Source organism: Molothrus ater, chromosome 1, assembly GCF_012460135.2.
Source record: "Molothrus ater isolate BHLD 08-10-18 breed brown headed cowbird chromosome 1, BPBGC_Mater_1.1, whole genome shotgun sequence".
In the NCBI taxonomy this organism is placed as follows: Eukaryota; Metazoa; Chordata; class Aves; order Passeriformes; family Icteridae; genus Molothrus; species Molothrus ater.
This window is the reverse complement of record NC_050478.2, coordinates 57918163-58062341: the sequence shown is the minus strand read 5'-3', so window position 1 is coordinate 58062341 and position 144179 is coordinate 57918163. Positions and strand designations below refer to the sequence as shown.

General features: G+C 42.1%; 1 protein-coding gene across 2 annotated transcripts; it reads right to left on the bottom strand.

Annotated features, from left to right (window-relative positions):
- Positions 1-64465: 64465 nt before the first annotated feature.
- On the bottom strand, positions 64466-143684 carry SLC12A7 (solute carrier family 12 member 7). Of its 2 annotated transcripts, XM_036406408.2 has the most exons (25): positions 143493-143684; positions 129882-129976; positions 127660-127782; positions 125032-125178; positions 124241-124295; positions 121891-122021; positions 119542-119783; positions 117097-117308; positions 112806-112973; positions 111319-111417; positions 110592-110649; positions 96788-96962; positions 94862-94980; positions 94055-94153; positions 92041-92160; positions 90275-90379; positions 88009-88177; positions 85194-85389; positions 80221-80390; positions 79938-80069; positions 77659-77766; positions 71708-71824; positions 69371-69552; positions 65874-66007; positions 64466-65420 (listed from the first exon to the last, which is right to left on the bottom strand). In XM_036406408.2, the coding sequence occupies exons 1-25, from the start codon at positions 143602-143604 to the stop codon at positions 65329-65331; spliced, it is 3360 nt and encodes a 1119-aa protein (XP_036262301.1). In that variant the 5' UTR covers positions 143605-143684; the 3' UTR covers positions 64466-65328. The 2 variants fall into 2 exon arrangements, with proteins under 2 accessions (XP_036262301.1, XP_036262303.1); XM_036406410.2 differs by lacking the exon at positions 71708-71824 and having other exon boundaries at positions 143493-143683.
- Between the last annotated feature and the right edge of the window lie 495 nt (positions 143685-144179).

Sequence of the window (144179 nt, the reverse complement as noted above, 5' to 3'; positions counted from 1 at the left end):
TTGTTCTAAAGCTTGCACGGGGGTCTGCAAAGCGTTTGGCAAGAATGAAAGGTAGTTGTCCAAAACTCGTTCTTTTCCAATAGAATAACCATGGAAAAGGCAGGAGAGTGGTAAAGTACTGTTTTCTCTAAGTCTGAAGGCTGCCCACACTGTGCCTGTGTGCTGCAGCTTGCATCTTCGCCTTTGGGAAGCTGCCGCTCGCCGATTCTCCCGGAGGCGAAGAAGCGGCTTCTTCGCACACAGAGCATTGTGGCGAGCGCAGGGAGCTCCTGAGAGCGGTTTGTGCCGAAAGAAGCCCGGGACCGGCACTTAGCTTCGGAGAGCTGCGTATCTGCGTCTTCTGCGTGTCTTGCCGCTCTACACTCAGCAAAAAGCTTTTCCACCATATCTTGCAAGGAGAAACTCTGCCAGGAAAGAAAACATCCAAAATCTTGTTCTAAAGCTTGCACGGGGGTCTGCAAAGCGTTTGGCAAGAATGAAAGGTAGTTGTCCAAAACTCGTTCTTTTCCAATAGAATAACCATGGAAAAGGCAGGAGAGTGGTAAAGTACTGTTTTCTCTAAGTCTGAAGGCTGCCCACACTGTGCCTGTGTGCTGCAGCTTGCATCTTCGCCTTTGGGAAGCTGCCGCTCGCCGATTCTCCCGGAGGCGAAGAAGCGGCTTCTTCGCACACAGAGCATTGTGGCGAGCGCAGGGAGCTCCTGAGAGCGGTTTGTGCCGAAAGAAGCCCGGGACCGGCACTTAGCTTCGGAGAGCTGCGTATCTGCGTCTTCTGCGTGTCTTGCCGCTCTACACTCAGCAAAAAGCTTTTCCACCATATCTTGCAAGGAGAAACTCTGCCAGGAAAGAAAACATCCAAAATCTTGTTCTAAAGCTTGCACGGGGGTCTGCAAAGCGTTTGGCAAGAATGAAAGGTAGTTGTCCAAAACTCGTTCTTTTCCAATAGAATAACCATGGAAAAGGCAGGAGAGTGGTAAAGTACTGTTTTCTCTAAGTCTGAAGGCTGCCCACACTGTGCCTGTGTGCTGCAGCTTGCATCTTCGCCTTTGGGAAGCTGCCGCTCGCCGATTCTCCCGGAGGCGAAGAAGCGGCTTCTTCGCACACAGAGCATTGTGGCGAGCGCAGGGAGCTCCTGAGAGCGGTTTGTGCCGAAAGAAGCCCGGGACCGGCACTTAGCTTCGGAGAGCTGCGTATCTGCGTCTTCTGCGTGTCTTGCCGCTCTACACTCAGCAAAAAGCTTTTCCACCATATCTTGCAAGGAGAAACTCTGCCAGGAAAGAAAACATCCAAAATCTTGTTCTAAAGCTTGCACGGGGGTCTGCAAAGCGTTTGGCAAGAATGAAAGGTAGTTGTCCAAAACTCGTTCTTTTCCAATAGAATAACCATGGAAAAGGCAGGAGAGTGGTAAAGTACTGTTTTCTCTAAGTCTGAAGGCTGCCCACACTGTGCCTGTGTGCTGCAGCTTGCATCTTCGCCTTTGGGAAGCTGCCGCTCGCCGATTCTCCCGGAGGCGAAGAAGCGGCTTCTTCGCACACAGAGCATTGTGGCGAGCGCAGGGAGCTCCTGAGAGCGGTTTGTGCCGAAAGAAGCCCGGGACCGGCACTTAGCTTCGGAGAGCTGCGTATCTGCGTCTTCTGCGTGTCTTGCCGCTCTACACTCAGCAAAAAGCTTTTCCACCATATCTTGCAAGGAGAAACTCTGCCAGGAAAGAAAACATCCAAAATCTTGTTCTAAAGCTTGCACGGGGGTCTGCAAAGCGTTTGGCAAGAATGAAAGGTAGTTGTCCAAAACTCGTTCTTTTCCAATAGAATAACCATGGAAAAGGCAGGAGAGTGGTAAAGTACTGTTTTCTCTAAGTCTGAAGGCTGCCCACACTGTGCCTGTGTGCTGCAGCTTGCATCTTCGCCTTTGGGAAGCTGCCGCTCGCCGATTCTCCCGGAGGCGAAGAAGCGGCTTCTTCGCACACAGAGCATTGTGGCGAGCGCAGGGAGCTCCTGAGAGCGGTTTGTGCCGAAAGAAGCCCGGGACCGGCACTTAGCTTCGGAGAGCTGCGTATCTGCGTCTTCTGCGTGTCTTGCCGCTCTACACTCAGCAAAAAGCTTTTCCACCATATCTTGCAAGGAGAAACTCTGCCAGGAAAGAAAACATCCAAAATCTTGTTCTAAAGCTTGCACGGGGGTCTGCAAAGCGTTTGGCAAGAATGAAAGGTAGTTGTCCAAAACTCGTTCTTTTCCAATAGAATAACCATGGAAAAGGCAGGAGAGTGGTAAAGTACTGTTTTCTCTAAGTCTGAAGGCTGCCCACACTGTGCCTGTGTGCTGCAGCTTGCATCTTCGCCTTTGGGAAGCTGCCGCTCGCCGATTCTCCCGGAGGCGAAGAAGCGGCTTCTTCGCACACAGAGCATTGTGGCGAGCGCAGGGAGCTCCTGAGAGCGGTTTGTGCCGAAAGAAGCCCGGGACCGGCACTTAGCTTCGGAGAGCTGCGTATCTGCGTCTTCTGCGTGTCTTGCCGCTCTACACTCAGCAAAAAGCTTTTCCACCATATCTTGCAAGGAGAAACTCTGCCAGGAAAGAAAACATCCAAAATCTTGTTCTAAAGCTTGCACGGGGGTCTGCAAAGCGTTTGGCAAGAATGAAAGGTAGTTGTCCAAAACTCGTTCTTTTCCAATAGAATAACCATGGAAAAGGCAGGAGAGTGGTAAAGTACTGTTTTCTCTAAGTCTGAAGGCTGCCCACACTGTGCCTGTGTGCTGCAGCTTGCATCTTCGCCTTTGGGAAGCTGCCGCTCGCCGATTCTCCCGGAGGCGAAGAAGCGGCTTCTTCGCACACAGAGCATTGTGGCGAGCGCAGGGAGCTCCTGAGAGCGGTTTGTGCCGAAAGAAGCCCGGGACCGGCACTTAGCTTCGGAGAGCTGCGTATCTGCGTCTTCTGCGTGTCTTGCCGCTCTACACTCAGCAAAAAGCTTTTCCACCATATCTTGCAAGGAGAAACTCTGCCAGGAAAGAAAACATCCAAAATCTTGTTCTAAAGCTTGCACGGGGGTCTGCAAAGCGTTTGGCAAGAATGAAAGGTAGTTGTCCAAAACTCGTTCTTTTCCAATAGAATAACCATGGAAAAGGCAGGAGAGTGGTAAAGTACTGTTTTCTCTAAGTCTGAAGGCTGCCCACACTGTGCCTGTGTGCTGCAGCTTGCATCTTCGCCTTTGGGAAGCTGCCGCTCGCCGATTCTCCCGGAGGCGAAGAAGCGGCTTCTTCGCACACAGAGCATTGTGGCGAGCGCAGGGAGCTCCTGAGAGCGGTTTGTGCCGAAAGAAGCCCGGGACCGGCACTTAGCTTCGGAGAGCTGCGTATCTGCGTCTTCTGCGTGTCTTGCCGCTCTACACTCAGCAAAAAGCTTTTCCACCATATCTTGCAAGGAGAAACTCTGCCAGGAAAGAAAACATCCAAAATCTTGTTCTAAAGCTTGCACGGGGGTCTGCAAAGCGTTTGGCAAGAATGAAAGGTAGTTGTCCAAAACTCGTTCTTTTCCAATAGAATAACCATGGAAAAGGCAGGAGAGTGGTAAAGTACTGTTTTCTCTAAGTCTGAAGGCTGCCCACACTGTGCCTGTGTGCTGCAGCTTGCATCTTCGCCTTTGGGAAGCTGCCGCTCGCCGATTCTCCCGGAGGCGAAGAAGCGGCTTCTTCGCACACAGAGCATTGTGGCGAGCGCAGGGAGCTCCTGAGAGCGGTTTGTGCCGAAAGAAGCCCGGGACCGGCACTTAGCTTCGGAGAGCTGCGTATCTGCGTCTTCTGCGTGTCTTGCCGCTCTACACTCAGCAAAAAGCTTTTCCACCATATCTTGCAAGGAGAAACTCTGCCAGGAAAGAAAACATCCAAAATCTTGTTCTAAAGCTTGCACGGGGGTCTGCAAAGCGTTTGGCAAGAATGAAAGGTAGTTGTCCAAAACTCGTTCTTTTCCAATAGAATAACCATGGAAAAGGCAGGAGAGTGGTAAAGTACTGTTTTCTCTAAGTCTGAAGGCTGCCCACACTGTGCCTGTGTGCTGCAGCTTGCATCTTCGCCTTTGGGAAGCTGCCGCTCGCCGATTCTCCCGGAGGCGAAGAAGCGGCTTCTTCGCACACAGAGCATTGTGGCGAGCGCAGGGAGCTCCTGAGAGCGGTTTGTGCCGAAAGAAGCCCGGGACCGGCACTTAGCTTCGGAGAGCTGCGTATCTGCGTCTTCTGCGTGTCTTGCCGCTCTACACTCAGCAAAAAGCTTTTCCACCATATCTTGCAAGGAGAAACTCTGCCAGGAAAGAAAACATCCAAAATCTTGTTCTAAAGCTTGCACGGGGGTCTGCAAAGCGTTTGGCAAGAATGAAAGGTAGTTGTCCAAAACTCGTTCTTTTCCAATAGAATAACCATGGAAAAGGCAGGAGAGTGGTAAAGTACTGTTTTCTCTAAGTCTGAAGGCTGCCCACACTGTGCCTGTGTGCTGCAGCTTGCATCTTCGCCTTTGGGAAGCTGCCGCTCGCCGATTCTCCCGGAGGCGAAGAAGCGGCTTCTTCGCACACAGAGCATTGTGGCGAGCGCAGGGAGCTCCTGAGAGCGGTTTGTGCCGAAAGAAGCCCGGGACCGGCACTTAGCTTCGGAGAGCTGCGTATCTGCGTCTTCTGCGTGTCTTGCCGCTCTACACTCAGCAAAAAGCTTTTCCACCATATCTTGCAAGGAGAAACTCTGCCAGGAAAGAAAACATCCAAAATCTTGTTCTAAAGCTTGCACGGGGGTCTGCAAAGCGTTTGGCAAGAATGAAAGGTAGTTGTCCAAAACTCGTTCTTTTCCAATAGAATAACCATGGAAAAGGCAGGAGAGTGGTAAAGTACTGTTTTCTCTAAGTCTGAAGGCTGCCCACACTGTGCCTGTGTGCTGCAGCTTGCATCTTCGCCTTTGGGAAGCTGCCGCTCGCCGATTCTCCCGGAGGCGAAGAAGCGGCTTCTTCGCACACAGAGCATTGTGGCGAGCGCAGGGAGCTCCTGAGAGCGGTTTGTGCCGAAAGAAGCCCGGGACCGGCACTTAGCTTCGGAGAGCTGCGTATCTGCGTCTTCTGCGTGTCTTGCCGCTCTACACTCAGCAAAAAGCTTTTCCACCATATCTTGCAAGGAGAAACTCTGCCAGGAAAGAAAACATCCAAAATCTTGTTCTAAAGCTTGCACGGGGGTCTGCAAAGCGTTTGGCAAGAATGAAAGGTAGTTGTCCAAAACTCGTTCTTTTCCAATAGAATAACCATGGAAAAGGCAGGAGAGTGGTAAAGTACTGTTTTCTCTAAGTCTGAAGGCTGCCCACACTGTGCCTGTGTGCTGCAGCTTGCATCTTCGCCTTTGGGAAGCTGCCGCTCGCCGATTCTCCCGGAGGCGAAGAAGCGGCTTCTTCGCACACAGAGCATTGTGGCGAGCGCAGGGAGCTCCTGAGAGCGGTTTGTGCCGAAAGAAGCCCGGGACCGGCACTTAGCTTCGGAGAGCTGCGTATCTGCGTCTTCTGCGTGTCTTGCCGCTCTACACTCAGCAAAAAGCTTTTCCACCATATCTTGCAAGGAGAAACTCTGCCAGGAAAGAAAACATCCAAAATCTTGTTCTAAAGCTTGCACGGGGGTCTGCAAAGCGTTTGGCAAGAATGAAAGGTAGTTGTCCAAAACTCGTTCTTTTCCAATAGAATAACCATGGAAAAGGCAGGAGAGTGGTAAAGTACTGTTTTCTCTAAGTCTGAAGGCTGCCCACACTGTGCCTGTGTGCTGCAGCTTGCATCTTCGCCTTTGGGAAGCTGCCGCTCGCCGATTCTCCCGGAGGCGAAGAAGCGGCTTCTTCGCACACAGAGCATTGTGGCGAGCGCAGGGAGCTCCTGAGAGCGGTTTGTGCCGAAAGAAGCCCGGGACCGGCACTTAGCTTCGGAGAGCTGCGTATCTGCGTCTTCTGCGTGTCTTGCCGCTCTACACTCAGCAAAAAGCTTTTCCACCATATCTTGCAAGGAGAAACTCTGCCAGGAAAGAAAACATCCAAAATCTTGTTCTAAAGCTTGCACGGGGGTCTGCAAAGCGTTTGGCAAGAATGAAAGGTAGTTGTCCAAAACTCGTTCTTTTCCAATAGAATAACCATGGAAAAGGCAGGAGAGTGGTAAAGTACTGTTTTCTCTAAGTCTGAAGGCTGCCCACACTGTGCCTGTGTGCTGCAGCTTGCATCTTCGCCTTTGGGAAGCTGCCGCTCGCCGATTCTCCCGGAGGCGAAGAAGCGGCTTCTTCGCACACAGAGCATTGTGGCGAGCGCAGGGAGCTCCTGAGAGCGGTTTGTGCCGAAAGAAGCCCGGGACCGGCACTTAGCTTCGGAGAGCTGCGTATCTGCGTCTTCTGCGTGTCTTGCCGCTCTACACTCAGCAAAAAGCTTTTCCACCATATCTTGCAAGGAGAAACTCTGCCAGGAAAGAAAACATCCAAAATCTTGTTCTAAAGCTTGCACGGGGGTCTGCAAAGCGTTTGGCAAGAATGAAAGGTAGTTGTCCAAAACTCGTTCTTTTCCAATAGAATAACCATGGAAAAGGCAGGAGAGTGGTAAAGTACTGTTTTCTCTAAGTCTGAAGGCTGCCCACACTGTGCCTGTGTGCTGCAGCTTGCATCTTCGCCTTTGGGAAGCTGCCGCTCGCCGATTCTCCCGGAGGCGAAGAAGCGGCTTCTTCGCACACAGAGCATTGTGGCGAGCGCAGGGAGCTCCTGAGAGCGGTTTGTGCCGAAAGAAGCCCGGGACCGGCACTTAGCTTCGGAGAGCTGCGTATCTGCGTCTTCTGCGTGTCTTGCCGCTCTACACTCAGCAAAAAGCTTTTCCACCATATCTTGCAAGGAGAAACTCTGCCAGGAAAGAAAACATCCAAAATCTTGTTCTAAAGCTTGCACGGGGGTCTGCAAAGCGTTTGGCAAGAATGAAAGGTAGTTGTCCAAAACTCGTTCTTTTCCAATAGAATAACCATGGAAAAGGCAGGAGAGTGGTAAAGTACTGTTTTCTCTAAGTCTGAAGGCTGCCCACACTGTGCCTGTGTGCTGCAGCTTGCATCTTCGCCTTTGGGAAGCTGCCGCTCGCCGATTCTCCCGGAGGCGAAGAAGCGGCTTCTTCGCACACAGAGCATTGTGGCGAGCGCAGGGAGCTCCTGAGAGCGGTTTGTGCCGAAAGAAGCCCGGGACCGGCACTTAGCTTCGGAGAGCTGCGTATCTGCGTCTTCTGCGTGTCTTGCCGCTCTACACTCAGCAAAAAGCTTTTCCACCATATCTTGCAAGGAGAAACTCTGCCAGGAAAGAAAACATCCAAAATCTTGTTCTAAAGCTTGCACGGGGGTCTGCAAAGCGTTTGGCAAGAATGAAAGGTAGTTGTCCAAAACTCGTTCTTTTCCAATAGAATAACCATGGAAAAGGCAGGAGAGTGGTAAAGTACTGTTTTCTCTAAGTCTGAAGGCTGCCCACACTGTGCCTGTGTGCTGCAGCTTGCATCTTCGCCTTTGGGAAGCTGCCGCTCGCCGATTCTCCCGGAGGCGAAGAAGCGGCTTCTTCGCACACAGAGCATTGTGGCGAGCGCAGGGAGCTCCTGAGAGCGGTTTGTGCCGAAAGAAGCCCGGGACCGGCACTTAGCTTCGGAGAGCTGCGTATCTGCGTCTTCTGCGTGTCTTGCCGCTCTACACTCAGCAAAAAGCTTTTCCACCATATCTTGCAAGGAGAAACTCTGCCAGGAAAGAAAACATCCAAAATCTTGTTCTAAAGCTTGCACGGGGGTCTGCAAAGCGTTTGGCAAGAATGAAAGGTAGTTGTCCAAAACTCGTTCTTTTCCAATAGAATAACCATGGAAAAGGCAGGAGAGTGGTAAAGTACTGTTTTCTCTAAGTCTGAAGGCTGCCCACACTGTGCCTGTGTGCTGCAGCTTGCATCTTCGCCTTTGGGAAGCTGCCGCTCGCCGATTCTCCCGGAGGCGAAGAAGCGGCTTCTTCGCACACAGAGCATTGTGGCGAGCGCAGGGAGCTCCTGAGAGCGGTTTGTGCCGAAAGAAGCCCGGGACCGGCACTTAGCTTCGGAGAGCTGCGTATCTGCGTCTTCTGCGTGTCTTGCCGCTCTACACTCAGCAAAAAGCTTTTCCACCATATCTTGCAAGGAGAAACTCTGCCAGGAAAGAAAACATCCAAAATCTTGTTCTAAAGCTTGCACGGGGGTCTGCAAAGCGTTTGGCAAGAATGAAAGGTAGTTGTCCAAAACTCGTTCTTTTCCAATAGAATAACCATGGAAAAGGCAGGAGAGTGGTAAAGTACTGTTTTCTCTAAGTCTGAAGGCTGCCCACACTGTGCCTGTGTGCTGCAGCTTGCATCTTCGCCTTTGGGAAGCTGCCGCTCGCCGATTCTCCCGGAGGCGAAGAAGCGGCTTCTTCGCACACAGAGCATTGTGGCGAGCGCAGGGAGCTCCTGAGAGCGGTTTGTGCCGAAAGAAGCCCGGGACCGGCACTTAGCTTCGGAGAGCTGCGTATCTGCGTCTTCTGCGTGTCTTGCCGCTCTACACTCAGCAAAAAGCTTTTCCACCATATCTTGCAAGGAGAAACTCTGCCAGGAAAGAAAACATCCAAAATCTTGTTCTAAAGCTTGCACGGGGGTCTGCAAAGCGTTTGGCAAGAATGAAAGGTAGTTGTCCAAAACTCGTTCTTTTCCAATAGAATAACCATGGAAAAGGCAGGAGAGTGGTAAAGTACTGTTTTCTCTAAGTCTGAAGGCTGCCCACACTGTGCCTGTGTGCTGCAGCTTGCATCTTCGCCTTTGGGAAGCTGCCGCTCGCCGATTCTCCCGGAGGCGAAGAAGCGGCTTCTTCGCACACAGAGCATTGTGGCGAGCGCAGGGAGCTCCTGAGAGCGGTTTGTGCCGAAAGAAGCCCGGGACCGGCACTTAGCTTCGGAGAGCTGCGTATCTGCGTCTTCTGCGTGTCTTGCCGCTCTACACTCAGCAAAAAGCTTTTCCACCATATCTTGCAAGGAGAAACTCTGCCAGGAAAGAAAACATCCAAAATCTTGTTCTAAAGCTTGCACGGGGGTCTGCAAAGCGTTTGGCAAGAATGAAAGGTAGTTGTCCAAAACTCGTTCTTTTCCAATAGAATAACCATGGAAAAGGCAGGAGAGTGGTAAAGTACTGTTTTCTCTAAGTCTGAAGGCTGCCCACACTGTGCCTGTGTGCTGCAGCTTGCATCTTCGCCTTTGGGAAGCTGCCGCTCGCCGATTCTCCCGGAGGCGAAGAAGCGGCTTCTTCGCACACAGAGCATTGTGGCGAGCGCAGGGAGCTCCTGAGAGCGGTTTGTGCCGAAAGAAGCCCGGGACCGGCACTTAGCTTCGGAGAGCTGCGTATCTGCGTCTTCTGCGTGTCTTGCCGCTCTACACTCAGCAAAAAGCTTTTCCACCATATCTTGCAAGGAGAAACTCTGCCAGGAAAGAAAACATCCAAAATCTTGTTCTAAAGCTTGCACGGGGGTCTGCAAAGCGTTTGGCAAGAATGAAAGGTAGTTGTCCAAAACTCGTTCTTTTCCAATAGAATAACCATGGAAAAGGCAGGAGAGTGGTAAAGTACTGTTTTCTCTAAGTCTGAAGGCTGCCCACACTGTGCCTGTGTGCTGCAGCTTGCATCTTCGCCTTTGGGAAGCTGCCGCTCGCCGATTCTCCCGGAGGCGAAGAAGCGGCTTCTTCGCACACAGAGCATTGTGGCGAGCGCAGGGAGCTCCTGAGAGCGGTTTGTGCCGAAAGAAGCCCGGGACCGGCACTTAGCTTCGGAGAGCTGCGTATCTGCGTCTTCTGCGTGTCTTGCCGCTCTACACTCAGCAAAAAGCTTTTCCACCATATCTTGCAAGGAGAAACTCTGCCAGGAAAGAAAACATCCAAAATCTTGTTCTAAAGCTTGCACGGGGGTCTGCAAAGCGTTTGGCAAGAATGAAAGGTAGTTGTCCAAAACTCGTTCTTTTCCAATAGAATAACCATGGAAAAGGCAGGAGAGTGGTAAAGTACTGTTTTCTCTAAGTCTGAAGGCTGCCCACACTGTGCCTGTGTGCTGCAGCTTGCATCTTCGCCTTTGGGAAGCTGCCGCTCGCCGATTCTCCCGGAGGCGAAGAAGCGGCTTCTTCGCACACAGAGCATTGTGGCGAGCGCAGGGAGCTCCTGAGAGCGGTTTGTGCCGAAAGAAGCCCGGGACCGGCACTTAGCTTCGGAGAGCTGCGTATCTGCGTCTTCTGCGTGTCTTGCCGCTCTACACTCAGCAAAAAGCTTTTCCACCATATCTTGCAAGGAGAAACTCTGCCAGGAAAGAAAACATCCAAAATCTTGTTCTAAAGCTTGCACGGGGGTCTGCAAAGCGTTTGGCAAGAATGAAAGGTAGTTGTCCAAAACTCGTTCTTTTCCAATAGAATAACCATGGAAAAGGCAGGAGAGTGGTAAAGTACTGTTTTCTCTAAGTCTGAAGGCTGCCCACACTGTGCCTGTGTGCTGCAGCTTGCATCTTCGCCTTTGGGAAGCTGCCGCTCGCCGATTCTCCCGGAGGCGAAGAAGCGGCTTCTTCGCACACAGAGCATTGTGGCGAGCGCAGGGAGCTCCTGAGAGCGGTTTGTGCCGAAAGAAGCCCGGGACCGGCACTTAGCTTCGGAGAGCTGCGTATCTGCGTCTTCTGCGTGTCTTGCCGCTCTACACTCAGCAAAAAGCTTTTCCACCATATCTTGCAAGGAGAAACTCTGCCAGGAAAGAAAACATCCAAAATCTTGTTCTAAAGCTTGCACGGGGGTCTGCAAAGCGTTTGGCAAGAATGAAAGGTAGTTGTCCAAAACTCGTTCTTTTCCAATAGAATAACCATGGAAAAGGCAGGAGAGTGGTAAAGTACTGTTTTCTCTAAGTCTGAAGGCTGCCCACACTGTGCCTGTGTGCTGCAGCTTGCATCTTCGCCTTTGGGAAGCTGCCGCTCGCCGATTCTCCCGGAGGCGAAGAAGCGGCTTCTTCGCACACAGAGCATTGTGGCGAGCGCAGGGAGCTCCTGAGAGCGGTTTGTGCCGAAAGAAGCCCGGGACCGGCACTTAGCTTCGGAGAGCTGCGTATCTGCGTCTTCTGCGTGTCTTGCCGCTCTACACTCAGCAAAAAGCTTTTCCACCATATCTTGCAAGGAGAAACTCTGCCAGGAAAGAAAACATCCAAAATCTTGTTCTAAAGCTTGCACGGGGGTCTGCAAAGCGTTTGGCAAGAATGAAAGGTAGTTGTCCAAAACTCGTTCTTTTCCAATAGAATAACCATGGAAAAGGCAGGAGAGTGGTAAAGTACTGTTTTCTCTAAGTCTGAAGGCTGCCCACACTGTGCCTGTGTGCTGCAGCTTGCATCTTCGCCTTTGGGAAGCTGCCGCTCGCCGATTCTCCCGGAGGCGAAGAAGCGGCTTCTTCGCACACAGAGCATTGTGGCGAGCGCAGGGAGCTCCTGAGAGCGGTTTGTGCCGAAAGAAGCCCGGGACCGGCACTTAGCTTCGGAGAGCTGCGTATCTGCGTCTTCTGCGTGTCTTGCCGCTCTACACTCAGCAAAAAGCTTTTCCACCATATCTTGCAAGGAGAAACTCTGCCAGGAAAGAAAACATCCAAAATCTTGTTCTAAAGCTTGCACGGGGGTCTGCAAAGCGTTTGGCAAGAATGAAAGGTAGTTGTCCAAAACTCGTTCTTTTCCAATAGAATAACCATGGAAAAGGCAGGAGAGTGGTAAAGTACTGTTTTCTCTAAGTCTGAAGGCTGCCCACACTGTGCCTGTGTGCTGCAGCTTGCATCTTCGCCTTTGGGAAGCTGCCGCTCGCCGATTCTCCCGGAGGCGAAGAAGCGGCTTCTTCGCACACAGAGCATTGTGGCGAGCGCAGGGAGCTCCTGAGAGCGGTTTGTGCCGAAAGAAGCCCGGGACCGGCACTTAGCTTCGGAGAGCTGCGTATCTGCGTCTTCTGCGTGTCTTGCCGCTCTACACTCAGCAAAAAGCTTTTCCACCATATCTTGCAAGGAGAAACTCTGCCAGGAAAGAAAACATCCAAAATCTTGTTCTAAAGCTTGCACGGGGGTCTGCAAAGCGTTTGGCAAGAATGAAAGGTAGTTGTCCAAAACTCGTTCTTTTCCAATAGAATAACCATGGAAAAGGCAGGAGAGTGGTAAAGTACTGTTTTCTCTAAGTCTGAAGGCTGCCCACACTGTGCCTGTGTGCTGCAGCTTGCATCTTCGCCTTTGGGAAGCTGCCGCTCGCCGATTCTCCCGGAGGCGAAGAAGCGGCTTCTTCGCACACAGAGCATTGTGGCGAGCGCAGGGAGCTCCTGAGAGCGGTTTGTGCCGAAAGAAGCCCGGGACCGGCACTTAGCTTCGGAGAGCTGCGTATCTGCGTCTTCTGCGTGTCTTGCCGCTCTACACTCAGCAAAAAGCTTTTCCACCATATCTTGCAAGGAGAAACTCTGCCAGGAAAGAAAACATCCAAAATCTTGTTCTAAAGCTTGCACGGGGGTCTGCAAAGCGTTTGGCAAGAATGAAAGGTAGTTGTCCAAAACTCGTTCTTTTCCAATAGAATAACCATGGAAAAGGCAGGAGAGTGGTAAAGTACTGTTTTCTCTAAGTCTGAAGGCTGCCCACACTGTGCCTGTGTGCTGCAGCTTGCATCTTCGCCTTTGGGAAGCTGCCGCTCGCCGATTCTCCCGGAGGCGAAGAAGCGGCTTCTTCGCACACAGAGCATTGTGGCGAGCGCAGGGAGCTCCTGAGAGCGGTTTGTGCCGAAAGAAGCCCGGGACCGGCACTTAGCTTCGGAGAGCTGCGTATCTGCGTCTTCTGCGTGTCTTGCCGCTCTACACTCAGCAAAAAGCTTTTCCACCATATCTTGCAAGGAGAAACTCTGCCAGGAAAGAAAACATCCAAAATCTTGTTCTAAAGCTTGCACGGGGGTCTGCAAAGCGTTTGGCAAGAATGAAAGGTAGTTGTCCAAAACTCGTTCTTTTCCAATAGAATAACCATGGAAAAGGCAGGAGAGTGGTAAAGTACTGTTTTCTCTAAGTCTGAAGGCTGCCCACACTGTGCCTGTGTGCTGCAGCTTGCATCTTCGCCTTTGGGAAGCTGCCGCTCGCCGATTCTCCCGGAGGCGAAGAAGCGGCTTCTTCGCACACAGAGCATTGTGGCGAGCGCAGGGAGCTCCTGAGAGCGGTTTGTGCCGAAAGAAGCCCGGGACCGGCACTTAGCTTCGGAGAGCTGCGTATCTGCGTCTTCTGCGTGTCTTGCCGCTCTACACTCAGCAAAAAGCTTTTCCACCATATCTTGCAAGGAGAAACTCTGCCAGGAAAGAAAACATCCAAAATCTTGTTCTAAAGCTTGCACGGGGGTCTGCAAAGCGTTTGGCAAGAATGAAAGGTAGTTGTCCAAAACTCGTTCTTTTCCAATAGAATAACCATGGAAAAGGCAGGAGAGTGGTAAAGTACTGTTTTCTCTAAGTCTGAAGGCTGCCCACACTGTGCCTGTGTGCTGCAGCTTGCATCTTCGCCTTTGGGAAGCTGCCGCTCGCCGATTCTCCCGGAGGCGAAGAAGCGGCTTCTTCGCACACAGAGCATTGTGGCGAGCGCAGGGAGCTCCTGAGAGCGGTTTGTGCCGAAAGAAGCCCGGGACCGGCACTTAGCTTCGGAGAGCTGCGTATCTGCGTCTTCTGCGTGTCTTGCCGCTCTACACTCAGCAAAAAGCTTTTCCACCATATCTTGCAAGGAGAAACTCTGCCAGGAAAGAAAACATCCAAAATCTTGTTCTAAAGCTTGCACGGGGGTCTGCAAAGCGTTTGGCAAGAATGAAAGGTAGTTGTCCAAAACTCGTTCTTTTCCAATAGAATAACCATGGAAAAGGCAGGAGAGTGGTAAAGTACTGTTTTCTCTAAGTCTGAAGGCTGCCCACACTGTGCCTGTGTGCTGCAGCTTGCATCTTCGCCTTTGGGAAGCTGCCGCTCGCCGATTCTCCCGGAGGCGAAGAAGCGGCTTCTTCGCACACAGAGCATTGTGGCGAGCGCAGGGAGCTCCTGAGAGCGGTTTGTGCCGAAAGAAGCCCGGGACCGGCACTTAGCTTCGGAGAGCTGCGTATCTGCGTCTTCTGCGTGTCTTGCCGCTCTACACTCAGCAAAAAGCTTTTCCACCATATCTTGCAAGGAGAAACTCTGCCAGGAAAGAAAACATCCAAAATCTTGTTCTAAAGCTTGCACGGGGGTCTGCAAAGCGTTTGGCAAGAATGAAAGGTAGTTGTCCAAAACTCGTTCTTTTCCAATAGAATAACCATGGAAAAGGCAGGAGAGTGGTAAAGTACTGTTTTCTCTAAGTCTGAAGGCTGCCCACACTGTGCCTGTGTGCTGCAGCTTGCATCTTCGCCTTTGGGAAGCTGCCGCTCGCCGATTCTCCCGGAGGCGAAGAAGCGGCTTCTTCGCACACAGAGCATTGTGGCGAGCGCAGGGAGCTCCTGAGAGCGGTTTGTGCCGAAAGAAGCCCGGGACCGGCACTTAGCTTCGGAGAGCTGCGTATCTGCGTCTTCTGCGTGTCTTGCCGCTCTACACTCAGCAAAAAGCTTTTCCACCATATCTTGCAAGGAGAAACTCTGCCAGGAAAGAAAACATCCAAAATCTTGTTCTAAAGCTTGCACGGGGGTCTGCAAAGCGTTTGGCAAGAATGAAAGGTAGTTGTCCAAAACTCGTTCTTTTCCAATAGAATAACCATGGAAAAGGCAGGAGAGTGGTAAAGTACTGTTTTCTCTAAGTCTGAAGGCTGCCCACACTGTGCCTGTGTGCTGCAGCTTGCATCTTCGCCTTTGGGAAGCTGCCGCTCGCCGATTCTCCCGGAGGCGAAGAAGCGGCTTCTTCGCACACAGAGCATTGTGGCGAGCGCAGGGAGCTCCTGAGAGCGGTTTGTGCCGAAAGAAGCCCGGGACCGGCACTTAGCTTCGGAGAGCTGCGTATCTGCGTCTTCTGCGTGTCTTGCCGCTCTACACTCAGCAAAAAGCTTTTCCACCATATCTTGCAAGGAGAAACTCTGCCAGGAAAGAAAACATCCAAAATCTTGTTCTAAAGCTTGCACGGGGGTCTGCAAAGCGTTTGGCAAGAATGAAAGGTAGTTGTCCAAAACTCGTTCTTTTCCAATAGAATAACCATGGAAAAGGCAGGAGAGTGGTAAAGTACTGTTTTCTCTAAGTCTGAAGGCTGCCCACACTGTGCCTGTGTGCTGCAGCTTGCATCTTCGCCTTTGGGAAGCTGCCGCTCGCCGATTCTCCCGGAGGCGAAGAAGCGGCTTCTTCGCACACAGAGCATTGTGGCGAGCGCAGGGAGCTCCTGAGAGCGGTTTGTGCCGAAAGAAGCCCGGGACCGGCACTTAGCTTCGGAGAGCTGCGTATCTGCGTCTTCTGCGTGTCTTGCCGCTCTACACTCAGCAAAAAGCTTTTCCACCATATCTTGCAAGGAGAAACTCTGCCAGGAAAGAAAACATCCAAAATCTTGTTCTAAAGCTTGCACGGGGGTCTGCAAAGCGTTTGGCAAGAATGAAAGGTAGTTGTCCAAAACTCGTTCTTTTCCAATAGAATAACCATGGAAAAGGCAGGAGAGTGGTAAAGTACTGTTTTCTCTAAGTCTGAAGGCTGCCCACACTGTGCCTGTGTGCTGCAGCTTGCATCTTCGCCTTTGGGAAGCTGCCGCTCGCCGATTCTCCCGGAGGCGAAGAAGCGGCTTCTTCGCACACAGAGCATTGTGGCGAGCGCAGGGAGCTCCTGAGAGCGGTTTGTGCCGAAAGAAGCCCGGGACCGGCACTTAGCTTCGGAGAGCTGCGTATCTGCGTCTTCTGCGTGTCTTGCCGCTCTACACTCAGCAAAAAGCTTTTCCACCATATCTTGCAAGGAGAAACTCTGCCAGGAAAGAAAACATCCAAAATCTTGTTCTAAAGCTTGCACGGGGGTCTGCAAAGCGTTTGGCAAGAATGAAAGGTAGTTGTCCAAAACTCGTTCTTTTCCAATAGAATAACCATGGAAAAGGCAGGAGAGTGGTAAAGTACTGTTTTCTCTAAGTCTGAAGGCTGCCCACACTGTGCCTGTGTGCTGCAGCTTGCATCTTCGCCTTTGGGAAGCTGCCGCTCGCCGATTCTCCCGGAGGCGAAGAAGCGGCTTCTTCGCACACAGAGCATTGTGGCGAGCGCAGGGAGCTCCTGAGAGCGGTTTGTGCCGAAAGAAGCCCGGGACCGGCACTTAGCTTCGGAGAGCTGCGTATCTGCGTCTTCTGCGTGTCTTGCCGCTCTACACTCAGCAAAAAGCTTTTCCACCATATCTTGCAAGGAGAAACTCTGCCAGGAAAGAAAACATCCAAAATCTTGTTCTAAAGCTTGCACGGGGGTCTGCAAAGCGTTTGGCAAGAATGAAAGGTAGTTGTCCAAAACTCGTTCTTTTCCAATAGAATAACCATGGAAAAGGCAGGAGAGTGGTAAAGTACTGTTTTCTCTAAGTCTGAAGGCTGCCCACACTGTGCCTGTGTGCTGCAGCTTGCATCTTCGCCTTTGGGAAGCTGCCGCTCGCCGATTCTCCCGGAGGCGAAGAAGCGGCTTCTTCGCACACAGAGCATTGTGGCGAGCGCAGGGAGCTCCTGAGAGCGGTTTGTGCCGAAAGAAGCCCGGGACCGGCACTTAGCTTCGGAGAGCTGCGTATCTGCGTCTTCTGCGTGTCTTGCCGCTCTACACTCAGCAAAAAGCTTTTCCACCATATCTTGCAAGGAGAAACTCTGCCAGGAAAGAAAACATCCAAAATCTTGTTCTAAAGCTTGCACGGGGGTCTGCAAAGCGTTTGGCAAGAATGAAAGGTAGTTGTCCAAAACTCGTTCTTTTCCAATAGAATAACCATGGAAAAGGCAGGAGAGTGGTAAAGTACTGTTTTCTCTAAGTCTGAAGGCTGCCCACACTGTGCCTGTGTGCTGCAGCTTGCATCTTCGCCTTTGGGAAGCTGCCGCTCGCCGATTCTCCCGGAGGCGAAGAAGCGGCTTCTTCGCACACAGAGCATTGTGGCGAGCGCAGGGAGCTCCTGAGAGCGGTTTGTGCCGAAAGAAGCCCGGGACCGGCACTTAGCTTCGGAGAGCTGCGTATCTGCGTCTTCTGCGTGTCTTGCCGCTCTACACTCAGCAAAAAGCTTTTCCACCATATCTTGCAAGGAGAAACTCTGCCAGGAAAGAAAACATCCAAAATCTTGTTCTAAAGCTTGCACGGGGGTCTGCAAAGCGTTTGGCAAGAATGAAAGGTAGTTGTCCAAAACTCGTTCTTTTCCAATAGAATAACCATGGAAAAGGCAGGAGAGTGGTAAAGTACTGTTTTCTCTAAGTCTGAAGGCTGCCCACACTGTGCCTGTGTGCTGCAGCTTGCATCTTCGCCTTTGGGAAGCTGCCGCTCGCCGATTCTCCCGGAGGCGAAGAAGCGGCTTCTTCGCACACAGAGCATTGTGGCGAGCGCAGGGAGCTCCTGAGAGCGGTTTGTGCCGAAAGAAGCCCGGGACCGGCACTTAGCTTCGGAGAGCTGCGTATCTGCGTCTTCTGCGTGTCTTGCCGCTCTACACTCAGCAAAAAGCTTTTCCACCATATCTTGCAAGGAGAAACTCTGCCAGGAAAGAAAACATCCAAAATCTTGTTCTAAAGCTTGCACGGGGGTCTGCAAAGCGTTTGGCAAGAATGAAAGGTAGTTGTCCAAAACTCGTTCTTTTCCAATAGAATAACCATGGAAAAGGCAGGAGAGTGGTAAAGTACTGTTTTCTCTAAGTCTGAAGGCTGCCCACACTGTGCCTGTGTGCTGCAGCTTGCATCTTCGCCTTTGGGAAGCTGCCGCTCGCCGATTCTCCCGGAGGCGAAGAAGCGGCTTCTTCGCACACAGAGCATTGTGGCGAGCGCAGGGAGCTCCTGAGAGCGGTTTGTGCCGAAAGAAGCCCGGGACCGGCACTTAGCTTCGGAGAGCTGCGTATCTGCGTCTTCTGCGTGTCTTGCCGCTCTACACTCAGCAAAAAGCTTTTCCACCATATCTTGCAAGGAGAAACTCTGCCAGGAAAGAAAACATCCAAAATCTTGTTCTAAAGCTTGCACGGGGGTCTGCAAAGCGTTTGGCAAGAATGAAAGGTAGTTGTCCAAAACTCGTTCTTTTCCAATAGAATAACCATGGAAAAGGCAGGAGAGTGGTAAAGTACTGTTTTCTCTAAGTCTGAAGGCTGCCCACACTGTGCCTGTGTGCTGCAGCTTGCATCTTCGCCTTTGGGAAGCTGCCGCTCGCCGATTCTCCCGGAGGCGAAGAAGCGGCTTCTTCGCACACAGAGCATTGTGGCGAGCGCAGGGAGCTCCTGAGAGCGGTTTGTGCCGAAAGAAGCCCGGGACCGGCACTTAGCTTCGGAGAGCTGCGTATCTGCGTCTTCTGCGTGTCTTGCCGCTCTACACTCAGCAAAAAGCTTTTCCACCATATCTTGCAAGGAGAAACTCTGCCAGGAAAGAAAACATCCAAAATCTTGTTCTAAAGCTTGCACGGGGGTCTGCAAAGCGTTTGGCAAGAATGAAAGGTAGTTGTCCAAAACTCGTTCTTTTCCAATAGAATAACCATGGAAAAGGCAGGAGAGTGGTAAAGTACTGTTTTCTCTAAGTCTGAAGGCTGCCCACACTGTGCCTGTGTGCTGCAGCTTGCATCTTCGCCTTTGGGAAGCTGCCGCTCGCCGATTCTCCCGGAGGCGAAGAAGCGGCTTCTTCGCACACAGAGCATTGTGGCGAGCGCAGGGAGCTCCTGAGAGCGGTTTGTGCCGAAAGAAGCCCGGGACCGGCACTTAGCTTCGGAGAGCTGCGTATCTGCGTCTTCTGCGTGTCTTGCCGCTCTACACTCAGCAAAAAGCTTTTCCACCATATCTTGCAAGGAGAAACTCTGCCAGGAAAGAAAACATCCAAAATCTTGTTCTAAAGCTTGCACGGGGGTCTGCAAAGCGTTTGGCAAGAATGAAAGGTAGTTGTCCAAAACTCGTTCTTTTCCAATAGAATAACCATGGAAAAGGCAGGAGAGTGGTAAAGTACTGTTTTCTCTAAGTCTGAAGGCTGCCCACACTGTGCCTGTGTGCTGCAGCTTGCATCTTCGCCTTTGGGAAGCTGCCGCTCGCCGATTCTCCCGGAGGCGAAGAAGCGGCTTCTTCGCACACAGAGCATTGTGGCGAGCGCAGGGAGCTCCTGAGAGCGGTTTGTGCCGAAAGAAGCCCGGGACCGGCACTTAGCTTCGGAGAGCTGCGTATCTGCGTCTTCTGCGTGTCTTGCCGCTCTACACTCAGCAAAAAGCTTTTCCACCATATCTTGCAAGGAGAAACTCTGCCAGGAAAGAAAACATCCAAAATCTTGTTCTAAAGCTTGCACGGGGGTCTGCAAAGCGTTTGGCAAGAATGAAAGGTAGTTGTCCAAAACTCGTTCTTTTCCAATAGAATAACCATGGAAAAGGCAGGAGAGTGGTAAAGTACTGTTTTCTCTAAGTCTGAAGGCTGCCCACACTGTGCCTGTGTGCTGCAGCTTGCATCTTCGCCTTTGGGAAGCTGCCGCTCGCCGATTCTCCCGGAGGCGAAGAAGCGGCTTCTTCGCACACAGAGCATTGTGGCGAGCGCAGGGAGCTCCTGAGAGCGGTTTGTGCCGAAAGAAGCCCGGGACCGGCACTTAGCTTCGGAGAGCTGCGTATCTGCGTCTTCTGCGTGTCTTGCCGCTCTACACTCAGCAAAAAGCTTTTCCACCATATCTTGCAAGGAGAAACTCTGCCAGGAAAGAAAACATCCAAAATCTTGTTCTAAAGCTTGCACGGGGGTCTGCAAAGCGTTTGGCAAGAATGAAAGGTAGTTGTCCAAAACTCGTTCTTTTCCAATAGAATAACCATGGAAAAGGCAGGAGAGTGGTAAAGTACTGTTTTCTCTAAGTCTGAAGGCTGCCCACACTGTGCCTGTGTGCTGCAGCTTGCATCTTCGCCTTTGGGAAGCTGCCGCTCGCCGATTCTCCCGGAGGCGAAGAAGCGGCTTCTTCGCACACAGAGCATTGTGGCGAGCGCAGGGAGCTCCTGAGAGCGGTTTGTGCCGAAAGAAGCCCGGGACCGGCACTTAGCTTCGGAGAGCTGCGTATCTGCGTCTTCTGCGTGTCTTGCCGCTCTACACTCAGCAAAAAGCTTTTCCACCATATCTTGCAAGGAGAAACTCTGCCAGGAAAGAAAACATCCAAAATCTTGTTCTAAAGCTTGCACGGGGGTCTGCAAAGCGTTTGGCAAGAATGAAAGGTAGTTGTCCAAAACTCGTTCTTTTCCAATAGAATAACCATGGAAAAGGCAGGAGAGTGGTAAAGTACTGTTTTCTCTAAGTCTGAAGGCTGCCCACACTGTGCCTGTGTGCTGCAGCTTGCATCTTCGCCTTTGGGAAGCTGCCGCTCGCCGATTCTCCCGGAGGCGAAGAAGCGGCTTCTTCGCACACAGAGCATTGTGGCGAGCGCAGGGAGCTCCTGAGAGCGGTTTGTGCCGAAAGAAGCCCGGGACCGGCACTTAGCTTCGGAGAGCTGCGTATCTGCGTCTTCTGCGTGTCTTGCCGCTCTACACTCAGCAAAAAGCTTTTCCACCATATCTTGCAAGGAGAAACTCTGCCAGGAAAGAAAACATCCAAAATCTTGTTCTAAAGCTTGCACGGGGGTCTGCAAAGCGTTTGGCAAGAATGAAAGGTAGTTGTCCAAAACTCGTTCTTTTCCAATAGAATAACCATGGAAAAGGCAGGAGAGTGGTAAAGTACTGTTTTCTCTAAGTCTGAAGGCTGCCCACACTGTGCCTGTGTGCTGCAGCTTGCATCTTCGCCTTTGGGAAGCTGCCGCTCGCCGATTCTCCCGGAGGCGAAGAAGCGGCTTCTTCGCACACAGAGCATTGTGGCGAGCGCAGGGAGCTCCTGAGAGCGGTTTGTGCCGAAAGAAGCCCGGGACCGGCACTTAGCTTCGGAGAGCTGCGTATCTGCGTCTTCTGCGTGTCTTGCCGCTCTACACTCAGCAAAAAGCTTTTCCACCATATCTTGCAAGGAGAAACTCTGCCAGGAAAGAAAACATCCAAAATCTTGTTCTAAAGCTTGCACGGGGGTCTGCAAAGCGTTTGGCAAGAATGAAAGGTAGTTGTCCAAAACTCGTTCTTTTCCAATAGAATAACCATGGAAAAGGCAGGAGAGTGGTAAAGTACTGTTTTCTCTAAGTCTGAAGGCTGCCCACACTGTGCCTGTGTGCTGCAGCTTGCATCTTCGCCTTTGGGAAGCTGCCGCTCGCCGATTCTCCCGGAGGCGAAGAAGCGGCTTCTTCGCACACAGAGCATTGTGGCGAGCGCAGGGAGCTCCTGAGAGCGGTTTGTGCCGAAAGAAGCCCGGGACCGGCACTTAGCTTCGGAGAGCTGCGTATCTGCGTCTTCTGCGTGTCTTGCCGCTCTACACTCAGCAAAAAGCTTTTCCACCATATCTTGCAAGGAGAAACTCTGCCAGGAAAGAAAACATCCAAAATCTTGTTCTAAAGCTTGCACGGGGGTCTGCAAAGCGTTTGGCAAGAATGAAAGGTAGTTGTCCAAAACTCGTTCTTTTCCAATAGAATAACCATGGAAAAGGCAGGAGAGTGGTAAAGTACTGTTTTCTCTAAGTCTGAAGGCTGCCCACACTGTGCCTGTGTGCTGCAGCTTGCATCTTCGCCTTTGGGAAGCTGCCGCTCGCCGATTCTCCCGGAGGCGAAGAAGCGGCTTCTTCGCACACAGAGCATTGTGGCGAGCGCAGGGAGCTCCTGAGAGCGGTTTGTGCCGAAAGAAGCCCGGGACCGGCACTTAGCTTCGGAGAGCTGCGTATCTGCGTCTTCTGCGTGTCTTGCCGCTCTACACTCAGCAAAAAGCTTTTCCACCATATCTTGCAAGGAGAAACTCTGCCAGGAAAGAAAACATCCAAAATCTTGTTCTAAAGCTTGCACGGGGGTCTGCAAAGCGTTTGGCAAGAATGAAAGGTAGTTGTCCAAAACTCGTTCTTTTCCAATAGAATAACCATGGAAAAGGCAGGAGAGTGGTAAAGTACTGTTTTCTCTAAGTCTGAAGGCTGCCCACACTGTGCCTGTGTGCTGCAGCTTGCATCTTCGCCTTTGGGAAGCTGCCGCTCGCCGATTCTCCCGGAGGCGAAGAAGCGGCTTCTTCGCACACAGAGCATTGTGGCGAGCGCAGGGAGCTCCTGAGAGCGGTTTGTGCCGAAAGAAGCCCGGGACCGGCACTTAGCTTCGGAGAGCTGCGTATCTGCGTCTTCTGCGTGTCTTGCCGCTCTACACTCAGCAAAAAGCTTTTCCACCATATCTTGCAAGGAGAAACTCTGCCAGGAAAGAAAACATCCAAAATCTTGTTCTAAAGCTTGCACGGGGGTCTGCAAAGCGTTTGGCAAGAATGAAAGGTAGTTGTCCAAAACTCGTTCTTTTCCAATAGAATAACCATGGAAAAGGCAGGAGAGTGGTAAAGTACTGTTTTCTCTAAGTCTGAAGGCTGCCCACACTGTGCCTGTGTGCTGCAGCTTGCATCTTCGCCTTTGGGAAGCTGCCGCTCGCCGATTCTCCCGGAGGCGAAGAAGCGGCTTCTTCGCACACAGAGCATTGTGGCGAGCGCAGGGAGCTCCTGAGAGCGGTTTGTGCCGAAAGAAGCCCGGGACCGGCACTTAGCTTCGGAGAGCTGCGTATCTGCGTCTTCTGCGTGTCTTGCCGCTCTACACTCAGCAAAAAGCTTTTCCACCATATCTTGCAAGGAGAAACTCTGCCAGGAAAGAAAACATCCAAAATCTTGTTCTAAAGCTTGCACGGGGGTCTGCAAAGCGTTTGGCAAGAATGAAAGGTAGTTGTCCAAAACTCGTTCTTTTCCAATAGAATAACCATGGAAAAGGCAGGAGAGTGGTAAAGTACTGTTTTCTCTAAGTCTGAAGGCTGCCCACACTGTGCCTGTGTGCTGCAGCTTGCATCTTCGCCTTTGGGAAGCTGCCGCTCGCCGATTCTCCCGGAGGCGAAGAAGCGGCTTCTTCGCACACAGAGCATTGTGGCGAGCGCAGGGAGCTCCTGAGAGCGGTTTGTGCCGAAAGAAGCCCGGGACCGGCACTTAGCTTCGGAGAGCTGCGTATCTGCGTCTTCTGCGTGTCTTGCCGCTCTACACTCAGCAAAAAGCTTTTCCACCATATCTTGCAAGGAGAAACTCTGCCAGGAAAGAAAACATCCAAAATCTTGTTCTAAAGCTTGCACGGGGGTCTGCAAAGCGTTTGGCAAGAATGAAAGGTAGTTGTCCAAAACTCGTTCTTTTCCAATAGAATAACCATGGAAAAGGCAGGAGAGTGGTAAAGTACTGTTTTCTCTAAGTCTGAAGGCTGCCCACACTGTGCCTGTGTGCTGCAGCTTGCATCTTCGCCTTTGGGAAGCTGCCGCTCGCCGATTCTCCCGGAGGCGAAGAAGCGGCTTCTTCGCACACAGAGCATTGTGGCGAGCGCAGGGAGCTCCTGAGAGCGGTTTGTGCCGAAAGAAGCCCGGGACCGGCACTTAGCTTCGGAGAGCTGCGTATCTGCGTCTTCTGCGTGTCTTGCCGCTCTACACTCAGCAAAAAGCTTTTCCACCATATCTTGCAAGGAGAAACTCTGCCAGGAAAGAAAACATCCAAAATCTTGTTCTAAAGCTTGCACGGGGGTCTGCAAAGCGTTTGGCAAGAATGAAAGGTAGTTGTCCAAAACTCGTTCTTTTCCAATAGAATAACCATGGAAAAGGCAGGAGAGTGGTAAAGTACTGTTTTCTCTAAGTCTGAAGGCTGCCCACACTGTGCCTGTGTGCTGCAGCTTGCATCTTCGCCTTTGGGAAGCTGCCGCTCGCCGATTCTCCCGGAGGCGAAGAAGCGGCTTCTTCGCACACAGAGCATTGTGGCGAGCGCAGGGAGCTCCTGAGAGCGGTTTGTGCCGAAAGAAGCCCGGGACCGGCACTTAGCTTCGGAGAGCTGCGTATCTGCGTCTTCTGCGTGTCTTGCCGCTCTACACTCAGCAAAAAGCTTTTCCACCATATCTTGCAAGGAGAAACTCTGCCAGGAAAGAAAACATCCAAAATCTTGTTCTAAAGCTTGCACGGGGGTCTGCAAAGCGTTTGGCAAGAATGAAAGGTAGTTGTCCAAAACTCGTTCTTTTCCAATAGAATAACCATGGAAAAGGCAGGAGAGTGGTAAAGTACTGTTTTCTCTAAGTCTGAAGGCTGCCCACACTGTGCCTGTGTGCTGCAGCTTGCATCTTCGCCTTTGGGAAGCTGCCGCTCGCCGATTCTCCCGGAGGCGAAGAAGCGGCTTCTTCGCACACAGAGCATTGTGGCGAGCGCAGGGAGCTCCTGAGAGCGGTTTGTGCCGAAAGAAGCCCGGGACCGGCACTTAGCTTCGGAGAGCTGCGTATCTGCGTCTTCTGCGTGTCTTGCCGCTCTACACTCAGCAAAAAGCTTTTCCACCATATCTTGCAAGGAGAAACTCTGCCAGGAAAGAAAACATCCAAAATCTTGTTCTAAAGCTTGCACGGGGGTCTGCAAAGCGTTTGGCAAGAATGAAAGGTAGTTGTCCAAAACTCGTTCTTTTCCAATAGAATAACCATGGAAAAGGCAGGAGAGTGGTAAAGTACTGTTTTCTCTAAGTCTGAAGGCTGCCCACACTGTGCCTGTGTGCTGCAGCTTGCATCTTCGCCTTTGGGAAGCTGCCGCTCGCCGATTCTCCCGGAGGCGAAGAAGCGGCTTCTTCGCACACAGAGCATTGTGGCGAGCGCAGGGAGCTCCTGAGAGCGGTTTGTGCCGAAAGAAGCCCGGGACCGGCACTTAGCTTCGGAGAGCTGCGTATCTGCGTCTTCTGCGTGTCTTGCCGCTCTACACTCAGCAAAAAGCTTTTCCACCATATCTTGCAAGGAGAAACTCTGCCAGGAAAGAAAACATCCAAAATCTTGTTCTAAAGCTTGCACGGGGGTCTGCAAAGCGTTTGGCAAGAATGAAAGGTAGTTGTCCAAAACTCGTTCTTTTCCAATAGAATAACCATGGAAAAGGCAGGAGAGTGGTAAAGTACTGTTTTCTCTAAGTCTGAAGGCTGCCCACACTGTGCCTGTGTGCTGCAGCTTGCATCTTCGCCTTTGGGAAGCTGCCGCTCGCCGATTCTCCCGGAGGCGAAGAAGCGGCTTCTTCGCACACAGAGCATTGTGGCGAGCGCAGGGAGCTCCTGAGAGCGGTTTGTGCCGAAAGAAGCCCGGGACCGGCACTTAGCTTCGGAGAGCTGCGTATCTGCGTCTTCTGCGTGTCTTGCCGCTCTACACTCAGCAAAAAGCTTTTCCACCATATCTTGCAAGGAGAAACTCTGCCAGGAAAGAAAACATCCAAAATCTTGTTCTAAAGCTTGCACGGGGGTCTGCAAAGCGTTTGGCAAGAATGAAAGGTAGTTGTCCAAAACTCGTTCTTTTCCAATAGAATAACCATGGAAAAGGCAGGAGAGTGGTAAAGTACTGTTTTCTCTAAGTCTGAAGGCTGCCCACACTGTGCCTGTGTGCTGCAGCTTGCATCTTCGCCTTTGGGAAGCTGCCGCTCGCCGATTCTCCCGGAGGCGAAGAAGCGGCTTCTTCGCACACAGAGCATTGTGGCGAGCGCAGGGAGCTCCTGAGAGCGGTTTGTGCCGAAAGAAGCCCGGGACCGGCACTTAGCTTCGGAGAGCTGCGTATCTGCGTCTTCTGCGTGTCTTGCCGCTCTACACTCAGCAAAAAGCTTTTCCACCATATCTTGCAAGGAGAAACTCTGCCAGGAAAGAAAACATCCAAAATCTTGTTCTAAAGCTTGCACGGGGGTCTGCAAAGCGTTTGGCAAGAATGAAAGGTAGTTGTCCAAAACTCGTTCTTTTCCAATAGAATAACCATGGAAAAGGCAGGAGAGTGGTAAAGTACTGTTTTCTCTAAGTCTGAAGGCTGCCCACACTGTGCCTGTGTGCTGCAGCTTGCATCTTCGCCTTTGGGAAGCTGCCGCTCGCCGATTCTCCCGGAGGCGAAGAAGCGGCTTCTTCGCACACAGAGCATTGTGGCGAGCGCAGGGAGCTCCTGAGAGCGGTTTGTGCCGAAAGAAGCCCGGGACCGGCACTTAGCTTCGGAGAGCTGCGTATCTGCGTCTTCTGCGTGTCTTGCCGCTCTACACTCAGCAAAAAGCTTTTCCACCATATCTTGCAAGGAGAAACTCTGCCAGGAAAGAAAACATCCAAAATCTTGTTCTAAAGCTTGCACGGGGGTCTGCAAAGCGTTTGGCAAGAATGAAAGGTAGTTGTCCAAAACTCGTTCTTTTCCAATAGAATAACCATGGAAAAGGCAGGAGAGTGGTAAAGTACTGTTTTCTCTAAGTCTGAAGGCTGCCCACACTGTGCCTGTGTGCTGCAGCTTGCATCTTCGCCTTTGGGAAGCTGCCGCTCGCCGATTCTCCCGGAGGCGAAGAAGCGGCTTCTTCGCACACAGAGCATTGTGGCGAGCGCAGGGAGCTCCTGAGAGCGGTTTGTGCCGAAAGAAGCCCGGGACCGGCACTTAGCTTCGGAGAGCTGCGTATCTGCGTCTTCTGCGTGTCTTGCCGCTCTACACTCAGCAAAAAGCTTTTCCACCATATCTTGCAAGGAGAAACTCTGCCAGGAAAGAAAACATCCAAAATCTTGTTCTAAAGCTTGCACGGGGGTCTGCAAAGCGTTTGGCAAGAATGAAAGGTAGTTGTCCAAAACTCGTTCTTTTCCAATAGAATAACCATGGAAAAGGCAGGAGAGTGGTAAAGTACTGTTTTCTCTAAGTCTGAAGGCTGCCCACACTGTGCCTGTGTGCTGCAGCTTGCATCTTCGCCTTTGGGAAGCTGCCGCTCGCCGATTCTCCCGGAGGCGAAGAAGCGGCTTCTTCGCACACAGAGCATTGTGGCGAGCGCAGGGAGCTCCTGAGAGCGGTTTGTGCCGAAAGAAGCCCGGGACCGGCACTTAGCTTCGGAGAGCTGCGTATCTGCGTCTTCTGCGTGTCTTGCCGCTCTACACTCAGCAAAAAGCTTTTCCACCATATCTTGCAAGGAGAAACTCTGCCAGGAAAGAAAACATCCAAAATCTTGTTCTAAAGCTTGCACGGGGGTCTGCAAAGCGTTTGGCAAGAATGAAAGGTAGTTGTCCAAAACTCGTTCTTTTCCAATAGAATAACCATGGAAAAGGCAGGAGAGTGGTAAAGTACTGTTTTCTCTAAGTCTGAAGGCTGCCCACACTGTGCCTGTGTGCTGCAGCTTGCATCTTCGCCTTTGGGAAGCTGCCGCTCGCCGATTCTCCCGGAGGCGAAGAAGCGGCTTCTTCGCACACAGAGCATTGTGGCGAGCGCAGGGAGCTCCTGAGAGCGGTTTGTGCCGAAAGAAGCCCGGGACCGGCACTTAGCTTCGGAGAGCTGCGTATCTGCGTCTTCTGCGTGTCTTGCCGCTCTACACTCAGCAAAAAGCTTTTCCACCATATCTTGCAAGGAGAAACTCTGCCAGGAAAGAAAACATCCAAAATCTTGTTCTAAAGCTTGCACGGGGGTCTGCAAAGCGTTTGGCAAGAATGAAAGGTAGTTGTCCAAAACTCGTTCTTTTCCAATAGAATAACCATGGAAAAGGCAGGAGAGTGGTAAAGTACTGTTTTCTCTAAGTCTGAAGGCTGCCCACACTGTGCCTGTGTGCTGCAGCTTGCATCTTCGCCTTTGGGAAGCTGCCGCTCGCCGATTCTCCCGGAGGCGAAGAAGCGGCTTCTTCGCACACAGAGCATTGTGGCGAGCGCAGGGAGCTCCTGAGAGCGGTTTGTGCCGAAAGAAGCCCGGGACCGGCACTTAGCTTCGGAGAGCTGCGTATCTGCGTCTTCTGCGTGTCTTGCCGCTCTACACTCAGCAAAAAGCTTTTCCACCATATCTTGCAAGGAGAAACTCTGCCAGGAAAGAAAACATCCAAAATCTTGTTCTAAAGCTTGCACGGGGGTCTGCAAAGCGTTTGGCAAGAATGAAAGGTAGTTGTCCAAAACTCGTTCTTTTCCAATAGAATAACCATGGAAAAGGCAGGAGAGTGGTAAAGTACTGTTTTCTCTAAGTCTGAAGGCTGCCCACACTGTGCCTGTGTGCTGCAGCTTGCATCTTCGCCTTTGGGAAGCTGCCGCTCGCCGATTCTCCCGGAGGCGAAGAAGCGGCTTCTTCGCACACAGAGCATTGTGGCGAGCGCAGGGAGCTCCTGAGAGCGGTTTGTGCCGAAAGAAGCCCGGGACCGGCACTTAGCTTCGGAGAGCTGCGTATCTGCGTCTTCTGCGTGTCTTGCCGCTCTACACTCAGCAAAAAGCTTTTCCACCATATCTTGCAAGGAGAAACTCTGCCAGGAAAGAAAACATCCAAAATCTTGTTCTAAAGCTTGCACGGGGGTCTGCAAAGCGTTTGGCAAGAATGAAAGGTAGTTGTCCAAAACTCGTTCTTTTCCAATAGAATAACCATGGAAAAGGCAGGAGAGTGGTAAAGTACTGTTTTCTCTAAGTCTGAAGGCTGCCCACACTGTGCCTGTGTGCTGCAGCTTGCATCTTCGCCTTTGGGAAGCTGCCGCTCGCCGATTCTCCCGGAGGCGAAGAAGCGGCTTCTTCGCACACAGAGCATTGTGGCGAGCGCAGGGAGCTCCTGAGAGCGGTTTGTGCCGAAAGAAGCCCGGGACCGGCACTTAGCTTCGGAGAGCTGCGTATCTGCGTCTTCTGCGTGTCTTGCCGCTCTACACTCAGCAAAAAGCTTTTCCACCATATCTTGCAAGGAGAAACTCTGCCAGGAAAGAAAACATCCAAAATCTTGTTCTAAAGCTTGCACGGGGGTCTGCAAAGCGTTTGGCAAGAATGAAAGGTAGTTGTCCAAAACTCGTTCTTTTCCAATAGAATAACCATGGAAAAGGCAGGAGAGTGGTAAAGTACTGTTTTCTCTAAGTCTGAAGGCTGCCCACACTGTGCCTGTGTGCTGCAGCTTGCATCTTCGCCTTTGGGAAGCTGCCGCTCGCCGATTCTCCCGGAGGCGAAGAAGCGGCTTCTTCGCACACAGAGCATTGTGGCGAGCGCAGGGAGCTCCTGAGAGCGGTTTGTGCCGAAAGAAGCCCGGGACCGGCACTTAGCTTCGGAGAGCTGCGTATCTGCGTCTTCTGCGTGTCTTGCCGCTCTACACTCAGCAAAAAGCTTTTCCACCATATCTTGCAAGGAGAAACTCTGCCAGGAAAGAAAACATCCAAAATCTTGTTCTAAAGCTTGCACGGGGGTCTGCAAAGCGTTTGGCAAGAATGAAAGGTAGTTGTCCAAAACTCGTTCTTTTCCAATAGAATAACCATGGAAAAGGCAGGAGAGTGGTAAAGTACTGTTTTCTCTAAGTCTGAAGGCTGCCCACACTGTGCCTGTGTGCTGCAGCTTGCATCTTCGCCTTTGGGAAGCTGCCGCTCGCCGATTCTCCCGGAGGCGAAGAAGCGGCTTCTTCGCACACAGAGCATTGTGGCGAGCGCAGGGAGCTCCTGAGAGCGGTTTGTGCCGAAAGAAGCCCGGGACCGGCACTTAGCTTCGGAGAGCTGCGTATCTGCGTCTTCTGCGTGTCTTGCCGCTCTACACTCAGCAAAAAGCTTTTCCACCATATCTTGCAAGGAGAAACTCTGCCAGGAAAGAAAACATCCAAAATCTTGTTCTAAAGCTTGCACGGGGGTCTGCAAAGCGTTTGGCAAGAATGAAAGGTAGTTGTCCAAAACTCGTTCTTTTCCAATAGAATAACCATGGAAAAGGCAGGAGAGTGGTAAAGTACTGTTTTCTCTAAGTCTGAAGGCTGCCCACACTGTGCCTGTGTGCTGCAGCTTGCATCTTCGCCTTTGGGAAGCTGCCGCTCGCCGATTCTCCCGGAGGCGAAGAAGCGGCTTCTTCGCACACAGAGCATTGTGGCGAGCGCAGGGAGCTCCTGAGAGCGGTTTGTGCCGAAAGAAGCCCGGGACCGGCACTTAGCTTCGGAGAGCTGCGTATCTGCGTCTTCTGCGTGTCTTGCCGCTCTACACTCAGCAAAAAGCTTTTCCACCATATCTTGCAAGGAGAAACTCTGCCAGGAAAGAAAACATCCAAAATCTTGTTCTAAAGCTTGCACGGGGGTCTGCAAAGCGTTTGGCAAGAATGAAAGGTAGTTGTCCAAAACTCGTTCTTTTCCAATAGAATAACCATGGAAAAGGCAGGAGAGTGGTAAAGTACTGTTTTCTCTAAGTCTGAAGGCTGCCCACACTGTGCCTGTGTGCTGCAGCTTGCATCTTCGCCTTTGGGAAGCTGCCGCTCGCCGATTCTCCCGGAGGCGAAGAAGCGGCTTCTTCGCACACAGAGCATTGTGGCGAGCGCAGGGAGCTCCTGAGAGCGGTTTGTGCCGAAAGAAGCCCGGGACCGGCACTTAGCTTCGGAGAGCTGCGTATCTGCGTCTTCTGCGTGTCTTGCCGCTCTACACTCAGCAAAAAGCTTTTCCACCATATCTTGCAAGGAGAAACTCTGCCAGGAAAGAAAACATCCAAAATCTTGTTCTAAAGCTTGCACGGGGGTCTGCAAAGCGTTTGGCAAGAATGAAAGGTAGTTGTCCAAAACTCGTTCTTTTCCAATAGAATAACCATGGAAAAGGCAGGAGAGTGGTAAAGTACTGTTTTCTCTAAGTCTGAAGGCTGCCCACACTGTGCCTGTGTGCTGCAGCTTGCATCTTCGCCTTTGGGAAGCTGCCGCTCGCCGATTCTCCCGGAGGCGAAGAAGCGGCTTCTTCGCACACAGAGCATTGTGGCGAGCGCAGGGAGCTCCTGAGAGCGGTTTGTGCCGAAAGAAGCCCGGGACCGGCACTTAGCTTCGGAGAGCTGCGTATCTGCGTCTTCTGCGTGTCTTGCCGCTCTACACTCAGCAAAAAGCTTTTCCACCATATCTTGCAAGGAGAAACTCTGCCAGGAAAGAAAACATCCAAAATCTTGTTCTAAAGCTTGCACGGGGGTCTGCAAAGCGTTTGGCAAGAATGAAAGGTAGTTGTCCAAAACTCGTTCTTTTCCAATAGAATAACCATGGAAAAGGCAGGAGAGTGGTAAAGTACTGTTTTCTCTAAGTCTGAAGGCTGCCCACACTGTGCCTGTGTGCTGCAGCTTGCATCTTCGCCTTTGGGAAGCTGCCGCTCGCCGATTCTCCCGGAGGCGAAGAAGCGGCTTCTTCGCACACAGAGCATTGTGGCGAGCGCAGGGAGCTCCTGAGAGCGGTTTGTGCCGAAAGAAGCCCGGGACCGGCACTTAGCTTCGGAGAGCTGCGTATCTGCGTCTTCTGCGTGTCTTGCCGCTCTACACTCAGCAAAAAGCTTTTCCACCATATCTTGCAAGGAGAAACTCTGCCAGGAAAGAAAACATCCAAAATCTTGTTCTAAAGCTTGCACGGGGGTCTGCAAAGCGTTTGGCAAGAATGAAAGGTAGTTGTCCAAAACTCGTTCTTTTCCAATAGAATAACCATGGAAAAGGCAGGAGAGTGGTAAAGTACTGTTTTCTCTAAGTCTGAAGGCTGCCCACACTGTGCCTGTGTGCTGCAGCTTGCATCTTCGCCTTTGGGAAGCTGCCGCTCGCCGATTCTCCCGGAGGCGAAGAAGCGGCTTCTTCGCACACAGAGCATTGTGGCGAGCGCAGGGAGCTCCTGAGAGCGGTTTGTGCCGAAAGAAGCCCGGGACCGGCACTTAGCTTCGGAGAGCTGCGTATCTGCGTCTTCTGCGTGTCTTGCCGCTCTACACTCAGCAAAAAGCTTTTCCACCATATCTTGCAAGGAGAAACTCTGCCAGGAAAGAAAACATCCAAAATCTTGTTCTAAAGCTTGCACGGGGGTCTGCAAAGCGTTTGGCAAGAATGAAAGGTAGTTGTCCAAAACTCGTTCTTTTCCAATAGAATAACCATGGAAAAGGCAGGAGAGTGGTAAAGTACTGTTTTCTCTAAGTCTGAAGGCTGCCCACACTGTGCCTGTGTGCTGCAGCTTGCATCTTCGCCTTTGGGAAGCTGCCGCTCGCCGATTCTCCCGGAGGCGAAGAAGCGGCTTCTTCGCACACAGAGCATTGTGGCGAGCGCAGGGAGCTCCTGAGAGCGGTTTGTGCCGAAAGAAGCCCGGGACCGGCACTTAGCTTCGGAGAGCTGCGTATCTGCGTCTTCTGCGTGTCTTGCCGCTCTACACTCAGCAAAAAGCTTTTCCACCATATCTTGCAAGGAGAAACTCTGCCAGGAAAGAAAACATCCAAAATCTTGTTCTAAAGCTTGCACGGGGGTCTGCAAAGCGTTTGGCAAGAATGAAAGGTAGTTGTCCAAAACTCGTTCTTTTCCAATAGAATAACCATGGAAAAGGCAGGAGAGTGGTAAAGTACTGTTTTCTCTAAGTCTGAAGGCTGCCCACACTGTGCCTGTGTGCTGCAGCTTGCATCTTCGCCTTTGGGAAGCTGCCGCTCGCCGATTCTCCCGGAGGCGAAGAAGCGGCTTCTTCGCACACAGAGCATTGTGGCGAGCGCAGGGAGCTCCTGAGAGCGGTTTGTGCCGAAAGAAGCCCGGGACCGGCACTTAGCTTCGGAGAGCTGCGTATCTGCGTCTTCTGCGTGTCTTGCCGCTCTACACTCAGCAAAAAGCTTTTCCACCATATCTTGCAAGGAGAAACTCTGCCAGGAAAGAAAACATCCAAAATCTTGTTCTAAAGCTTGCACGGGGGTCTGCAAAGCGTTTGGCAAGAATGAAAGGTAGTTGTCCAAAACTCGTTCTTTTCCAATAGAATAACCATGGAAAAGGCAGGAGAGTGGTAAAGTACTGTTTTCTCTAAGTCTGAAGGCTGCCCACACTGTGCCTGTGTGCTGCAGCTTGCATCTTCGCCTTTGGGAAGCTGCCGCTCGCCGATTCTCCCGGAGGCGAAGAAGCGGCTTCTTCGCACACAGAGCATTGTGGCGAGCGCAGGGAGCTCCTGAGAGCGGTTTGTGCCGAAAGAAGCCCGGGACCGGCACTTAGCTTCGGAGAGCTGCGTATCTGCGTCTTCTGCGTGTCTTGCCGCTCTACACTCAGCAAAAAGCTTTTCCACCATATCTTGCAAGGAGAAACTCTGCCAGGAAAGAAAACATCCAAAATCTTGTTCTAAAGCTTGCACGGGGGTCTGCAAAGCGTTTGGCAAGAATGAAAGGTAGTTGTCCAAAACTCGTTCTTTTCCAATAGAATAACCATGGAAAAGGCAGGAGAGTGGTAAAGTACTGTTTTCTCTAAGTCTGAAGGCTGCCCACACTGTGCCTGTGTGCTGCAGCTTGCATCTTCGCCTTTGGGAAGCTGCCGCTCGCCGATTCTCCCGGAGGCGAAGAAGCGGCTTCTTCGCACACAGAGCATTGTGGCGAGCGCAGGGAGCTCCTGAGAGCGGTTTGTGCCGAAAGAAGCCCGGGACCGGCACTTAGCTTCGGAGAGCTGCGTATCTGCGTCTTCTGCGTGTCTTGCCGCTCTACACTCAGCAAAAAGCTTTTCCACCATATCTTGCAAGGAGAAACTCTGCCAGGAAAGAAAACATCCAAAATCTTGTTCTAAAGCTTGCACGGGGGTCTGCAAAGCGTTTGGCAAGAATGAAAGGTAGTTGTCCAAAACTCGTTCTTTTCCAATAGAATAACCATGGAAAAGGCAGGAGAGTGGTAAAGTACTGTTTTCTCTAAGTCTGAAGGCTGCCCACACTGTGCCTGTGTGCTGCAGCTTGCATCTTCGCCTTTGGGAAGCTGCCGCTCGCCGATTCTCCCGGAGGCGAAGAAGCGGCTTCTTCGCACACAGAGCATTGTGGCGAGCGCAGGGAGCTCCTGAGAGCGGTTTGTGCCGAAAGAAGCCCGGGACCGGCACTTAGCTTCGGAGAGCTGCGTATCTGCGTCTTCTGCGTGTCTTGCCGCTCTACACTCAGCAAAAAGCTTTTCCACCATATCTTGCAAGGAGAAACTCTGCCAGGAAAGAAAACATCCAAAATCTTGTTCTAAAGCTTGCACGGGGGTCTGCAAAGCGTTTGGCAAGAATGAAAGGTAGTTGTCCAAAACTCGTTCTTTTCCAATAGAATAACCATGGAAAAGGCAGGAGAGTGGTAAAGTACTGTTTTCTCTAAGTCTGAAGGCTGCCCACACTGTGCCTGTGTGCTGCAGCTTGCATCTTCGCCTTTGGGAAGCTGCCGCTCGCCGATTCTCCCGGAGGCGAAGAAGCGGCTTCTTCGCACACAGAGCATTGTGGCGAGCGCAGGGAGCTCCTGAGAGCGGTTTGTGCCGAAAGAAGCCCGGGACCGGCACTTAGCTTCGGAGAGCTGCGTATCTGCGTCTTCTGCGTGTCTTGCCGCTCTACACTCAGCAAAAAGCTTTTCCACCATATCTTGCAAGGAGAAACTCTGCCAGGAAAGAAAACATCCAAAATCTTGTTCTAAAGCTTGCACGGGGGTCTGCAAAGCGTTTGGCAAGAATGAAAGGTAGTTGTCCAAAACTCGTTCTTTTCCAATAGAATAACCATGGAAAAGGCAGGAGAGTGGTAAAGTACTGTTTTCTCTAAGTCTGAAGGCTGCCCACACTGTGCCTGTGTGCTGCAGCTTGCATCTTCGCCTTTGGGAAGCTGCCGCTCGCCGATTCTCCCGGAGGCGAAGAAGCGGCTTCTTCGCACACAGAGCATTGTGGCGAGCGCAGGGAGCTCCTGAGAGCGGTTTGTGCCGAAAGAAGCCCGGGACCGGCACTTAGCTTCGGAGAGCTGCGTATCTGCGTCTTCTGCGTGTCTTGCCGCTCTACACTCAGCAAAAAGCTTTTCCACCATATCTTGCAAGGAGAAACTCTGCCAGGAAAGAAAACATCCAAAATCTTGTTCTAAAGCTTGCACGGGGGTCTGCAAAGCGTTTGGCAAGAATGAAAGGTAGTTGTCCAAAACTCGTTCTTTTCCAATAGAATAACCATGGAAAAGGCAGGAGAGTGGTAAAGTACTGTTTTCTCTAAGTCTGAAGGCTGCCCACACTGTGCCTGTGTGCTGCAGCTTGCATCTTCGCCTTTGGGAAGCTGCCGCTCGCCGATTCTCCCGGAGGCGAAGAAGCGGCTTCTTCGCACACAGAGCATTGTGGCGAGCGCAGGGAGCTCCTGAGAGCGGTTTGTGCCGAAAGAAGCCCGGGACCGGCACTTAGCTTCGGAGAGCTGCGTATCTGCGTCTTCTGCGTGTCTTGCCGCTCTACACTCAGCAAAAAGCTTTTCCACCATATCTTGCAAGGAGAAACTCTGCCAGGAAAGAAAACATCCAAAATCTTGTTCTAAAGCTTGCACGGGGGTCTGCAAAGCGTTTGGCAAGAATGAAAGGTAGTTGTCCAAAACTCGTTCTTTTCCAATAGAATAACCATGGAAAAGGCAGGAGAGTGGTAAAGTACTGTTTTCTCTAAGTCTGAAGGCTGCCCACACTGTGCCTGTGTGCTGCAGCTTGCATCTTCGCCTTTGGGAAGCTGCCGCTCGCCGATTCTCCCGGAGGCGAAGAAGCGGCTTCTTCGCACACAGAGCATTGTGGCGAGCGCAGGGAGCTCCTGAGAGCGGTTTGTGCCGAAAGAAGCCCGGGACCGGCACTTAGCTTCGGAGAGCTGCGTATCTGCGTCTTCTGCGTGTCTTGCCGCTCTACACTCAGCAAAAAGCTTTTCCACCATATCTTGCAAGGAGAAACTCTGCCAGGAAAGAAAACATCCAAAATCTTGTTCTAAAGCTTGCACGGGGGTCTGCAAAGCGTTTGGCAAGAATGAAAGGTAGTTGTCCAAAACTCGTTCTTTTCCAATAGAATAACCATGGAAAAGGCAGGAGAGTGGTAAAGTACTGTTTTCTCTAAGTCTGAAGGCTGCCCACACTGTGCCTGTGTGCTGCAGCTTGCATCTTCGCCTTTGGGAAGCTGCCGCTCGCCGATTCTCCCGGAGGCGAAGAAGCGGCTTCTTCGCACACAGAGCATTGTGGCGAGCGCAGGGAGCTCCTGAGAGCGGTTTGTGCCGAAAGAAGCCCGGGACCGGCACTTAGCTTCGGAGAGCTGCGTATCTGCGTCTTCTGCGTGTCTTGCCGCTCTACACTCAGCAAAAAGCTTTTCCACCATATCTTGCAAGGAGAAACTCTGCCAGGAAAGAAAACATCCAAAATCTTGTTCTAAAGCTTGCACGGGGGTCTGCAAAGCGTTTGGCAAGAATGAAAGGTAGTTGTCCAAAACTCGTTCTTTTCCAATAGAATAACCATGGAAAAGGCAGGAGAGTGGTAAAGTACTGTTTTCTCTAAGTCTGAAGGCTGCCCACACTGTGCCTGTGTGCTGCAGCTTGCATCTTCGCCTTTGGGAAGCTGCCGCTCGCCGATTCTCCCGGAGGCGAAGAAGCGGCTTCTTCGCACACAGAGCATTGTGGCGAGCGCAGGGAGCTCCTGAGAGCGGTTTGTGCCGAAAGAAGCCCGGGACCGGCACTTAGCTTCGGAGAGCTGCGTATCTGCGTCTTCTGCGTGTCTTGCCGCTCTACACTCAGCAAAAAGCTTTTCCACCATATCTTGCAAGGAGAAACTCTGCCAGGAAAGAAAACATCCAAAATCTTGTTCTAAAGCTTGCACGGGGGTCTGCAAAGCGTTTGGCAAGAATGAAAGGTAGTTGTCCAAAACTCGTTCTTTTCCAATAGAATAACCATGGAAAAGGCAGGAGAGTGGTAAAGTACTGTTTTCTCTAAGTCTGAAGGCTGCCCACACTGTGCCTGTGTGCTGCAGCTTGCATCTTCGCCTTTGGGAAGCTGCCGCTCGCCGATTCTCCCGGAGGCGAAGAAGCGGCTTCTTCGCACACAGAGCATTGTGGCGAGCGCAGGGAGCTCCTGAGAGCGGTTTGTGCCGAAAGAAGCCCGGGACCGGCACTTAGCTTCGGAGAGCTGCGTATCTGCGTCTTCTGCGTGTCTTGCCGCTCTACACTCAGCAAAAAGCTTTTCCACCATATCTTGCAAGGAGAAACTCTGCCAGGAAAGAAAACATCCAAAATCTTGTTCTAAAGCTTGCACGGGGGTCTGCAAAGCGTTTGGCAAGAATGAAAGGTAGTTGTCCAAAACTCGTTCTTTTCCAATAGAATAACCATGGAAAAGGCAGGAGAGTGGTAAAGTACTGTTTTCTCTAAGTCTGAAGGCTGCCCACACTGTGCCTGTGTGCTGCAGCTTGCATCTTCGCCTTTGGGAAGCTGCCGCTCGCCGATTCTCCCGGAGGCGAAGAAGCGGCTTCTTCGCACACAGAGCATTGTGGCGAGCGCAGGGAGCTCCTGAGAGCGGTTTGTGCCGAAAGAAGCCCGGGACCGGCACTTAGCTTCGGAGAGCTGCGTATCTGCGTCTTCTGCGTGTCTTGCCGCTCTACACTCAGCAAAAAGCTTTTCCACCATATCTTGCAAGGAGAAACTCTGCCAGGAAAGAAAACATCCAAAATCTTGTTCTAAAGCTTGCACGGGGGTCTGCAAAGCGTTTGGCAAGAATGAAAGGTAGTTGTCCAAAACTCGTTCTTTTCCAATAGAATAACCATGGAAAAGGCAGGAGAGTGGTAAAGTACTGTTTTCTCTAAGTCTGAAGGCTGCCCACACTGTGCCTGTGTGCTGCAGCTTGCATCTTCGCCTTTGGGAAGCTGCCGCTCGCCGATTCTCCCGGAGGCGAAGAAGCGGCTTCTTCGCACACAGAGCATTGTGGCGAGCGCAGGGAGCTCCTGAGAGCGGTTTGTGCCGAAAGAAGCCCGGGACCGGCACTTAGCTTCGGAGAGCTGCGTATCTGCGTCTTCTGCGTGTCTTGCCGCTCTACACTCAGCAAAAAGCTTTTCCACCATATCTTGCAAGGAGAAACTCTGCCAGGAAAGAAAACATCCAAAATCTTGTTCTAAAGCTTGCACGGGGGTCTGCAAAGCGTTTGGCAAGAATGAAAGGTAGTTGTCCAAAACTCGTTCTTTTCCAATAGAATAACCATGGAAAAGGCAGGAGAGTGGTAAAGTACTGTTTTCTCTAAGTCTGAAGGCTGCCCACACTGTGCCTGTGTGCTGCAGCTTGCATCTTCGCCTTTGGGAAGCTGCCGCTCGCCGATTCTCCCGGAGGCGAAGAAGCGGCTTCTTCGCACACAGAGCATTGTGGCGAGCGCAGGGAGCTCCTGAGAGCGGTTTGTGCCGAAAGAAGCCCGGGACCGGCACTTAGCTTCGGAGAGCTGCGTATCTGCGTCTTCTGCGTGTCTTGCCGCTCTACACTCAGCAAAAAGCTTTTCCACCATATCTTGCAAGGAGAAACTCTGCCAGGAAAGAAAACATCCAAAATCTTGTTCTAAAGCTTGCACGGGGGTCTGCAAAGCGTTTGGCAAGAATGAAAGGTAGTTGTCCAAAACTCGTTCTTTTCCAATAGAATAACCATGGAAAAGGCAGGAGAGTGGTAAAGTACTGTTTTCTCTAAGTCTGAAGGCTGCCCACACTGTGCCTGCTGTGCTGCAGCTTGCATCTTCGCCTTTGGGAAGCTGCCGCTCGCCGATTCTCCCGGAGGCGAAGAAGCGGCTTCTTCGCACACAGAGCATTGTGGCGAGCGCAGGGAGCTCCTGAGAGCGGTTTGTGCCGAAAGAAGCCCGGGACCGGCACTTAGCTTCGGAGAGCTGCGTATCTGCGTCTTCTGCGTGTCTTGCCGCTCTACACTCAGCAAAAAGCTTTTCCACCATATCTTGCAAGGAGAAACTCTGCCAGGAAAGAAAACATCCAAAATCTTGTTCTAAAGCTTGCACGGGGGTCTGCAAAGCGTTTGGCAAGAATGAAAGGTAGTTGTCCAAAACTCGTTCTTTTCCAATAGAATAACCATGGAAAAGGCAGGAGAGTGGTAAAGTACTGTTTTCTCTAAGTCTGAAGGCTGCCCACACTGTGCCTGTGTGCTGCAGCTTGCATCTTCGCCTTTGGGAAGCTGCCGCTCGCCGATTCTCCCGGAGGCGAAGAAGCGGCTTCTTCGCACACAGAGCATTGTGGCGAGCGCAGGGAGCTCCTGAGAGCGGTTTGTGCCGAAAGAAGCCCGGGACCGGCACTTAGCTTCGGAGAGCTGCGTATCTGCGTCTTCTGCGTGTCTTGCCGCTCTACACTCAGCAAAAAGCTTTTCCACCATATCTTGCAAGGAGAAACTCTGCCAGGAAAGAAAACATCCAAAATCTTGTTCTAAAGCTTGCACGGGGGTCTGCAAAGCGTTTGGCAAGAATGAAAGGTAGTTGTCCAAAACTCGTTCTTTTCCAATAGAATAACCATGGAAAAGGCAGGAGAGTGGTAAAGTACTGTTTTCTCTAAGTCTGAAGGCTGCCCACACTGTGCCTGTGTGCTGCAGCTTGCATCTTCGCCTTTGGGAAGCTGCCGCTCGCCGATTCTCCCGGAGGCGAAGAAGCGGCTTCTTCGCACACAGAGCATTGTGGCGAGCGCAGGGAGCTCCTGAGAGCGGTTTGTGCCGAAAGAAGCCCGGGACCGGCACTTAGCTTCGGAGAGCTGCGTATCTGCGTCTTCTGCGTGTCTTGCCGCTCTACACTCAGCAAAAAGCTTTTCCACCATATCTTGCAAGGAGAAACTCTGCCAGGAAAGAAAACATCCAAAATCTTGTTCTAAAGCTTGCACGGGGGTCTGCAAAGCGTTTGGCAAGAATGAAAGGTAGTTGTCCAAAACTCGTTCTTTTCCAATAGAATAACCATGGAAAAGGCAGGAGAGTGGTAAAGTACTGTTTTCTCTAAGTCTGAAGGCTGCCCACACTGTGCCTGTGTGCTGCAGCTTGCATCTTCGCCTTTGGGAAGCTGCCGCTCGCCGATTCTCCCGGAGGCGAAGAAGCGGCTTCTTCGCACACAGAGCATTGTGGCGAGCGCAGGGAGCTCCTGAGAGCGGTTTGTGCCGAAAGAAGCCCGGGACCGGCACTTAGCTTCGGAGAGCTGCGTATCTGCGTCTTCTGCGTGTCTTGCCGCTCTACACTCAGCAAAAAGCTTTTCCACCATATCTTGCAAGGAGAAACTCTGCCAGGAAAGAAAACATCCAAAATCTTGTTCTAAAGCTTGCACGGGGGTCTGCAAAGCGTTTGGCAAGAATGAAAGGTAGTTGTCCAAAACTCGTTCTTTTCCAATAGAATAACCATGGAAAAGGCAGGAGAGTGGTAAAGTACTGTTTTCTCTAAGTCTGAAGGCTGCCCACACTGTGCCTGTGTGCTGCAGCTTGCATCTTCGCCTTTGGGAAGCTGCCGCTCGCCGATTCTCCCGGAGGCGAAGAAGCGGCTTCTTCGCACACAGAGCATTGTGGCGAGCGCAGGGAGCTCCTGAGAGCGGTTTGTGCCGAAAGAAGCCCGGGACCGGCACTTAGCTTCGGAGAGCTGCGTATCTGCGTCTTCTGCGTGTCTTGCCGCTCTACACTCAGCAAAAAGCTTTTCCACCATATCTTGCAAGGAGAAACTCTGCCAGGAAAGAAAACATCCAAAATCTTGTTCTAAAGCTTGCACGGGGGTCTGCAAAGCGTTTGGCAAGAATGAAAGGTAGTTGTCCAAAACTCGTTCTTTTCCAATAGAATAACCATGGAAAAGGCAGGAGAGTGGTAAAGTACTGTTTTCTCTAAGTCTGAAGGCTGCCCACACTGTGCCTGTGTGCTGCAGCTTGCATCTTCGCCTTTGGGAAGCTGCCGCTCGCCGATTCTCCCGGAGGCGAAGAAGCGGCTTCTTCGCACACAGAGCATTGTGGCGAGCGCAGGGAGCTCCTGAGAGCGGTTTGTGCCGAAAGAAGCCCGGGACCGGCACTTAGCTTCGGAGAGCTGCGTATCTGCGTCTTCTGCGTGTCTTGCCGCTCTACACTCAGCAAAAAGCTTTTCCACCATATCTTGCAAGGAGAAACTCTGCCAGGAAAGAAAACATCCAAAATCTTGTTCTAAAGCTTGCACGGGGGTCTGCAAAGCGTTTGGCAAGAATGAAAGGTAGTTGTCCAAAACTCGTTCTTTTCCAATAGAATAACCATGGAAAAGGCAGGAGAGTGGTAAAGTACTGTTTTCTCTAAGTCTGAAGGCTGCCCACACTGTGCCTGTGTGCTGCAGCTTGCATCTTCGCCTTTGGGAAGCTGCCGCTCGCCGATTCTCCCGGAGGCGAAGAAGCGGCTTCTTCGCACACAGAGCATTGTGGCGAGCGCAGGGAGCTCCTGAGAGCGGTTTGTGCCGAAAGAAGCCCGGGACCGGCACTTAGCTTCGGAGAGCTGCGTATCTGCGTCTTCTGCGTGTCTTGCCGCTCTACACTCAGCAAAAAGCTTTTCCACCATATCTTGCAAGGAGAAACTCTGCCAGGAAAGAAAACATCCAAAATCTTGTTCTAAAGCTTGCACGGGGGTCTGCAAAGCGTTTGGCAAGAATGAAAGGTAGTTGTCCAAAACTCGTTCTTTTCCAATAGAATAACCATGGAAAAGGCAGGAGAGTGGTAAAGTACTGTTTTCTCTAAGTCTGAAGGCTGCCCACACTGTGCCTGTGTGCTGCAGCTTGCATCTTCGCCTTTGGGAAGCTGCCGCTCGCCGATTCTCCCGGAGGCGAAGAAGCGGCTTCTTCGCACACAGAGCATTGTGGCGAGCGCAGGGAGCTCCTGAGAGCGGTTTGTGCCGAAAGAAGCCCGGGACCGGCACTTAGCTTCGGAGAGCTGCGTATCTGCGTCTTCTGCGTGTCTTGCCGCTCTACACTCAGCAAAAAGCTTTTCCACCATATCTTGCAAGGAGAAACTCTGCCAGGAAAGAAAACATCCAAAATCTTGTTCTAAAGCTTGCACGGGGGTCTGCAAAGCGTTTGGCAAGAATGAAAGGTAGTTGTCCAAAACTCGTTCTTTTCCAATAGAATAACCATGGAAAAGGCAGGAGAGTGGTAAAGTACTGTTTTCTCTAAGTCTGAAGGCTGCCCACACTGTGCCTGTGTGCTGCAGCTTGCATCTTCGCCTTTGGGAAGCTGCCGCTCGCCGATTCTCCCGGAGGCGAAGAAGCGGCTTCTTCGCACACAGAGCATTGTGGCGAGCGCAGGGAGCTCCTGAGAGCGGTTTGTGCCGAAAGAAGCCCGGGACCGGCACTTAGCTTCGGAGAGCTGCGTATCTGCGTCTTCTGCGTGTCTTGCCGCTCTACACTCAGCAAAAAGCTTTTCCACCATATCTTGCAAGGAGAAACTCTGCCAGGAAAGAAAACATCCAAAATCTTGTTCTAAAGCTTGCACGGGGGTCTGCAAAGCGTTTGGCAAGAATGAAAGGTAGTTGTCCAAAACTCGTTCTTTTCCAATAGAATAACCATGGAAAAGGCAGGAGAGTGGTAAAGTACTGTTTTCTCTAAGTCTGAAGGCTGCCCACACTGTGCCTGTGTGCTGCAGCTTGCATCTTCGCCTTTGGGAAGCTGCCGCTCGCCGATTCTCCCGGAGGCGAAGAAGCGGCTTCTTCGCACACAGAGCATTGTGGCGAGCGCAGGGAGCTCCTGAGAGCGGTTTGTGCCGAAAGAAGCCCGGGACCGGCACTTAGCTTCGGAGAGCTGCGTATCTGCGTCTTCTGCGTGTCTTGCCGCTCTACACTCAGCAAAAAGCTTTTCCACCATATCTTGCAAGGAGAAACTCTGCCAGGAAAGAAAACATCCAAAATCTTGTTCTAAAGCTTGCACGGGGGTCTGCAAAGCGTTTGGCAAGAATGAAAGGTAGTTGTCCAAAACTCGTTCTTTTCCAATAGAATAACCATGGAAAAGGCAGGAGAGTGGTAAAGTACTGTTTTCTCTAAGTCTGAAGGCTGCCCACACTGTGCCTGTGTGCTGCAGCTTGCATCTTCGCCTTTGGGAAGCTGCCGCTCGCCGATTCTCCCGGAGGCGAAGAAGCGGCTTCTTCGCACACAGAGCATTGTGGCGAGCGCAGGGAGCTCCTGAGAGCGGTTTGTGCCGAAAGAAGCCCGGGACCGGCACTTAGCTTCGGAGAGCTGCGTATCTGCGTCTTCTGCGTGTCTTGCCGCTCTACCTGGAGAGACTTTTCCAGTGCCCTGCCATCTCTCTGGAAAAAAACTTTTTCCTGATACCCGATCTAAACCTCCCCTGACTCAGCTGCATGCCATTTCTTTGAGTCCTGTCCTTGTAGACCTCATTTGAGGACTTTCTAATACCAAGGTGGGGCCGCCCCAAAGCAGAGCAGAGCAAGACAATCCCCTCCCTTGCTCAGCTGGTGATGCTGTTCCTGATGCACCCCAGGACAGGCTTCCAGGGCACTTCTGATGCACATTCAGCCTGCCATTGGCCAGGAGCCTGGATCCCTTTCTGCAGCGCTTCTCTCCAGCCTCTTGCTCCCTACTCTATACACAGACCAGTATTGCCCTGTCCCAGGTGGTGAATCCAGCACTTGCCCTTCTTCAACTTCTTCAACTCCATCTGGTTAGTGATTGCCTGTGGGAATCCTCAAAACAGAGGAGTTTAGGAAAGCTGCAAAAGGCAGGCCTCAGAGACAGCAGAACTGTGATTGGAGCAAAGCAGTAGTCATAAGGTTTGTCAGCAGAAAAATTAGATGAGAAGTAGAAAAGTAAGGACAAATAGAACAATGGTCTGTCTATTAATGCTTGTCTAGAATAACTCCCTAAGCTACAGCAAAGTATATCTAGCCAGATGTTAGGAAGTTCTAAGCTTAATAATGGAGCTCTGTGCATTGTATCTTAAGGCTTACAAGCAGGTCTTTTATTCGAAAGAAGCAAGCATTGTTTTATCCACAGGTACATGTGCTTATAGTGATTGGATAGAACTACTGTCAATATGCTTTTGCTTTGTGTGATTGGTCAAAAAACTTTTAAAGTAAGTTGTAACATTAAGTTCTTTGTCTGCTGCTGGGGACATGAGCTGCTGGCATCTTCCCATTGTCATAACCATGTAATGAGACTGATGCTGGAAAATACAACAGCTTGAGACGCCGTCCCCAGCAGTCCCACCCCTTTTGTGATTTGTGCATACACTCCCGGCCAGTGATAATTCCCATCTCTCCTATTTGGCAAGATCTCTCTGCAAGGTCTCTGTGCCCTCAAGGAAGTTAGTTCACAGCTCCTCCCAATTTAGTGTCTTTGGCAAACTTGCTTAATATTTCTTCAAGTGCTGTGTCCAGGTTGTTCAAAAGATGTTGAAGAGAACTGGCCCAATGATGATACTGTCTTAGCCACTGAAATTAGCGCTTCATACTTCTTGTTTCTTAGTGCAGAAATCACAATAAATATCTTTGTTTCTTTTCTATCCATGCAGATATCTTTGCTTATGCTCATGCTTTTTATCCCAACAGCAGCTGACAAGCTATTTACAGACACAGCAACAGCACACTTTTCCTGCTGTTACTAGACTTAACAATTTTGCAACCTGCCAATCAGTGACCTTTGCAACTAAAGTCAGACCTTCAGCATTTCTCATAAAAAGAGTAGAATGTCCTCAGAAGAAAACTTTGCTGCATACTCTGTACGACTGAAGAATAGATGATAATGAGCTAGCATCACAGTCATTTAAGCACAGAGCCTATACTTTAGCAGGGAAAAAAATGAAAGAAGAGCTATTTTATGCAACAACATATCTGAGAAACAAAACAACTAGGATCTTCCAAATGGTTCCCTGCAGTAGAAATGTACTTGTATGAATACAGAAGATAAAAGATGTGGTTTTGAAAGGCTATGTCCTTGCTAAGCTAAATTGGATCTCATCCTGTAGATGAAAGATCAAGGAGCTCAAAGTGGAGCTAGGGAGACATGTCCAGATAATGAGACAGAGCAAAGCATTTTTCAAGATAATTCAGCATTCTGGTGGACTGGGCAGTTAGGTTAAATCTGCCACACCCATTTACTTTTGGGGACTGAATTGTGGAGTGCTAAACCATATCTGCTGCTGTGCAAAGTAAAAGAGATCCATCCAAATTGTACGGTTAGTGTGAACACTCTCACTCTCGATTGTAAAACACTTCATAAGCTATTAATCAGTCTTAGGAACAAAATGAAATAAAGCCGTTATACCATCTTGGAATGGAAAAACATGTTCAAAATTTTTTTTCCTTATGTTTTCTTCTTTTTTCTTTTTCTTTTTTTTTTTTTATCCCACATTATGTGATTCATAATTTCAACCATTCTGGAATGCTTTCAACAGATGAACCCAGCATAGTCGTTTTATTACAGGCTCTTGCCCCTTACATGCTTCATTACAGGTTTGGAATATACTCCACAGTCAATTAGTGTTTTTTTATCTCTTTTCCCAGAGACAACTTTTAAAGGACTACTTCACCCCTAAAAATCATAATTTCTCTGGTTTCTCCAAGCTTTTTGAGAAAGTTGTTTTGGTTTTGTTTTGGTTTGTTGTTTCGTTTTTTTTTTTTTTTATTGCATCATTCCTAATGTCTTCAGACCTACTACAAGAAGAAGTTAAAAATAAATCTTATTTTAAAGAGACTGTTAAAGCTAATGAACTGCCAGTCTTGGTATTTGTACTTTTCTAAATCCTTTTAATTCCAAGGTTGCCTTCCTGTAATCCTCAGTTTAATTAGAAAACATTGTGTTTATAAAACAGTCCCAGTTCAATTGCTTCTGCAAATTCACCTTCATTTTATAGGATTGTACTTCAAGAAATCTTGTTTCATTCAAACATTGAAAGTACAGATTTGACATCATATGTGACCCTTCGATCTGTCTGAACTGCATTTCATTGTGTGAATTTCTCAGTTGCTTCAAATAAGGACAGAATCTTTTAAATTCGCATAGCATGTTACCTGAAGATCTCCTCTCTGCTTTCTTCACTTGCTTTAATGGGAAGACAAGGGAAATACATTTTGAATGTTATCTTTTAGAGTCTACTTTTACCTACCAGTGTGCTTATATGGACTAGAACCAATTTCAGCTTGAAAGAATGTATTGTCACGATCCGCTCATACCAACGGGGGTGGTGATGGTTCGTTAACTGATCTCCGAGTGCAACAGACAACACAGAAAGGGTATTGCAGTATCAATCAAAACAAATGCACCTTTATAGAATGACCACAGCAAATGCATGAAAGGAATTAGGGAGAGGAAAAGAGGGGGAGAAAGAGAGAGGGAGTATAACTACCAGATGTGGAGACACACAGTCCTCGTAGTCCAGCTGACAGAGTTTGCCTAGTCATGTTGGCAAGATCTCAAAGTCCTGGTTAACTCAAGGTTCTGTTATAGTCCATTGCTGAGGGGGAAACAGATCTTGAAATGGCTGATGGGGAACAGATACAATCAAGAAGAAGTCTATTGAAATTGCTGAGGGGGAAAAAGATATTGAAGATGGGTACAGACAGCCCATGTTCTCAGCAGGATAAGTCAGTATCAGCAGTGAGTGGGACCCATTGTTTCAGGACTGCTTTCTATGGGAAACCAGTCTAGGTCCAGTGAACACATCTGTAGGCAACACTTGGCAGGCATCCTGCTTCAGTCAGGCAGGCACCCCTGCGTCAGAATTACATGTGTCTCAGTCTTAGTCCTTGGCAGAGGGGCTTCAATCTCCGTCCCTCACGGTGGTAGTGAAGCAGATGAAGGATTTTCCATGGGGGGGGGCTACCAAAGTTGCCCCAGCAAATCCATCTGGCCAAGAGGTAGGAAAACTCCTGGGCTATTGTCGCAAAGCAGGTGCAAGCATATAGAGCACGTCGCCCCTTGGCAGGCCCTGCTAGAAGTAGTCACTGTAGCCACAGAGGTGAACAATCATTTGGCAGGCCCAAATTCTGCTCAGGGGCCTCAGGATTTTTGGTGTTCATTCACCACCAGCAGGCCAGATCTTCCATTGGTGTCCTCAGTGTCCCGATATTGATCCTCTGGACGGTCATGAGGCAAATGAGGGGAACCTCAGACCGTCTTTCACAGCACCCGGTGACTCAGGACAGTCTTCATCAGCAGTGTTCCGTAGTATCGTTGTGAAGTCTTTAGGACTCGTCACACATTGGTAGAATATCTGTACATATTTTCTGGCCATTCTTGGGGTTTTTTTCTGGGTTTTTTTCTGGCCTTTCTTGGGTCTTTCCTGTTTTTTTTTCTGGCTTTTCTTGGGTTTTTTCTTGGGTTTTTTTCTGGCCTTTCTGGGTTTTTTCCTAGTTTTTTTTTCCTGGCATTTCTTGAGTTTTTTCTAGGGTTTTTTTTCTGGCTTTTCATGGGTTTTATTCTGGCCTTTCTTGGGGTTTTTTTTGGGTTTCTTCTTGGGTTTTTTCCTGGGTTTCTTTCTGGCCTTTCTTGGGTTTTTTTTTCTGGTTTTTTTTTTTTTTCTGGCCTTTCTTGGCTTTTGTCCTGGGTTTTTTTCTGGCCTTTCTTGTGTTTTCTCTAGCATTTCTAGGGTTTTTTCTTGGTTTTCTTCTGGCCTTCCTTGGGTTTCTTTCTGGCCTTTCCTGGGTTTTTTCTGGCCTTTCTTGGGTTTTTTCTTGGGTTTTTTTTCTGGCCTTTCTTGGGTTTTTTCCTGGGTTTCTTTCTGGCCTTTCTTGGTTTTTTTCTGGGTTTTCTTGGGTTTTTTCCTGCCTCTTCTAGGATTTTTCGTTGGGTTTTTTTCTGACCTTTCTTGGGGTTTTTTTCTGGGGTTTTTTTTGGCTTTTCTTGGGTTTTTTTTTTGCCCTGTCCAGGGTTTTTTCTTGGGTTTTTTTCTGGCCTTTCTTGGGTTTTTTTCTGGGATATTTTTTCCTTCCTTCCTTCCTTCCTTCCTTCCTTCCTTCCTTCCTTCCTTCCTTCCTTCCTTCCTTCCTTCCTTCCTTCCTTCCTTCCTTCCTTCCTTCCTTCCTTCCTTCCTTCCTTCCTTCCTTCCTTCCTTCCTTCCTTCCTTCCTTCCTTCCTTCCTTCCTTCCTTCCTTCCTTCCTTCCTTCCTTCCTTCCTTCCTTCCTTCCGCCACTTCCTTCCTTCCGCCACTTCCTTCCTTCCGCCACTTCCTTCCTTCCGCCACTTCCTTCCTTCCGCCACTTCCTTCCTTCCGCCCCTTCCTTCCGCCACTTCCTTCCGCCACTTCCTTCCGCCACTTCCTTCCTTCCTTCCTTCCTTCCTTCCTTCCTTCCTTCCTTCCTTCCTTCCTTCCTTCCTTCCGCCACTTCCTTCCTTCCTTCCTTCCTTCCTTCCTTCCTTCCTTCCTTCCTTCCTTCCTTCCGCCACTTCCTTCCTTCCTTCCGCCACTTCCTTCCTTCCTTCCGCCACTTCCTTCCTTCCTTCCGCCACTTCCTTCCGCCACTTCCTTCCGCCACTTCCTTCCGCCACTTCCTTCCGCCACTTCCTTCCGCCACTTCCTTCCTTCCTTCCGCCACTTCCTTCCTTCCTTCCTTCCTTCCTTCCTTCCTTCCTTCCTTCCTTCCTTCCTTCCTTCCTTCCTTCCTTCCTTCCTTCCTTCCTTCCTTCCTTCCTTCCTTCCTTCCGCCACTTCCTTCCGCCACTTCCTTCCTTCCTTCCGCCACTTCCTTCCGCCACTTCCTTCCTTCCTTCCTTCCTTCCTTCCGCCACTTCCTTCCTTCCTTCCGCCACTTCCTTCCTTCCTTCCTTCCGCCACTTCCTTCCTTCCTTCCGCCACTTCCTTCCTTCCTTCCTTCCGCCACTTCCTTCCGCCACTTCCTTCCGCCACTTCCTTCCTTCCTTCTGCCACTTCCTTCCACCACTTCCTTCCGCCACTTCCTTCCTTCCTTCCTTCCTTCTTTCCGCCACTTCCGCCACTTCCGCCACTTCCGCCACTTCCTTCCGCCACTTCCTTCCTTCCGCCACTTCCTTCCTTCCGCCACTTCCTTCCGCCACTTCCGCCACTTCCGCCCCTTCTGCCACTTCCGCCACTTCCTTCCTTCCGCCACTTCCTTCCGCCACTTCCTTCCGCCACTTCCGCCACTTCCTTCCGCCACTTCCGCCACTTCTGCCACTTCCGCCACTTCCTTCCGCCACTTCCTTCCGCCACTTCCTTCCGCCACTTCCTTCCACCACTTCTTTCCTTCTGCCACTTCCTTCCTTCTGCCACTGCCTTCCACCACTTCCGCCACTTCTGCCACTTCCTTCTGCCACTTCAACCACTTCCGCCACTTCTGCCATCTATCCGCCACTTCCTTCCGCCACTTCCTTCCTTTTACCACTTCCTTCCTTCCTCCACTTCCTTCCTTCCTCCACTTTCTTCCCCTACTTGATTCCTTCCGCCACTTCCTTCCTTCCATCCCTCAACTTTGATGTTAATTTGCAAACTGTGAAGTAATTACAGTAAATTACTCTTCCCTAAATATCCTTTTGCAGCTTAGAAATGGACAAATAACAAAACTGTGTGAAGACAGAGCATTCAAAAGTGATTTTAAAGTGAGAAGTAGAGTTAGATATTGAAAATTCAAAAATACAAAATTGAAATGATGGAATGGATGGTTTTAAGGGATTTTCTTTGTATTTCTGTGATACAAATGATGATCTCCATTTTTACACCTTCTAAAATACATCTTTAAAGTTATTGCTTTGAATAGCAAAAATATTTTCAAAAGAAGGAAATTGATTTATGCAGATGAAGATATCATATTCTAAATCTTCATCATCTAGTACAAAGGATTGCCCTTACAGAGTAAGCTTTATGGAGATTCCTATTCTCACACAAACACAGAAGAATTTTTCAACTGACTAGAAAATCTTTAAAAGCAAATTAACCTTTGAAAAAACAGATTAAGAAAGATCAGGAAATGATATGCATCCACACTTACTATATGTTGATTACTTAATATTAGCTCTGTTTTGTGGGTGAGTGCACTTGCCATTCACACACACAGATACACCTGCCCCTGCATACAGATGTGTGCTATTGGGTCTCAAAGAAGGGTCTGTCTTTTTTCTGTTCAAGAGGTTTTGGTTCTCAAAGTCAAGAGGTATTCTTCCTGGATCTATTACCTACATTTGTTACCTAGAAGGTAATAAAATTAATTAGGTATTTGGTAAAAACTGTCCTAACTGCATCTTCATGTGAACCATTTAGTCTAATTCAGGTTGCTTATATACAATTTTTTTTCAAAGTATTATGGCAACTAAAGAATAATTACATAGATGACTGATCATATTTTGCAGGAAGACATCCATGGCATGTTTAGCACACACCTATGGCATGCATTTTTTATTTTATCAAAGCCTTCTGGATTAGTACTTGCAAGTTTCTAAAATGTAGGAACCATAACATCATTTCAAGGAATGTGAAAAAATAAGTTGAGCCTACAGGGTGCCCTGTCTATAATTTCTAGCTTGTAAAATAGGAAAATAGCCATTCTTATAAAGATGCAAATACAGCATATGGAACATCTATGCAAAGCGTGCACTATAAATCCAGGTAGAAATGACAAGTTATTAGAAGGCTGATCCCTGAAGAGAACAGACCAGAGACTGGGCTGCTGCACATCACTACAACTCTTTGTCCTCATCTGGCAGAAACCTATTGAGCTGGAAGCTCATTTGAACCTTAATGGAAGCAGTGACTAAGAGACATATTTGAATTGCCTTCTCCAGATCTTTCTATTCCATCTATTTTCTTTTAGAATATGGAGAACTTATGCTACAGACTGCAGAGGCATTAAGTAGTGACTAAAGGAACTTGCCTATCAATTGCTTCAAGGTAGGTGGTTTTCCCACTATCCTTCTTCCTTTCTTCTTTGGAAAATCTAAAGCATTTTCATAAGAAACAGTAATCTGTCACAATATCCAATACATCCTATGAATGATGTAGAATAAATTTTGCTCTCCATAATGTCTTTATTTTACCCTTTTAAAACTTTACTTTCCATAGGATAATTTGGTTATTTAATCTTGGGTATCTAGACTCAGGGAAAATCCACTTTTCCAAAGGAAATTGTTAGGAATTGATTGTGAGGATTGCTTCTTCATCAATATGTTTTGAAAGTTATTGACAAAACATATCAGTGAAATTTGGAGCATAGGAAAAGTCTATTAAACAAACTAAACCAATTAAAAGAAATTGACATGATTTGTACAATCATGTACAGACACATCTATATATGTACATCAAGAAAGAGGAGTAATTTATTCCTGTAACCAAACCATCTTGCACAATTTAAGTTGCTTAAACCCATAGAAATAATTACAAGTAATATTTTCAATTATAACATATAGAAGAAAGTGCTGCTACTTACTTAGAACATAAATCATATTAGAAACAATATTCAGGCCAAAATATTTTCAGAAGCAATATGGTTTCAAATAGACTTGGATACTTTCAACTCCTTAAACTGCCAAGAGCTACCTTTATATGGTGGAAAAGAAGTGAAAAAGTGGCAACGGAATAAACTGCTTCATTGGTTATTTTCTTGGTGAGTTTGAGCTTTTATGTTTGGGGTTTTGGGGTTTGTGGTTTTGGGATTTTTTCCCCTTGGTTTTATATTGTTTCTAACACAAGATGTATTTATTACTTCTAGTGTTCATTAAGCATATCTGGAGATATTTAGTTTCTGATTTGGGAAGTGCATCAAATTTACAACAGTCTTTATAGAAGTTAATGCCTAGAATGCAACATGAAAAAACTCTTCAGATGTAGCCAAGTACACTTTTTTCCCTAGATACTTGGGACTAACTATTTACAGCAGAATTCTTTACATTGTTTTGTGAATGTGGCAAATTTTTTCTAAATATTTTGACTTTACTGAAGAATACCGGAAACCAAAATCTGTAACAACCAGTATCAGAGTATCACAAAGTAATTCACCAGGAAAAAGAGCTAGATGGTAGACAAGAAGATGCTTTTTTTGTTTTTCAAGTCTAGATTCTAATAGTGGGGCAACTGCCCTTCAAACAAGATGGCAGAAATAAACATATGAGCATGTTGCTCTTTAAAGTCTGATGAGAAGCTCTGTTTGATAAATTATGAGTGTATTCTGGGATTCTGGACATAATATAAAATTTTCTTTGATCAATGGTGGAAAAAAGAGTGGAGAAGTATAATGGGAATACTCTTTTCTTTAGTGGGTTTGTCAATAACACCATAATAAACAACACCATAAATGCTTTATAATATTAAATGACAGAGCAGCCAGTTGAACCATTTCTGGAAATTTTTCCCAGTGTTCCAAAAAGAAGCTTATGCAAATATTAGAAAAAAAATTCATCCAAAAAGTATTAACTTATAGATTGTAAAGGCAATTTAAAATGCAACAATTGCTGATGGAAACCTAATAGGCGGCTAAAGGTGTATACACAAGTTACATGTCTCTAAAGAAGAACTCTAATGAAAAGCCATTAATTCCTTCTATCATAATTTTAGCCTCTCTCATATTTTAAATGTGAATGAAAAACATCATTAGGCACTCCATATGTATCGCTCATGTTCGTCTTACATATAAAGAAAATATTTTTCCACTGGTTTGCTTGAAGTTCTGCTGACTGCATTGCGCATTTATTTGCATGCTTTTTTGATTCTTTCTGCTGTCAATACTGGGCAATACATGCCATCTACAAAGAGTATGATTTCTCTCACCTAAGCAAATGTATTTAATCTTTAGGATCACTTTCCATTGAATTGACAGAAAAGGAATTGATTGATTCCACTTAACGTTAAGTCTTTTAGTAAAGATCACCTTGAGAAAACTGTTTTCTGCTAGGATTCAACTCAAGGATTGGAAGAATTGAGGAGACTGCTAGGCACTGGAGCATGGAGAGACCTTCAGCCTCTGTGGGTATACCACAGAATAAAATTATCAACTCTCTAAACTTTCTTGACTGTACTGAGCAGAATTCTGACTAGAATCTCTTTCACACATAGATACCCCTTTTCAAGACACATGGTAAGATGCATCTCACCTCCCATTGTGTGCAGGTATTTGTATTTCTCTTGACTATTTAGGATACCTAGATGAATTTCAAATGTCTAAAGTTACATGAGACAATGCCCACCCTCAAGGCCTAGAAACCTCTCCTTATAAGCTGCAAAACACACAATGCTGAAGGTGTCTAAAATTTGCTAAAGCAATGACTAGAGTAATTTTTACACATGTTAACTGTGTGCAAAATACCTTCACAGAGATAGTTTTCAAGATATTTACCAGATAGTCTTCCCATAGGAAGATTTGAAGAGACATCTTTTACCTCTTCAGTGAATAAAACCCCCAAAATATATTAGTTTTTTGAATTTAGCACTCTTCTTGTCACAATTATTTATCTTTGCATGGCTTAATTAAAAAACATCCAATTCAGAGAAAGAGTCGTAAAACCAGATAGGAAGGAAAATTAGAAATTGGTTACTCACGGTGTGAGTAGGAAGACAGGGAAAGATTCAGAAGAGTAAGGAAACTAAAAGGAAGCAATGACAATGAGAGACACCCTGCAAGGTTCCTGCGGGGATTATGTATTATTTAATCAGTGACAAAATTAGAAGAGCCTGCACATTTCACCCCTCACCATGGGAGTACAATAGCCATTCCGCATGCACATATTTGCCAAAGTAACATGACAAAGCGAAGGAAATATAGAGACTAATAGAACTGAGTAAGAAAACTTTTTCAATTATTGAAACTCAGGTGGTGAATTATTCCATATACGGTAAAAGAGCAGATATAGACAGTCTGGTGAAATGCAGATATGTATCTTTTGTAGTCAGAAAATGATTCTCAGAAGACTACAAGTTCTAGTATGGATCAAAAGTTTCTGAATGTCACATAAGAAAGTTTAAAAATGCAAATCAGAACACTTGGGTAAAATACCAGGATCCAGGGATCAAGATCTGGATAAAGATCAAAATCAAGGGCATTGGTGAGTTTTTCAAGAAGCAAAGGCATACGCAGCTGACTGTGCTTGTGCATGAACAGCTGCTGGATTTTTGCAATTCCCTGCACACAGTGAGGCAGTGCCACTGCATTCTTAGCCTTCTGTGATCTGCACAGGACTGAGGCTGAGAGAGGTTATTCAGCTTTACCCCTTTTCAGCATCTGTGCTACACATAAGCACTGTGACACCTCTCGGGATGTGTTCCTTTTGAGAGGCTGTAATGTGCCTATGTCTAATTACCTCGGGGAGGAGGGGGCAGAGAGCAGGGCGTTGTAAAAGCAATCTGCAGCTTAACTAAGAAAGACGAGTGGTTCTTGAATGTGTAGCAAATACAAAGTTCGGGGGAAGATAGGGGGACGTTTGCTGTGCTGGTACAGTTTCTCCTTGTGAGACGTACTGGAAACCTTTTCGCTAAGATGCAGGCGACTAGAGATGCAGAATACGGAGGTACGGAGCTGTCTGAAGGTAAGCGTCTTTCGGCAGAAGCTGCACTCCGGAGCGCACTGCTACCAGCACAATGCTCTGTGCACGAAGAAGCTGCTTCTTCACCTCCGGGAGACAGACGTGGCAGCTTCCAAGAGATGAAGAAGGAAGCTGCACAACGTTGGCATTGTGTGTGCAGCTATCTAACTTGTAGAGGACGATGTTTTGCCACTCGTGTGCCTCTTCAATTCACTCTTAGTAATTTACCCCAAATTTTTCATCTGATTCAACCTGTATATTTTTCATCTGATTCAATTTGTACATTTTTAATTACAGTGACTTGGAATGGTTCTCCTCCAACTCCAATTACTGAGACACAGTCCCACCTTAATTTGCATCCTTGGGATAACTTTCTTATGATGGTCCTAGAGGCTCCTGTATCTACTAAAAATATTATTTCTTTGTTGTGAGGACCAATTAATATATTTATCCAGGGATCTTTTGGTGTTTCAGTCCTCATTAAATAGAGTCCCTGACACCCCTACTCCTCCTGAAACTTCTTTTTATCTTGCTTCCTTTTCCTGTAAAATTTCCACTGGTGTCCCTTTTTGGGGCAATAGAAACAGGTAAGTCTTGAGTCATTAGGGGTAGAATTTAGATTACCCTGATGTCTCAATGTTTTTGTGGATCCTTTAATGTTAGTACCCTTCTCCGTTTTTCTCCTTGTTTTGAAAACTTTTCTCTCTCTACTTTTTTCCCTTCCTCTATGTTTGACCCTCATACACGTACAATCTTTGCACATGAACAGTTCCTACACTTTTTCTACAACTTTTTGTAGCTCATGCTTTAAATTTTGCAAGTTATCTAATATGTCTATTATGTGTTCCCAAGACCTAGTATTGGGGTTCATTTCTAAAAGCTAATGCAAACCTCTTAAAAATATTGCAAGTTATAACTTTACTACCGTCCCCAGGGGACTCCCCACTCCACTCAGAAACCCCCTTGTTTCTGACTAACCCTGCGAGCCTCCCTGCTGAGCACTCGCTCCTAGGTACAAGACATTACTCTTGCCCTAGTTTTTGGCAGGTAAACAACTAGGAGTTCCCAGAACCTGGGAAATCCTCACTCACTCTTCACTCATGGTTTAATCCCCTCTAATACTCCCTTTTTTCTTGTCAGCCACTTGCTCCTGCCTAATTCCACTTACCCTGATATGCTCCCACCTCTCACTCTTTCTAGCTTCAGCCTCCACAATCCTCCTTTTTCTTTTTCACTTACTAAGCTTTTTTTATAACTGTTGCTAAAATTAAACTACACTCATTCATTTACCCTTTAGATATGCAAGACATAGCTGGGTCAGCTCATCTGCTTACCCCCCCTCACAGGAATTACAATGGCTAGTCAAAACACTTAATGCAACAAAACAATCACTTCCTTCCTTAGCTGGCTGAGCCCCTTGTGGGACTGCGAAACTGTGACCCTAAGAGGTCCACACTCGCTTCGTGACTAGGTCATGTCTCATACACTCACACAAACATAAAAACACCTCTCCTTAGCTGGCTGAGCTCCTTGCAGGACTGCGACTACTGCGGCCCTCGGACTGTGAGGTCACGTCATAAGCATGCCTACACATATACAGAAACACAAATGCTAACACACACCTGCCTTCCCCCTGCCCAACCTGTGGTATTCACACAGTCTGCTTTTTCTACATGGTTCTTGTATACAAGACATTTTACAGGCACTCTTACTTCTAGCTGGCACTCCTAAGGGAGCCTTTTTGCGTGCTTCCTGTTGCTAGCTTCTTTTGCTTATGCTTTATTGTAATTGGAACTCCTTCTCCAAGGGAGTCCTGTCTAACCTGAGGACAACCTAAAAACTGGTGTGGAGCTCCTTCCCAAGGCTAGCCGTCCTTCCCCAGGGCTGGAGTTCATGGGTTTCAGCACCAAATTGTTATGAATGAGGTCCTATACATCTAAGTTAATAAACCATAAGATTAAAATTTAGCAGCAATTTTAATTGACTAGCAATTTTATATAAAATAATACAATTAAATATAATCAAGTAGTTACAAAAAGAAATTTGGCAGTGGTTCAGGTAAAGCATAAGCAAAATGGATCAATCTGGATACAGGGAGGGCTTTCCACCCAGCCTCACCTACAAAAAGCAAAAGGACCCAAACACAGCTTATATACTGTATGCTAATACATATTCATAAATATTTTCCCATAAATCTCCTCCTATTTTTGATTCTTGAAGTCTACGTCACTGTACCACACAGCGCATGCTCCGCTTGTTTCCTAAGGAGGCTTCTGGCTCTTTGGTGGTTGCATCTGATGATGGCTTCTCCTCATCGTCATGGTCCTTTGAAGAACCCCACAGGTTGCACATGTGCCCCATTCCAAAAATAAACCTTATAATATCATAAATATCTGGAATAATTTCAATTTTGTCCATTTCAAGGCCGATTCTCTAATTATCCCGAGGCCTATTCCATTTTGGGATGTAACTTATCTCAAACTACATCTTGCATCCTATTTTCTCATGAACATATGAAAACATCTGTTTTGTGATACTAATTATATATGCTTTTCCTCTATTACTTTTAACAAATATTTTCTAAAATATCAATATAGTTACAATTGTTAACACAAATCATATTCATTTTTCACAGTTGAGAATTACAAGGGTAAGGAATGCCAAACATCAATTCAAAGGGAGATAATTGAATATCTCCCTGTCCCTTATTCTTGCCAAAGCCAGTGGCAAGAGCAGTACCCATAGCATCTTAGTTTCTATCACCAGCTTCAGGCGGTGTCTCTTTACTTTTGCATTCATCCTTTCAACTTGGCCCGAAATCTGTGGGTGCCAGGGGGTATGGAGGTTCCATTGTATCCCTAAAGCAGTCATAAATCCTCGAAGAATTTTTCCTGTAAAATGAGATCCTCTATCAGAGTTTATTGCTTCCACAATCCTATATCTTGGAATTATTTATTCCAAAAATACTTTAATAACAGATCCTGTAGTTGCTGAAATGGCTGGAAATGCTTCTGGACACCTTGTTAACTGGCATGCTATTACCAGAAGACATTTAAATCTTGCCATTCTGGGCATTTCAGTAAAATCTACCTGGCATCTCTGGAAGGGATGTAGAGTCCAAGGCCTCCCAACCCCCCCCCCAACCCCGGCAAGTTTCTTTGTAACTCTATTATTGGTTTTGTACAAATCAAACAACCCTCAATAGCCTGCTTTGCCAAAAAGACCCTCAGCGGCATATGTTTTGAGGAAGGCTTCTGCCAGTCCTCGGGAGCCCCAGTCACTCCCTTCATGAAGTTGTTTAAACAACTGTAAGGCCAGTTTGGCATCTACTGCTTACCATCCCTTGTAAACCAATTATCCCATTTTTCCTCTGCTCCACTCTATTTAGTTAAGTTCCTCTGATGGAAAAAACAATTTCTCTGGCAGCAGGGTAATCACTGGGAGCAAGGAGACGATCTCAGAGATCCCTGGTAACAACGCAGCTTTCTGAGCTTCTCCATCAGCCAGTCGGCCTTCCAGTGCCTCCTCCAAGCACCTTGCCTGGTGCCCCGCCCCCCCCCCCCCCCCCCCCCCCCCCACTTCCCTTGCAATATGTACCGCTGCCACCCTTTTTGGCAAGCTCACTACTTCCAACAGGTGAGAGATCAAACTCTCATGAGCTAACATCCTTCCCCTGCAGGCCAATAAACCTCCTTCTTCCCATGGCCTCCCAAATGCATGTATCACCTATGTGCATATTTAGAATCAGTAAAAACATTTACTGTATTGTCCCAGTATAATTCACAGGCTTTCACAAGTGCACACAGCTCTCCTGTCTGCCAGTTGACTAGGTGGGTGGTAACCTCCTCCCTCCTAATTGCTTTACATCCACGATAGAGTGTCCTGCAAATCTCTCCTCTCTATCACCCCTGAAGACCCATCAACCAACACTTTCTCCCTAAGGCCAGGGAGCATCCCTCAAATCCTTCTCAGCCCGGGTCTGGAGGCCAGCAACCCAAACACAGCCATGGGTCTCCTCTTGGCCCCCCTCCCCAGGACCGTCCGAACAGGAGGCTGGGTTAAACCCCTCTCCACTTCCAAATTCTAAATCCTCCTGTTCCATCAAATAAGATTCACACTGTAACAACTGAGTGCTGGTCATCCACTCAGAGGTTCTTTCAGCCAACAAAGCTTTAATCTGATGTGAAACTTTACCAGTCAGATACCCTCTCCTTGTCAGCCCTCCAGCCTCATCCACCATCAGAGCTGTGGCAGCACAGTTCTGCAGACAATGGGGCCAGCCTCCGGTCACAAGGTCTAACAGCTAAGAAATAAGCCACAGGCTGCTGTGTTCCCCCATGCTCTCGCACGAAAATTCCTTTAGCATGATCCTGTTTAACATATAGTTCAAATTTCCCCTCTCAGTCCAGAAGAGCCAAGACTGGGACATCAATCAACCCATCCTCCAATTCTCCAAAGCTTTTTTCTCCTCCTGGTGTCCACACCACAACACCAGGACTATCCTGGGTTATAAAGTCACACAAAGTCTGGCCACAACAGAAGAATCCTGAATCCATGCTCTGCAGTATCCCACCAACTGCAAAAACTGCTGCAACTCCTTTCCTTGTCTGGGGTAATGGTACTTGTAAAATCCCTTGTATTCTTTCTGGATAAATACACTGTAATCGTCCAGTCAGAATTTGTCCCAGATATTTGAATTTTTTTTTCCTACCAACTGGACCTTCTTTTTGGACACTGTAAATCTTTCCTTTTTTTTTTTTTTGCCAAGAAAATTAAGCAGTTTTACAGTAGCCTCCTCAACCACCTTTTCCTGTTCCCCTGATGAAAGCAAATCATCTGCATACTGCAACAACCTAATTCCTCGGGTGGAGTAAATTGTCTTAATATTTTCTGCAACGCTTGGCCAAACAAAATCCCCAAAAGAAAATCCCAGTTCTTCCATGTATAATCCGCATTTCCCAAATATTCCTCTATCTTTTCCCCCACCCTGATGGGATCATCCAAATACGGGGGTAATTCTTTTTTTCAACCCTCACCCTGGGTAGTAAGTGGTACAATTACAAACCCAAACCCTCCCCCTTGACCCCCAAAGGAACTTGGCAGAGTGGCGCTACTGGTGTACCTCTTTCTCTTGGGTCCAGGGGGCTTCTGATGTCCTAAATTGAGTTCCTCTTCTAGTTCTAGGGAGAGACACAATATGCTGCTCCCCTGCCCCCACACCATCATTATTCTCAGGTGGGGCCATAGGAACAGCATTTCCCTGATCCCCTTGCTTCGGGAGGTGAAGATACAGGGGACTTGCATCCCAATCCTCACCGTTTTTCTCTTCCTCCCCTTTTTTCTTAACACATAGATTTCTCCTATTGCTTGTCTAGTCCATATCAATCCACATTCCCTTTCAATCCATCCTTTCCAATTCTCCTCTAAATACCTCCACAAATTCAACACAAACAAATTCTATCTGTTCCATAAGGTGGCTATATAAGCCCCTCTGGCAACTTATACTCTGGCCACACAAAATAAAAATATTTTACCATGATCTCCATAGTTACTTCTGGGTGAACATATAATCTGTTCCAAGACCTCAGCATTCCCCTCGAGGGACTCTCTGGGGGTATTATGTGGGATCATCATCCCTTTTGCTGGGGCCCCTTCCCAACTTTCCCCTTGCAACCCTCCTTGCAACCCTCCATGGGTGCCCTCCCAGGTTTACTCCCGAAAGATCCCATTTTACTCACCAGTGAGATTTTCAGTGGTCCTTCCCTGTGGACTCTTCACAGACCCCCCGGTAGACCATTTGTCTGTCTTCTGGACAGTCTCAGGAACCCAATCAATCACCCAGTGCCGGCCACCACCAAGAGGAGCTGATCACCCAAACTGGGTGAGGCGCACCTTCAGCTCTGCTCGCTGCCCACTGCCCGGACAGTGGAAAGATCCCAGGATGAGCCCCCAGTTTGTCAGGAAAATTAATCCACAAACATCAGAGGTTTATGTCCAAAAAGGAGACAGAGGAGTCCTTTTACTTTATTTGAATAAAGGGAGCGGCCATGGGGCATTCCCTGGTCTCTCTCCAATTTTTGGAGGATGCAGCCTCCTTTTTATCCTAATATCCCAGCTGCATTTCCCTTCTCTCTTTCCCCATTGGCTGAGGTATTTGAGAGGTACAGACTTCCCAAAATGCCTAATACCAGAGATTTCCCTCTAATGTATGAAAGAGAGATTTTTGGAGTTCACTTGAATTAGCAATATGAATTTAAAGTTTAGCCTGTAGAACTATGTGCTGAATTTTAACCTTTTACTTAAGAAACCTCTGCCACAGTACAAAGGGCATAGGAAAATGCAAATTTCTGAACTTTCTTGCATAAAGAACAATACCAGAGAAGACCAAGAGATGCAAAAGAGCCCAGATAAAGGGACTCCTCTGCCTTCAAGCTAATCAAGGCCGACAGATGACAGATAAGCACCAAGGGACCAAAAGCGCACGCGCAAAGGAGAAAAGCGCACGCGCAAAGGAGAAAAGTTCAAAAGTTCGGTCATGATGACCAAGACACAAAAAGATAAATATTAAGGAAGTTTCTTTGCACACTACTGCTGCTAGTACATAGACAAATTTCTCGGGCAATAATGTGAACATGACTTTACCAATCAGAAAGGAGCACATACACTTCAGAGAGCAGTTACTGTCGCCAGTTTGTGGCTAATGATCACCTGGCCAAGTACCAGATGGCCAGAGCCATCTTCCTGTCCACTGCCCCTGCCCTAGAGTAGGGGCCAGGCAAGGAACCTCCCCCCAAGTTTCGGCACTGTTCACACCACTCACAGGTTTGCCCGCTTGCTATACAAGTGAATGACGTAAAGCCTAAATTAATTTTGTCAGAATTTGCTCATTTAAATTGCGAGATACAGCTATTTTGTTATAGAAATAAGAATTTTTTTTCTATTTTATTATTTATAAGTAGTACTAAAAAATGAGTATCATTTTCATATTATGACTGTTATCAGTTGTAAGCTGTTTAATGCCTTTTTTTTTACTACTATTTAGCTAAAGATAAATGACAAAGCCAGCTGATTTACAAACTTCCACATACTGTTATATAGCTATTTATAAGACGTATTATTTTAAAGAAATTTTCTAACTGCTATTACTTAGAGGTTTTTAAAAGATATTAAAAAGACTCTTCCAGTTAAACCCTGGACCCTGGCCAAGTCCTGGCCTTAATTGTAGGGAAATATACCAATAAACCCAAGTGTTTTCTACACCAAAACTATACTCAAGTAATTTTGACTTACCAAATTTAGACCTATAATAGGTAAACCTCCTTTTGAAGTGAACTTGGAAATCTTACCCAGGAATGGTTTTCCAAGCTCTTACTTTAAAAGGAAGCTTGCCAATTACTACAAACTCTAAGTAACAGTACAATGTTTAAGAAATTGATAATGCATTGTTTCAAATCACCATTCTATTTTTCATGTACTACTAATTGTTTATATTATCTAATTTATTTTCACTTAGTACAAGTTTACTGTTTTTATTGTTTTGCTTTTATGTTGCCTTCATGTTCATAATGAGAAACACATGTTATTAAAAAACAAACAAAAAAAAAAATAGGGTGGAATATAGCTCCTCCAGAACTGTACACTAATATTTACACTAAAAATTTTGAAATCAAATCAAATCAAAATTGACCCCTTACCCTCCTGAAACACCCTCAGAACCCCAAGAATTAGAGCCCCTGGGTTTCTGTGAAATTGGATTTTTGTGTTAATTTTAAACACAGAGGAAGAAAAAATTCTAAAGCTTGGGATGTTTCTCCTTTTCACCTTGGATATAAGAATCAAAACTTTTGGTGCAATTGTACTTTTGGCAGACTTTCTAAATCCAGTAATGCGCCCCCCTGCGGCTGTCTTCAGAAATGTTTTTTAAGATCAAGCCTGAGCCTTTAGTGGTTAAGGTTTTTAGCTAAAAGATTCTTTTTAAGATGGGTATATGATGGTTTTTGATAATAATTGTATTAATCACGATACCTTGCTTGTTTCAATGAATGCAGAGATTTATTAATAAGGGCATTAAAGGAGTGGTTTTGGTTGAAAAGAGAAGAGGGAGATATTGGGACACATAAGACAGATGATGGACTTTAGACCTGGTTAGCATAAGATATTTGAAAATCAAGATGCCTTGGCAAGAACAAACAGCTTTGAAGATTGCAGTAAGATTAAATCAGACTCACTTATTGGAAAAGAAAATGACATCAAGACTTCTGCAAGCAAGAGATGTTGTAAAATGTATGTTTGTTTATGTGATGATTAACCCAAGCATTGTACTAAATCATTACTAGTCTTCCTAAAATAGTTATATAAGCAATGTAGTCCACAATAAATTTGGATTCTTTTGACCATCTCACAGTCTCCCCATCTCTCTCATCACTGCCGATAGTATCCATGATCTATGTTTACTGCTGTAAGTTAATGGATTCTTACCTCACTTCTTGACACATCTAAAGGTTGCAGGAGACAGATTTGCAGGTGAGAATAGGGGCAAAATTGTCCTGTAGCTCTGTCTTATGAGATCATTAGGAAATATAACAAACTACCACCAGAAAAAAGGCCTCAATGGCATTTTGCCCTGACTAGTCTTGCATGTGACTATCCCACCTATCCACCACTTTAAATCATAGTGTTTGATAACTCATAGCCTGTAATTCTTAATACTGTGAGCCTACAAGCAAATCTCAAAAAAATGAAGTCAGCATGTAAGTGTTTGCATGTCCTCCTCCATCACAGCACGGGTGGTCCCTGTAACACACAAGCCCATATAAGAGTCTCAGAAGCCCATCTTCCTCTGAAGTTCAATCTTCAAAAGCTTCCTGTCTAAGTTAATGTTTTGTACTTTCCAGCTTGAAGGTTTGTTCTCTACCACTTCCACAAGCTTCTCAAATGCCTTCTGGTATGCCCACAGAAACCTCTGTCAGTCTTGCCTTGCATCTAAGGGAACTCACAGAGCTTTTGGTAGGTCCCAGATGCCTCTGAAAGCCTTTCTCTAAACTAAATTTTTATAATTCCTTTTACTACAAGCTATCTGCAGTCATCTGTTGTCACATTGCAGCTGATCTGAAGCTGCCCCCTAAACTCAACTAACCTAGAAGAAAACAAGTCCCTGGATAAGGCACAGATAGGTTGGATTCAAACCCAAGCAAAGATCCCAGCCAACCCTATTCTAGCTTAGATGCTGATACACCACTGGCCAGAACCGGGCAGAGAGAGGTCATCCAATCAACTATCTGAGCCTGGGAAATCCCAAGTCCCTATTAAAGGGGCAGACATATTAAACTCATTGCTGTTTGCTGATGACCCACTGGTGTTGTGTCATGTTTCTGTCTCCGACCCACAACCCCACATACCAGTTCTATAAATGCCTGCTGATGGCCCGGCACCACAGCCCAAGGAGTGCCTTTTAATATGTCTCATGAAAAGCTTAGACCCATCTGGAGTGCAGTAGGGGCATCTGCTACAGTTTTTCTTCTCCTCACTGGCCTGAGAATGTTTTTTAATTCAACTGACATATTGTGCAAATCTAGAACCTTCACATGTCTCCTGATCTGTCCACAGGACCTCCATGTGTTTTCATTGTACCTAAAAGACCAAGGAGTGTTTTTGGTGTGCCCTGAAGGTACCTCTGAGTGCCTATGCATAAACCTATTCCTAACCAAAGGCATAGAGCTGCAGTCACACCAAGTGGTATGTGGGGACATTCTGGTGTGCAGCATGCCTTTCCAATTGCCTTTTGAAGTATCCCAGCAGTGCTTTTGACTCATCAGGAGTTCACTGGGCCGCTTGATAACCTTTTTGTTCCCTCTGTTCCTGTGCATCAAACTACAGGGACAGGCTTTGTCTTACATCACCTGAGTGTTATGATAAAAACACTGGCCTCGAGCCCAGCCAGGGACTTGGGCACTGCATCACTCTTGTTCTAGTCTGAGCAACAGACATCTTGATTGTATTATAAAGGAATTTAAAAAAAGAAAAAATAAAATAGATAAAATAGTGGCTTATATGTTTAAACAGACATATTCTTTTTAGAGCAGAACAATCTTCTGATACACTTTAGGTCTTAAACAACATTTACAAAAAAGACTGCCTAAAAAGGAACAGAATTGTAACAGGAGCAAAAGGTTTCTATTGAGCACCTAAACTAAACTACTCAATAATTTCAAATGAAAAACATTTAGGAGCTCGTTCAGTTCAGAAAAGCAGATTTTATTTCAAACAGCAGCACATACATACAACATTTTCAAAATATAAATATTTGAAAACAAGAGACTGCATTTCATTAACCACCTTGTGGTGGTTTATCAACTGTTGAATTATATTTGGAATCAGGTGGAGTTCCTGCACCATAGCTTTCCTGTAAGTTGGATGCTCTCACGTTTCATTACTGCATGCAAAATAATGGTAACTGCCAGTACCTCATAGAAAAGAACTCACACAGCTTATCTGTTTACTATCATCTGGAGGTTTCAGCTACCTAAGTATTTTAAATACAGAAATGTTATTTTTAACAGGTATGGCAAATAATGAACTTCTGGGAAACACTTAATGCACTTCATAAACAAATTTGACTGGCTGTATACCTCTGAAGGAAGGCTCCTGAACCACAACTAATTCCAAAAGAAGCAACATAGCAGCATTTTGGTAAGAAAAAAAGACAACCTTTTCTAAAACCCTTCCCTTTTATTTAGATGCAGAGCAAAGATTAAAATAATCAAAAATCACTGACATTTCTATATCTTCAAAAACACGATTGCAATTTTTTTTTGTTTTACTACAGCTTAAGAAGTGTCAGAATATGCTACATATAAATATCCTAAGCCATTCACCATTTATTAATTCACCATTTATTAATTTTCTACATAAATTTGCTTAAAATGCTATTTAAATAGAATATCTTCCTAGGAAAAAAAAACCCGTATCATCAGAAGATTCAGCTTGAAGCTAATTTTCAATGCACTAGAAGACAACAGAGCTGCTCAAATTATGGCAAAAACTTTGTTTTCCTATGGTGGGGGGTCTGTTGTGTTTGAAAAACACATGCAAACAGATTAAGAATAAATGGTGATCACTTCACGTCCACTGCCTCGGACTAGGAGAACTCTATCTAGACCTTCTGTCAGAACTTCCAGAAATTCCATGTCTGAAATATCATTTGGTCAAGGAATTTACTCAGAAGAGAAATAAAATACCTGGTAACCTCTCAAAAAGTCTGACATATAATGAAAAAATAAAGTTCAACAATTTCATCAGAGTATTTCTGTGTCACCCTTTACTGTCCTGTTACCTGGTTATTCAAGTGGAAGTTAAGCCTAACTTGGGGCACATTCCTAGTTTTGCCCTACTTATCTACAAAAAAAGACAAGAATAGGAAATTTTAAAATTATTTCAAAGTTAAGGAAATCCTTTATATCAATAAACCACCCCCCCAATCAAGATTTTCTGTCTTTTGTTTTTTAACTCTCTTTATGTCATTTTCTTATAGGCAGACTTATGCTTACCCTACTTAGTAATGGTTATCCCAACATGTGATGGCAGAATCACAAAAAGAAATTCTCAATTTCAAGAAATATGGAATCAATACAGTGGAGGATACAGTTTTCATCCCCTTTTCTGTTTTTAGGAGGTCCAGGCATATTCAGGAGGACTAGCTGAGCATGCTGTGATTTATTAAGCACTACTCCATTGAGCTTCACAGCAGTGTGCATTCTTCTCACATTTGACTGATTCCTAGCATGCAAAGAAACATTTTAAGTATTGTTATAACAAGTAATTGAATCATACAATATTTATTTGAAATTATAAGTATGTAAAACAAGGTATTTTCATGGATACTAGTATATGCACATATTCAAAATAAATAAAATGCAATCCTTTTGACAAGAATGTTTAACTCTGAAATTCAAGCAGTTCCAAGTAAATTGTCAAAATGCACAAATCTTCCAGTTGTCAATTATCTTTTACTAAGATGAATTCAAAATGGTTTCAATAGATATTACAGGTCAGACAAGAACCACTAAGAATCTTGTTTATTGACTTACATAAAAAAGTAACTGGATTTATACAAGAATTTCCAAACAATGAAATTACAGGAATGCAATGGAAAGATCACAATATTTATGTTGTACAGTAAAAGATTTTACTCATGCTCCTTTGGAAACATTACTAAATTCTACCAGCTGGTGAAGAAAATTCAGAAACACCATAGAATTTTGAAAAAATTGATAACTTCTTATGTTGTAACTGTATGGCAGTAAGCAGTGAAATGAAATTGAGCTTATCCCTTTACACTATCAACATTACCTAATATTTTCCTTGTTTCACCTACAAATATAATTGGTTTAGGTCTGTGCACAAGAAGAAAAAACTGACAGGGTTTTTAAAATGTCCTTATTTTAGTATCTTTTTGTATGGTTCAGTGGTTTTTCAGAACAAAAGAACAGTTTCCTTACAGTTCCTGAGAAACAGCTGTGTATAGAGTTAACCAAGGTTGGAAATGAGTAATATGCTACAGTGTGACAAAAATATTCAAACTCTACCTTAGTCCATTTATCTACAAAATCTGCTGCCTAAAAGTAGGGTTTGTATGTTTGGTTTTTCCCCCCAAATAAATAGTTTAAATTAATTTGGCCTGAAATTTTGTGGCCAATGGAAACCAGCCCTATCAATTAAATTGATTCCTCATACTCTGCTACCTCCTATCTTCCCCGCTATAAGAGAATGATATTTCTAAAACTGAGTTTATCAGTCTCTCCCGGGGGATTTTCTATCATGGTGGCCAGCTATTCTAAGAACCAATTGTACAAAAACTATATATGGAACAAAGGAAAGCTTGAAGTTCCATTTTTTGGAAGCAGAATTGCATTTTGAGAAGACTAAAAAGAACTATGAAGAGAGACAAGATTGTCTAACTGAGAAGCATAAATATTGAAACTGAAACATTGTTAAACTAAAAATAAAAAGCAGGGTGTAACTTTGTGACAGAGTGGGCAAAAATTCAGCACTGAAATAAAGGCTCATGGGTGTGTAAAATGTGAACTGAGGCTAACATCACTTATCCTTCAAGCACTGGTAGAACTGAAATCATACACAGTAGACAAAATAAACTTCCAAAATTTTTATAAGAAGCTCAATTTGTTAAGCAGATAAAATTTAGAAAATTCTGAACTCTGAAAAAAAGCATAGCAGTCAAGTGATATACTATATCAAGAGATATAGTATTCCATTTTTGTGTGCTGTCATACCCAAAGTATGTCTAAACTTATGTTATTTCTACACATGCATGGGTTGGTAGAAGGCAGGCAAGAACTGACTTTTGATGAAACATGAAAGTTCCCTTTGTGAACAAATATTCCCTACTGTCCAAGTAGTTATAGAACAATGGGAGCTTATTTTTCCAGAAAAAAAATCATTTTTAATGTAGTTAATTAAAACACTAAATATTAAGCTGGTGCAGAGAAGTACTGTCAAGCTTTATATTCTTACAGAAACTATAACACAGGTTTTCTGACTTACCTTGAATAGAAAGTTGATCATATTTAAGAGAATATTAAAAAGTCACAATGATATTTTTTCAGTGACGTGCTAAATCGGAGTGTATTAAACAAGGAACAAAAAAATACATGCATTGCAAATTACAATTTAGAAGCATGCACAAAATGTACAAGATCACAAGTACCAGAGAACCCAGCCTATGTTGTTTAGGTGAAGTGAAATTTAGACTTACAGATTTTCCCATTCTCTATGTGAAAGGGAAGCAAATGCATTGAAAAAAAAATTATGCCATCAGGTAAAGTCAACAATGTTATTATTACTATTATTATTATTATTATTATTATTATTATTATCATTATTATTATTGCCATTTAAAAGTCAACAATATTAATATACTGTACAGGCACACCGAGTTTGAACTGTAATTTCTGACCAACTATATATAGCAATCTTCAAATAATAATATCTGAAATCAGTGTTTTGCACAATTCTAAAGTAGTAATAGGAAATGTTTCAAAGATATAAATTTTAAAAACCCCTAATAATTAGAGTATAATGCTGCCTAGGACAATGCTTTAGAGAGCATGAGCACAATAATTTTTGGAATGTGCAGAAGGCAAGCTGTTTCTAAAGAGCTCAAAGCAAATCCAAGACTCAGGACTTAGGACTTTAAGGTATTAATTTTAAATACGCTGTCTAACTGCATTGCCTACAAGTCCTAGATTTAAGATGTGTTTCATTTAGATATTAAGATTTCCCTTGACATCCACAGTTTTGGTTTGGTCATGTGCAGAAAATAATTTAAGCTATGTTTCTAAGTGCAGTTTTCTTGCAGAACTAAGAAAAGATGCATGTGCGGAAACAAACAAGCTGATTTCCCTCTGTCATTGTTTTTGTGTGTACTACATTGGTTTGACACAGGGAGTAGCTCTTATCTATTTAAGAAAAAGACATAAAAGAATATTTAAACAGGAAATACTTAATATAGCAAAACACTTATATTTACAAAAGTTTTCTATTTCTTTAATTTACAGGATGAGGGCTGAATGTCCATTAAAACAAACAAACAAACAAACAAACAAACAAACAAACAAACCCATCCCACTCCCATCTCTTCCCAAGAAAACACCCCCCATGCCCAAAATCATGCACCTAAAATCAAAAACACAAGCTAAATGTCTTGAAAGGCTATCTGCCTCTTTGGAATTCCCTCTAATACCAAACAAAATAAAAATACAGGGACATATACACTAATTTTTCACCCACAGGAAGAAATAAAAAGTTATAATTAAGCTTTTTAACACATATGCTTTCTGGTACAATCCAGAAGTTGAGTTAACAGCTTAAACGCTGTCATATTTAAACTTCACTCACAACATTCTTGAGAATGACTCTTTACAGTCATTCCGCCCAAGTCTATGTTATTTTTATAAGGATGTCATTTAAGTTCATGGAAAGCTCATTTTTGTATCCAATTTTAAATAAAGCAGAATCTCTTAAAAAGCAAAACCCAGATAAAACAACAAACTAGAAGCACCCCCCCCCCAGTAAAATACACATAATGAAATAAAAAGCTTCAAGTACCATATGCATACTCACGGCTTCATGTTGAAAATATCTTTAAAGCCAGACACATTGGAATCCTTGTTTTTATGCTTTTCTGCTACAAACTTTTCTTTAGTCCAGGTCATTTGCACTTTCTCTGGCACAGCAACAGCTACACTTGCTTCAACTGCTGGAGCAGACCGTGGGGCAGTGTTTTTATCATGGATCAGCTGAGCCTGGCCACAAAACAAATAATTGCCCCAAAATTCAGCCAAAATCAGCATTTGTAAATTACATGTTATTACAGTTTTGAAAAGGAGTTTCACAGCGGTAGAACCAAAGAAGCTGAAGAAAAAGGCACCTTTACTTTGTGAACAAATATGAGACTATTGTGACTTCAGCATGAAGTGAAATTGCTTGTAAAAATGTTCATATTTTATTTATATTTGCAAGACTATATCTTATGTGGAATGTTACTTTTGTAATGAACTAAAGTGAGGTTGAATTCCACCAGAGAGTACTTTATTAACATCAAGGTGTTTTGCCAATGAAAAACTTTAAAGCCAGTATTATAATTGTTCACAAGTTACATTGTTTTCTCAGATACTGTTGAAAACGTTGTCCATTTCACATGCCTTTAGCTGAACTACAACTATGAATCTCTGATGCCAGTACGGGACTGGCTGATTTGAAGTCTAGTTATAAATTTAGATGATTTATGCCTACAAGAGCATTTTACATAACAAATCTAACCAATCTAGCCATGAAGGGGTCTTCTCTTCCCTTTTAACAGTAAAAACTCTAATCAATTTCAAGAACAAAAAAAGTACATATGCATGTGGGAAGAATATTGTGTTTTCTATTTTCCACTCTCCTTGCTTCTTTGGAGGAAAAGAAGATTAAATATCTAAAACATTATTTACTTACTTCCCTCATAATACTTTGTCCATAGGCTTCTCTGTTTCCATCAAATACAACACAAATACAGTACCTTAGACTCTAAAAATTATAAGTGAATTGATAATTGGGGACAGGATTCTTTTTGTGCTTTGAAATTTTCTATTTTGGACGTGGTATTTATCCTGTGATTGTTTGTTTGTTTGCTTTTTGTTTAAGATATTTAACAGTTCTGAAAGCTATTCAGAGACTTGTTAAATCATCATTAAAACAGGAGTTGAAGCTCCTGTTCCATTTGGGAATCTAATTATTCACATGTTAGACATAGTCATGGTTCTTCCACATACCTGGTAATTAAGAATTTCATGCAGGTCAATAAAAACCATAAATAAAATCCAAGGAGATGAGAATTTTACTTTCATTCTCAGAAAAGCAATTCCTCTAGTGGTTCACAAACTATAATTGCAGGTGGTTTTAAATGCCTTTGAGCTTCAGTATATTCCATAAATTATTTCCTATCCCTATCCTTCAGGATTCCCAAATTCTGGAGTTCAGTTGTGAGGTTCACATAAATATCTCTTAGTATGATGGTCTTCCTACATTCACAGATGATTAAATGATGAGTCAAGACTACAAATCAGAAGTTACTGTGAATACAGTTTTATCATGAGAATCAAAAAAGCTAACAAATACATGCCAATATTGTAAATACCATGCAGCAGTATCCAATGTACTAAAATTTCAAAGGAACAACTGTAAGATGAGTTCAGTACAACTATGCTTCAATGGAAGAAAATTTGCCATTTTTAGAAAGACCGTGAGACCAAGAGAAATTCTGGACCTATAATACATGTTTATAAAAATGCAAACACAACAAAAGCACATTCTTGTTAGTGCTATTTTGGTACTAAATTCAATTAATGAAACACAACAGCTTGTTCTCTCACTCCATGATGAAAGGGAAATACAAAGTTATACAGCACTTCTACAAACTAGGCTACACATTTTACACATGAGCAACACTTCAAGTGCACACCAAACTCATTGATTACACCATTTAATTTCCTTTCAATGTCACCCCACAGAACACAGTAATGACATATATGGGTTAATAATAGCTTGCAAATAAAAATGGCTTGCGTTCCTTAAAAGATGTAGTATATCAGTACAGTCTCCGAGAATCTTCAGTACTTCAATAGAGGAACTATAAAGGAAGTCAATGAAAGCACTAAATATGTTTATTAATGTAATACCCTGCTTCTGGCTCTTAAGAAAACAGGCAGTCACAGAAATGTGTTTCTTTTATGGAAAATAAGTGTGAGAAAGAGAATATAGCTCCTGTCAGAGAAGCATCATCTAAAGACAAGAAATACAAGGTAACATAATTAATTTAGAGAAAATTGTAGTTAATGTGTAGTTCAGTTTGCAATAGTGGTACTTGAAGTCTTGCAATGGAAAATATGTCTAGTCATAGCCAGCACTATGTCGAGCTACCTCTTCCTCTTGATAATCATTAGTCAGCAGCGCCTGAGCATCTTGGACAATGGACAATGGACTGGAGTAGCTATTTCTTCTAATTGAGCCTCGAGACTCATCTGTGATGCTCTGAATCTGGGACAAAAAGGTTACCAATGACAAAAAAAAAGTCTACAGAAAAAAACAGATATCATATTATTCTTCATTTTAATAGATGAAATGTGGTATCAGCTCAAAAGGCTCTTTTTCACAAAATTCACAGAATGACTAGGTTGGAAGAGACCTCAACTAAACCATGGCATCAAGTGCCATATCCAGCCTTTTTTTAAACACATCCAGGGATGGTGACTCCACCACCTATGAGGGCAGACCATTCCAGAACTTTATCACTCTTCCCATGAAAAACTTTTTCCTAATATCCAACCTCTATTTCCCTTAATGCAGCTTGAGACTGTGTCCTCTTGTTCTGTCCACCAGTGTCCACCAGTTGCTGCCTGGTGAAAGTTACCAACCCCCGCCTGACTACAACCACCTTTCAGGAAGTTGAGAGTGGTAAGGTCACCTCTGAGTCTCCTTTTCTCCAGGCTAAACAACTCCAGCTCCCTCAGTTGTTCCTCATAGGGCTTGTGTTCCAAGCCCCTCACCAGCCTCGTTGCCCTCCTCTGGATGCGCTCAAGCATCTCAATGTTCTTCCTTAACTGAGGGCCCAGAACTGGGCATAGTACTCAAGATGTGGCTTCACTAGTGCCAAGTACAGGGGAAAAATGACCTCCCTGGTCCTGCTGGCCACACTATTCCTGATACAGGCCAGGATGCTGCTGGCCTTCTTGGCCACCAGGGCATACTGCTGGCTCATGTTCAGCCGGCTGTTGACCAGTACCCCAAAGTCCCTTTTCACCTGGGCACTGTCTAGCCACACCATCCCCAGCCTACAAGATGGCAGGGAGTTATTAACAGGGGCCAAAATGCAGGACTCAGCACTTGGATTTAATAAACTTCATCCTATTGGACTTTGCCCATCCATTCAACCATCCCAAGTCTCTGCAGAGCCCTCCTACCTTCCAACAGACCAACACATGATCCTAGCTTAGTGTCGTCTGCAAATTTACCAATGGAAGACTCAATCTCCTCATCCGTGTCATCAATAAAGATATTGAACAGAACTGGTCCCAGCACAGACCCTCAAGGGGCACCACTAGTGACTGGTCACCAGTTGGATGCAGCACCATTCACCACCCCTCTGGGCCCAGCCATCCAGCCATCCATGCGTAACCCAGCAAAGAGTGCTCCTGTCCAAGCTGTGGGCTGCCAGCTTTTCCGGGAATATGCTGTGGGAGACAGGGTCAAAGGCCTTGCTGAAATCCAGCTACACAACATCAACAGCCTTTCCTGCATCCACCAGGTGGGTCACTTGATCATAAAAGGAGATCAGGTTGGTCAAACTGACCTACCCCTCCTAAACCCATGCTGGCTGGGTCTGATACCGTGGCCATGCTGTAAGTTCAGTGTGATGAGACTCAGTATAAACTGTTCTATAACCTTGCCGGGTACTGAGGTCAGGCTAACCAGCCTATAATTAACAGGCTCCTCCTTTCCACCCTTTTAATGAATGGGAGTCACACTGGCCAGCTTCCAGTAATCTGGAATCTTGCCAGTGAGCCAGGACTGCTGGTAAATGATGGAGAGTGGCTTTGCAAGCTCATCTGCCAGCTCCCTCATCACCCTAGGATGGATCCCATCTGGTCCCATGGATTTATGAATATCCAAGTGTCTCAGAAGTTCTCTGATTGCCTCCTCCTGGATAACATTTTTAAATCTTTAGCAGTTAGTTATGAAGTCCCTTTACAGACATTTGTGAAAACAGGAAGCCAATTGAGTCCTTCCATCTCTATGGGAAGCTCAAATATTCACTTGTTTTTGAGGGCCACATCCTTTCATATATGTATATATTCAGGTGAAATTTTTCACTCAATTACAGTCAAAAGCATGAAAAAACTAAAAGCATATGAGAAAGCTGCTTTTCAACTGTAAAAACCTAAAAACCTAAAAATCCAATTATTCACAAACAGTGAAACAGTAATCAGTCAAGGGGTCAGCTGGAAATGTATTTAGGATAATTCAATACTGTAGATGAGTTGAGGGGTGAGCTGGGTATATATCTGGAATAGTAGAAGACTGCATATTTTAGTTAAGATTTTAAAATTAGTTAAGAAGCTAAGTTAGTAATATAGGTGGCAAGAATCGAGTACCTTAGTTAAAAAGTAGCAAATACATTAGGAAAGAGAAGCTAGGAGTGACAGGGATAGATGTAGCATTTGTGAAGGAGCAGAGACCATAGAAATACCTTGCCTTAAGAATAATCAAATAGTTAGGAAAGGCTTGGACCATGACCAGCAGATCAAAACAGAGAGCAGGAATCTGCAACTCCTTGCACATGTATTTGGAAATGATTCCACATGTGTCCAGTGTGCTGCAATAAATACCCTTCTTTTCAACTTTAATTAGTTGAATAGTCATCTGTCCGTGCATCACTCACCTGCATGCACCCAAATTTCTGCCAATCTTACCTAACAGCACAACCCAAGACAATTTGTTGGTGCAAAGTATTATTACCTTCTCACAGGTCCAATTAACACTGCTTTGCCCAAGAGTCCTTAGTGAGAATTAACCAGAGAAAGAAGCCAACAACCACCAAAAATGGAAGCAAGAAAGGGAATGAGGCTCTACATTTTCCTTCCCCTTTGTAGCACTATTGACTAAGTCAAATAAATAGATATTTACCAGTTATACCTAAGTTGCCTATGTTATGCTTTGCAGGCACTTATTATATTTATATCCAAATAGAAACAAATTGAGCAAGTTTTCAAAAAAAGTAAACAAAAATCTGATGAGTGCTCAATCCCCAGTTCTACAAGAAAACCCAGAGGCAAGATCAAATCAATTCTGTTTTTAAAAAGTGACAGGAGAAGGGAGGATGAGGGTGATTGCTCAGGGGTAAAAGCATGCTTATGACTAAAACAGCAAATAAACACTGTACAAAACCATAGTCTCCACTTCGGGAAGGTCTGAGCCTCATTTGAAGGCATGCAAGCACAAAAGTGAAGTTAAAGTACTAATCTTGATGGTAACAGGAAACCAACCTACACTCACTTTTCAAAACTGGAATATCAGGTTATATTTGAAGGCCTGGAGACAGATATTTAAATGAAAAGCAATGCTAATTTGAACTAGTGATACTAATAAAAGAAATGTTTTGGACATCAGCAAAAAATTGAAAAGAATGGCTCAGCTAATTAAAAAAAAAATGATTAGGGTAAGAATGGGCCAGGCACTCTGAGTGCATATACTAATCTTGTAGCTCCAGAAGAAGTGAAGACATAAATAAACTGTTGTGGTTCAAATTTATTTTATTGATTCCTTGTTAAGTGGTTCATTCTGTTGTACCCCCATGTTCTCCCCAAGCTGGTTTACCCCTGGTTTTACCCTCCCTCAAAGCTGTCCCTCGTGCCATTCCCTGCCCCTTGTTCCAGCTCTTTCCCTGCCTGTCAAGGCATCCCAGCCCTTGATTCCTAAACCTTCTCTGCCACTTAAACCTCGGGCCAATCCCTGTCTGCAACACCCCTTTGGAATTCCCCTACTACTGGAAGCCCCATTGGCCCATGTGACCCATCCTCTCCACCCTCCTACCCCAGTTGGCCCCAGACACTTGATGTAATCCCCTCATTCCTCCCCTGAGTATTCCCTATTGGTTAGCTGTTTGTATCCACCTCCTGACTTGCATCTGAACAAAACCCCTTGCACAATAGAAGTGGAGGCTTTTTGTCCTGCTCTTTTCATCTGGAATAAACTGTTCCTTGTGGAGCCTTCTCCTTTCTCCTCTGCCTGGTCCCTGTCATGGCTTGTGTCTGGCATCTTAGAGCAAGTGGCTCTAAAGGTTCTGCCTCTGGTAAATCTCCATACCGAGGCAGTTCCCCACTCCTGGCGTTGCACCGGAGTTCTAAGAGTTAGCCTGGGTTCTGGCGGTCACTTCAATAAATCAAATTTTCTTATGAAAATACAAAATAACAAGGTAGATTTAGATATTCTAATCAGAAACAATCAATGGATATGACTTTTATTTTTGGACAAGGCAGTAAGTATAGAGGTTCCTGGAATTACCAAGGGTTTTACTTCAGACCCTGAAATAAATTCAGTGGTGTTTTGAATGTTCAGATTTTACCCTGCCTGATAAGAAGGAAGAAACTGATGCTATAATGGTGATAGTAAAGTTCAGATAAAAGTGAGTAATAAAGAAAATTATATGGAGGGAATAGAAAGAAATAAAAACTTCCAAACAAACAATATTCTGAAGTATAGTTCAGATTCCCACCAGCTCAGAGCTGAGAAGAAATTCTTTCATCTCTCTGCAATTTATGTGCTATAGAATACAGAGCAATAGCTTCCACTAATCATGTGGAAGTTAAATCCTTCAAAATCTACAACAGATAAACTACTCAAACTCCACTGGAAAAATACTACTGTTTAGAAAAGAAACAATAAGGCTGAATAAGTTGTACAGAAAAGTTTGGGTTTTTTACTGGAAGGATGTTAGGCAGGCTCAAATTGAAAGAAAACTACCATGACATGGATAAGAAAGATGTTTTACAGCAATAAACTGTTAACAATAGCAGGCATCTTTAGGAACCTTTAAAAAATCATGTGAGATGGAAAAATTAATAGAGAGAAGAGGACAAATAAAAGGAAAAAACCATAAAAACCCCAAACTGCTCGGACTTGTATGATTAACACCACAAAAGACAAGCCATAAGAAAAAAAATCTAGCTGTTATACAATTGAGCAATTAAAGACAGTAGAGTCCTCGTTTGCTATGGGATGGAAATCATTTATGTGATGGCAAAGCCAGAGCATTCACTATCTTCTACATCACTAAAAAGTCTTGATAATACTGAAGAGTTAGCAGAATAGATGAGGGGGTAGAAGCACAAACCAAAAGGAAATGACTTGTAAGTTACAAATATTCATAAAATTACAGCTGAATGAAGCTTGTTGGTACAATATACAAAATAGTAAGGATAGGGGAGCAACAAAACCAGCATTTCCATCTTCATATTAGAGGATTATAGTTTGTTGGGCTAATTTTGGTTCCAAAAAATAAAAGGAGTTAATTCATAAAACATGCAAACTAATGCAGAAACTAAAACATAGTGCGATTTGAACAAATGTCTATTATATTGTGTAATATGGTGTATTTGTAAGTCATATGATGAGTGGCTGAAGGAGGTAGGGTTCTCTAGAATGGAGAAAAGGAGGCTCAGGAAGGACTCTCTCACTCTATTCAACTACATGGAAGACAGTTGTAGTGAGGTGGGGATTGGTCTCTTTTCCCCAGTAACAAGTGACAAGAGGAAATAGCCTTAAGTAGTACCAGAGGACGTTTAGATTGGACATTAGGAAAAATTTCTTCATGGATAGGATTATCAAGCGTTTGAATGGGCTGTCCAGGGAGGTGGCTGAAGTTGAGTCCCTGGAGGTATTTAAACAAGAGGGACATGGTTTAGTTGTGGATTTGGCAGCGTTAGGTTAGTGGTCAGACTTGACGTAAAGGTCTTTTTCAATGTAAATGATTGTATGATCCTAAAACCAAATCACAATCAAAGATAATCAGTCCAGTTGCATAATCATGAATCTTAGCTACTGATGTCAAGTTTGGAAAGGCTTTTAATGTATTCCACACTGATGCTCAAATGTTTTGCTAATCAACACTTGCACTCAACAAAAACAGGAAAACTCTTAAAATCTGTTTAAATAATTTTTTCCCCCCACATAACTTTAATCTTGCAAGTAAAACTGGTTGTAGAGAAATGTAGTTATGAAAGTTTTTGACTAGCTAGAAACTGATTAGAAGCTACAGCCATTAGATCATACTTTGAGATTTTTCACAGAACATCCTGTCAAGTTGAAGATCCTACCTCCCTTTCTCTTTCATTCTTTGATAGCTGCATCTGTTTTAGCATCTGAGATCGCTGTTCCATCATAAGTGTCTTCTCATATGTGAACGCAGAAATATCGTTTTCAAACTGCAAAAGAAATTGGAATTAGTAACACCAGAAGAAAAGTACTACTTACAAGGACAACATTTAGATAGTGTATCTCTCATACCTGTATTCATTTGGTGGATGTATTCATTAGAGTAATCCTAAGCATATAATTGATCAATCACTTCTGTCCTCATTCTTAAAGCTTACTCTTCAAACAGCAATTTCATACAGTGAACTATCCTACTGTAACAATATTATTGTGATTTTATCTAAATTTTAGGTACTTGGAACAGACTTTCCACTAACTATTCTGTTCCAACTAGGCTGCAGAAATGAGAGTTGAAAGCACTTACTTAAACTGGGTATGCATTGCTGCCACCTGAGCATGTGTGGACACTTGTTTCTTTAAAAACTGTAACTAACTGTTAGGCACAAATAACACATTATGCTTTGATCAGAGAGAAATGATCATAAACAAAGCCATTTCTTGCCATAGCAAGAAATTCTGGCATACATTGTCATATTGGCTGAAAACTAAAATACAAGATAAAAATCTATACCAGTCACCTGTATTGTCACTGACTTGTAACATATCTCTTATCCTCTGGAAGATTCTCAGAATTAAATATTACCCACAGAAGAAAAGAATAAATTGTATTTCTGTAGTTGTTTAATCCCAGCCAGCAACCAAGGCCCATGCAGACTCTAACTCCCCCACAAGTGGATTTGGGAGAGAATCAGAAGGATAAAAGCTAGAGAACTCATGGGTTGAAATAAAGACTGTTAATTAGGAAAAGCAAAAATTGTGCATTCAAGCAAGAAAAACAAGGAATTAATTCACTGCCTCCCATGGGCAGGTCTCCATCATGCATAATAGTTACCTGAGAAGACAAACAGCATCGCTCCCAACATTCCCCCCTTCTTCCCTCTTCTCCCCAACTTATATCCTGAGCATGATATCATATGGTCTGGAATAGCCCTTTGGTCAGTTTGGGACCTGTCCCAACTGTGTCTCCTCCCAAACTCCCCCAACTTCCTTGCTGGCCTGGCAGTACAAAAACCAGAAAAGATCTTGGTTCTGTGCAAGCTCTGCTTCACAATAACAACAACATCCCAATATTATCAATCCTGTGCTCAGCACATACCCAAAACACAGCCCCATACCAGCCACCATGAAGAAAATTAATTCTACCCCAGCTTAAACAAGCACAACTTTCTATATTGCCCTCTTCTCAAAATTCAACCAAGGCTGAGCTATTTCATGACACTCTATGTTCTTTCAACTGTACATGCCACAGCATTTGAGACTTTCATATTTAGTACTCTAAGCAAAGAACACTCAATTTTTTCACAAGTAGTTTTTTTCCTAAGTAATTAAAACAATTCTTAAAATAGTTTTATGATTAATTAGCATGATTTTTTAATAAGTTCTGGTGATTCTATAAATGAGTGGTAAGAAGTTAGAAGTTTTCAACCAGTTTACTCATTTTCATCTCACTTCAGAATGAGTAAAAGTTTTGGTTGTTTTTTTTTTTTCCTACGAGTCTTACTTTGAACATTATGCTAGTTGCCTTTTAGTGCTGGAAATTACATATTTAGTTTCCAAAAAAAGTGGGCCAAGACAGACATAGCTTTTGTCCTTTCGCCTAAACAGTTTATGACCCATATTTTAAAAAGGAAAAAAGTTACCAAATTCATTTTGTTACTACCTTGACTTGTGAAACTGTAGGTCCTGCTTTCAGTACTGGCTGAGGTTGGAGATGCCAAGAACAACTCTCATTTGAGCCTAGGGATTCCTTATTCTAGAGAGGTATTCTTAACAGCAGTTGGAGACATAGACAAGTCCATCCTGTCTCATACCATATGTCCTAGCTTATTAGATTAAGCACATTTAGCCTTCCATTTCACTGCTTGCTAAAAATTCAAGCTTTTCCTTCTGAGTGAACCAGCTGTGTGGACTAGTAGTCATAAATAAAGTAAGAATTAACACATAAAATATCTCAAAGTCTACTTGAAAAACCCATTAAACTCACCACCACATACAGCAGTATTGTAACATGGTAAGATAATGATGCTTAACTTCTTGGTTTTCATGGGACTACAATTTTTTAATTTCTATATTGGCGCTAATAGCTCTTTATTTGAAAAAAGCTAAACCTGTTTTCCCAAGTTCAGTCCCAGTTGCACCCTAAAAATATATAATTACAAACCATTTCAACAACTTCCACTTGAGCATTTAGTCTAAGGTGGTATAAGAACATCTGAAGATCCTTCTTCATTTGAATGCTATTATCATCCATTTGAGCAACGGTGAAGATACGCATTTTACATTTTCTCCAAACCTACCAAAAAGATACATAAATAACAGTTTGTAACACTGTGATTGCTATTACTATGCATAATTTGAACAAGGTGAAGGAGTATTTAATTAGACATGCTTAGAACCATTTAGTGCTAGAAAATTAAATCCCAGCCATTTTCTGTTGTCCTTGCCTTGTGCTGTCGAAGGAGGAAAGGCAGCAACATCAGCATACCACCATCATGAACAATCCACCACACATCTATATTTCCTTCAGTAAAACGTTCTTGATTTGTTGGAAATAAGTCAATGTTTTTAGCCACCAAAAGTGCTTGTTGAGCTGAAGTTGTTTCTCGTACAGTATCTGTAAGGGAAAACAAGACATTTAATCAAGGACTCCTAGCTTTCATACACAAATTTTGCTTTTGTTTTAAATGCAAAAGATTAAACCCTCCCAGATTCTGCTGAGGCAAAAGAGGAATATTCCAGGTGTCTTGGCGAAAGAGGAATATCCTGGGTGTCTTGGTTGCAGCTGGGACAAGGCTAATTGTTGCAATAGCAAAGAGGGGTGTGGCTAGGACCCAGAGGTTACTCTACACTACTTAATGTCGTTGCTGAAAGCGGGGGGGAGTATCTTCCAAAGAGAAGGGGTTCCTTCTGGTCCAATAAGCATGGTGCTGATTCTGAGCTGGAGGGAGTGGTTGGGTGGCACAACCTCTAAGACAGAGGGAGAGGTTGAGCTGCGATCAGATGGAGCTTCATGGTGAGCATTTTTGCATATGCATCATTCTCTCTTTTTGTTATTAACATTGTTGCTGTTTCCAATAAATGGTTCTCAACCTGTGATCTTTACCTTTTGTGCCTCTAATTTTCCTCTCAAACCAGGCTCAGGGGAAAAGGAAAAGTGAGTGAGCAGCAGCATGATTTGGAGTGCGTCAGTGAGAACACTAAATTAGGGAGTATGACTCCTAAGCCACAACAATCTTGATTTGGTGTCTGAGGTGAGGTACAATGGGTTGAGATAACAACAGACTGCCCAGAGCAGGTCGGAAACAAATTTGATCTAGGCATTTTTTGGTTTAGGTATGGAGCCACTGGTCGCAATGTTGCTTGGTCTGTTCAAGTGGGAGTGGTACCTAATCCTGTATATATTCCTGTATGTGCTCCTCATTATATTTTTCAGAGTAGGAAGAGGGATCGGTATTTCTTTGCTGATATACTGAGGGATGTCAGTTTATGACATGGTAACATCAAAGACAATGACAATCATTTGGGATATATATTGACTGTTGCTCTCCTACTCTTACCTCAGGTACTACCTTTGCATATTTACTAACCATACATACTCTGCGGCAGGAATGGGAGAGGATAATTTTCCCCAGCTTTTCATCCCCTTTTCCTGGCCTTTTGTACCTCCTTAAGCCTGTTATATTCAGAGAATTCTGAATTCCATTTGGATGTTAAGGAAATCATATTCTTTGTGCTAAGTCTGTCAGGTCTCCTCAGTCTACACTATGTTTAGAGTGACAGAGTTTTCTTAGGAGTTTGCTCAGACATCTGTCCGAAGGGTGTATAATCATGAGTATCAAGGCAAGTGGGAGAAAATGCGCCAGATTTTGAAGGATTATTCTGCTCCAGTGGTTTGGAACTTCATTCCTGAACAACTACAGGACCATGGTAAAGTAACAGAATACTTGACAGAAGAATGCTGTGGCAATTCCAGAGAGGTGTGAAGTTTTGCAACATGCTGGGCCTTGGCTACTATTTATTGGACACTCCACAATACTAGACAGCAGTCTCAGGGGGAAGAGGAGAAAAGCAGACTGACAGGCACTGTGGCCACTCAAACTGCAGCTGAACCAGAGGAACAACCTGTGCCAGTAGCAGTCACTCCTTTATAGAAAAAAAATCAAAGCCAAAAGTAGTTCACTTAGTGAAGGATGAAAAGGAAGGAGAGATCTCACATCACGAGGAACAGACAGGGCCAGAGATAATCACTCAACCCCTGTCTCCAGGTGAGCTGTGAGATGTGCAAAAAAAATTTCAGCCACCAGTCGGGTGAGCCCCTATTGACTTAGCTGCTCTGATGCTGGGATATTGCTGCCTGTAATATGAAACTAGATGGTAGTGAAGAGATCCCTGACCTCGGATGTCAGCATTGGCAAGGGGATTGGGAAGAAAACAGAAACTCTTACCCTCTGGAGTCAAGTCCTGCCAAGCATGAAGGAAAGGTATTTTCTCAAGGATGACCTAGTACTGCACCCATGCAGGTGGAACACCATGGAGAAAGGTAACCAGTACATGAGAGAATTAGCTGTGCTGAAGGTAATCTATGGGGATTCAAATAACAAACAGTCCTCTGTAGATCCAGATGAGGTCCATTGTACACAATCCACATGGGAGAAATTTGTACAGCGTGTGCCATCATTGTGTGCCAACTCATTGGGACTGATATCAATGAAAGGAGAACAAACAATGCTTCAGACATATATCTGATTACAACAATATGAAGATCATCTTTTTCCCTCCCTAATGACCTATGCCTTGGCAGTCCAAGACTGCAGGCAGATCAAGCTCAAGCAAGTTAGAAAGGAGCTATCCCATGCTCTGCCAGCATGCAACAGAGTTGCTGCTATAAGAAAGCAAGGTTGCACTGGAAAAGGGTGAAGCTCCAGAACACTTGGAATACATTGATTACATCATCTTGTGGTGCAACACAGCAGACGTTTTTGAGAAAGGGGAGAAGATAACCCAAATCATCTTGGAGGCCAGTTTTGCCGTAAAGTAAAGTAAGATCAAGGGACCTGCCCGGAAAACTCAGATTTTAGGAATAAAATGGCAACATGGACATCATCAGATTGCCATGGATGGGGTCAACAAAACAGCAGCTACATTCTCACCAACCAGCAGGAAGGAAGCACAGGCTTTCCTAGGCAGTGTGGGTTTTTGGAAGATGCATATTCCAGAACACAGTCAAATCATAAGTTCTCTCTATTATATGATTCAGAAGAAGAATGATTTTAAGTGCAGTCCTGAACAACAAAAGGCTTTTGAACAAATGAAACAAAAGACTGTTCATGCAGTAGCCCTTGGCAAGTCAGGACAGGACAAGATGTGAAAAATGTGCTCTATGCTGCAGCTGGGAAGATTATTTCTTCCTGGAGTTTCTGGCAAAAACCCCCAGTACCTGGGGAGACTCAACAATGATTCCTAGGGTTCAGGAATCTAGCATGCAAAGGACCTGATGCCTGTTACACCCCTACTGAAAAAGGGCTACTGGCATTACAACTGCATATTATAAAGAGGTTCAAGCATCTTCAGAAGTGATTAGCACCAAAGCACAGCTCCTCCTGGCATTCGACTGCCAGTGCTGGGCTGAATGTTCAAAGGAAAAATCTCTTCCACACATCATGCCACTGATGTTATGTGGAGTAAATGGGTCATGCTGATCACACAGTGAGCTTGAACAGGAAACCCCAATTACACAGGCATCTTAGAAGTCATGACAAGCCAAATCAAAAGTAAAAATTTTGTACTGAAATCAGAGGAGGAAAAGGTGATACATGCTGAGGAGGCCCCACCATATAATCAGCTACCTGAAAAAGAAAAGTGTTATGCTGTTTTTACTGATAGTTCCTCTCATATTGTAGGGATGCATGGAAAATGGAAGGCTGCTGTATGGACTCCTGTGTGGTGAGTCACAGAAGCTATTGAGGGACAAGGTGGATCAAATCAGGTTGCGGAGCTGAATGGCATCCAGCTGGCTTTAAGTATCACTGAGCAAAATAAATGGCCAATGCTCTAGCTGTAACTGACTCATGTATGCTCTGTGGGGATGGCTAAAACTACTGAAAAAGACCTATTGGCAGCACAGAGGTAAAGCCACCTGGGCTGCTGAATTGTGGCAAGACATTGCTGCTTAGGTAGAGAAGTTGGTTATAAAAGCATCATGTAGATGCACACATACCCAAAAGTCAGGCTATTGAAGTACATTGCAACAATGAACAGGTGCATTGGACAGCCAAGAATGAAGTCTCTTAGGTGGCAACATAGGCTGAATTATTTCTGGCTCAGTGGGCCAATCATATCTTAGGTCACTGGAAAAGAGATGCAACATAGCAATGGGCTTATGATGGAGAAGTGGACTTAACCATGGACAACGAGCATGGACTATGACAGATGCACCAGTTTTGAGCTCCTGATGCAGCTTGCAACCAGCCCTCCTGCTCTGGAAAACACTTAAAACCTGCAGTCATGGACTAAATTGACTCAAGAGACATCTTGGAGGAATGGATATCGACTGTGGAAATGATATTTGTTTGTATATATATACATATATATGCGCACACACACATTCATATACATACATACGTACATGTACATATATATATATATAAGTTGGAAGGATTAGAATCCGGGCACGACATAAATGGTATGAAATGGGTGGATAATGTTTTGCTTCTGGCCAGGACACAGTTAATTTTTGCAACAGCCAGGAGGGGGCATGGCTAGGACCCAGAGGTTATTCTATACCACCTCAGGTCATTGCCAGGGGCAGGGCTAAGGCAGTCTCTTCCAAGGTGAAGAGGTTTCTTCTGGTAGAATAAGCATGGGCCCGATTCAAAGCCAAGGAGGAATGGCTGATCAGCACTAGTTCTGAGCCAGACGGAGTGGTTGGAGTGGCATGGCTATGGTTGGGTCAAGCTCCATGGTGAACATTTTTGCATGAGAATCACTCTTTTTTGTATACTTTCTGTTAATAACACTCTTGCTCTTACTGCTAATTTTCTTATTTCATTGCTGTTTCCAGTAAATTGTTCTTATTTTAATCTGTGGTCCTTACCTTTTGTGCCTCCAATTTTTCTCTCCAACCCAGCCCAAGTGAGGTGGGGAAAGACAAAGGGGGACAGCAAGCAGCAATGTGATTTGGAAAGTCTCACTGGGAGCACTAAATTGCTAAACCATAACACTGAATTTAGTGATCAACCGGCTTAGAAGAAAAAGCAAACCTGTGGTTGAAGAGGGCTGAGAAAACCCACTCCAGATTAAATCAGATACAGATTCAATTGTCCACCAGATGTTCAGTAGCACATTTCCTCCACACAGCAAATACATTAGTCACACAGTCAAATTACAAATGCAAATGAGAAAGTCAGTAAACACATACCAACAAAATTTTTCCATGAGAAACGATTTTCTGCCTGCTTCCACGACTGTGGCCATGCCATCAGGACCGTGTTGTGCTTCATCCCTCCTAGACCAGCTGACTGAATCAAATAGGATATTCCATCTCTGAAGTTAGGAGATACCACAATCTGGCAAAATCCTTTAGTCTTTTCTACACCCATTAAGGCCTTAACATTCTGCAATAGGAAAATTACACATAGGGAAATACAAACCATCAACACTGATAATTAACACCAGAAGGAGTAACAGCCTTAAATAATAGCAAAACTATATCAACAATGTATAACCAACATGAAGAAATTACTAATTCCAAAAGAATGAACATGATTCTATGAAAACTAGAGCCCAAATTGCTACCACCCTAAAAGACACCACACAGTTTTTTCATTATTTTAATTATTCAGCCTTTTACTTCCAAAGAAGAATGAACAAGACATGAGTAAAAAAACACATAGATGAAGATAAATGAAGTAACACCGCTTCAGGTAAATTCAAACCAGTGACTGACAAAGCAGCATATGGTTGGAATGATCAGTCATTTCTTATGGAATTGGAAGAGTTTGGATGTGCGATGCAAGTAGTTAAAAAGAAGAGGCTGTCAAAGTTTCTTAAATACCTTTGACATTAAGAGGCTAAGTATTTATCAGCTTCCAACATAGAAAAACAGATGTGCAGGAGAAAATTGGAAGCACTGTCCAAATAATGACAAGATAAACTGACCAGATTAAGTATCCCACACTCCTTTAATTTCAGAATAGCTTCCCTCCATTTAAACACTGACAAACATAAAGACACATAACAAGGTAGTTTAAAAGAAGCATTCAAACTGGTATCAAGCTTGACCAGGGAACATGAGCTTTGGCAATTATTATTGGTTTTTTTCACATTAAATAACTTTAAAACCCCCCATCATCATCAGTGACTTGTGGGGGAGATCAACATGTTTCAGAAGGAAGAACTAGTACATAAATATTTTGTATTTTACAAAAAAACAAAATTTGTCAAAAATCGTCAGGAACAGATTAAATCACAGAGTGCCAGGCACTGTCTCAGTGTAGCTTCACATCAGAAACTCCATGTAACAGAGAAAAAAGTCTTCAGAGAATTTGCTAGCAAAGATAACAAGTATGTCTGTACAAATAATATCTGTGAGGGTTTATCAGTTTAAATAGATGGGTTTTTTTTTAAATGACAGACAGAAGAAAATCTTTATTTTCTACAGGTCTCCTAGAAACACTTTCTAGTTTAATTTCTCCAGAACCAATGAGGCCTCCAGATGCTGAAACTTTTACAATTCATCTTCATTTCCAATTTAAAAGCAATAGTTTCCTAAATCTTAACATCAGGTCTGACTTTCCAGAAAACCCATGGATTAGGCTTCATCCATGGGTTAAACTCATGGATGAGGCCTAATCTCATTAATTTTCCATCTCTCATAAAAACAGTTAAGTTAGGCTATCTACAAATAACATTTCAAATTCTTGTAGGTAAACAGTTTCTGTTTAAAGGTTTTTTCTGTTTTATTTCAAAGGCCTAATTTTGTATTCTTCATCTTGTTTTCTACTCATACATGTTGATAGCAACAGCTTAGTAACAACTACTTCCACAATATAGCATGGTTGGACTTTTCAACTTGTTTTCAAGTTAATTGTTCTCTTAGAACCTTTTCATGTGATATCAAATAGGTAATCTATCTTTATACTTTCTTATTTTAAAAACCACTATGGATAGACCTGAATAGCAAGAGGAAGAGAAAGAAAACTGTGAGAAAATGGACAGTTAGCTATGTTAGCTAGTCCATTACAAGATTTTAAATGCTCATCTATTTAAGAGATACCAGGTTTGAAAAAATCACATGGGTTTTTACACAGCTTTGAAGGCTATTTGGACCAAAATAGTAGGCATATCAACTGGTACGCTTTTGAGCAACACTGCAGAAATCAACCAATATGGAAGATATAATGGCAATCAAAACCTGCTTTTGGACATTTCAAAAAAGTACAGGAAACATGATAGTTTCTCCAAATGTTTCCCCGCTCTATAAAGATAGGAGAAGGAGAGTTTGCATAGGCAAGTAAACACAACTATTATTATTAAAGAAATTGAATTGAAACTAAATTTACTTGTGTTTGTAGGTATAGTTGGATATAATTTTAAATTATATAACAACTTACTATTTTTCCTACCTAGCCTACTTTTTCTGGAGATATGGTATAAATAGAAAAATAAAATAAAGGATCGCAAGAAGGATCCTGTTCACAGTTTTCTGGTAAAGAGTACTCCTAATCCTGATTCTCATATGTATTTCTAGAAGGATGTAGAAAATCACATAATGAGGATGATATTATGTCATACATTTGCATTTGTTAGTTAAATATTTTGTTAAATATATGCTGTTTTCTTTATAAGGTAATTTGTTAAAGCTTGCTGGGTTTTGGTTGTTTTTTTGTTGTTGTTTTTGGGGTTTTTTGGGGGGGGGGGTTTGTTTTTTTTTGGAGGGGGGTGTTAAATTTTTTTTTTAATGTAATTTGATTGTAATCCCGGGACTCTCAATATTTAAGAAAAAGCTAGGAAGTATCAGTGTTGCCTCATCCTATTAGAAAATTTTATAGAACATTTTGCTACATATACCAATCCATTCTTTTTATATAATCACTGATTATGCTGAAAGCAAAAATAGATGTCTTATTCACCATTTCACAACAGTCTGTTCTCATTAAATATATAATCTATCCAGATTCAACATTTAAATACTAATGTAAATTACAAGTATTTGCAAGCTCTCTTTTACATACCTCTTCAGCTTTGTGAGTTTCTGTACATTTGTCTAAGTAGATTCCCTGAAGCACAGAACCCACAATAGTCAGTCCTTTACCAGCCTTCAACTGAGAGGTAAAAGAAAGCAATCTAGGGTGTTTGACTAACTGCTCATTATCCAAGTTTAACAAGACCAAAAGTTGAGGTCTGCCAAACAAAGGGAAAAGAAGTTTAGTGCACACACACACATTCATTAGGAAGAACTGGAAAATTAAAATTAAGAATTAATAAAATGCAGATTAATTGCTTAATTCAATGGAAAGCAGCCAACTCCTTAAGTAGGTAAGCCATTATTTGCAATTACAAACAACAGTTCAGGTACGGAATACATAAACCATCACAATGTCATTTTGAAAAGTTCCCTTAAAGACCAGTTTCCCCTAGAAAATTATAAAATCACTCTTCCAATGTCATTTGGTGCAACCTGCTGCTTGAAATGACTAAACACTGAACATTGTTTACTGCTTCATTCAGTTAGATATGGAAAACCTCTAGAAACAAACCTCTGGGTCACCTCTTCAGTGCTTAATTATTTTATCATGTTCTCTTATTCTCCAACTCTAATCTGCTGTAAGAAATCTGACTCCATCTTCTTAGTAACCTTCTTTTAGGTTTTGTATGTTTAATAAGTTAGTTATAACTTTAACCTCTTCAGCCTCCTCCAAGCTGAATAGGCATAGCCCCTCAGTCCCTCCCCACAGGAGAGATGCCCCTGTGCTCCAACCATCATCTGCAGTCGTATCTACTCGAGTTTGTCATTCCTACATCATGGTACATAAACATGGAAGAAATATTCTAAATGTATTCTAATAAGTACTAAATAAAAATAAATATCCCCCAATATATTTACTTTTCAATGTACTATTTGTCCTCCTGTCCAGCATGCCATTGCCAAGACACACTGCTGGATTACTATCTCCTGGGAACCACAGGCCCTTTTTATGAAAGCAGCTTCCCAGTCTTGTATCACTGCTCTGAATTTGCCTGTACTAGGCATATTCAGGTAAGGATAGAAAGATAACTGCAAGTTATCTATCCTGGATTTTCATGATGTTCTCAAATGACCCACCCCTCTACCTGCGTAGGTCCTTACAAAAGGACAGTCAACTCCTTAATCATACTAAGAGTAACCAAAGTTCAGTTTCAACTGCATACTAGATGAGGATGCACTCTGTTTCCTTTAATCAATATTCAATCTACTTACTTTTCCCAAATCAACATTTTATACATTTCCTGTCATTGCTACAAATTCAGAAGACTGATGACAAGTTGGATCATACTCAAAATTAGCACAGTTTAAGATGTAATAAGATCGTTCAGTTCTAGCAATTACACTGACACAATAGAAAGCTCATTTGGAACTGAAGCAGTCAAATATTTAACAGGATTGTCAACGCTACATTACATTGGTATTTCTGAGATGCCAAGTTCATCAGTCCCAGGAAAAATGGTAAAGTAATGCCATTGTACTGAGGGACAACAGAATACTGCATGTGCTTGCACTCCATGATACTATCACTGAGCAGTGACTAGAATTAAAGTATCACATTACATTCATCAGAAGTGACAATGTGCAAACGTCCTTTATTTTTAAATGTTAAGTAACTTTTAAAGTTGGCTTTGAGGAAAATTAAATTTAACAAAAATTAAATTAAAAAAAATATATTGCAAAAATAGTAGAGGACATCTAACTCCTCCATTACAGTAAAATGTGAGATTTTTTTTTTAATGGCATATAAGCAATTTAGAAAGTGCTACTATTGAATGAAGCTATATAAAAAGAATACCACAAAAAATAATTTAAACAAAAAAGGGTCCTCTATAGATTTGTACAATGTATTTCAGAGGAAACATACACACAAACAAACAAAAAAAAATTGTGAATTGTTCTTATGGAATTGCAGTGTTTCTTCTGTAGAAACAGTGAGATTCAAGGGTAACTGTTTCTTTGACTCTGAAAAATCTGTAAATAATCAAACATTACAATTCTTCTGCACTTTTGAAAACCATGTCAACACTATATGGATTTAAGTCAAGTTAGTTTGACACAAAGTTGATGACCACAAGTCACATTCCGTTTCAGTAAAATAGTAGTATTGCAATGACATAATTGCCATGCCCAAGTTAAAGCATTTTTTTAAAGGTGAATCTCACTTTATCTTTACTTCACTGCTTTACCAGCAGTATTCCAATTTATTTCCATATTTCAAGAATTAAGTGACTCTGAGAAACATAGGACTCTACCTCCAGTTCTTGGTGTGAGGAGGACCATCTTCAACACGAAGCAAAGCATAGCGAGCTGCATTCAGAGACAGTCCTCGTATTCCATCGCCCCATTCTTTTTCCGCTCTTCAGGATACAGAAGTGATTATATTAACAGGGTCCCATTTATTCATACAGATCAAGTACTTTTTCTCATGTGGGGGATAATGGATGTAAAAAATGATCACTCTCTTTTTGCATGAATGCATGAAAAAACCTTGTCTTGTAGACTTGAATCAAGATCGAAGACTAACCAAGATGAAGCAGTTCCAGACCCCTTCAAGGTAATTTTTTCCATATTTATAAGTATTTACTATGGTCTATTTTATACTTCAGAAGCATTTTTGTAATGGTGAGAGCTACTTAAGTTGCTTTTTAGCACTAGAATGAATAAGTGAAGGATACTTAAAAAGGAATTATTTTAAAGCAGCAAAATTAGTAAGTGAAACTTAACTTCACATGGATTAGTATAACGTATCTTGCCCTCAACACCACCACTATAGTCTTCTCCACTCTCTTTCTTTCCCAGCTTCTCTCCCAGAAAGCCTAAAGCTCCAACCATTCTCCTGACCGTTTTCAGTCTCCCTACCTTTCCAGTCCTTTTAATTCCAATATAGAATAGTGATGATTGAAATTGGTCAGGAGAATGGATTCTATAACGGCAAGGGGTCCCTCTCCCTTGCCCACCCTCCCTCTCTCTGATTTTCACTCATGAATTTTCTCTGAGCTAAGCTACCTCTAGTAAAGCATCTCCTTCAGCAAGGTAAATGTCCTGGCATGTGCCAACATTTGAAGAAATTCTATATAAATTTGGAACTATGCATAATTTTATGTATGAACCTATATATATATATATATAATATATATACATGCAGAACTGTTACCATCTGATCTGACTTCCTCACTAAAATCGGGAAATTAATTTCCTTATCATTAGACCTGTAAATGGAGATGTTATAATCCAGGAAAGCATCTAATCTGGAAATGGAGATACTAAAAGATGGAGGTCCACAGGGTGGAACAGTTTATACCAGTTGATCCACTTTAGAGCTGTGCTTAATCACCCATCAAAACAGTGGCCTAGCTTCAATTTCCTGCTCCAAGATATTACTATTTTCTTTCAGCATAGGGTATCTATCCTTAGAAAGGGACAGCATGCACCTTTACTGATCATAATTACCTGTAGTGTTTCTATATGTTATTTAGTTGAGGTCTTTGCTGTTTGGTTTTTTTGGGTTTTTTTATGAACACAGCATGCCCTTTAAGACTCATAGTTACTCAGCATGTCCTACAGGTATGACTGTCTCTTGACAAATGCATACAGTACAAAGTATGTTGCAATGTAAAGATTAATTCTAGAAAGTAATCAAGTCCACACACACAAAAATGTGAGTTTGAGCTTCTGCACAAGGTAATAATAATCTACAGTCTTGTAATAGCTGCTGCTTGATATTGAAAGGTAATATTCCTGAAGTACCAAAATTACACCATCGTCTCTTCTCCAGTGAGAGTTTCCCAGACTTATTTGCTCTTATTTCTGTCAGTTCTCACTGATGAAAAGTATGTAACAGATCTTCCAGAGAAATTCAAATCGGAAAACTTACAACCCTTAACAGAGATCAGATCTTACCTTGTTTCAAAGAATACTCTGAACTTTATTACTTCAATTGTATCTGTTTTATACAAAAGAGCTTTTTGCTGAATGGTAAAGATATTAAATATAGAATAAATAAGATATATGGTCTTACCCTCTATATTCTATGTATTTGTATATACATCCTGCGATTAGCATGGCAATCAAAGCATAGTACCAAGAGCAAATGAACATCAAGGCAAGACATAAACTCATCCCCACGAATGAAAGAGTCCTAAAAGAAACCATTTTTTTCCATTTTTTTAATAGGCATGCAAATGTTCTACAAAGTTAATTTCTTATTTAACTTCCAGAAAGACTTTTCACCTTCAAAGTCTATTTTCTAGCTATTATAAAATAAAAAATGCATTGTCCCAATTTTAGCTTATATGAAAAAATTGCATTCAGAACCTTTGTGTGACATAAATAATGCATCTAAATTAGGTATAACAATAGATTTACTACATTTACTACATTTGCAGTATATACAGTATTGAAACGTTAATACCTCCAAGTAAACTCAGTTTCAAAACACATTATCACATACTACTCTTTGATTTGAATTTAAGTTAAAAAATTCAAACAGTAAAAAACAACTTTGTTACTTCCAGCAAAAATAGTTGATTAGTTTAAATTCTATTTGACTCATCAATTTTATTCTTCACTTCTGTTGTGGTCTGTCTCTTGGCCAATAACGTAAGTCAATAGAATACAGAAAACAGTCTTCTAAAGGTTACGAAGAAGAATGAATGTAAGCTGAAAAAATTATAAAATAATTTCCAAACTTAAGTCTATATGCCTGATTTGCCCATGTTTATCAAATTTAGATGTAAATCATCTCAAAATCGACAGTTTTGTGTATACTTTTAGTCATATACAACCTCCCAAATTAGTTTTCACCCAATTTCCAAATTACAGCTAACTTTGACTATATTGACGGGGTGTCGATATATTTAACTTTGGTTGGTACCTTTAGTTTGGTACTTTAGTGCACTGAGTTCAAATTTAAACTAAGGGAATGCTTTCTACAAGTTCTGAGGACATCAGTCTTGTAGTTTGTATAAAAAAACAACAGCTGCTCTTTCATGCCTGAATTAATCTAAGACCCTACTTTCACTCAGAAAAGAAAATGCCACCCCAATTCCTGCTAACACTCCAACACCTGCTTTGGCTAGAGATAGTCACACAGTGAGTCAGCTGCGTCACTGATGTCTCTGAGAAAAATACAAAAATGAATTGTTGCCAAATGTATGTATTTGGAGGGTTAGGTGTCAAACTAGTATGTAACTACAGAGCAGATTCAACAAGTTTTATCAAAGACAAAATTGCAACATTTTGTTTTCACTCAACTCTTTAAAAGGAAAAGCCATAAGTAACTCTTACATCCCAAAATCATGCCAGCTTATCTACTAAATGCTCTAGTATTTAAGGTTATTTCAGCAGTAAAATTTCTCAATAGAATTCTTTTTAATAGAGCTATGTACTTTTAACATACAGTTAGAAAAAAATCAAGAAGTTTCCCAATCTTAGTTTGAGATGTTTAAATTCTTAACCCGTTAAAAAAAGATTAAACCAAAAAAACCCACACTTTCACCTTCTGTATTATTACTCATTTTTTAAAGGGTTTGTTTACTTCAGTTATCAAATGCAATGTCCAAAGCATATTTTAAAACCAGTCATCATATCATCAATGAACCAATTGATGTGTATTGAATGAGACTTTTTTCTGTAGAAGTTTTAGGTTTGTGTATTTTTTGCATAACCAAAATAAAAATTGTCCTAACCTTCCTGAACGCTTTTACCAGTTCTCCTTAAGTATATATACAAGGCAGATTTCATGGTTTTTCATACTCATTTTCCCACAGAAAATGTCTTGGCTTCTAAGCAGAATAAAATGTCATCCTGTAACCCTTTTCCAAACCATCTATATTAGCCACACATTTTCATGATTACTATTGTTACTATGGCGCTATTCTAAAAACATGAAAACAAATTATGCTCTTATTGAGTGCATGAATCATAACTCATTTAAGTCAGAAGGGAGATTTTGTTTTATTATTGCAATAAAATTAAAAATTTAGGACTGTATAGTTAGTTTTAACTCTTCTGAATGAAGAAATATTCCCTACCAGTGGTAATACTTGAAACGAGGTCTCCAGTTGGGAGTTCGCAAAAGCGTCTGAACTGCACAAGCCAGATTTACAAACATATAGCACATAAGGAAAAACCTGTTAAGAAAGGAAGAGCATTTTCTAATGAGAAACGTACTAGGCAGATGTGCATTAAAATATAAACACAATCCAAAAAAGGAAAGGAAGGTGTCCAGTTTCCTGTATACTAGTATACAGTTTTCTGTATACTATATTCACAGTGGCCAAGAGAACACAAAACACATATTAAGATTGCTTACAGAATATTAGGCCTCAAAGTATCGTATTATCATAATATAGAGCCTCAAAGATGTATTTTGGAGACAAACGTGGCAACTAACTGACAATCATGGTGTATAATTTTTGGCTGGGACAGAGTTAATTTTTTTCTTTTTCTATAGTGGCTCAGATGGTATCATGTTCTGGAAAAAATAAATTAAAAAAAAATTCTATTCATATTTTAAAAGACTGAATCTTGTCTGTCTCTGTTAGATGCACTTGACCTAAAATAGCAGTAATTATTTTTTTAAAATCCAAGTTTTTTGAAGTTTGAACATATTTTTATTAGCATTCCAGACCTCTGTCATGGAAAAACTTCTTTGTGCCTAGAAATTAGTTCAGTCAAAACATTTTGTTGTTTCATATTATCTTCAGGATCCAATAGGAATATAATTTGATAGAAAACAAAGTCTAACATGTATTATTTAAAAAAGAAAAATAATTACCTAGTTAATTTTAATAGAAAATATTTAACTTAAGAACATAAAACATCACACTCATACTTACATTGAAAGAATCGGTGCTACACTGTCCAATGAGGCTATCAAAATTCCTATTTCACAAATACCAACAGTGAGAAGCAGAGCCCAAGTTGGTTCTCCATTTGCTTTTCCATGACCAAATATCTAGTTCAATTCAAGTTCATAGTAAGATTAGGGAAAGCTGTTCATTATACAGTAATAAACTTTGGTGCAAATCATGAACTAACTTATTTAGTCTAACTCGAACTTAAAGTAGTTATTAGTTACAAAGGAAAATGATGCAATCTATCCTGTGAAAAGCCAAAATTAAAATTGCAAAACACACATATCCAATATGAAATATGCTTACTAAAGTAAGCAATGACTACATAACATTGAAGTCCTATGGAAGCTCTCATTGAAATATTCTTAAGAAAATTAAAAATCATATGCATAAGAGATTTATGCCTAGTAAAAAGCTAATATAGTTTAGGCCAGTACTTTTGTAAGATAGAAATTAGGTGTCAATTCAGTACTTACCAACATAATATTGACCCTTAAAGAGAAATTAGACAAGACTATGATCCTGCACAGTGCCCTACCAAAAAACATTTTGCATGTGGTAATTTCCTTTGTGGAGAACTCTCTACAGCCATACTGATGACAGGTGGCAAAATGCCTGAGATTCCAGTGGTATTTATTCTCCTCCATATTCCTCCATACAAATACAGAAATTAAGACCTCATTCATTCTCCATGCTGTCCTCTTCTTTTAGCTTCCTGTCCTCCATCAATTTTCCTACTATTATATTAAAATCCTTTTCTTTTCTACTCATGGTTCAATCTTTAGAGTTTTTTTCTTAAATAAGTCAGTCTTGCTTCTATAATAATCTCCTTCCATTTCCTTGATTATCCATGCAGTAACCGTGTCACTCCAAAACAGCAAGTGCATTCTCAAGTGTCAAATCCTCTAAATATCCTGCTTCTCTTCAATTCTCCTTCTTTCACTTCCCGAACCACAAATCTTTCCTTTTGATTCTCCATTCCTTTCAAGTCTAACTCTCAGGACATGTAATCATGTCACCTTCTCTCTGCCAAAATTTTGCTTCAGGCAAAAGTAAATCTTTCTTGTTTCTTTTTCTCTACACTACCCAGAACTTACAACTTACTCCATTACAGCCCCTTTCCATTGACAAGTCAAACTCCACCACTACTCAGTCCCTCCATCGTAGCATGCTTAGTGTACTTATTTCTTGTTACAGATAGTCTTGCAAGTCTTGAGGTAAGCTTTCAAACTCCAAACTTCACCATACACATCAGAGCTTTGCTCTCCAGACAGTATAATCATTTGGAGTTTTATTTACTTATTTTTAACTCAAGTGTAGTTTAGGTTTTGCAGAGGCAGTCCAGCAAGAATTCTCTCATCATCTTCTGTTTGCCAGCTCCCTTACTTTGAGAAAAATCCGATTTATTTCTTCTTAAAACATGCACTCGGAACAAATCTTCATATTTGGAGTAATGGGATAGAATTCTATTGTTACATCTTTACTGACTTAATTTACCTTACAAAAATGAATAAAAATTAGAATTTCATCTCTGTAATATGAGAAGTTTTGTGCAGTTCCATAGTGAGATTAAATAACTCTGTTCACAAATACAAGCAGTAAACACAGCCTAGAGTCTAGAAGTTCAGTTATGAATTGCTTCTTAATTCATTTATTTCCATTTATAGAATACTATATTCTCAGTTTGGAACCACCAACTTTTATGTGTAAAATCAAATATAATTAAATTGCACTGCACAAAAATATTGAAGCTCAAACTTTGTCCTACAATAGCCTGATCAGTTATTGTACACAAATAGAACTGAGCTCCAAATCTTTTCTTCACATTCTACAGGAACAGCTGAAATAATGTGTCAATTTTTTTTTTTTCAAAATACTGTAACAACATGAACAAAAAAAAAATCTCACTTGAATAAATGGTACAATGCCATCTCTTGCAATGGCCTGCAATAGCCGGGGTGCACCAGTGAGACTCTGGAGACCAGCACCACATGTTGAAAAGAATGAACCAATCACAATAACCCATGGAGAAGGCCAGGCTAGTGTACCAACCACCAGATTTCCATTAACTGCTTCTCCAAACCTTAGGAAAGAAAAGGGAAACAAAAATAATTAAAACAAAACAAAAAAAGAATCAGTAAGCATTAAAATAACTTTTACTATAGCTTCAACACCCACATTTCAATCTTTCTGGACAGCAGCACTTTTTGACAATAAACACTGTGTTACAGTATGCACTATAGGATTTCCCAACCAAGCAATCTCTCTTTATTGTGCTGTTTTAAAGAAGACATTATAATCACTTCACATTAAGTGCTGCCTCTAAGCAGATATGCAGCAATTATTGGATATCATTTCTGAATAAAACAGTGGCAGGAGTATGTACATTTGTATCTTACAGATCCTTGTAAGAGCTAGGAACTAGTTTGCTGAAATCTGTTCCACTATATATACAAGTATACCCTGGGGCATAAGCAGGAGATTCACAAAAAGTATTAGCCTTTCCTTTTAAAAGTGTGACACTGACATACAATAAGTAGAGAAATTACCGGACACAACCATTTTGAGTTTCGCACATCTTCTGGTTGTTGTGCAACCTGATGCAATTTTTAATTTACTAGAGCAAACAAGTGGGTAGAAGTCAGGAAGAGGTGCTTTCATTACAGTCCTGAGTGTCCCATCCAATACTACCTCCACTTTTTTTTTTAGATACCCAACTTTATGTTAATTTAGGCATTATTTGAATAAACTACAAAAAAATTATTCCACCTTACCCCCTCCTTTGAACTGGCAGTTTTGTTTTAAAAGCAAGTAAGGTTTTTCTTGTTCATCTTACTGTTGTTAGTAAGCAGCCAAAATTAATTTTAAGGCTATCTCTACTGTGATACCACCATTATTTTTTCCTAATGTGTTCAGTTTTTTCTTAATAAAAGGAAAAGTCTACAGAAATAAGAGAAGAGAAAAATTAGGGAAAATTAAATGGTTTTTGTCTTTTCATACCTGCTTTTAAAAATAGGCTCAAGAAACACAGCAACGAAGTGAATATAGTACGCTTGTGTTCAAATTCTTGCTTATGCCTAAGTTGGGATGCATGACTGTGTGCTATTTTCAGCAGAAGAAGAAAAAAAGGTAAATCACACTCCTCAAAATTATAGGATAAAACCCATATTGCTCTTCTATAACAAGATTTCTATAACTGTATATTATTCTTAGTTCAAATTCTAATGCCTATTTTTCAACTAAACACAGGATAGGAATAACTTCAAGAGATGCAAAAAACAGAAAAAATGTACAACCTACTTTTTCTCATTGCAGATATGACCATCATAATGAAAAAAGCCTCAGAACCCAGTCTTTAGACCAGACTGAAAATCCACACACTTTACTGTTCAGCTGAATTTCAGCCAAGTGAGAACTGTCAGCAATGTAAATGCAAGTTCATGGACTCAAGATTCTTGCTGCAATGCAACCTGCTCTAAGGATAGCTAAGAGCTTACAAAATTCCCTCACCTCCCGCTTGCCTGGTAAATTTCAAAAATATGAGTTTAGCTCTGCTTTAATTTCTTATTTCAGAATTCATTTACTATTTCCTAGGCAGTTTGATTTGGCTTTTATATTTATGATGAAGAAAAAACTAACAGATATTTTCACTGATGCAGCAATATCACTTTAAAGTAAAAGTCACAGAATCACAGAATGAGTAATATTGGAAGGAACCACAGTGGGTCATCTAATCCAACCTCCCTGCTCAAGCAGAGTACAATGCACAGGATTGTGTCCAGACGCTTCCTGAAAATCTCCAGTGGCAGAGACTCCAAAACCTCTCTGGGCAATCTGTTCCAGTGCACAATCACTTGCACAGTAAAGAAGTTCTTCCTCATATTCATGTGGAATTTCCTGTGCATAATTTCTGCCTATTGTTTCTTCCTGTTGGTTGGCAACGCTGATAAGAGCCCAGGTCCAATTGGATTGGATGCTCCAATGCCTTTATCATCTTCATAGCCCTCCACTGGACCTCCAGAGGCTCCATGTCACTCATGTACTGAGGAGTCCAGAAATGGACACAGCAGTCCAAATGCAATCTCACCAGGGCTGAGTAGAGGGGAAGAATGATCTCCCTTGACCCACTGGCAATGCTCTTCCTCCTAATGCAAACCAGGATTATGTTGCAGTAAGGTAGAAAAATCATAAAAGAAAGGCCTCATAAGATCAGGCCTGGTCTCCTGGAATCAGTGGCTGGCCTTGTCAAGTAGCACTTTACAAATTCCTGTGCGAAAGCAATTCTGGTGTGAGCAGTTTGTTAACATAACAATCTATTCCTGGGTGAAAAACAACTAGCACCTGTATAAACTGTTTTTACACCGTTAGATAGAAAAATGGAAACTATCTCTCACAAGCAACATTTCCTGCATGTACACACCGGGGGTTTCAGTGACCAATCAATACAGGATAACAACTTGTTACTAACAAATAAAGTAATTGGTAAGAAAGCTCCTTGTAGGAATCCTTAAAATCAGAGGGTTTTGGGAAAGCTGCAAAAGACCGGCCTCAGAGACAGCAGAACTGCAATTAGAGCTAAGCAGTAGCCATAAGATTTGTCAGCAGAAAAATTATATGAGAAGTAGAAAAGTAAGGACAAGTAGAACAATGGTCTGTCTATTAATGCTTGTCTAGAATAACTCCCTAAGCTGCAGAAAAGTATATCTAGCAAGATATTAGGAAGTTCTAAGCTTAGTAATGGAGCTCTGTGCATTGTGTTTTAAGGCTTTCAAGCAGATACTGTATTTGAAATAAGCAAGCATTGTTTTAACCAAGGTATGTGTGCTTATAGTGGTTGGATAGAACGACTGTCAATCTGCTTTTGCTTTGTGCGATTGGTCAAAAAACTTTTAAAGTAAGTTGTAACATTAAGTTCTTTGTCTGCTGCCTGGGATGTGAGCTGCTGGCATCTTCCCATTGTCATAACCATGTAATGAGACTGATGCTGGAAAATACAACAGCTCGAGATGCATTCCTTAGCAGTCTCATCCTGTTCATGTATACAGAGACCCCTGACCAGCGATAAATGATGCTCTTTTGTGAAGAGGACTGTTAGATTAGAGGAATAAAAAAGAAGACCGTGGACAGTGCTGTTGCTGGAGGCCCAGGCTGTTAATAGAAGGAATGGATCATTCCCTTTGTCATCTCTAGCTGATATCCTTGTAAGTGATGAGTAGCAACTTCAGGGGCTTCTGGGCAATGAGATGAGAAACAATCTATCTAAAACAGAATTGAGTATCTTTTACCAGCTTGAGACAATTTTACAGGATAAAGGATATTCAGACATCTTAAAACATAAACTAAAAGACTTATTAATCTGGGTAAAAGCAAGTATTTAAAATATAGACTTGAAGTCTGCATTTACCTTTGATTTCTGGGATCAGATAAACTGGAAAATTTACAATCTAGTCTATTTCAAAAAGGAAGAGACTTTGGTCAAACTAATGCCTGTCTCCAGAGTTTTAATGGAGAGCTGTAAATAGTATGATTGTAATAGAGACTTTCTCGAACACCAAAACAGAACACCTGGTTCTGAGACTAATTCCAAGTGGTGCTGGCTCTTCATTCTCCTCCATGGGGATCTCGGGTTTTGTTTGGGGTTCCTTCCCTTCTCCTGACGTGTATAGGATTTCCTCAGGCAGTGTGGACAGCAACCTGATCCCCAGGAAGGGGGAATCAAATCAGCTTCCAGCTTCAGTTGTGTCCTCTGTTTCCTCCAGGATTCCCTGCATCACTAATGCTGCGACCAGGCATCCTCTCATTCCTACATGAAATCATCCATTCCCGGGCCCCGGAATTCCTGGGAAAGCGTTTGGGATTTTTGTTGTGTTCCAAGAATTTGGGGGGTTGGCAGTCATGTTCTGGGGAGGTTGGGAGTCGAACAGGTCCAGGAGTTTGGGGAAGCTTTGCAAAACAGGGGCTGCTGTTTCTGTGCCCTGCTCCTCTTCTGAACAAGTTGTGGATGGATCTTGTTCTGAAGTTGTGCAGGCGGGCACTGCCAAGGGGAGCTCTGGATCCACTCTGCCTGGCTGAGGGGCTGTGGGGGACACCCCTGCCACAGTTTCCCCTTCCCAGGAAGTCACTCCCTCAGATTGGGCTCAGGCGGGAAGATTGCTTTGCAGTTCCAAGAACTCTTTTCATACTAATTCCTCCCCCAAGCCTCTTCCAGTGTTTTCAGTGCTTTTAGCACCCCAGCCTCTGGTTATAGCTGGTGGATTTGGCTCTGCCTGCAGAGGAGTGGGCAGGGGGCAGGACAGAGGTGGCAGGCAGCAGTCAGGGGTTGAGCAGGGCTGGGATGGCTCTGGCCAGAAAGATGAATGGGGTGGAGGCAGGAGAGCTCAGGAAAATTTCTGTGGAGACACAGATCATTTAGAAGCCTTGAAGCCCGTCTCAGTTGTGCTGCGGGGGGGGTGGGGGGGGGGTGGTGGTGTGGTGGTGAAAGCATGCTGAGATTGCAGCTGTGAGTGGACAGTTTTCCAGCTGCATCCCCGTTGTCAGGGGCATGGTGTGGAACCTGTAACAGTTCATTGGAAAGTGTCACAAATACAAATTTGGGATCTGCAGCTCGAGAGCAGCCGGATTTGTGTGGATCTAAAAAGACCCAATTTAGTTAATTGAGACGTGATTTAGTAGGCTCTGGCTTTCTTCCTGTAACCAATACAACACATTCCTCAGCTGCTACCTCCAGCATGGGGGCCATGGTTGGGAATGTGGACCTCTTGTCCTCCACTCTTCCTGGCAGGGCTCCCGGGAAAGCTTGTTGCTGTGCCAACACTACTGCCAAGAGCTTGGAGCTTCTTGGCAGGGTTCCTGGGACAGCTGATTGCTGTGACAACACTACCTGTTCTTCTGTATCAGACACAGGAGTGATGAGAGGGAAAAACAAAATACAGTCTAAATCAGAGGTAAACCTTACATTTCAACTACCTAATTGGTCTAATATTAATCAAAACTTAGAAAAATATTTGGATTCAAATAAACAACTCCTTGCCTTACCTGTAAGATGTGGTCATAATGATGTAAATCCACAATATTAAACTCTCACCATGATATAAAAGAACTCCATCAAGCTTTGAAAGAAAGTGGGTTTTCTTCTCTTTATTTTAATAATGTGTTGAAAAGCATATTTAATTCTTATGACTTAGTCCCTGCTAATTGTTGAAATGTGGTTTCCCTGATCTTAACCAATTCACAGTATCTTTTATGGGAATTACAATGGAAAAAACTTTTAATAAATTGATTGAAAAATATGAAAATTCACCTTATGAGAATATAGATATTACCCAAATGGCAGGTGATCCACCTTTCCATAGACCAGAAAATCAGGCAGTGGAATTTCCTCAGCCTGTACTCACAGATATTAAAGATGCTGCTAGAAAAGCTTTGTTTTCAGTTAAGCCAGCTGGTACCTATGTAAATGCTTAAACTACTATCAGATAAGGTGAATTAGAATCCTTTGGTTCTTTCCTAGATAGATTAACCCAAGCTGTCGAAAAACAATGTCCAGATGAAAAAGCTCATTCCTGTATTATTGAAAACCTTGCTTTTGTCAATGCTCATGAAGAATGTAGAAAAATTATTTTAACTTTACCTGATCAGCCTCCAGCTGTAACACAGATGCTAACAGCTTGCAGTAAGCTCACCTCTCCACAGCATCTTACTAATTTGCAAGTTAATGATTTTGGAAAGCAGATTGCAGAAGCTCAAGAAAAGTTAGGAAAAACATTGGGAGATAGTTTGGCAAAATCTTGGGGAGAAAATTTGGGACAACAAATGGAAAAGTTTGAAAAGGCCTTAGAAGCAGAAACAAAAATTTTTTAAAAATCTGTTGGTACTGTACAGTTGGACTCTGATAAAAAGGCTTGTTGCTTTGCTTGTGGTAAACTAGGACATGTGAAAAAGGAGTGTCCTACAAAAACAATCCTACAAAAAAATCCTACAAAAACAAAAAGGATTGTCCTAAAAAACAATCCAAACAACTTTCTATTTACCCTCAATGTCAGAAAGGGAAGCATCTTGCTAAGTACTGTCACTCTCAATTTGACATTGGTGGCAAACCTTTGTCGTTAAACTCAAGAAGAGTGCAGATTACCACCGCGTCTCGACACAAGTAGTGGTTCCTCCTTACAGTCAATTACCCTGTCAAATGGTATTGGTACCTCAATAATTTGTCCCTCAGTCAACCATTCCTCAAATGGTCCCAGCCCAATACCCTCAGGTACAAGTTTCGAATTGGCCTCCTGAAAATTGATACATCTTTTAAATAATTTTTGTTACGAAAGCATTTCTACTGGAATTAACAGGTTTTTTTCAACAAAGACAAGTTTTTTGATTCTAGGCAAAGCCAGCAACAAAATTTTTGGACTTTCAGTCCTTCCAGCTGTTATGTCAGTAAATTGCAATGAAGAGCTAGTAATTTTAGCTCTTGCATGCAATGCTCCTTTGGTAATTCCTCCAAAAACACCTATAGTTATTACATTTCTTTTACCCATGAATACACCCAAGCAGAACAACTTTCCAAAGAATTCAATTATGTCTGTGCCATTTGATATCTCAGGTCCTGAGGTCTTTTGGGTGCAATGTTTAGACCGTAACCAACCAAAATTAACTTGCAGCCTGACTCACCATGGCAAAACAATTTACATTACAGGCATGCCGGATACTGGTGCAGATGCCACTGTAATTTCTCACATGTTTTGGCCCAGTGATTGGGATTTGGTAGCTCCTGCAGGTTCCCTCACAGGGACTGGAGGTGCTACTGTGTGTTTGCAAAGTGCACCCATGATTAACATTACAGGTTCTGAAGGAATGACAGTGACAGTATGTCCTTTTGTTGTTCAGAAGCCTCTCACTGTCTGGAGGATAGATGTCCTGTCCCAATGGGAACAAAACTGGAAGTGGGCCTGTGATGGAAATCTTGTCGAAACCTTCCACTTTAAAGCTGAACTGGAAAACTGATCATCCTACATGGATTGATCAATGGCCTTTAACAGAGAAAAAAAAAAAATATTCTTAAAAGATTGGTAAAGGAACAATTACAGCAAGGTCACATCACACACACGACCAGTCCCTGGAATTGACCAGTATTCATCATCCACAAGAAGACATTGGACTCCTGGAGGTTGCTTCATGACCTGAAGATCAATGAAGTGACTGAAAACATGAGACCTCTTCAACCTAGAGTTCCTTCTCTATCAATGATCCAAAATCAGTGGCCTCTCACTGTCATTGATTTAAAGGACTTTTTTTCCACATCTCACTTCATCCTGATGATGTTCCAAGACTGCTTTTTCAGTTCCAGTCATCAACTGAAGAGAACCCAGGCAGAGATTCCACTGGAAATCATTGCCAATATTTTGTTGCATAAGCTTTGTTTCCAGTTCAACAGAAGCATCCAAGATCCATGATTCTACACTACATGGATGATTTGCTCATTGCAGCTCCAACACAGATGGAGATGGAGCAAATACATGCTAGTGTTGTTCCTGAAGTCCAAAATGCTGGACTTGAAATTCCTATAACCAAAATCCAAGAAGTTCCACCCTGGAAGTATCTGGGATGGAAGATGACTGAAAAAACAATTACACCACAGAAGATACAGCTCTGGTGTCAACAACCTACAAGATTTACAACAGCTTGGAGGACAAATCAATTGGGTCAGGCCTGTTTTGGGAATTACCAATGATGAACTGGGTCCAACTTTTAATTTATTGAGAGGAAGCTGCGACATCAACTCTGCTAGATCTCTAACACCTGAAGCTCGTGCAGCCCTTGACAAGGTCATGGAAGCTCTCCAAAGACAACAAGCTCATCGCTGTATTCCACAAAAGCCTTTCTTTTTTTCAATTTGAAGAGAAAAAAATGCAACTTTTTGGTCTCATTTATCAATGGGACCCTTCACAGAGAGATTCTTTGTTGATAATAGAATGGGTTTTTCTTCCCTATAGGTTTCCAGAGACTATTTTTACAGTTTTAGAGATGACAGCAAAAATTGTAATTAAGGCCAGAACAAGATTGTTAAGTCTAGCAGGTCAAGAATTTGCAGTTATCTGTTTACCACTGAAAAAAGATTATATTGATTGGGCAATGCAAAATTCTGATGATTTGCAGTATGTATTGTTAAACTTCCCAGGTATTTGTTCTATTCATTACCTGGCTCACAAATTATTTCAGGCAAAATTGAGTTCTAAAGAGAAACATATGTTAAGTGAAGAACTTTAAATGCAATAATCTTTCTTCACTGATGGATCTGGCAAAAGTCACAAATCAGTTGTAACTTGGTTGAACCAGACAAATAAAACTTGGGAATCAGATATTCAAACAGTAGAAGTGTGGGAACTCAGCACATCACTCCGGAAGTCCAGAGCTACCGAGAGAACCCTTGGGGGGCTCGGAAATCCTGGAATGTTGCCAGGAGCGTCTGGTGGCTTGACTTTGATCCCTCTAGGGATGTACCACATGTTTGAGGACATGAGAGTCACTTGGGAATGAATGGTGCAGGAATGATGTATTTACAGGTTGAAATATAGATTTTAGGGTTTTGGTACAGGGGGGTTATGGAGACAGGATGGAGGGATCAGGGCGTGTCTTGTCCTTCTTTCTTCTTCTTGTCATCCATTTTCTGTGGTGATGTTGGCACTTGGGGATTGGTCCATGGTGAAGGTGCACTTGCTAATATGGGTGAAAGGTATTGGGAAATAAAGGTAAATATGATGTACGTAGTTTTCAGTCTAAAAAGACACGACCGCCCCGTGGGTGGTCAGAGTGCCCTTGGCTGCCTTGCAGGTCAGACCTCTGCTGGGCAGAAAGAAAATTCTGTAGATAAGAAATAATAAACAATCTGAAGACTGAAAAACTGAAGAGTCCAGACTCGTCCTTTGAAGCATGGGCTGCCCCAGAACCATCCTACACGTGTCTGGGCAGAGACAGACAGCTGACCGGACATAGAAGGATCTCCTCAGATTGTTGAACTTGTCACTGTGGTTAGGGCTTTTCAGCTATTTCCACAACCTTTTAATTGAATCATAGATTCTGCTTATGTTGCTAATATGGTTAAAAGAATAGAAGGATCAGTTTTAAAGGATGTTAGTTATGACACTTTATATCTTTGGCTTTCATGTCTTTATACAACTTTGCAATATAGAACTAATCCATATTTTGTTTCTCACATCAGGGCTCATTCTTCGCTTCCTGATTTTTAGTGGAAGGAAATGCGAGAGCAGACAAACTGACAGTGGTTATTACAAACATTTTGCCAAACATTTTTGAACAAGCAAAACTCAGTCATGCCTTTCTTCACCAAAATGCACATGCTCTTGTGGAATGTTTCAAATTTCCAAAAGTCAAGCTAAAGCTATTATCAGTACTTGCCCTGACTGTCAGTTTGTGCAGCCTTCTGTTTCTACAGGAGCAGTCAACCCGCAAAGTTTGCAAAGCCTGCAGTTATGGCAAATGGATATCACTAAATACTCTTCCTTTGGTAAATTTAAAAATATTGTTTCAGTGGACACATTCTCTGGTGCAGTTTTTGCTTCTCTTCACAGAGGTGAAACAGGTAATGCCTGTCACCATTTTTTGCAAGCTTTTGCTTCATTGGGTGCACCCAAGAAGTAAAAACTGACAATAGTACTGCATAAATATCTCAAAAATTTGCCATGTTTTTAAAGGATTGGGGAGTTTGTCAAATCTTTGGTATTCCTCATTCTCCCACAAGTCAAGCAATTATTGAGAGGGCACATCAGACATTAAAACGCATTCTTGATCAAGAGAAGGGGGGAGTAGAGGTTACACCACAGATGAGGTTGGACAAACTTTATATGTTTTAAATTTTTTAAACAGCTATGTTCCAGAACCCAATCCACCAATTTTTAGGCATTTTTCAAATAACACACAGGTGAAACTGAAAGAAAATCCCCCCGTTTTAATTAGAACAAATTGAAGGTCCTTTCCAATTAATCACTTGGGGCAAATCACTTGGGGAAGGTCCTTTCCAATTAATCACTTGGGGTATGCTTCTCTCTCTATAGGTGCAGGAATTAAGTGGGTCCCAGTGCAAAACGTCAAGCTGTACCGCACCCCAGAACATGTTGACGAGCTCAAGACCGTAGAAGCAAGTACGCAGACGTGAGCCAAACAGAGAGATCCTGGGTCATGCCTGATGTTCCTTGAACATTGGTGCATCAGTGGAACCTGTAAACTCTGATTTTATGCTATTTATAAATGTATCAATTGTTGGTTTCATAGACCTAATTTTTAGCAAAAGCGTGGGTTTTGTTTTGTTATGTTTTAGATTCCCTCTTTTGGCTTTTCAAATTTTATTTCAAGGTCAAAAGCAAAGTTTTTAAATTGATATATATGGAAGGATTTTTTGTCAAAAATTAGTTCACGGAAAGGATGGAGTGAAATCAAGTGATATGCTGGTGTTGGTTGGTTTTAATTGTTTCTTGTAGTGCAGATCTACCTGTGGAACAACCACAAACAAATGTTTGGGTGACCTTAGCCAAGGCAGCAGGCTCAGATACCATATGTTTGCCTAACTCAGAACCAGAAAAGCCTTTCTCAACCTGTCTGGTCGGTGTGCCAGTAAAGGATTTGCCCTTGATCAAAAAGCAATTCAATAGTCAGCCTGGCAAAACTGACAATGGGAGCAATCCTGTATTGAATTGGAACATTTGGACCAAAGAACTTCCCAAAGCAGTATCTGAACCCCAAGAATTAGAAATCCTTGGTTCTTTAACAATGGATTTCTGCCTTACATTTACAGCTAACGATTAGCGAGAAGGTGATCCTCCAAAGTACAATGTCACTCCCCATTATTTTGCATAGAGAAATTCAAGTTTTTGGTGTAATTATTCAAACAGTTGGGATGTGCTTTCCAAGGCTGACCAATATCCATGACAATTACCAAAAAGATATTGGTTCATTTGTGGAGATAGGGCTTGGCAGAGCATTCCATCACACCTTGAAGGTGGCCCATGTAGCATTGGTATGCTCACTGTGATTGCACCTACTGCTAAAGCAGTCATTAAGAAGAAACATAGGGGAACAAGATCTACTCATCACTATGATGAGAATTGTAAGAGTGATTTCATGCCTTGGAATGCTGCGAAAAGTGTTTCAGCAGGTTTGTTTTTACCCCAACTGGCTTCAGCAATGGTATTGAAACAAATAAATTGGGTTGGATGTTGGCTGAGTAAACAAATTAATGCCACATCCACTGCAATCAGTGGTATGCTGACAGATGTTAACAGTGTTAGGCATGCTACCCTTCAAAATGGAGCAGCAATTGATTTTCTTTTACTGGTACATGGACATGGTTGGAGGAATTTGAAGGATTGTGTTGTATGAACCTGTCTGATCATTCTGAATCCACCCACAAAAGCATAAAAAAGCTGATAGATTTAACAGCTCAAATTAAAGAAGATGGTGGGTCATGGTTAGATGATTTGTTCAAAGCATGGAGCTTTGCACCTTGGCTAAGGGAACTTTGTAAAATAGGTCTATATGTGTTGGGTGTTTTAGTGGTGATACTAGTAGTGATACCTTGCATACTTTGGTGTGTGTGACAAATGATGGACAAAACTATCAAAGAAGTTTTTAAAATACAAGAGAAAGAGGTAGGAAATGGATTTGCAGAGAGTTCTCAAAATCTTACAGAGATAGTGAATGAAGGTATAGGCATAGAGGAAGTTTTTGAATTAAGACCTTGGAACCGGCGAGACTTTTAAAAACAATGACTTGTTGTTATCAGACATGACTTATGCCCTTTGAACTGACTAGACTTTCACAGCATTAAAATTGCTGTGTTGCAATATAGCAATGCTTGATGTGAGCAAAAAAAATGCTTTAAGTAAGTAATAAGCAGATATATTATGGTAAAGATACGAAACACAAGATAGTTAATAAACAACACAGTTATGAAGGTTTCTTTTTAGTTGAACCGAGAGGAGGAATTGTGGGAATCCTCAGAATCAGAGGGTTTTGGGAAAGCTGCAAAAGACAGGCCTCAGAGACAGCAGAACTGCAATTAGAGCTAAGCAGTAGCCATAAGATTTGTCAGCAGAAAAACTTATATGGGAAGTAGAAACGTAAGGACAAATAGAACAATGGTCTGTCTATTAATGCTTGTCTAGAATAACTCCCTAAGCTGCAGAAAAGTATATCTAGCAAGATATTAGGAAGTTCTAAGCTTAGTAATGGAGCTCTGTGCATTGTGTTTTAAGGCTTTCAAGCAGATACTGTATTTGAAATAAGCAAGCATTGTTTTAACCAAGGTATGTGTGCTTATAGTGGTTGGATAGAAACGACTGTCAATATGCTTTTGCTTTGTGCGATTGGTCAAAAAACTTTTAAAGTAAGTTGTAACATTAAGTTCTTTGTCTGCTGCCTGGGATGTGAGCTGCTGGCATCTTCCCATTGTCATAACCATGTAATGAGATTGATGCTGGAAAATACAACAGCTCGAGACATGTTCCTTAGCAGTCCCCTCCTGTTTGTGATTTGTACATAAACCCCTGGCTGGCAATACTACTAACCAATTGGAGTCACACACGAGGTCTGTAACAGGAGGAGTTACGTGAATAAAGAAATGGCTTTTCCATCTTGAAGAAAATGGAGTCTGCATGATTTATTCCCATAGGATTACACTGGTCTTCTTGGCCACAAGGTCATACCACTGGTCCAATACAGAACCCTAGGGGACACCACTAGTTACAGGCGTCCAGCTAGACTCTGCCACTGATCATGACCCTCTGGGATTTGCCAGTCAGACACTTCTCAATCCACCTCACTGTCCACAGTTCTTGATTTTTCCTATGAGGATGCTGTGAGAGAGTGTCAAAAGCCTTTCATGGACCCCCTGCCGCTTCTTCTATTCGTTTGATTAGAATCCAGCTTTTAACTTATGATTATCCTTCTAGACTTATAAAATAAGTTGTCTCAACATCAACTTCACCACCTTTTAAACAATACCCCAATGACACTGTTTGATCACCATAAGCAAACATGGGCCTCAGTAGGAAAGAGAACCAGACACCAGCAAGAAAACAACTGTGAAACCTGACAACGGTTTCATATTAACCAACTTCTCCTAATGGAGAAATTGATCAAAATATGGAGATTCTCTTCATACTCGTGTCCATTACATTTATTCCCTTCATAATATGCCTTAAATTCGTCAGGCAACTACATGGTTGAAAATAGACATGACTCCTGATGTACTACTCAAATTTTAAAACAAAAAATAGTCTAGTGAAAATTATGGGTCTGATGGTGCACTGCAGTCTTCTTACTAACTCCCCTAGTCATGTAACTGTCAAATTTTAAATTTTGTTCCTCAAAAACCTATTAACTCTCTCCAAGTACTATCCCCTTATCCCCATCCATCAGCTCTGCAAATACTAATTATGATTTTCTTCATCAAGAACATTTCATTAGGCTGGTTCAACATCATCTTAGATTCTGCTTCTGCTTCTTGAAGGCATTCAGTCTAATAACCGGACCAGTTTTTGCAGCCATCTCAGTTTGACAGACATGCTTTCCCTCCAGTTTTAAACTAAGTAAAAGAAATATATACCACATAGATATTTCACACAAGAGCCTATTAATAAGTCCTATTAATATAACATATGATTACATATACTCCATGTAATATTAGAAGCTGAATATTACTTACTTATCTCTTAATATAACACCTTCTATACAGGCGCCAAACAACACTATACAGGAGAGATCTGTTACTGAGACTGAAGGAAGATTACTCTCTAAAAAATCACATAGAAGAAATCCCACCTTTTTTCACCAAGGTATGTAATGAAAATGTCCATGACAATGCAGCATGTGTGTGTATTTCCTGGCTGCTTTTTTATTTGTTTTTTTTAGTTCTTCCCTGCTACGATTTTTTAGTTTATGTTCTTTATGACTGTATATCACAGTGATTTGTGAAGTATTGGAAGTAGCCAGCTCATATAGCATGCAATAGAACAGGCATTTTCTCATACAAATAAGCAAGTACTTGTGTACTGTAGGTTTTGAAGGACCAACAACTACTATTACTGGTTTTTTTCGTTTAAGATCTGGTTATACTGAATATGACAACAATCTGCCAACAGAAGGCTAATGCTAAAAACCTTCAGATCACTTGACTACAACAATCAATTACATATTGGAATTTGAAGCACTAGTGGAATATCTATATTTATTCATAAAATTTGACATATTTTCATAATATTTATAAATAATACTGGTATTATTTATTTTAGACAAATATCAAAGATTTCTTTTCAGTTTAGATTTCATTCATTTCCTAGTCAGGAAACTAATGATTTTCCAGTGAAAAACCTGTTATACCTGCAGAATCTACAGAATGTAGACTAAGAAAAAAGTCACAGTATAAAGGATACAAATAAAAGATGTAGTTGAAATAGCCAAAATTGTTCCAGTAGGAATAGATTTCTGAGCATCCTTTAGATCTCCAGATCTATTTGATCCTGCCATAATACCTTAAAAAGAGACAAAATTTATGTCATAAAACCAATTAATAATAACTCCATGATAATAACTAAGAAAATACGAACATCTAATTTTAAGCCAAATTTAACTCAAAGATTACCAATGGAGCAGGCTACAGAAGCATATTATAATCCTGCACAAATCCTCAATTTATACCTTCATTTTATTCAGAAATCTGTGTTATTACCCACTTGAGTAAGCAAATCCTATAAAGGTCAGTAAAAAGACAGGCTAAAAAAATATTTTTCAAGTATTACCTCAGAATCATTCTTGAAATGAAGAAATACAAGGAGTAGCAATTTTGCTATTTGGAAGGGATGTTACAAATTAATAGGGACTTGGCAATTTATCCAGTATGACCTAACGCACTGACTTTCTACTAAACAGGCCATCATAATAACAAGCAAATGTAAACAAGCAAATCAAAAAACTAACAAATAAAACCTTAGAAGCAAAAAAGAAAGGAGCAGGCAAGAAAAAGAATGGTTAGAAAAATCACACGTACGCATGTGTGTGAATCTAAAAAGAGAACAGAATTATTTTGTAGCACATACAGTGACAGGAGGGAAAGAAACCTATACAATAATTAATTCTGCCATCTCTCCTAGGATTGACCTAACCACTGGAAGCAAAAATATGGAAGCTAATGTCAAGATGTTCCAGTGCAAAAACATTGTCAGACTCCATGGAATAAAACAATAACCATGAGGTCAGATATGATGAAATGTTGGTAAGAGTCTGAAGTAAACAAATGGGAGCAGTGGGGTTCAAACAGTGAATACAAAGATAATTCCACTTCATAATAAACTACCAAACAGTGCTGCAACTTCTTATTGGAATTCTATTCTGTTACTTGATATTACAATTACTTCAGCTGGGACTTTAGAAGAAAAACGTCTGTTTTTTCATTCAAGCATGAGCTGAGGAAAATGAAATACAACTAGTCTAGGCTTGACAAAAAAGTCTACACAGTTAATGTGGCAAAATATTGGACATGTGAACAAATCCCAGGCAGTTAACCAGGCAGCTTGGACACTGGAAGAATCATTTTAATATTAAACTATTCTCTCAAGCCTTTGAAGATTAAAGTGTTATAAAGGCACCTTATTTAGAATAAACATTTAGTAACACATAAGGGTTTTGCTTTCTTTATAGAAATGGCCCTTAAACAGATTTCTTGTTTGAGTCCTATAACGTCCAAAAGTCATTAGCCATGACTAATGTCTCCCTAGCACCAGAAGGTATATAACCTCAGACACAGAAACTTGCAACAGCATGAGTCACCCATAAGATTGATGAAAATGAAAAAATTTCACATGATTTTTTTTTCCCAGATACAAGTACACATCCTCATGCAAAAAAAAATAGTTGTGTCTACCTGTCACAGATGGGAAATAAATCCCTACAAGCATTGTGAAGTAGGTCATGATGTCTGTAAAAACATAAGGAAGTCCACCCATTTTTGATTCTTCTGGTCCAGCAACTGATGGCTGATCTTTTTTCTCAACTATTGATCCTTTTTCTGAATAGGCACTCCAGAGATTATCTACAAGGTGGGGGAAAAAACAAAATCAGTGTCACCTCTCTGTTTCAGGATATCAATTAGTGAGAATGCAATAATCCTAGGAATCAGATGCCTTTTTCTTACACAAAAATCATGACATTTCCCAGTATGATTAATACCAGTTGTAACAGGTATTATGTAACTCCAGCCCATGCTAGTAAAAATGGCGTAGTGTGAGATGTGTCCTGCAAAATTTTCTCTTCCTCTAAAGCAAAATATAATTATAGAATTAAATTCTAATGCATTTGTAGAATGTACACTTGCATTGCACAGGCACACAGATGTTCTATTGGGAAAAAATAAGGAAACTTATCTCCAGGTTCAAGGAATCTTAGTATATACTAATACTTCTTATTCTTGTATTTTGAGGAGCAGTATGAAAAGGAAATGCTACTTAACAGTAATTTGAGTTCTTTGACACCTCCTGTACAGAAGAATCCTGCATAACAGTTCAGGATTCAGCTGTTAATGCAAAAGATTTCCACATGGTGACAAAAGCAGCATAACCAGACTCCAGAAGATCACTGGTAAGCAAAGAAACCCCAGCAGAATATGGCTCAAATTCCCCAGCATACTAAGCACATTTGTTTGAAGAGTGATAGGTCAAAGAGTAAATTTTGAGAGCTTGCATTTGTGGAAAACACTGGTTGTGTACTTTGATAAGATTGTGAGAACGGACCACACTGATTCTTATTTGAAATTGAGACAAGTTGTCCTATTATATGTGAAAAAACAAAGTAGATACTCTTCTGACCTGTCAAGAAGGCAAAGGATTTTACAGCAAGGAAATAAACAATTTCCATGGCCAGGATGATTGAATAGCCAATTTTCAGACATCCTGAACAACTCTAGGGAATTCCGGTACAGTATTCTAAGCCTTTGTAATAGCAAAATGTAACCTTGAGCACAATAGAAGATGGACTTTGAACCATAAGTGGCCAAAGAGAGGGTACTCATACCAAGATTTTTTTTTTTAAATCTTACAATTGGTAACCTATATGGAAGTATGCATGAGAAGCAGAAGAGAAAGCACAGCAAAGATTGAAAGTAAGTATTATTTGCTAAGGAATGATATGTGTATCACTACAATCAAATGAAGAGGAGTTACAGACTGATCTAGAGATAGGACTGAAGCCATAAGAAGTTAATGAAACAAGAGAATTTTAAATTTCAGGAATTTTCGCAGAGATGAGTGATGTAAAATAAGACTAGATCTCCAAATTAGCATCTATCTACCCCCTGTGAAACATAAGAAAATCAAAACATCAGTTTGAATTGCCAATCAAAAGCACTTAAATTCTTAATAAGCACTCAACAGCTTGTGTCCTTTATTCAGCATGACACAGGAGTGACAATGACCTGAGCACTGCAATGCATACAACTTAACTGCAGAACTGTGCATGCCAGCACATGGGTAAAATTGGCTTAGATATTTTGTTGAATAGAAATCACTTTCCCATTTCATAACATGTCACACAGAGCTTTCCTATGCTCATTTTCCCAAAAGTGATAATCCAAGAGGACTTGAAAGTTAGGGTGAGAAAAAATAATAACTTTTCAGAAAAGTCCAGACATTTGGCCCTTCTAGGACCATTCCTTGATTGCTAGGCTCCTCTAGCAGCTAACATTTAGGGTACATACACAAGAACAGGTACAGTGTATCAGACCAACATGCTACCACCATCAGAACAATGTTGATAAAGCTAGTAGCAGAACTGCATAATTTCTGTTACGGTTATAGGCCTATTTAGTCACCCACTTCCAGAATGATTTATTATTGTCAGGACAACACTCACAGAAGGTATATAAGGGATGAATACTTACTCTATATGAGTGCCAAATAAATGGTGTGAGGACTCAGCACACTTCCTGAGACAGTCATGGCATCTCAATATTGCCAGTCACAGCTCAAGAAACTTTAATGTCCAGAGCAGTTTCAAAGTCTTCACACAAGGCAGAAAATTCATCAAGTGAAAGAAAATTCTCCTTGAGAAATCTCTGCCACGAGAGCTCAAGCTTATGCTAGATATCAGAATGTGTGTTCACACTCAGCAAGTAAGACACCTAGTTTTAGCATTAGGTGTAACTAGGATAGTGAAATGTATTGTTATGGAATAGCTCTTGTTCAGAGAAATGTTAATCAGCGAACAGAAGCAGAGCGCATATTTTCAAAAGCAGGAAAAGCAGTACTCAGCCTGAAATCTCCAAGAACACTGAAATACCTGAGGTTGACATGAAATAGTATTGTTACCCAAGGACAAATGAAAGGCCATTTCTTTAATTTAAAAGTGTTTCAGGGAGACACAGAAACTAAGGACTCATAAGCAGCATCTCTACAGGAACAGTCAATAGCAACAATAGCAGTTGATAGAGGCAATAAACAGGGAAGTTATTTTTTATCTCGGACAAAACTTAGTAGTTATTCACAATTTTTCTTTAGTTTTGAAAAACTGGGGAAAGCTCAACTCAGCTTTTGCAAAAGAAAATTGTCAGAAGTATTCAAATTCCTTGAGGTAAACATAAATGAAGGCAATCCACTTGGATCAGTCCATCTATATTGCCCATGTTATTAAAATATTCCTCACCCAAGGAATATACACGAGACATTGGATAAGAGGAAATCTCCTCACATGGATTAAAAAAAAACAGTTCAAAGACAGAAAACAACAGGTAAGAGTAAATGGAAGTACAGCTTTGTAATGCAGAAGAGCCACCAGGAAACTTCTATAAGAATGACCATCAGGATGTAACCAGTGCTATCCAGTACACTCAAACAGCCCAAAAATAGGAGCTAGTACCAAGATGAGAGCCTGCTGGCAATTCTCAGTTAATTCAAAGTTGTAGAAGGAAAAACAGCTGCAAGGAACTTAAAAAAAAACAAAACTAAACAAAAATGTATCAGATTCCATGAGTAAATATAATGGAATTGATGAAATTCACTACAGGTAAGCAAAGAGCAGTGAATAGTGGAAAGTGTGTCGCTCACAATGAGCTTTCAGCAGACTCCTGGTCTTTAGAGATCTTAACATTATGTGAGAAAAAATTAACAAAATATACTTTTATACAGGATTGCTTGTTGAATGAAACACTAAACAGTGGTTGGAACAAATGAAAAAAAATAATACTCAGCCTGAAACCTCCAAAAGTAAAAGAACAATTTAAATCTTACAGGGTAGCAAAAAATTGTAACATACAGCTAACTTGTGAGCTGGGGCAGGAAGTACAAAATTATTCATGAAAAATTGTAGATATGCAAATGGTAAATCATAAAACTCAGAAAACAAACTCTAAGCTACATTTCTTGTAACAAGCAAATAATTTCATTTTTCATTGAGAAGATTATTTTTTAATAGCCACAAATTTTGATTCAGAGAAGCCTATGTTTCATTTAGTATCTTTTAATGTATTTGTACACTTTATATGTGATAATTTTCAACTGGAGTACTGTGGCAGCAGTGACCGTCTAGTGTGTCTATGTAGCATATTTATATAAATCAAACTTTATTTTAAGGAAAGGCAAAGCAGAGGTATCAGAGTATCCATTTCATTCCCAGAGACATTATTTGTGTGTGTACAATACAAATTATTACACATTTAAGATGAATCCTATGACTTGATGCAATCTGAATTCCAAGCTGCCACAACCATACAGATCTGTAAAGAGAATAAAATCTATACATTGTAGACTGCTCTTCTCTAATTCAATCACTAACTTGTACACATTGGACAATCCACAGAACTACACTCTCATTGCACCACCTGTGAAGTGGAAACAAGTTCCCTCTCAGGAGAGTTTGAAAATATATTAATGAATGGCTTATTGAAATGTGTGTTTGGCATACATATTTAAAAAAAAAAAAGCTGTGATGAGCACTTTATCACCTTTTTGATTAAACAATGGCTTTTGAAAGAGTAGCTATCAAACTCCAATTACCCCCAAATTAAAGCACTTGATACTAAGATTCTAAAACCAGGTTCTTTTATAGGAAGAAGCATGCTCAAGGTAGCAATCTTTCACACAGACTAGACCGCTATATTACTGACCAGCCATTGGCCAAATTAATAATGTCCAAAAACTTTTAAGTCACTGTGCCTTCCAACTTACCAGTTAGAACTCCACTCATTATTCCTGGAATTCCTTGAATTTCTGTTACATTATTGAGACTAAAATAGTCATCACATGTAGCATTAAGCAAAGAACTATCACAGAACAGGAGCCACAAAGGTGTAGTCTTTGTTTCGTTATTGCTTTCAGTAAATTTGGCACAGACATCAAAGCTGCGTTTTGACAATGTACGGTTTCCAAGGAGACAGATACTATAAAAAAGAAAAGGAAAGTCATTTTTCCTTCAATACAAGGCTGTGAATGAAGCCATTTTTTGTCCATTAGACTTCTTCAGAAACCTGTTATTTACACTATCTACCTTAAGGCCTATACTACATCTACTAAACCAGTGTATAGTTTCTACATCTAAAACTATCATCAATAGTCTTTAAAATATGGATCAAATATTTCTTCTTTATGGTAAAGTATAATCAATTTAAGCAGCTTGACTACTACATAATAGCAATTATGATGCATTCAGCCCTACAAGAAAGAAGTAAAATTAAATAATAAACTTAATCAAAAGATGAGTCTGATGAAGAAAATATAAAAGTGAGTTTAAACAAGTAAACCATTCTCTTCCTTTTCAAGCAACTGAAAACTTTAGATGATCCTCAAAAACAATTACAATCCAAAAGGTAGGAAATAAGCCAGGAAGATTAAACAGCCAAATATAACAACAGTGATGGGAGTACAAATTAAAGAATCATGTATTGGGAAGCAATTTTTTTTTCAGGAATGAAAGAGAATTAGAAAAATCCGAACAGCTGTCAAAAGCAAATTCCTACCAGCAGAGTACATTAAGGATCTAGGTATATTTCTTTGTTAAACTATACAAAAGATGTTTAAGATTCCAGGCTTGCTTAAAAACTGAATTATATAGATCTTTGAAGACAAAAGAAGGAACATCAAATATAAAATGAGGGTTAGGCAGATACACCAGCACAGCTTCAAGGTATTGCATCTCATGGAATTTCAGCAGATTTAACAGAAAACTATTGCTAAAGAGATCATCTTGTCACTTGCCTTGCTTAGTTTTCTTTTTAATTGCTACTGATTTGATGACTCAATAGCAGCAGGGTCAAATAATACAAGCAATGGAAACTTTCAGTTTGATTCAAACTGGGAGATCTTGAGGTAAACTATTTTACCACCTACACAATGGACAAACTTAATGGAGGTTAGTGATATCAACCTAACTAACCAGCTAAGTGGAAGTTGTTTTGTTTGGGTTTTTTTAATGACCATCATCAGATCAGTCTTACCATTACACAAGACCCTACTTGAGTTTCTCATTTTGAGGCAGACTCTAAATGTAAACCATTATATTTAGTGGAAAATAAACTCTTTATGTTTTTCCCCCCAATACAATAATATTACAGTAGCAGCCACATATAAAGTCTCCAGGAACTTGGTAATGAGTCTCAGCAATGCTACATACTCACATAAACTCTCTTTTACCTATACAGGTGACAAAAAGATATTACTATTGCCCCGCTGGAAGTTAATGTAAGAACCATAAGTTTTATTCAGAAATAGGTCAAAGTTTTACATATTACATGTAAAACAATGCTACAGAACAATCCACAAGTACTACTCTAATGGTCAATTTATAATGTAATTACCAACACTTCAAAGTAATATTGAATTTGTAACAATCATACAGCAAAGGATAACTCTTACTATGAAGTGCCACACAAGATTGAAGTTATCAGCCTATTCTGATCATGTCTTAAGCAATATAACTTTGTTTCATCTTTCAACAGAAAAATATGCACAAAAATGCAACTCATATAACTGGGTAAAGTAAAATGCAGCTAATAACTGGAGTGAAGAAGTAACTGCTATTGAGCTAAAAATTAAGCACATCAAGGACCTTGAGAAGCAATGTGTCATGCATAACAATAACATTTTATTTTATTAATGGGAAAGCCTTCACAAACACAAGTGAATTTAAACACTTCAATGTGTCATTTTTAAGAAGGGAGAAATGGAAGTTTCTAAAATTTCTTCATAACAAAGAAAGTTTAAATTTATGGGGTTTTTTTATAACAATGCTTAATAGCTACAATGGTTTCTTGACCTTTTTACTTTATTCTACAGGTTTTTAGATAAAATCTTTAGATAAAGCAGTTACATTTACCGTCAGCAAAATGCACCTTCTTGCTCCTTGGGTATGGATGAAATAACAGCCAAATTTTAAGCACCAAAGAACATTTTCTAGAGTTACCATATCTTATGAAAAAGAGAGAAATATTCAGATATGTGAATATTTCTTAGAATATCAAATGACCACATTGGTATTTAAACTACATAAAGCTACCACTGAAAGCAATGTGTTTGTATTTTGAAATTTAGCTTAAAACATGAAATTATTACAGTAGCTCTTCCCTCCCCACACTTTTTTTCTTTTAAATAACCCACACAACTCAATATTGCACTTACGGAAAGTCAGGTGAGTCAAAAGCAGTCTTAATAACTCCAGCATATATGGCAATGATGGAAAGAATCACACAGGCAAGGAAGACCAGTGCAAGCTTGTTGACATACTTTACTCCCACAAAGACTACTATGGCCATCAGAATGACAATACATGTTCCATAGACTCTCATGTTGTTCAGCATAGCCTCTGTTTCTTCACCAGCATCTGCCACTTTAAATATAGCAGCACTGGGAGAAATATAGGTCTGCAAGAGATATGGTGAACTATCATACATGTAATTATGAACATTTTATTAAATCATTTACTTGAACTATAAAATCTAACGTTCTATACCAGTTTTGCTTTCACAAATGAGTTTAGCCATATAATTTGGGCATCGAAAAACTCTAGAAATAAAGGAAGGAAAAGGGTGAGGGTGAAGAAAAACAAGGATTAAGAATAGGATACAACTTTTGCTCCAGCTTCTTATCTCCTATTAAAGATCTTCCACTCCTCTAATTCATGTGTCTGCCAAATGGGGAAAACAGCTAAGGAATTTGGTGGTGGAAGGAAGTAGAACACGACAAAAATAAAAGAAAAAACCCAAACCATAAACAGGACTTCCATTGATTGAAACGAAATATGAAGAAACAAACAAAAGTATAATAAACTAAAAATGTTTTCAGTATTATACACCCTATATAATACTTCATAAAATTTTAATCTAAAGTTGCAAGAGCACAATTTAAGATTATTGTGAAGAAGTTTAGTCATGTGCTAAACCAGACATTTCAATCTACTGCAATTTCAAACAAGATTCTCTTACAGATCTCTCTTTCTTAAATTTTGGGGTGCTCTACCTGAAAAGAAGTTGAAAGCATTTATACTGTTAAATGTGTGTGAGAAGACAAACTGATCTAGTTCTAAGACATTGGTGTACTACACTACACAACAATATCTATATGCCCTCTTCTAGCACCCCTAAAAACACCCTTCTCTGCTCAGCTACCAGGGCTTGAATATTAGGGCTTGAGGCAACTCCAGTCCTTCAAAAAAACTGCACAAATGACTATTTTTCAATAGTATCATTTCTAAAGGCAGGAAGAAACTTTGAACAGGAGGCTGATCTGATGCATTCATAAGCAAAATCCAAAAATAGACATAGAAAATCATTTACCAGAAATTTCTTAAATTAAATTTAAATTTAGTAAATTACTATTTACTAGAATGCTGGAAGATATGAAAATTGTCACATCATCATGGAAGAAAAAGAAAGCAAACTAAAAAAAAATATTACAGATAAAGTATATATTGTTAAAAAACCCTACACTGTGACATTGCAGAAGTTTCAGGCTCTCTATGGAGAGAGAGCCTGAGAATCCAGAAGATTTTCTTGTGGATTTTGTTGCCCTGCTGCTCAAAGCCTTTGCCAGGGAAAACCACAGGGAGATGACTGATTTCTGTTTCTCCAAATAATCCATGCCCCAGTGAAAGAAAAAGCAATACTCATGCCTTGTGGCTATGTCAGGGGTCTATTCTGAGGTCTTTGACAGATATCCTGGGCAGCATTTTACTTCAAATTCTGTAGCTAGATCTTGTATATTTTTATCAGCAACACAAACCCAGCATGACCCTCTTAATAGGGAGAACAGTGCACCAAATTCAATCCACAATTGAACATGTGCTCGTGTTACTGCTGTAGATCAGACAACAAGCAAGACAGATAAGACAGATCAGATCACACAAGCAAGCATTAGTGAATACTATCTCTAATTTAAATGTAAAAAAACCCTGGATTTGATTACATGGATCATAGTAAGTAACAAGAAATAATTCTTAAGTATCTCCTGTTCATATCTTCAGTTTCTGATTTGATGACCAATTATTGGCCCCTCCTGGATGAACAAAGCCATAGTAGCCAGGCCACTGCCACACAGGCAGAATTCCACAGCATCTTTGCAAATATATGAAAATTCAAAGCCAGTAGTTCAGAAATGAGGAAGTGTGATTGATTATTATTGCCTCATCACAGATATGCCCTTCATGTTCTCCACAACTTTGCATTATGCAGCAGTGTGTTACCTTGGTAATGCTTTCCACCTATTATTTGGAAAGAGAAGATTTCTGCTTGGTTCGCAAATTATATAAAATAAACATACATCAAATAGCATTTAATTTATTTTTGTATTACTGATAAGAATTTAACTTCCTCAAATAGTCACGAGTAAGAATAAATATCAACATCCTAAAATGTAGTATAAAAACATTAACGATCACCAAACTAGAATGCATTTTAGACCATTAAGAAAATTCATCAGCAATATCCTGAAACAGCCCAAATACATTTAGTCTTAATAGAGACTAGTACTTACCAATAAAATTTCAATGGTACCAAGAATGTACATTGCTCCTGCAAAGGTTGTACCCAAGTAGAAACAAAGTCCCACTGCTCCACCAAACTCTGGCCCTAAAGATCTTGAAATCATGTAGTAAGAGCCTCCAGCTGTGAATTTAACAAAACAAAACAAAACAACAAAACAAAACAAAAAAACACCAAAGAAATAAAACAAAACAAACAAACAAAACACCTCCAGTACTTCAGATTAAGGATGGCAGTAGAAAACAAAAATTTGAATCATTCATCAGTCAACATAATCAAGATAACCACTGCATGTTTCTCCACTGACATACTCATGACAAGACTGTAACCAATGTCTATACCATCTAGATAGTTAGAATGCACATTTCAAGATTAATATCCCCATGTGCATTGTCTGTGGAATAGAAAGCAAAGACCAAAGAAAGAAGAGGAAAAATTCCACAAGCTAAACAGAAGTAAATTAGAAAAGGATATACAGGTATAAATAGGTATGAATGAATTTTTAGCTTCTAACCTTAAGCTGTTCCCCATCAAACAATAAATTTCCAAAATAATTGCTTTATGAGACAAGGACAAAACAGATTATTTTCTACTGATTCTTTCTATTTTCTGTATACTAAACCATAGCCATTTTCAGTACAGTTCACAGTTTTTTAGTACTGTTTAAAGGTGTTGGGAAGGGATTGCTTTTTCTTGTCCACATATAAAATATTCACTTTTACCCTGAGTCCTTCAATTCTTCTCTCTTACTTCCCATACGTATGCATCATCTTTCTTTAAGTCATAAACTACACCACCACCATCCTATTTCCATTGCACTATTTGCCTTTTAATAAGGCTCTAAATTTCAAGCTCATCTCTTTCTTTTAGAATGTCAACCAACTCCCTCAAGGCAAACTCTTCTCTCTGGTTCCCTCTCCATCTACTCTTAAATTAATGATTTTTGTCCTGCTTGTGGGAAGAAACAGACAGAGGAAAGATGTGTGCAATTTTAAATAACATATATCAGTGTGAAGAGTCTGAAGCTGTTTTTCATAGAATCACTAAAGTTGGAAAAGACCTCCAAGATCATTAAGTCCTATCATTGACCTAACACTACTGAGTCGACCACTACACCCTGTTCCTAAGCACCACACCTCCTTGTTTTTTGAACACTTCCAAGGATGGTGATTCCACCATTCACCTGCACAGTCTGTTCCACAGACTTCAGTGTTTGAGTGAATGAGAAACTAAGAAAGATATTATGATGCATCATCAATCCTTTTACTAAATATAATGAATGCTCTTGCATATAAAGGCAAAATAAAGGACTCCGCTGCTTAGGTCTCCTTCAGTCCTGGGTTCTTATATGTGCTTTCTGCCTTCTCCATATATTCAGGACAAGCACAATTTCTCTTAAGAAACTGGCACCAACAACAAAAAAAGTGAAAATTAAGACCTGTCTCATGTAAGAACTGCAGGCTTCAAAGTCTGTGAGAGATGTTAAACAAAACCATTAAAATGAACTTTAAAAATATGAGGGAGAATACAGCAGAACATTTTAGTTATCTGAGCACTGATTTGAATAACTCAATTTTATTATAAAACAGGAGTATTTTAAACAAAATTGTCTATTGATTTTTATTTCATATATGGTACTGGATCCATGAAATACAATTATTATACAATTACTCTACATCCTACACAAATTATAGCTTTTACTATTATTATAGCCCAACAACTTCACTTTAAGTTCAGAGTTCATACCAATATCTGAACACCAGAACTATCAATTATTGTGCTGAGAAACTAAAAAGGGTAAGAGCTTCAAGAGCTAATTGATTTTGCAACTAAAAAAAAATCCTCTTACTTTATGAAGCCAAATCAATTTATCAATCTATCCTGAAAATTTGAGATGGGCAGAACCTAGAGTGTTTATGCAGAAAAACATTTTTGCCATGAAACCAGTTACTATTCTTGCAGAAAACAAGATATCTAACTCCAGGGTTTAGCTGGAAAATAGGAAAATTCAGGAGAGAGAAAAGTAGTACCCTTATTTGTAAAGAAATTTGCTTTGTGTGAAGACCAGTCTCCATTAATTCAATTTATAACATCTTATCTTTGATTAAAATAGGATCAAATGACTGATGACAAAGATGTGCTGCAGATTGTAATTCCCAGAAGAACCAGTCTTAAAGACTGCATCTCACATTAAAAAGTTATTTATAAAATCAATTAAAAGAAAAAATGCATTTGATACAAAAGCATTACTTCTGATATTTGAGAATGATAAGAATTTCTTATCCCAGATTTAAACTTCCATTATTTAAGAATTTGCCATGTAAGATAGAATTCTTCATTACCTGGAACTACACCATTTGTTGCTATAGCACTCATTGAAATTGCAGTTAGCATAGTCTGTGGAAAGATGAAATAGAGGAAATTTAAAATACCGGAGTTTTGGAGGTTTTTTTTTTAAAGATTGGGCAAAACAGTAATCAAGTGTAACTAGATTTTTTTTTCACCCCAAGATGTTTAATTTGGGATATCCATGCAACTCAAGTACTCAACTTTTCAGGCAGAAGATTTAGTTAACTTACACTTGACACAGTCTTTAAAGAACTGGAAGAATATAGACCATTGCATATACTTAAAATAGTATGTTCATCATTTCAAATTAAAAAGTAGTGAAAACTAATTGTAACATTATTATGACAACATCTAGTAAAAATGTATTCTATTATTCTAAAAAATTTCTTTATGGATGCAATGCTGTGGGGTTTGATTTGTAGTTTATTATTCAGTTTGTTCTAAAGTTGAAAAAAGCAGAACAGTTCAGATCTCTAAGTTAATAATGAAATATTTGCCAAAGGCTGATTTAATAAAACTCATATAAAATTTTAAATAAAAGCTTACTTTGATCAATTCAAAAGAATGTCCATACAGGTTAGACTGACACGTGACACCCACTGCTTATATATATAACCCATTTCTCTCAATTGAACCATATTGGTTAAATATCAGTACAATTTTACCAGTATGATTAAATATGGTTATATTTTCCCTGATACTCATACATTAGAAGGTGTCAGTACTCTTTCAACAGAGGATTTGAACAGGAGTTTAAAAAAGAAATAAAATAAGGTTAACTTACACAAGCACAACACATGAACACAATGATGAAAGACTCAAGAACTCCAGCTGTTCCTACAATCCATGTTAAACGCAGGAAAAGGATAACTCCCAAGATGTTTTGCAAACAGGGAAGATATACACCAATAAAGGTGCCCATTCGTGGACCCTGGAAACAAAGTGAGAACATCAATTCCTTTGCACTAAAAAATTTAAATCTACAAACACTTTATTCCACAAACACTTATCACAAATGCTCCATGAACAAATGCCAAGTGAAAATGAATGGTAGCTTCGGAGTGTCCAGCTTTGCAAATATTCATGTGCTATTTATAAAGAAAAATTCCTGAAAAGAGAGAAAACTATTTGTGATAACAAACTCTCTTGTTCCACAGAAATTAGGATGACACCTTGATAGGGATACCACAGAAATTAGTATGACACCTTGATAGGGATAGGATGGCCCTTCATCTGTTGATCATAACACTACAAACTTTTTCAGAAATACCAGTTACAGGCTAAAGTTAGAGGTTAAAGATAAATTACTGCCATAATCAAAATATCATTTATATTCTGCAAAAAGTTGATCACAAATTGCCATACAGCTGGCACAAAAAATTATATTCAATAGTAATTTCAATTTTAAAAAAAGACATTCAAGGTATTAAGACAGAGCGTGAAGTAATGCAGAGCTGACTACAATTTCTTTTTTTCAAAAACTGCAAAACCTGTCACAACATAGTATATGTGCACTTTTTATTTGCTAGTGATCATCATAGGTCAAGACATACACAAAAGCATTCAGGTTTCATCACTAAAGTTTCAGTCTTCTACACTTATGAAGAGAAAACAGGCTTTGAAATACTCTAGTTAAAATCAACAGTTATACACAGTAGCTTTCCAGTTACACAAGATAGTCTTAAATCACAACCTGGGCTGTGAAAAATGGCAATTGATTTAAATAAATAAGCAAGCATTGATGCTTTGGAAGTTACCAAAATTAATAAGAAAACTCTAAATTTCCAAGTATTTGTAAGAAACCATAGAATGCCATTTAGACTACATTTTTTATTTTTAGCATCTTGAGCGATATCCATGTGCAGCATCAGCTCCACTGTCTCAATCACACTATTAAAATGCTACTCTGACAGGCTACTACTTAACTATCACAATTTCAGAAATTAAATTAAGATACATATATAAAACTTGTGTTATCAGGCCACCACATGGAGCACAAACAAGATCAACTGCAAGCGAGGGCATGATGTTCATTTGTTCATAGTCAGCTCCAGAGGGAGTAATATGGTGCTGCATTGACAAAAACCTCTACACAGCTGCTGAACAGACAAAGGGGTTCACAGTAAGGAAAGTGTGAGAAGATCACTGTTACTTTTCTCACATCTGAAGTTTATCTTCAGATGAGATGAAACAAATATAGATCAAGCACAACTAGACAAACAGAAAGAAAGCACACCCATGAACAAATACAGGATAAGGAAAAAATTAAACAAACAGCTGGCCTTTATCCCTGACCCTTGCCCACTGTCCTGGTACCAACTTCCACTCAAAAGCTCCATTCCACTCAAATGAGCTGCTGTTCTAACCTTATTTCCAAACATATTTTTATCTCTGTCTTTTCTGCTCTGTGCTCATTTTCCTTTTTCTCATTCTCATATACTTCTCCTCTTTTCTTCATAGCTCGGCATGTAAATTCAGTAGCAGGACCCCTTCTCCTACACAGACAGGTGACTCCCAGCACTGTCTCTTCCCAGCATCTACCTTAATTTTCTTAGTTTCAGTCACCATGCTCACCATGCAGGTCATCATTCTTCCCTTGCCTATATGTTTTTATACTCTGTCAGGTCACATGCTTTATTCCAAGCTTTCTCCTTCAAAATCAGCCTCTGCTAACAGAGGGATCAATCCAACATGCCACTGCAGACTCCAACTGTTGCATACATTCCACTTCTACAGACACAAATACACATTTTGGGTATCCAGTAGACAGACAACCCTTGATGAATTCAGTTCACTTCTAGCAAGTGTGTTTAGCAATGTGTCACACAGAGCATATGACTTCCCCTCCCCCAAGTACAATATTTTTGATGTTTGTGACAAAGTGTTTTCTTGGAATTCATCCATTAAGTTTTAAAAATACTTACTCCAACACACAAAACTAAGACAGCTACTCAAAAAAACTAATACCATGTTAAGAGGTGCAAATATGCTTATAGAATTAAAAGAGTGATCTGTTTCATCTCAAATTTGCCTTAATATAACTACCTAAAAACCTAGGCAGTTAAAATATATCAATAAACCTACAAAAAGTCCTACTGCATGCTTATTAGAGGTAGGTAACAGGTACTGATGCTTGCACTAGTCACAAGGAAGAAGAAAAGAAAGAAGAAAAAACTGGGTATACTCCATGTTTCAGATCCTAGCTTTGCACATGTTTTATCTACGGGTTTTACAGCACAGTTTTGCTAAAACATGCTAACAAGAACATCAAATTAACACAAGTCCTGCAAAAATGCTTCAATTCTAAACATGGTATTACAAACCTCACTCCCATTTTTAGGTGTCCACATATTCACTTTTCAGGTTGAAAAATGCACTTCTTATCTCGATAAATTATTAGAAATCTAAATACCTTCACTTCCTTTCGTTTGCTGTCTTCATCTGCTTCATGTTCCACCACTCCTTGAGTCAGATTAGTGTAGTTTGCTAGTTTATTCAGAAGAGATGACACCATGGGGTTACTATCCATTTCTTCCTGTTGGGTTTTGAAGAATACTGCATTTATTAAATAAATTTTCTTTTTAAGTCATCATTTTATGATACTGCTTCAAACATACTCAATAGGTCAGCCCTGATTCAGCCAAATAAAAAAATTAGCATGACAGAATACCAGTCAGCTTTCAACCAACAAGAGGGTTCTATTCTTTCTAGAAGTTTAACTCTACATGGCTATGTTGCACCATTTCTTTAATATTTTTACGTTACCTTACAATATGCAGCTCAAATATAAGGAAAACCTAGAGAAATTCCACTGTAATTTTAAAAATCTATTTTCATCACAGCACAGTCTTTAGTGGATTGTATTGGTAGAGTTGAGTCATTTGAGTTTTTCCAGCACATGAGTTTTTCCAGCACCTTGCTTGTGTTTAGAAAGTGACTTCAAATGATTTCTCAATCACCAAAGTACTTAAGTACCTCTCTGAAGTCTAGTGCTGCAGGCTTACATATTTTCTTATACCAGGCATACTACTTCCAAAGTGTTAACTTGTTGAAAATACCCACACATCTATTACATATAATTGCACATATGTAATAGCACCTGACACAGAAGTCAGCCCATCTTTCTTTACTGCTACAAAACAAAAGCATGCTAAAACATATCATACAATCCAGAAGAATACACAGCATTAGAATTCCAAGAAAAATGGATCCAGGAGAATTCAATTAAATACAAAATCTTGAACACTGGAAAGAAGACAAGAGATCAGGGTGACAAACACAGACAAGAAGTAAAGTATGGGAGATTAGGTAATGATAATGGTCATAATAGTCAAACTTCTTTTTAACAGTTTATACAATTCTCACATCTGAAAACACAAGAAAAACAAGATTATAGAAAACTTACTCTGAAACATACATAGTATCAAAAAATTTCACCACAACAACACCAGCAGTGATGCAGTCACTAGAAGGCTTTCAATGCGATATTGTTAACAGCAATATCTATAACTTGAGATACGTAAAAATAATGGTTTTATATCACTTGATTTAATGTGAGCCATGTGTCAAAATAACAGATTCGGAACAAAAAGCAGATATGGCCAAATTATCATCACTGAGGAATACAGCAACTAATTTGAACCACATAAAGTTTTAGAAATGGCTTTATGGAATAGAGCTTGAAGGAGAAAAATTCAATGACAGAACTTTATTACCATCATTCCTGTCAAAAAATACTAAGATATTGCATACATGACAAAAAGACAATTAATGATCAACATTAGTTTGATCCTAAGCAAAATTTTCTCTAAAACAGTGAAAAATAGTAAATATACATTATTTGGGTCATGCACAGGTGAGATGAAAAACCATGTCCCCTGTGCAAAGATATTTGAAAGGAAGAAGAGAGAAATGTAAGAGAACAACAAGAAAAAATTGAGAAGAATGCAACAAGGTGGCTAAACAATGTTGGAAGCACCTTGTTTTTGTTAACAGCAAGCATCAGAGTAAGACTAGTTGATGCTGCTAGAGCACAGCAACTAAGGTTTTTACTAGAAATACTACTTAATTGCAAAAGTGGCCCTTAAAAGTACTCAATTAATACACTTTTTCCAGTAATTTGATTGTAATAATTCAGTTGATTAAAAAGGTATGAAATGTCCATTAATAAATAGATATTTACATTAGAAATTGCTATGGTGTGCTCTACACTGTAGTTGGACAATACAACTGGCTTGTAAATTTGGCTTGCAAATTTGTTTTTTAGCTTTGCTGTTTAACAAAAATTCCCCCGTTGAACAAATTATTTTGCTAATCCTCTTAAAACTGAATACTGCTTTCTTTAAAAAATACATTTGACTTCCAGTAGCTTTGTCTAACAGTGTCAAGATCATAGCCCAAAAAATTTAAATGCACGAAGACTTATTTCATATCTTCACATTTATGCACACCAATATTTACTGTTCTTGCCTATATACCATTCAAATCCACTGAAATGGAATGTTAGCAGGAACCAAACTATGAAAAAGTTATTAAAACTCATTTTCCCTGCCACTAAATTTTAAGACAGAAAGTAAACAGGTGATTGCTCATCTCCATTAAAGGTGAAATATGTTTTTGGTGTATTTAACTTACCTCAAAGAGGGCCATATTCCTTCCTTCATACATGCTTCCTCTGCCCAGTTCTGCACAGTTAATAAATGGACTACTTTCCCTGGCAATCCCATCCCCTAGCGGAAAAGTAACACAATTAAAAACAAGAGGAAAAAAAAAAAAAAAAGATACATTGTACTATAAAAGGAATAGTCAGAAGACTCTGGTAAGAGCTGGTTCTAAATAAGACCACAGGTTGCTGCAAACCCAGTTTTGATCTCAGACATGTGGATGTTAAACATTTAAGGAGATCTAGTTTAACAGTCTAATCTTGGTATAGTGTTTCATCATTATTACTCTTTAACACACATACTGATTTCTCACCTACCCTTTCTAGTTTCTCTAAAAACACTTGATAATTGCACTACACATAAAGGTTTTAAGCATAGAATAAAATAGCCCTCCAGCTAACCTTTTTATTACTTTACTGACTCCCTCAAAAAATCTCCAGTTAGTTGAGGAAGGAATTTATGAAACGCAAAAGGAATTACTTTGTAAAGGTTGTGGGGAACCTTCCATGACATGTTGTACTTAATCTATTCCTTATTGAAATAGAAATTGCATTAACCTGTAGCTCTACTGACCTGCTCTGGCACACCTCTCAAAAAATACAGCATTACTTTCACTGCCTTACAGCCGACAAACTACAAAACCTATGACATGCTGATACCGTCACAACCCTGGCATTTCCAAATAATCTCAAGTCCTTGCCTGCACCACTTTGCCTGTGTGCCCTTTTGCCCTTATATGCACAGATGACCGCAATAGCACCTACAGTCTTTCCACTACAAAATTAAGGAACAGTTAGAGAACAAGCTGTACTCTTTTCCCCTGTCTCCTCCCTCTGCTCCCCACATGAAATCCTAGAAGAAAGCCCTAGCAAATGTGTACACTAGTCTCAGCAATTCACACATCCAATATACTTCCTTCTATCCACATCCTCCAACTTTCATTTTTCTGCTTCTCTACATTATATATTTGGTCTCTCACTACTTCAAGTCCTACAGCCTGGTTAGGCACCACTCTTCCAACCAAGGTTAATGCAAAGTCAGCAGACGGAACACTGTTAAAACAAAAGAATCTCCCTCATGAACTAACACCTTGAGATGTTTCACAGTATATGGAACATGCTGATTTCACACAAAATTATCTGAGAAATTGGCATTAATGGGCTCCATTGTACTTTAAAGAAAGATTCAATTAGCTTTTTCACAGACAACAAAAGAGCAACTCTGCCCTAAAACAAATACATCCTGATTTCTCTTACCATTTTGCTAAAGCATATGAGCACTTGGATTTCTTGCTCAAGACATTGCATTTTCTTTCCAAGATTTTTGCAATGTTGTTTTTCTTTTAGCTCCATTCCTGAAATCACCCATTATTTCTGCTGAAGTTTAATGAATAAGCCATTCATTAAAAGGTATGTTCCCAAGTTAAAATAAAAATAAGGTTGCTTGATTTCAGTCTTGCCAAGACCCTACTTCTATTGATTTTCTCACCAACTGACATCTGGTACCTGTAATTATTAACTAAACATTGGTACTCCTTTCAGGGTACTTCCAATCCCTTCAGAGAGGATTACTCTTCAAAAAGTGAGCTGGGAAATTTCAATTATTGTTTTGCCTTCATATAGATGATAATGTCACTGGAGTTACTCTTTCAGTGGTTATCATTAGACTAATCTAAACACCAAAAGGGTAGCAAAAATAAAAAAAAAAGTTAATCAGTATTCATAATTCTGAAGTTGAAGACTAGAATTTTGGCTAACCAGTTCTGGACATAAAACTCAGTACCTCAGCACTATACAGTATTTTAAATTGTAGATTGGAGAATTGTGAAGCTGTCCGTTATATGTTTCTATTTCTAAACAGAGTTACTTGGCTTTACTCCAATATGAAAAAGAGCACAGCATCTCTAACAAAAGTCTTGTTAAACGCACCTGACAGGCTTCAAATGGGAAAATACAGAACTTAGGATCTGAAGAACAGGAAACCTATTTCAGTGCTTACAACCAATATTCTGCCTATTTTAAAGTTTTCTGATAATAGTCTTCAAAATAGTCTGGTAGTGACAGACTGCAATAAACTCCTGTTTCTCTAACACAGTTTTCTTTTTGTATTTGTGTATGTTTGGCACAGCAATTTGATAGGCAATGCTGATCATGTCAAATATTATTTTACCTTCACTTGAAAGAGAATCAACACTGAAAAAGAGACCAAAAAAGCAAACTGACAAGTAGTCTGTCATCTGCAGTTTGTTGACTACTTCTACAATTATAAAATCATTAGGACCATAGAATCATAAAAGCATTAAGATTGGAAAAGAGCCCTAAGGTCCAAACTTTGAACACTACCATGCCATCTTAATATAGCACTAAGTGCAACATGCAGTCATTTCTTGAACACCCCCAAGGATAGTGGCTCTACCACCTCCCTGGGCAGTCCATTCCAATGTTTAACCACCTTTTCAGTAAAAAAATTCTTCATCATGTCCAACCTGAGCCTATCCTGGTGCAGCCTGAATCCATTTCCTCTAGCCATATTGCCAGTTGCCTGGAAGAAGAGGCCAACCCCTATACTCTACTACAACTCCTTCCAGGTAGTTATAGAGAGTGATAAGGTATCTCCAGAGCTTCCTTTTCTTCAAGCTGAATGACCCCAGCTCCCTCAGCCACTTGACATCAGACTTGTGCTCCAGACCTTTTCATTGCCCTTCTTTGGACACGCTCAGCAATTCAATATCTTTCTTGAAGAAAGGGGCCCAAAACTAGACACAAAACTCAAGGTGTGGCCTTAACAGTGCCAAGTACAGGGCAACAATCACTTCCCTAGTCCTGCTGGCCACGCTATTTTCAATAGGGGCCAGGATGCCATTGGCCTTCTTGTCCACTTGGGCACACCACTGGCGCATATTCAATCAGCTGTTGACCTGCACTCCGAGGTCCTATTTTGATGAGCCACTTTCAAGCCACTCTTCTCCCAGCCTTCAAAGTTGCATGGGGTTGTTGTGCATGACCTGGCATTTTGCCTTACTGAACCTCATACATGTACCACAGTGGCTAACCTCCAGTTGTCCAGAACCTCCCCAGTTTATCAGGACTAACAATAATGATAGAGAGAGGCTTGGCAATCTCTTCTGCCAGCTCCCCAAGTACACTCTAGTGGGTTTCACCCAGCCCCATACACTTGTGAGTGTCTAAGTGGCTCAGTGGATCACTGACTACTTTTTCTGGATTATAGTGGGTCAGTTCTGCTCCCCATCTCTCTCTACCAGCTCCAAGGGCTGGTCATCATGAGGATAACTGGTCTTTCTGTTGAAGACTAGGCAAAAAAGGCACCTCAGATTTCCTCATCCTTTGTTACAATGTCACCCTTCACATCCAAGAAAGGATATATTTTCCTTGGTCTTCTTTTTGTTAATATATTCATAAAAACACCTATGAACATCTTTGAGTTTTCATCACTGCTGTCAACAAAATCACCTTTATTTCAAATTAAAAACCACCACCTTTTGAAGTATCCTTATTTAATATGTTTAGATATACAGTGAATCTTATTAACATGTAAGTCAAACTGACATGTATTATACCATTCAGCAGAAAGAACTAGTTTCAGAATCTCAATGCACAGACATCATCTGTGGTGAAATTAACCAAACAAACTATCTCAATCTTTAGCTTATTCTTTCTTCAAAAGAAGATTCAATAGAAAAGAAATTATTCATTAGAAAACCAGAATTAAATTAAGACAGGATTAACACTTTTCACAAATCCTGTAAATCTTGCCCCTCATGCATCAAGTGGACAATAGAAAAAGCTATTTCAGTTACTTCTACTGAGGTTACATGGAACACAAAAGCAATAAGAACTTCATTTCACTAGTAAGTCTTAAGCCATCTATGGTTTATCTCAGCCCTATCCCCTTGAACTCTATGAGGAAGCTTTAAGATAGTCAAATCACAGAATCATGTAGGTTGGAAAAGCACCTTGAGACCAACCATACACTTAACACTGCCAAATTCACCACTAAACAATGTTCCTAAGCACCACACCTACACATATTTTAAACATCAGCAGGGACGATGGCTCAGCCACTTCCTTGGGCAGCCCATTCCAATGCTTGACAAGCAAATCACCTTTTCCTTAGGTCTCTTTGAAATTGTGTCTGTTTAAGCACTTCTCAAGTGTGAGCTGAGTGAAACATAAAATAAAAATTAGAACTTCCAATGTAGTTTCAGTCATATCATTCAGCTGCATTTCTTCTGAAATCCAGTTTCTGCAACCGAAGCATTCCAAAAATCTATAATTTCTGTTGCTTGATTTCTGAAAGTAACTCAGTTTATGAGGGTTTACAGGCAAAAATCTTAAATCTAGACTAGTATTTCATTTTGGATCACAAAAAAGGCAAAATAGAATAACCAAAAAAAACCCTTTGGGTTTGTTTATGGTATGTTTCATGTGTCTTCTGACACAGAAAAAATTTGCCTGTTGATATCATACTCCATGTCACTCAACTAAGTCATCAAAGCCTAAGTTTTAAAAATTATGTTTCTACCCTTGTACCTACTCTAAAAATTATTATTACAATTTTTAATCTGATACGGAATGTTCTTATAACCCAATGACCCCAGGGCTGGAGCACAATTCTGTGCTTACTGCTGGAGCAGTAGACAAACTAAAGCCATGACTAATTGCTATAGATAGATAATGAGATGATTGGGTCTTACAATTGAGAGATGAATATTGTGTGAAAATTAAGAAAAGCTTTATTATTGTATAATTATGTTAATGTCGTTTAGATGTCCTCTGTTCTCCCCATAGTTGCCTTTTCCATCTACTCTGTATTGTTGCCATCAGACAGCCTGGGTTGTCTAGGACAGGTAGAGAGAAGGCGTGCACATGTGCCCCTTACCTGGGGCAGTTGGGAATGGAAAAGCTTGTTGCTAAGGGGGTGCAGCATGACAACACCTGACCCTCCAATCAAATTACAAGAAAGCAGTCTCCACCAATGAACGGCAAAGAAGAGCTGACTGACAGACTTTGGAAGGGGCCAGGGCTGGCTGATGCAACCCCCAGGGGTATAAAAGACAGAGCATCCATCTTGAAGATGAACCAGCGACATGGTAGGCAGCCACGAAGGCAGCTCCCAGCGCTGCAACTTTTTCCTTATTTAGTCCTTTTGTTGTATTTTTGTTAAGGCTTAATAAACCTTTTAAAATTTTCAAAGTGAGCAGTTGTCTCTCACTCTAATGTACTTTTCCTAAAAGCCTGTGTGGTACTTGCTGTGTTGATGGGACATGTAAAAAATCCTACTCTTGATTTCTACATATACTCAAGCACTGTGATGAGTGATTGTATCTGAATGGAAATTAGGTGCAATGACATTTTTTTTGTAAACAAGACATACAGCTACAAGAATGTTGCAGTGTGAAGCATTTTCCTGTTTTAGCTATCCCAGTCCCCCAGGTGTGCCAACCTCTCCTTTCCCCGCCCCCTTGCCTCCTTGCTAAGTGCTGTCCGTCAAGCTTAACATTCCAGCAAGGGCATCGTCTGGTTGGTGAAGTTCAAAAGATGCCCCTCAGCCCTGGGGTCATTGGCCCATCTAGGTGTCATTGTCCCCTGAGACTCCCCCCCTCCCACCTGGTTGGTGGCTCACCTATCCCTTCCCTCCCCCTGCCCCCGGGCTTAAAAGACACGGAGACCATGCAGTCGCTATTCTGTTGGGAGCTGTTACCAAGATTCAGAGATCTGTGACCATGGAATCAAACTCTGGATTAACCTTCCAGCAGAATCCGTCTCCTTTTCCTCTTCACCTCGCCTAAAGCCTTTCCATCAGGGGTAATAACTGAATTCCTGCTTGTCTGGACTTGTTCCAGTGCCTAGCCAGGGCATCATATAGCCAGCCAGGGGTGTCTCTGAGGTGAAAACACCACAGTTGCTGCCTCTGGCCAAGCAGCAAGGGCCAGAAGAGCTCAGGCACGTTCTCCCCTGTAATATTGGGATTATATTCCAATACAAGAAGAGAAGGTAGGAGATATATCTCAAGATAATATTTAGTGCGTTGATACACATCATTACAATGTGCACACCCATACACACTAGTCCCCCAAATGCCAATGCAGTGTAACCCACACAAATTATCACAAACTATACCAGAGCTGTTCTGGCCTTAAATTTTCTGACATTGTCATCAGATGATTTTTTATTAACACTTCCACACACCAAACAAAACTTCTTAGGTAAAAATTTTTGCACATCACAGTTCAGTGCTGGTCACAGACACAAAAGGCAGCACGGTGTGCAAATTGATATTCTTCAGAAGTTTCAGAGTAGCGATCCTCAGAAACACCAACAAGTAGATTACTTTTAAAGTGTGCTAACAGGTAAAAATTTCTAAGCTGATCCAAACTGGCCCATTTTATACAGTGTAAACCAGAATCCAACAGTAGAGCTTAAACATGCAGACGCCAACTTCGCCAATAAGGTGGCCCTCTTATTCAGGGGTTGGACTAACATGATCTCCAGAAGTCCCTTCAAACTGTGACAATTTTGCAATTTCCCTCTCACACTTACTACTCACCACTCTGCATCCCCATATCATACTGCTCCTCATAAGAATTGAACTATTGAACATAAATGCATATGCTGTCACCAGAGACAATCAATGTAGGAATGAGCAATTACTCAAACAGAAACAACTTCCTTAGCATTCATAACAATTCCACCTCTGCCTCCTTCCCCACTCCCGAATCACAAGTAGCAGGGTATGAAAAATGTATGTTATAGCTGTCTTGTTATAGAGAAAGTGGCAGAGAAAGGATAGAGGATAGGAAACTATCATTTAAGTGGTCCTAAATTTGCACTGTGATGCCTGATCAGGAGATTAGAACAAAAATATTTGACTATCTAATCTAATTTCCCATCTTTCCGCAGGCTCAGGAATTTAATTTGATCACTAAGCTCTATAACTTTAAAAAAATCATATTGAAATTTAAGCAGTGCATCTCTTGATGTTTTCAGAACTGAAATAAGAAAAAACCCTCTTAATTTATGTAAAGCTTAAGGGTTTTGATACTGAAAAAAATCTCAAATTGTTCCATATTTCTACTTAAATTTGGTTATTTCAAACTTCTAGGTCTAACATCCTAGTAACTGCTTCCAAATTTAACCACTTACAGTATTTTCTCCCTGTGAAGGTAAATATACTTATTTAAATCATCTCAACCTCTCTCTTGAAAAATCAAAAAAATTCCTAAAACATTTTTCTAACTTTTTTTGTGGAAACGTTCTGTACAGGTTTTAAGTTACACAACATCAAAAAAAAAAATCAAACTCTGAAAATCAAATACAGTGTTCTAACACCAGCCTCAGTCAATGCTATTTACAGAAGTATAATCGTCACTACTACTCCAAGGATCAGGCTAGCCCTCTTTACCATAGCATTAAACCAAGGTCATGATATTCTATTCCAGTCTGACCCCTAAATCCTTTCCAGATTCACTGCTTCCTCACTGTCCCACACTATGTCTGCCATCATGATTCATATCCAAGTAATGCTTCTAATGCTCCTGTTTACCTTTGAATTCAAACATGTTTTGTCCAAAAAAGCAAGCACCTTTTTCTCCTGACATGCTGTAAGAGTTTAACATCTATCTGAAAAATAAAAGTAGATAGCTTTCATATGGCAAAAGAATTCAAGTGTTGTTCAAAGGAGTGAGAATTACATAAACTTTTGAACATGATGACCTCAAATACAGTAGCGCAGCTATGATAATGTATAACTGTTCTCCAAACAAGTACATGTGTTAAACTAGAAACGCTTTGATTCCCACTAGAAATTGCTAATTTTATATGTTGTTATTTAAAGCAGAACTGCAGCTGGGGAATAACCCTTAACAGAAAAGCCCTAACTCTTCACAGTTTGCAACGGGCAACCCTTAATCACAGTCCATGTACCTTGAGGTAGGTTCTGGTTACCCATATACAGGTGAAACGTAACAGTTTTAAATAAAAACAATGGTAACATTTTCATTCACATAGTATTTGGTCACATTAAGAACAAGCGACTGCAAACTGAGAATATGAAAATAGGATCCTGTTTGCACAAGAGACAGCAAACATTTAATGTTACTGTAACAAAACTTTTTAAGGTAAAAATACATAAAGTTTAAAAATCAATAAAACTGATGTATATGACCATCTCATCCAAGAAAGCTGCCTGTGGCAAAATCTGTAATTCTATCTTCTCTATCATGTGTATTTCCTTCCTGTATGTTCAAGTTTTTGATAGGGAGGCAACAAAAGAGAAGTCATAGAATCTTATAAATTAAATATCCTAACACTTCTAATCTAAATCCACATACTGGAGCACTCCTTAGAGCTCTAAAACATAGTCATGTTTTTAAAAGCCACCTTGGAGTTCTACAATACAGTCAAATTTTTAAAAGCCACTGTCTTCCTATAATGCAAATTATGAAAAAGGCATCCATAAACTTGTTTGAACACACTTTGCCTCAATTTTTGAGCCACATTGGTTTAAGAATTCAGTGCAACCTAACTCAAAAGGTTCGTGTTATTGGGTTCTTTTTAGTAATTTAATGTCTAAATATATTTACTACATCACAAATTTCTTCCAGTGTTTTTATTAATGATAAGCACAATTTATATGTTATACTGATATGCAGAACAAAGTGTATTTAAACCCCTTGTAAATAAACCTCTTTACATAATGGATGATTCTAATATTGCATGCATCATCTATGTTATCAACATTGCTAAATCTTGGATTTTTCTTTACTTAGGCTGCTATTATCATCAAGCACAACTTACTTCTAATGAAAACACTGCAAAAGCTCTTTATAAATTCTTTAAAATATGGCTGGAAGCACAGGAACCTCCTATTTCAGTAAGAAAGATATTAGAACCATGGTATTGTCTTGTAAAGAGACTCACTTGGATTTGGCCCGTTTTCTTCAAAATCTTGCTCACTCATGATTAAGGAAAATTAAGTGGGTCTCCTCTGATGATTCTTCAGGTACCAAGAATTGAAAGAGGAAACTGACAGTTCCTTCCTCCCAGCTTAATGTAAGACCTCAAATCCTGTTTCTTACTAGCATTGGATTAATCCTGAAACAAGTCATTAAGACTTCAGGCAGCATGAGTGCACATGACAGGAACTACATGAGAGTCACAGAATTCACTGAAGATCATTAAGCTGAAGGATTTTTGTCAGCAATAAACACCCTGCTTAGTGATATGGGAAGGATCAAGTCACTGAAACATCCCATGTCTCCATCTAATAAGTATTTTAAAAGTTTTATTTCTATCAAATAAATTCATTTTAAAATATATCCACTAAACAGATCAGTAGAGATTAGCAACAAGTAGTATTAACCTATTCCAAAGACCTATCTACTATTAAAAAACCTTCTTTTACACACCAAAAGATATCTGTACGTATTAGCAGACCTTAAGCAAGTCAGTTAGTTTTTAAACATTGATTTTATGTAGAAATAGTTGGCATTTGTTCTACTTAAGATGTAGCAGATAAACACTTTAAAATATAGTTCTAGTAATTTTGTAAGCTCTTTTTAAAAACAAATATTTTTAATTTATAAAGGTTTCTTTTTAGACTGGCAGCATAATTTGTTAATTCTCTTTCAAATTACATATGTCACTGTTTTCTAGTTTATGCATTAATGTATTACACGTTTTAAACCAGCCTTAAACTCATAAAAAGTGTTTCAATTCTGTTAAATGGATGCCAGTGATAGGAACAGACTAGTTCCTGGGATCAAATCCTTGAATACCATCTAAAATCTACTTTTCTCTGATCATAATATCTATGCTGCAAGCATGGTCAATTGTGGCAGTTAAGGTTGAAGGGTTGACTGAAAATACACTAGACTTCTCCGTGAGATTAATTATCTTCCTCCATTGCACATATATACACACATACACACACACACACACACGTAACTGTGTCGACTATTCCCTGGTTTTCCAATAAGTAACATTTTACAGAAATTCACAGCATCCATGCTTCATTAGTTATATGATGGCTTCTTTGTAGATGATCAGGTTTGTTATTGCTATTCCTTGTACTTGAGGGTCTTCAATTTTAAAAGAATTTGCAGGAGTTAGTTCTCACATTAGTTTCTAAATAAGAAACTGCTGTGGAAAGGTAACTAATACTATGGGATGCTAAAAATACTAGCGATGTCTTGAAGCACCTGATACACAGAGCTGCTAAGGAACGAAAAGCTGATCAACTTTACAAAATATTTACAGGTCTATCTAGACAGTCACTACAACTATGTGTGAAAAAACCAAACAAAACACCCAAAACAAATCAAGCCCAGAATTTCTTATAAAACTTCATACCTTACTGTCTACACTCATATTTCCTTCTCCTCTTCAACCATTTACTATCTCCTGACTACCCTTTCTTTGTAGTCTATTATAAGCACATTAAAAGACACAGAAGATAGGCATATCTTCTTTCTGCTACTTTGTGAACATTTGAGTTAGCAGGCTGCACCCTTAACCATGTTAACTTGAAGTATTCTGCCTTTTCTGAAGTACTACTGTGACTAATGCTACAGTCCAGCCCCATAGGGAGTCACAAATGTCTTCTTCTCCTTTCACATACATCAAAGTATCATATAGTCAGAAAATATGAAGATATGGAATTTCAGATTATTAAGAAAGAGTGTAGATCATAGAACAAGAAGATCCCAGGTTACTCCTTTACCACATAGATGATTATCAGGTAAGAATGTGTGAAAGGGGATAAATGCACAAAATTGTGCACTAATTGGTAAGTGCCTTGCTAATAAAAATCAAAACTACTGTTGATCTAATGACTAGACAGCATACAACTGATTCCCTCAAAAAAAATGAGCAGAGTTTGATGGGACAGGTTTGTCAGGTTTTCATGTATTTGGTAGGTTGGGTTTTTTTTTTAAAAAAAGGTACTAGTGCAGTCAAGGAAAAACTACTTGGTTTTTAAGACAGACAATTCAATCAAAACTGATAACATGCTAGATTTCTAAACAACTGGAACAAAATAACATGCTGAGCTATATAGGCTAAAGATAAGTCAAATGGGAAGTTCCCATTCTCCTCTTTTTTATGTTCATCTCTGCTCTCAGCTTTACCCATCTCTCACCTTGACACAACCCTAGCCATTCTCACTTTTTGCAGTACTCACCTCAACCCCAAAATGATTTTTACCTCTCCAGCAGTTTACTTTACTCACAGTTTAGCATGCTGAACCAGATCAGTGAAGCGTCTGATGGTCAAGTGCAGGAAAAAGGAAGCAAACCCAGACACAGAGGAGGACAAGAAAAGAAATCATTTACTTTTTAGCCTTTTTCTCAAGGCTGGAGCAGTGAGAAGGGCAAGGAGTCCTTCTCTGAGCAGCAGGCTTTTAGATGGGCTTAACTACAGCAGCTATCAGAAGTACAAACATTTCAGAATTCTTTAGTTTTCAGAGGAATAACTCAAGAACAATTATTTTATTATACAGCATTAACTTAACAATTCCATACAATACCCAAAGCAACACTGAGTAGCACATCTTTCACTTCCCAAAACTCTCTGTCAGATGGTAGCATTTAATCTCTTCATGAGGTCAGAACTCTTCGCCTATAATTTATATACAAACCGATGCCTTCCCTTTTCAGTGTTTTGTCTCTACTTCCAATTTTACAAACACACAAGAAGAATCATATATAAATTCATCCCCTTGACTGATACAGATCCATAACAGTATTTAAATATATCTTGCAATTGTAACTACTAGTCCCCAAAACACTACCTAATCACATAATTTTTTTTTATTTATCTCTGGTCTTTAGGGTTGTGATAAACCACTCTGAAAGTAGCAGTTCCTCTCTTCCTCTCACCTTCCCAGGATTTAAAAATGTTCCAAGCCTTTCAGATACTTCATATAACTTCATATATACATGCAGTCTAACAAATCCTAACTTTGCCTGTAGGTATAGTCAGTATTTTAACATGCCACCTGTGTAAACACCATACACCATGCCTCTCAGACTAGCTCTTCTACCAAAAGAAAATTTGTCCAGATGAATGCTGTACTGCTAGTCATCCATCCAGTACAAACAGATGTCACAGAAACAAACTGTTGTTGTTTGTTGTCAGAAACAAACTGTTAAACTGTCACAGCTTATACTGCTTTGGTTTTTCTATTGCATTTAGTTCAGAAAAAGAGGCAGTTATTAGAACAACTAGTGATCGTTTGAATATACTAAGGGAAAGGCAACTATATGTATTGTATATCTTTAATGGGTTAGTAAGATTTTAGAGTAAAAAGCTTTGGAAGAAAATAACCCAACTGTGTCAGCTTGGTGTTTTACTATATTAGCTTCCTAAAATTAAGTCTGTCAAATATCTGTGTTTATCTCTTTACATTCATATCCCACATCACACGGAATTAGCTTTATTTATCTGTCACCTGTACCACAAAAGTAAGATGCCTTTTACAAACCCCCATTTATTCACCTGTTATCATGTAACAAAGTTAATCCCCCCACCCAAACCTTTACAGAAGTATCGATTGTAACAAAGCATCCAGAATAAAGTTCAAGATGTGAACTAGCTCTCGAAGTGCTAGCAGAGATTCACACACCATACTTGGTATTGCTGCTGCAACACGCTTCGGAAAAAGGAAGTGTTAAGCGCCACAAGAATTACTGCTTTCCCAGCAGTGCCTTATCATGCAAGTGAAGAATCACTCATTTCCCCAGCAACGCTGGCAGAGAAATACTACTGCCCCTGCATAAGGGGTTATCCTGAGCAGACCCTCACTCACGATGCCCGAGCTCCACCTCCGGTTTGATTCTACTCCCCCAGGAAACTTTAGGAACGAGGCCTAGCAAGAAGCAAGGCTCCGAACGCGACGGCATCTCGTAGCAAACACCTACTTAACCCTAGACGCTATATCTGATGCAAAAGCACATGGCTGGACAAACACCTGGAGCAACGCAGGTAAAATTGTGCTCTTCTCCACAGTCTGAATCTTGCCTCTTAGCCGTCTCTCTAGTGTGCTCCAACAGCAGTTAGCCTTAAAGACAGCCTAATGGTTGGATTTGATGATCTGATCTTCAAGGTCTCTTCCAACCTAAACGATTGATTCTACGTATTTTCCCCGTTTGTTAAACCGCCGTGGGCGACGCTGTTTCCGCCCGCTTCCCGTCGCAGACGGGAGGCGGGCTGACCGCCCCACACCGCCCCGGGCAGGCGCCGCGCCCGACCGCGGGCTGCTCCGCTCCCCCGGCTGGAGCCGCCCATAAGTACTTCCTCTTTTCGGCCAGCGGCGCTGACTAATGGAAACAAAGAGAAACAGGCTCTCAGCCACCCCAGGCGCCTGACTTTCGCCCTTCCCCGAAGCGCATTTCTACACCTGGACAGGTAGCCCGGCATCGCTCGCTGCAGAGAGGCGATGCGGCCCCACCACAGTATTCGGGGACTCTCTCGGCCCTTCGGCCCGCCACAGACCCGCTCCTCCGCACGCAAAGAACCGACGCTCTCTTTAGGCGTTGACCACCGGCGCTTCACCACTCTCTCACCAGTGCCCCGGTCTCTCTCGTCGCCTTCATCTTCCTCCTCTCGCTGCTGCCCATCCCGCTGCCGCTCTTCGCCCTGCGCCTCCACCGGCACCACCGTGAAGCTCGTCGGCATGCTGCAGACGGCCACAGACCCGCTGGCGCCTCCTCCTAGGGCAGCGGGCAGGGTGAGCCGGGCGCTGCCGCCTCCCTCACGTGAGAGCCATTTCCTAACGCAGCGGGCGGGCGGTGGCCGGCAGCGCGCCACTTCCCCCTCACCGCTCGCCTGATGGCGCTGCGGCCGTAACTCCGAAGGGAGGGGCACGGGCCCTGGGGCATCCCCTCTTCCTCAAACCTTGGCTTACAGTTACCCTTGCAGCGCTAAGACCAGTAGGCTACTGCTCCTCTGATCCCACCGGACAGAAATTGCTTTCCAAACGAAACCAGAGCCAGGCTGTAGGACCTTAATCCTCCAGATCACTGAAGAGATGAGAGTATCCAAAAGGCCTAAGCAGGGGATTTATGATCACCTTTTGGACAAGTGGAGAAAATTCACTGTGTGCCTTTGGACTACCAGGACATAAAGATGGCTCCCAGAAATCTGCTTTTCTACACAGCAGCCATGCAGTAGACAGGTGAAGGTCCTGGTATTCAGGCCGGAGTCAGCATTTAAACTCTGACCAGCAGTGACGCAGATTTAGAGAGTCAGTG

What these genes read in the sequence shown, in the direction of transcription:
- SLC12A7 (XM_036406408.2), bottom strand. Translation starts at nt 143,604, where the DNA reads ATGCCGACGAGCTTCACGGTGGTGCCGGTGGAGGCGCAGGGCGAAGAG. An exon ending in CCTCACACCAAGAACTGGAG is followed by an intron (nt 88,178 to 90,274) that starts GTAGAGTCCTAT and finishes TTTGTTTGGCAG; the next exon opens with ACCTCAACTTTTGGTCTTGT. An exon ending in GATATTTTCAACATGAAGCC is followed by an intron (nt 66,008 to 69,370) that starts GTGAGTATGCAT and finishes TTTGCATGCTAG; the next exon opens with GAATCAGTCAAATGTGAGAA.